This window comes from Trichoplusia ni, chromosome 11 (genome assembly GCF_003590095.1).
Source record: "Trichoplusia ni isolate ovarian cell line Hi5 chromosome 11, tn1, whole genome shotgun sequence".
Lineage (NCBI taxonomy): Eukaryota > Metazoa > Arthropoda > Insecta > Lepidoptera > Noctuidae > Trichoplusia > Trichoplusia ni.
The window spans coordinates 283,066-427,244 of NC_039488.1; the positions used below are offsets into that span (position 1 = coordinate 283,066).

At 36.0% G+C, this 144,179-nt stretch overlaps 10 protein-coding genes and 2 non-coding genes across 20 annotated transcripts; 7 read left to right on the forward strand and 5 right to left on the reverse strand.

Annotated features, from left to right (window-relative positions):
* Window positions 1–1,607: 1,607 nt before the first annotated feature.
* Window positions 1,608–4,026, forward strand: LOC113498454. The gene is made up of 7 exons (XM_026878447.1): window positions 1,608–1,704; window positions 1,921–1,944; window positions 2,107–2,321; window positions 2,501–2,627; window positions 2,776–2,955; window positions 3,365–3,546; window positions 3,823–4,026. The coding sequence occupies exons 1-7, from the start codon at window positions 1,650–1,652 to the stop codon at window positions 3,940–3,942; spliced, it is 903 nt and encodes a 300-aa protein (XP_026734248.1). The 5' UTR covers window positions 1,608–1,649; the 3' UTR covers window positions 3,943–4,026.
* A 6,721-nt stretch (window positions 4,027–10,747) lies between these two features.
* LOC113498530 lies at window positions 10,748–19,568 on the forward strand. The gene is made up of 14 exons (XM_026878560.1): window positions 10,748–10,833; window positions 11,048–11,071; window positions 11,234–11,448; window positions 11,619–11,745; window positions 11,894–12,073; window positions 12,483–12,664; window positions 12,948–13,062; window positions 15,436–15,510; window positions 15,956–15,979; window positions 17,017–17,222; window positions 17,717–17,843; window positions 18,478–18,657; window positions 18,981–19,162; window positions 19,390–19,568. Exons 1-14 carry the CDS (start codon window positions 10,779–10,781, stop codon window positions 19,507–19,509), a joined length of 1,812 nt encoding a protein of 603 aa, XP_026734361.1. The 5' UTR covers window positions 10,748–10,778; the 3' UTR covers window positions 19,510–19,568.
* A 2,816-nt stretch (window positions 19,569–22,384) lies between these two features.
* LOC113498455 (ribosomal RNA processing protein 36 homolog) lies at window positions 22,385–23,736 on the forward strand. The gene is made up of 4 exons (XM_026878449.1): window positions 22,385–22,581; window positions 22,690–22,928; window positions 23,094–23,374; window positions 23,558–23,736. Exons 1-4 carry the CDS (start codon window positions 22,516–22,518, stop codon window positions 23,695–23,697), a joined length of 726 nt encoding a protein of 241 aa, XP_026734250.1. The 5' UTR covers window positions 22,385–22,515; the 3' UTR covers window positions 23,698–23,736.
* A 535-nt stretch (window positions 23,737–24,271) lies between these two features.
* Window positions 24,272–25,112, forward strand: LOC113498456. The gene has a single exon (XM_026878450.1). It carries the CDS (start codon window positions 24,340–24,342, stop codon window positions 25,006–25,008), a length of 669 nt encoding a protein of 222 aa, XP_026734251.1. The 5' UTR covers window positions 24,272–24,339; the 3' UTR covers window positions 25,009–25,112.
* A 95-nt stretch (window positions 25,113–25,207) lies between these two features.
* LOC113498448 (bifunctional glutamate/proline--tRNA ligase) lies at window positions 25,208–50,094 on the reverse strand. Of its 2 annotated transcripts, XM_026878432.1 has the most exons (31): window positions 49,942–50,094; window positions 49,522–49,854; window positions 49,020–49,170; window positions 48,533–48,640; window positions 48,052–48,178; window positions 47,511–47,703; window positions 46,948–47,119; window positions 46,391–46,549; window positions 46,137–46,211; window positions 45,689–45,833; window positions 45,030–45,274; window positions 44,487–44,694; window positions 44,091–44,279; window positions 34,051–34,260; window positions 33,598–33,819; window positions 32,936–33,148; window positions 32,284–32,499; window positions 31,670–31,843; window positions 31,205–31,297; window positions 30,890–31,003; window positions 30,267–30,443; window positions 29,595–29,709; window positions 29,046–29,194; window positions 28,475–28,675; window positions 28,011–28,128; window positions 27,438–27,577; window positions 27,056–27,182; window positions 26,556–26,797; window positions 26,136–26,296; window positions 25,629–25,772; window positions 25,208–25,417 (listed from the first exon to the last, which is right to left on the reverse strand). In XM_026878432.1, exons 1-31 carry the CDS (start codon window positions 49,976–49,978, stop codon window positions 25,252–25,254), a joined length of 5,124 nt encoding a protein of 1,707 aa, XP_026734233.1. In that variant the 5' UTR covers window positions 49,979–50,094; the 3' UTR covers window positions 25,208–25,251. The 2 variants fall into 2 exon arrangements, with proteins under 2 accessions (XP_026734233.1, XP_026734234.1); XM_026878433.1 differs by lacking the exon at window positions 32,284–32,499.
* On the forward strand, window positions 35,235–44,035 carry LOC113498450 (probable serine/threonine-protein kinase dyrk2). 6 transcript variants are annotated; one of them, XM_026878436.1, is made up of 7 exons: window positions 35,235–36,039; window positions 36,489–36,753; window positions 38,450–39,972; window positions 40,044–41,651; window positions 41,770–42,038; window positions 42,111–42,484; window positions 42,583–44,035. In XM_026878436.1, exons 2-7 carry the CDS (start codon window positions 36,496–36,498, stop codon window positions 42,811–42,813), a joined length of 4,263 nt encoding a protein of 1,420 aa, XP_026734237.1. In that variant the 5' UTR covers window positions 35,235–36,039; window positions 36,489–36,495; the 3' UTR covers window positions 42,814–44,035. The 6 variants fall into 6 exon arrangements, with proteins under 6 accessions (XP_026734237.1, XP_026734236.1, XP_026734238.1 ...); XM_026878435.1 differs by lacking the exon at window positions 35,235–36,039 and adding an exon at window positions 36,098–36,396; XM_026878437.1 differs by lacking the exon at window positions 35,235–36,039 and adding an exon at window positions 36,098–36,283.
* Window positions 50,095–50,527: 433 nt separating the features above from the next.
* LOC113498451 (potassium channel subfamily K member 9) lies at window positions 50,528–57,115 on the forward strand. 3 transcript variants are annotated; one of them, XM_026878442.1, is made up of 9 exons: window positions 50,528–50,816; window positions 51,037–51,189; window positions 51,359–51,576; window positions 51,998–52,172; window positions 52,475–52,581; window positions 52,955–53,073; window positions 53,215–53,329; window positions 53,859–54,005; window positions 56,772–57,115. In XM_026878442.1, exons 2-8 carry the CDS (start codon window positions 51,063–51,065, stop codon window positions 53,991–53,993), a joined length of 996 nt encoding a protein of 331 aa, XP_026734243.1. In that variant the 5' UTR covers window positions 50,528–50,816; window positions 51,037–51,062; the 3' UTR covers window positions 53,994–54,005; window positions 56,772–57,115. The 3 variants fall into 3 exon arrangements, with proteins under 3 accessions (XP_026734243.1, XP_026734244.1, XP_026734245.1); XM_026878443.1 differs by lacking the exon at window positions 56,772–57,115 and having other exon boundaries at window positions 53,859–55,317; XM_026878444.1 differs by lacking the exon at window positions 50,528–50,816 and having other exon boundaries at window positions 50,825–51,189.
* Window positions 53,478–53,670, forward strand: LOC113499124. Its single transcript, XR_003401082.1, has one exon. It is a non-coding gene; the product is annotated as a U2 spliceosomal RNA (small nuclear RNA).
* On the reverse strand, window positions 55,521–55,713 carry LOC113499118. The gene has a single exon (XR_003401076.1). It is a non-coding gene; the product is annotated as a U2 spliceosomal RNA (small nuclear RNA).
* Window positions 57,116–57,296: 181 nt separating the features above from the next.
* LOC113498457 (ras-related protein ORAB-1) lies at window positions 57,297–69,912 on the reverse strand. The gene is made up of 5 exons (XM_026878451.1): window positions 69,743–69,912; window positions 69,026–69,290; window positions 62,588–62,719; window positions 61,359–61,573; window positions 57,297–58,878 (listed from the first exon to the last, which is right to left on the reverse strand). The coding sequence occupies exons 1-4, from the start codon at window positions 69,754–69,756 to the stop codon at window positions 61,373–61,375; spliced, it is 612 nt and encodes a 203-aa protein (XP_026734252.1). The 5' UTR covers window positions 69,757–69,912; the 3' UTR covers window positions 57,297–58,878; window positions 61,359–61,372.
* A 2,047-nt stretch (window positions 69,913–71,959) lies between these two features.
* Window positions 71,960–78,942, reverse strand: LOC113498449. Its single transcript, XM_026878434.1, has 7 exons — window positions 78,581–78,942; window positions 74,641–78,376; window positions 74,261–74,452; window positions 73,623–73,742; window positions 73,096–73,353; window positions 72,466–72,654; window positions 71,960–72,158 (listed from the first exon to the last, which is right to left on the reverse strand). Exons 1-7 carry the CDS (start codon window positions 78,703–78,705, stop codon window positions 72,081–72,083), a joined length of 4,698 nt encoding a protein of 1,565 aa, XP_026734235.1. The 5' UTR covers window positions 78,706–78,942; the 3' UTR covers window positions 71,960–72,080.
* Window positions 78,943–80,563: 1,621 nt separating this feature from the next.
* On the reverse strand, window positions 80,564–86,981 carry LOC113498769 (dihydrolipoyllysine-residue succinyltransferase component of 2-oxoglutarate dehydrogenase complex, mitochondrial-like). The gene is made up of 10 exons (XM_026878911.1): window positions 86,888–86,981; window positions 85,826–85,917; window positions 85,396–85,509; window positions 84,602–84,764; window positions 83,948–84,133; window positions 83,306–83,466; window positions 82,873–83,031; window positions 82,036–82,169; window positions 81,627–81,784; window positions 80,564–81,085 (listed from the first exon to the last, which is right to left on the reverse strand). Exons 1-10 carry the CDS (start codon window positions 86,960–86,962, stop codon window positions 80,951–80,953), a joined length of 1,377 nt encoding a protein of 458 aa, XP_026734712.1. The 5' UTR covers window positions 86,963–86,981; the 3' UTR covers window positions 80,564–80,950.
* Between the last annotated feature and the right edge of the window lie 57,198 nt (window positions 86,982–144,179).

The following is a 144,179-nucleotide window of genomic DNA, read 5'->3' on the forward strand; positions in this document are numbered from 1 at the left end:
AATTTTGTCAGCACCAACGGAAATTATATTACCTTACCTATGACGTGGCGTGGCATGGCGTGGGATAACTACTGCACTACCGGGACATCTAACCAGCCTAAATATGACAGTCGCACACTCATCACTATTTTTATGGAAAATCCAAAGTCAGAGTGACTTTGGATTTTCCCTATCTCCGATACATTATCTCAATCTGCATCTTTAAAATTTAGGGTTTCTTAATAATTATAAAAAACAAATTAAAAATAATAATAGATTATAGACATAGTAGATTGAGATTCTAGGATAAAAACGCGCTATCAATAAATAGGCTTACATGACAATAACACCTACAGGTAGTAATAGATTGATGGCCTCGTTTTCATTAGAAAGAACATTGAGAGATATTTAATAAAAAAAAATACCTACCCCCTCTCAAAAACTTTCCCTCCCCGCTAAGTTTACGTTACAATGGCAGATGAATGAATGAAAATTTGCCTAAAATGACACTTTGTATACCTTTAAGCATTTTTTCCAACAAAATAATTAGAAATTAAGCACCAGACGGTACACTCAAGATCAATACAACGAGTTTATTTATTTATTTAATATTGGATCTCCAACAAAGAATACACAAAAACACATTTGCAAACAAAAAATACATACTGTTCATTTGAGTTGTGCTCCCTCAATTACAGGAGTTCCCAACTATCGTGTTAGCAAAATGCTTACGAGAATAGAAATAATTTCTAATTTAATCCAATCAGTCATCGGCTATTGTAAATAGCAGAATTGGAGGCCAGATGGCCACACATAGCAGTTGGAATAGAGAAGATCAATTTTGTCAGCACCAACGGAAATTATATTGCCTTAAGACGTGTCGTGGCATGGCGTGGGATAACCATTGCACTACCGGGACATCAAACCGCCTAAATATGAAAGTCGCACACTCATCACTATTTTTATGGAAAGTCCAAAGTCACTCTATCTCCCTATCTCCGATACATTATCTCAATCTGCATCATTTAGGGTTTCTTAATAATTATAAACAACAAATTAAAAACAGCTTTATTACAATCATTAAATTTAAAAAAATCTTATTTCAGTATTAGATGATATTGCTAACTTTAGACACTTACATATATTAAATAAAAAACAGTTTAATAGTTATAAATTAAAAAATAACACATCTCTATTGTTTTTAAAGTACCGTGTTTAAACAATTTGCCCTTAAAAATACTAATTACCAATTTTAATGTTTAACATTCTCATAACTATTACGAATGTGTCACAAAATATAAGACGTTACAATATTTGTGTAAATTGCGCGTTTGATCAATAAAAGGAAGGAAACATGTAACGAAACAGAAGGCTCAACACATCCCACTTCCTCCCTCTGAGGACGTGACAAAACCAAAAAAGTCTGGTCGAGTTGATCTCTGGATACACTAAGAAAGAAAGCGTATATCCAGCATTGGGCATATTCCTGATGATACTTTTCATAGGTAACATAAATTAAGTAAGAACAGTTTTTCCCACACAAAAGAACATCATTAAATCATGCTATCGACGGAACCCGTCGCGCGTGCGCATCTGTCGCTCTTGCCAATTACACCAGTATATAAATTGTGTGCAATCGCAGTACCGCTCCACTGGAACAGTTGACAATCATGTTGCAGAAAATCACCCTCGCGTGTCTCCTCGTAGCTTCGGTCTACGGAGCCGGTAAGTTAATTAAAATAAGCTTTTTCGACAATTATACGTGTTAAAATCGGTCAAATTTAATAATTATTATTCAAAATAAAAAGAGTTTACAGTTTTTTTTGATGAAAGCGCACATAATGAAAGCTTTAACAATCTTTAAAGGAACTCAAATTTTGGTGTATATGTAGACGATATGATGATAAATTGTAATTTTAACGAACTGTGTCTTTGTTTCAGGACTATGGAACCCCGACTTAAGAAGTAAGAAAGAAATCGTGTGAAAATACTGCGGTGCGGACAAAAACGACCCTTTGTCAAACATTCAACTTACAAAGCAATCTCTACACAATCCAAATCTTATATTTAGAGTCAGTTTTAGGCTGTGAACTACCTAATACTAATTAATACTTCCTTGTCTTACAGCGACATTCGGGCTGAACCCCTTGGGCATTGGTTCTAGTCAATTCATTCCCAAGGCAAAGAGCATTGATGAAGCCATCAGCATGAACTGGGTGAAGAGAGACCGCCCCGCAGGACCTGCAGGACTCGAGTCTCTAGAGCTGTGGTGTCCTGCTGACGATTGCAGCTTCTGTTCCCTGTTCGATGACACCGGTTACATCGCTGGTGTCCAGATCGGTGTAAGTTTACCCTTTCATTAAACCTTGATTACAAATATTGGAATCAGGAAAAACGAATTATCAAACTTGGTCTAAGTTCGTAAGGTAAGACGCCTTTAATACTTGCTGTGGTGTGAAATTTAGTGATTGGTTTTATTATTATAGCAACAAACCGCTCACCGCTCTATTGCTTGTTACAGGTCTCCAAGAGTAGGATGAGTGACTGGGTCTTCGACCCGGCTGTAACAGGGTTCACTTCTTGGACCACAACCATTAACGGACAAACTGCAGAATTCTACACCATCCAGCTTTACTTCATCTCTGCTGGTGGGTTACGGATCATAGCTTGTTCCTAATACACAAACTATCTTTCTAATTTGTGCTAATATCTTTCCAACTGGCACCAAATCCAATCCAAGACGCAGAGCGTTAAATTTGATATTCTGACCTTTTAAGCGTGCATTTTATCCCACAGAAATTCTCGCGACAAAGAAGGAGGACCGTTTGGCCAGCCGCAATAAGGATCTGTTGATCCAGCACGGCTACGTATGGATGACCGCCTTCAATGGCGAGCTTTACGCTCTCTCCACCGACACCTCTCTCTTGGGCACTTCCCAGAGTGAATTCACCACACAAGCCTGTGTACTTTGGATGGGTAAGTCTATCATACCGGTCTTCTATCCCGAGTTTCCCAAGATCTTCCCCAATCTCGGCCTTTTCTCCGAAGCAGCTACGTTGGGGTCAAGTTTCAGTCAACAGGATTCTTAACAATATTTTACAAAGCTATAACTTATATTCTTACAAACTAGTCTTACCATATGTACAAAAGCCAGCCTTTCGGTCACGAGCAGTGTCAATAAGACGCTTTACTAGATCTTTTAAAAGCATTTTGCCTCTCATTCCCCACAGACTACATATTATGTTTAAATATTGGATACATTATGTATTAAAATATTAACTTTTACATTTATGCTTAAACAACTGTCTGTAATGTTTGAACATCTGCCTGAAAAAGTTCACCTAAAGTAGATATTATCAGAAGTAGTTTTCCTTATCATCCACAGGTCAACATTACTACCACAAGATGTCGAAGACCACGCCGTGCGCCGGAGACACCCTTTTCCCGTGGTTCGCTCTCATGGACTCCGACCAGCTGATCGGTTTGGGTTTCATGACCTTCGGAAAATACACCGTAGACAGCAACGTCCAGGACTTGTTTGAACATCCCGACGAATCTGCTGTCAAGGTACAATACGATTACAATTAAAAAATCACCAACATGTAGGGAGCAAGCAAGTTAATCTATGTTCGTTTAAACTTTCTCTTCATGTGAATAGGCCTTTGCAAAGTCGTGGAAAAATTTCAAGCTGGTACTGTTGATATATTTGTAGACAAAAATATCCTCGGGATCATCATGCACACTAGAAAACATTTAACAACGTATTAGGGATCATAGGTATAATAAAGGTGAGCCCGACTTCAAGGATTGTCTTTAACCGTTACCACTTGCTTATTGTTTCAGATGATTGTCAGCGACGGCCCTCAGTGCCTGTATGACCTGACCAGAACCCGCGGAGTCCTGACCATGCACGTCTACTTCATCGACACCCCCCAACTAGTCGGATGCCCAATCTTTGGTTAAATCATTTTCCGAATCGCTCATAACTTGAATAACGTGTTATCTTGTTTTAACTAATGAATTATCTAATTAAATGTTGTATATAAATTTTGTTTATCTCTAACCCTGTCATCTTTTCAACGATTTCGAATTTTGTTGTTTGTTCTTCAGTATAGTTTTTTGATTACGTTAATTACAAAAATAGATGAAGGACCCGATATTATATCAGGAAATCAACAAAGAGGTAAACTTTCAATAATCAGATATGGATCAGTGATAACAGACATTGGGAAATTGGATGAAACTAACTGCTGTTATCAAAATATGTTAAAAATTGTATATCACATACGATGTATCTAAAGTCGTCACCATAAATTTCAGGAATTTAGCACTACCTTCTTTAGTTGTTGAAGTCAACAATCAAAGCCAATATTAGCATGATATTGAACTTGGCTCTTATTTTACATTTATGTTTTTGATGAGATAACAATATACTCCATGGATTGGATAAACATGCTCACTTATGTGTGTGACGTGAGATACAGTCTCTGCCAAGTACCTATATTCAATATAAGTTTAGTATAATATCGTTTTAAACTTATTCATTATAAGAAACCTTAACATTTTCGTTTCATAAATACATTTGAGGAGTGGCTTGAATTTCTTTCGGGTGAAATTATTTATTTAGAAAATACCTGTTAGTACCTATATATAATAATAATAATGATGAATGATCCCTAGTAGATACCCCATCACATATTAGATTAAAATTCTCAACAAGGCCTCTACATGTTGGACCTGTGTCCCCGTGCAAGCCTTTAAGAAGGACCGGGTCTCTTCACATGAAGTGATCCCGTGACTATAAAGAGATACAAATAATAATAATACTCTCTCTCCATGGGAATTACGCATGACCAGAGGGTACATTAGTATGCTTTTTCAAACCTTGAGATATAAATAAAAATGTATCTGAAGGTTATGTAGGAGCATACATCTTCAGGGCAGCTTGTGGCGAGCTGTTTGTGAGTAGCGACACAACGGAACCTGAATACCCCAGGGGGTCACTCTTTATGGGGACTCCCAGCTCTTTCTTGCCTTAACTGGCTGGCTAGAGAGGGGTCGCTAGAGCTATATGCTCGGGGGTGGAAGTGTCTAATGGCGTAATAACGAGGAAACCCGCTCCGGGTCTGTGACCCGCGATGGTGAAATCGGTGTCGCACCTCTCTACACCCCTAGCCGCTCGCACTGCTGTTGCCCGCCTGCTGTCAATCGTGACGGTATTATAGGGGGCCCATCTAGTCAGCGGCGAGTCACCGCCTGCCTAATTGTTTGCATTACCATGTGTAAAAAGGCAGGTGCCATAGTTCTCCGAATAATTTTAAGGAACTGGTCCACTTAACATGTCTCATTTATATAATAGCCTATTTATTTATACATACATATTGCAATAGTTTTGCATCTACTTTGGATTTTTCATCTCTGTTCTCCCATAGAGCGGAGGTGAATTATCCCTAGTAGATGCCCCATCACATTTCATATTAAAGTTCTCAAGAAGGTTTCTGTGCGTTGGACCTGTGTCCCCGTTCACGCCTTTAAAAAGGACCGGGTCTCTACTCATTAAGTTAGCCCGTGAATGAAAAGAGATACAATAATAATAATTCAAAAATTATAGAGGAAGATTATTCTTGTCTAACTTGGATACAAGTTAGCACACTGGAGAAAAACTAAAACTATTTTATACATATTTTAATTTAACTTCAAAATAGCTTATATTATAACAAAGAACGCGCGATATTAATTTCTTCGAGGATACATTATAATAGTCCAGAGCATCGGTGAACCGGACAGTTCAAAATAACGGGCCAAACTAAAATGAAACAAAGAACACTCAGTAAGAAACAATTTGGTAGGTATAGATTGATTTCATTATAGGCAGAATTCAGGACGCCAGGAACGTAAAGCGTAAAATGACCTTTTTTTACCCGGGGAAATCCTCATGGACGTTCTCCGCCCTGGGGAAGGCGGAGAAGTGTGCCGGACTCCTACCGGCTAAAACCACCGAAATGATTCACGCTTCCCTTGTACCTGAAACCGCGGGAACGCGATGCAAGCTACCGCGATAGTTCAAAAGGACCTTTTAACTAAAACACAGGTAAATGTAATTTTAGTTAAGCTACTTTGTTGGTGTTAAGCTATTGTCTCACAACTAAAGGAGAGTGGAGAAAACTTGACCTTCAAAAATTGGCAAAACAAGAATTGAAAGCAAACAAGTCATTATATTGCTAATCGCAGTTTACACAAGTGCGAAAGCTAAGTACAGCCAGTAACAGAAGTCGGGTATCACAACCCAATATGTAAATTGGAGGCACCTTAAGTGGTATAACAGAATTTGTATTTAGAATTCTTTAACTATACAAGTTGTCAAGTCTATTTTGTTTCTTAAAAGGACAACAATTCTTAAATTCCAAATTCGATATTTTTTGTAGTTTGAAAAAGAACACAAGAAAAGCTGTTAGAATTTAATTATGTTGTCCTTGGAGGATAGACATATACCACCGCGGACTTTTTTGTAGATCTATTAAAGAGGTACAAACCCGCCATACATTGTTTTGTTGTAACTCAAAAGGTTTTGGCAGCGTTCTCGAGGAAAGCTCTCGAATGGCTTAATTTTTTCCGACATGTTTAACTAATATCGTCAGTTTACACAAAACCTAAACTTATTATACACTAAAACCTTCCTCAAGAATTTCTCTATCTATTGTTGAAAACCGCATAAAAATCCGTTCAGTACTTTTCTAGTTTATCGCGAACAGACAGACAGACAGACGCGGCGGGGGACTTTGTTTTATAATATGTAAGGATAAGGATAAAAACGGATTGCGTACGTGCCCTAAAAAAACAGAAGCTATAAAAAACGCACCGCGGCCTACAAATTTTAATGTCACAGAGGTTAAGCGATTTATAGGATTAATTAACTATTACAGGAATTTTGTTCCTAATGCTTCGTCTAAGTTGCATCCGCTGCATGAGTTATTGCGTAAAGGCGCGCAGTGGGAGTGGGACGAGCGACACGAACGTGCATTTAATAGTGTAAAGCTTGAGCTATCATCGGAAAGAGTGCTGGCTCACTTTAACCCCACAGCACAATTGGTGTTGACGGTGGATGCAGGCCCGGCCGGACTAGGCGCAGTGCTGGCACAGCGCGACAGAGAGAAGGCGACTCTCGAGTGGCCGCTTGCGTTCGCTTCAAGATTTTTATCAGTAAGTGAACGAAATTACAGTCAGATTCAAAAGGAAGCGACAGCTATAATTTTTGGTGTTCAATATTTTCACCAATATTTGTATGGACGTCAGGCACCGTTCATTCTTAAGACTGACCATAGGCCTTTACTTTCGATATTCGGAAACAAAACAGGCATTTCAGTAATGGCCGCATCGAGATTACAGCGTTATGCAATAATATTATCTGCATATAACTATAATGTACAGTATATTAAAAGTGAAAATAATGTCGCAGCGGGCCTTTACCTGAGTCTGGCTGTAGAACGGCAGAACAAAATGATTTATCGTTTCTCAATTTCTTAGATAGTAACGTCGCACCGCTAACTTTTAACGATATTAAAACCGCAACAAGTAACGATAAAATTTTACAAACGGTGATTAAGTATGTTCAGAATGGCTGGCCGCGTAAAATTTCATGTAAACTCGTTCTGCCTTATTTTAATTGTAAAACGGACTTAGAGGTAGAAAATGGTTGTATTTTTCGAAGTCACAGAGTAGTGATACCTGCAATTTACCGGAACAGGTTATTAAAGGATCTTCACACGGGTCATTTCGGTGTAGTCAAGACCAAGAGTGCAGCTCGTAGTAGATTTTGGTGGCCATTGATTGATAAGGACATAGAGCAATGGGTGGGCGCGTGCCACACGTGTGCCGGGACACGCGCAGCACCGCCGCGCGCGCCGCCCGCGCCCTGGCCGCGCGAACTGGCTCCTTCGCAACGCTTGCATATCGACTACATGACTATTAACCAAAATGTATGTTTAATAGTTGTGGATTCATTTAGTGAATGGTTGGAGTGGTTACATATGGGTTGCGGTACTTCAAGTCGGCTCCTTATAAATAAATTAAAAGAATTATTTTCTAGGTTCGGTATACCTACTGTCATAGTCTCAGATAATGATGTAAAAATTAAGTCTAAAGAATTCAAACATTTTTGTGAAATGAATGGTATCCGCTATGTAACCCTATTTGTCCCCTATTTATCACCCTTGCAGTAATGGACAGGCCGAAAACTCTGTTAAAACTTGCAAGGAAATGATCAAATTTATTGCTAGCAATAACACTCAGCCAAATATGGTGAAAGAAATTGTTAGGGTTTCTGTTTGATTATCGCCTCACTGTGTAACAGGGGAAACCCCGTCAAAGCTTATGTTTGGCCGAAATATTATGTCTAGAATGGATTTGTTATTAAAAGATAGCCATAAAAGTGGAGTTAATAACGATATTTTTAAAAAACAAACAACTTTAAATACGGGTGATAGGGTATGGTTGAAATGGTACATAGCTAGAAAAGACAAATGGGTTTTAGGTAAAATAATTAAATTATTGGGTAATCGCATGTTTCTGATGTTTCTGATATCTGTCGAAGATTTTAATGTAGATTGTAAAAGGCATATTGACCAGATTAGAAAATATACAGGTGCAACCGTAACTAGAAGCGAGGAAAGCGAGACGCGCGCTGATGTCGTGAGCCCCGAGCTGTCCGCGGCGGCGCGGCCGCGGCCGCGCTCGCCGGGCGAGGAGCCGCAGCCGCCAATATTGTCACGGGGAAATGACTCGCAGCAAATTGACGGAGAGATATATGATATTGGGGAGGAGGATGAGCGGGCTGAGGCTCCGCCAGTAGCCGATGCTACTGATCAAAATAATGACACTAGTACCCCAAAATGACAGCCTATGAGGCCGGTTCGTAGTTGTAGGCGTAAGATTAATTATAAGGTTTAAGTTGTAATTTTTATATAGATTTATGTTTTTAATGTTTAAATATTCTTACTTTGTTAATGATGTGTATGTGTGTGTCCGTACCTATGTGTGCGTGCTAGCACCGCCATGTTGTGACCTTGGTCAGTAATAAATTAGTATCCATGGACAAGGGTGGTTTTATTTGGTAGCTGACAGCTCAGAAGATCAATTTTGTCAGCACCAACGGAAATTATATTACCTTATGACGTGGCGTGGCATGGCGTGGGATAACTACTGCACTACCGGGACATCTAACCAGCCTAAATATGACAGTCGCACACTCATCACCATTTTTATGGAAAATCCAAAGTCAGAGTGACTTTGGATTTTCCCTATCTCCGATACATTATCTCAATCTGCATCTTTAAAATGTAGGGTTTCTTAATAATTTTAAACAACAAATTAAAACTAATAATAGATTATAGACATAATAGATTGAGATTCTAGGATAAACACGCGCTATCAATAAAGAGGCTTACATGACAATAACACCTACAGGTAGTAATAGATTGATTGCCTCATTTTCATTAGAAAGAACATTGAGAGATATTTAATAAAAAAAATACCTCGCCCCTCTCAAAAACTTTCCCTCCCCGCTACGTTTACGTTACAATGGCCGATGAATGAATGAAAATTTGCCTAAAATGACACTTTGTATACCTTTAAGCATTTTTCCCACAAAATAATTAGAACACTCAAGATCAATACAACGAGTTTATTTATTTATTTAATATTGGATCTCCAACAAATTATACACAAAAACACATTTGCAAACAAAAAATACATAGTGTTCATTTGAGTAGTGCTCCCTCAATTACAGGAGTTCCCAACTATCGTGTTAGCAAAATGCTTACGAGAATAGAAATAATTTCTAATTTAATCCAATCAGTCATCGGCTATTGTAAATAGCAGAATTGGAGCCCAGATGGACACAAAGCAGTTGGAATAGAGAAGATCAATTTTGTCAGCACCATCGGAAATTATATTGCCTTTAGACGTGTCGTGGCATGGCGTGGGATAACCATTGCACTACCCGGACATCAAACCAGCCTAAATATGATAGTCGCACAGTCATCACTATTTTTATGGAAAGTCCAAAGTCACTCTATCTCCCTATCTCCGATACATTATCTCAATCTGCATCATTTAGGGTTTCTTAATAATTATAAACAACAAATTAAAAACAGCTTTATTACAATCATTAAATTTTAAAAAATCTTATTTCAGTGTTAGATGATATTGCTAACTTTAGACACTAATATTAAATAAAAAACAGTTTGATAGTTATAAATTAAAAAATAACACATCTCTATTGTTTTTAAAGTACCGTGTTTAAACAATTTGCCCTTGAAAATACTAATTACCAATTTTAATGTTTAACATTCTCATAACTATTACGAATGTGTCACAAAATATAAGACGTTACAATATTTGTGTAAATTGCGCGTTTGATCAATAAAAAGAAAAAGGAACGCGACTAATGAAGGAAACATGTAACGAAACAGAAGGCTCAACACATCCCACTTCCTCCCTCTGAGGATGTGACAAAACCAAAAAAGTCTGGTCGAGTTGATCTCTGGATACACTAAGAAAGAAAGCGTATATCCAGCATTGGGCATATTCCTGATGATGATCATTTAGTATCTACTTTTCATAGGTAACATAAATTAAGTAAGATTAGTTTTTCCCAGTCTTGTATATAACACAAAAGAACATCATTAAATCATGCTATCGACGGAACCCGTCGCGCGTGCGCATCTGTCGCTCTTGCCAATTACACCAGTATATAAATTGTGTGCAATCGCAGTACCGCTCCACTGGAACAGTTGACAATCATGTTGCAGAAAATCACCCTCGCGTGTCTCCTCGTAGCTTCGGTCTACGGAGCCGGTAAGTTAATTAAAATAAGCTTTTTCGACAATTATACGTGTTAAAATCGGTCAAATTTAATAATTATTATTCAAAATAAAAAGAGTTTACAGTTTTTTTTTATGAAAGCGCACATAATGAAAGCTTTAACAATCTTTAAAGGAACTCAAATGTTGGTATATGTAGACGATATGATGATAAATTGTAATTTTAACGAACTGTGTCTTTGTTTCAGGACTATGGAACCCCGACTTAAGAAGTAAGAAAGAAATCGTGTGAAAATACTGCGGTGCGGACAAAAACGACCCTTTGTCAAACATTCAACTTACAAAGCAATCTCTACACAATCCAAATCTTATATTTAGAGTCAGTTTTAGGCTGTGAACTACCTAATACTAATTAATACTTCCTTGTCTTACAGCGACATTCGGGCTGAACCCCTTGGGCATTGGTTCTAGTCAATTCATTCCCAAGGCAAAGAGCATTGATGAAGCCATCAGCATGAACTGGGTGAAGAGAGACCGCCCCGCAGGACCTGCAGGACTCGAGTCTCTAGAGCTGTGGTGTCCTGCTGACGATTGCAGCTTCTGTTCCCTGTTCGATGACACCGGTTACATCGCTGGTGTCCAGATCGGTGTAAGTTTACCCTTTCATTAAACCTTGATTACAAATATTGGAATCAGGAAAAACGAATTATCAAACTTGGTCTAAGTTCGTAAGGTAAGACGCCTTTAATACTTGCTGTGGTGTGAATTGGTTTTATTATTATAGCAACAAACCGCTCACCGCTCTATTGCTTGTTACAGGTCTCCAAGAGTAGGATGAGTGACTGGGTCTTCGACCCGGCTGTCACAGGGTTCACTTCTTGGACCACAACCATTAAGGGACAAACTGCAGAATTCTACACCATCCAGCTTTACTTCATCTCTGCTGGTGGGTTACGGATCATAGCTTGTTCCTAATACACGAACTATCTTTCTAATTTGTGCTAATATCTTTCCAACTGGCACCAAATCCAATCCAAGACGCAGAGCGTTAAATTTGATATTCTGACCTTTTAAGCGTGCATTTTATCCCACAGAAATTCTCGCGACAAAGAAGGAGGACCGTTTGGCCAGCCGCAATAAGGATCTGTTGATCCAGCACGGCTACGTATGGATGACCGCCTTCAACGGCGAGCTTTACGCTCTCTCCACCGACACCTCTCTCTTGGGCACTTCACAGAGTGAATTCACCACACAAGCCTGTGTACTTTGGATGGGTAAGTCTATCATACCGGTCTTCTACCCCGAGTTTCCCAAGATCTTCCCCAATCTCGGCCTTTTCTCCGAAGCAGCTACGTTGGGATCAAGTTTCAGTCAACAGGATTCTTAACAATATTTTACAAAGCTATAACTTATATTCTTACAAACTAGTCTTACCATATGTACAAAAGCCAGCCTTTCGGTCACGGGCAGTGTCAATAAGACGCTTTACTAGATCTTTCAAAAGCATTTTGCCACTCATTCCCCATAGACTACATATTATGTTTAAATATTGGATACATTATGTATTAAAATATTAACTTTTACATTTATGCTTAAACAACTGTCTGTAATGTTTGAACATCTGTCTGAAAAAGTTCACCTAATGTAGATATTATCAGAAGTAATTTTCCTTATCATCCACAGGTCAACATTATTACCACAAGATGTCGAAGACCACGCCGTGCGCCGGAGACACCCTTTTCCCGTGGTTCGCTCTCATGGACTCCGACCAGCTGATCGGTTTGGGTTTCATGACCTTCGGAAAATACACCGTAGACAGCAACGTCCAGGACTTGTTTGAACATCCCGACGAATCTGCTGTCAAGGTACAATACGATTACAATTAAAAAATCACCAACATGTAGGGAGCAAGCAAGTTAATCTAGATGTTCGTTTAAACTTTCCTTTCATGTGAATAGGCCTTTGCAAAGTCGTGGAAAAATTTCAAGGTGGTACCCTTGTGTTGATATATTTGTAGACAAAAATATCCTGGGGATCATGATGCACACTAGAAAACATTTAACAACGTATTACGGATCATAGGTATAATAAAGGTGAGCCCGACTTCAAGGATTGTCTTTAACCGTTACCACTTGCTTATTGTTTCAGATGATTGTCAGCGACGGCCCTCAGTGCCTGTATGACCTGACCAGAACCCGCGGAGTCCTGACCATGCACGTCTACTTCATCGACACTCCCCAACTAGTCGGATGCCCAATCTTTGGTTAAACCATTTTCCGAATCGCTCATAACTTGAATAACGTGTTATCTTGTTGTAACTAATGAATTATTTAATTAAATGTTGTATATAAATTTTGTTTATCTCTAACCCTGTCATCTTTTCAACGATTTCGAATTTTGTTGTTTGTTCTTCAGTATAGTTTTTTAATTACGTTAATTACAAAAATAGATGAAGGACCCGATATTATATCAGGAAATCAACAAAGAGGTAAACTTTCAGTAATCAGATATGGATCAGTGATAACAGACATTGGGAAATTGGATGAAACTAACTGCTGTTATCAAAATATGTTAAGAATTGTATATCACATACGATGTATCTAATGTCGTCACCATAAATTTCAGGAATTTAGCACTACCTTCTTTAGTTGTTGAAGTCAACAATCAAAGCAAATATTAGCATGATATTGAACTTGGCTCTTATTTTACATTTATGTTTTTGATGAGATAACAATATACTCCATGGATTGGATAAACATGCTCACTTATGTGTGTGACGTGAGATACAGTCTCTGCCAAGTACCTATATTCAATATAAGTTTAGTGGAATATCATTTTAAACTTATTCATTATTAGAAACCTTAACATTTTCGTTTCATAAATACATTTGAGGAGCGGCTTGAATTTCCTAAAAATTCTCTTCGTGAAATTATTTATTTAGAAAATACCTGTTAGTACCTACCAACTAATAATACAAAAATTGTAGAGGAAGATTATTCTCGTCTAACTTGTATCCGCACACTGGAGACAACGAAAACTATTTTATACATATTTTAATTTAACTTCAAAATAGCTTATATTATAACAAAGAACGCGCGACATTAATTGCTTCGAGGATACATTATAATAGTCCAGAGCATCGGCGAACCGGACAGTTCAAAATAACGGGCCAAACTAAAATGAAACAAAGAACACTCAGTAAGAAACAATTTGGTAGGCATAGATTGATTTCAGTATTGGCAGAATTCAGGACGCCAGGAACATAAAGCGTAAAAGGACCTTTTTAACCGGGGAAATCCCCATGGACGTTCTCCGCCCTGGGGAAGGCGGAGAGGTGTGCCGGACTCCTACCGGCTAAAACCACCGAAATGCTTCATGCTTCCCTTGTACCTGAGACCACGGGAACGCGATGCAAGCTACCGCGATATTTCAAAAGGACCTTTTGACTAAAACAATTGAATTATAATAAAATATATTGGTGACCAACAGAATTGGTCACCAATAATAGAGGATACCGTCTGAATACGCATCGATTGTCTCACAACTAAAGGAGCATGAAGAAAACTTGACCTTCAAAAATTGGCAAAACAAGAATTGAAAGCAAACAAGTCATTATATTGCTAATCGCAGTTTACACAAGTGCGAAAGCTAAGTACAGCCAGTAACAGCAGTCGGGTATCACAACCCAATATGTAAATTGGAGGCACCTTAAGTGGTATAACAGAATTTGTATTTAGAATTCTTTAATTATACTAGTTGTCAAGCCTATTTTGTTTCTTTAAAGCACAATTCTTAAATTCCAAATTCGAAAACTTTTTGTAGATAGAAAAAGAACACAAGAAAAGCTGTTAGAATTTAATTATGTTGTTGTTTTGAAAACCGGAATATGTTTAACTTTAGTTTCTATCGGTACCTACCAAGATGTTATGAAAAAAAAACAATGTTTTACTTATATTATTAAAAATATGTAAATATTCTACTTTTTAAATGTGAGATAATTTCAATATCCAAATTTTTCTTTGTCTATCAAAATAAGAATTAAGTAGATGTTTATGATGAGGTAATTATTACTTTTACTGAGGAAAGCTACAGGAGAGTAAGCTAGAAAAGCAGCTTGTTTGATTTTTATTAGTTTAGTCTCATCGTCTTTTTCAGCATACGTTCTACCATACAATTCTGAGCACCGAGATTCATCAACCACATAACGACGGCCACGACAATTTAACACGCCAAACCATTAGAATTTTCCCGTCAAAAACGTAGCCTGCAGTTTTGTAATTTTACCAATATGCATTATAATGTATGTGCTCAGTCGGACCTTCATGCAAAATTTGTGTGCTCTTCTTTAACGATACGACAGTATGATATACCCATATCAATAGATCTAAAGAATGATTTCAAGAGCCCATGCATTGTTATCCACCATCTTTCAATTACCAGAATTAATAAGTGGTATAATAAAAATTCTACAGAACCCGAATGTGAAATAAGATTAAACTAGAGGAACTCCACTGAAAGTATGGTGTGTGTTTTTATGTATTTACTTTTTCCATTTTATTGACTTTTGGTAAATTACTTCAGTATTGACTTTGCTTGCTTAATTTCATATAAATACGGCGTATGAGACTGGTCTGAACATACTGCCGACACCTCTTCACAACCATGTTGCAGAAATCCGTGCTTCTGTGCCTTCTGGCGGCTTGCGCTCATGGTGAGTACTACAATGATAGAAAAGAAGAAGATAATTGTGACAACTACGAGTATTCACGAAACGTGCAATTTACACATTCAACTTAGCCTGTTACCTCAATAGCTTAGTTCTTAAAACGACTGTCGCGTACATATAACAGCGAATCTAAAGTTAGAGTCATGACCGAGGATTGAATTTTTTTTCAGTGTATGTGACATAACATTATCATCGATTAAAGGTGTGACTATTTTATTTTTATGTGAGCAGAATAAGATACTGCTCTCAGAGCCATGTTTTAAATAATATTTACACAATGGCTAAAATTTTGCATGTCATGCTGTAATTCCAAAATTTAAAGGCGATGAGAATGATATAATCCATTATTACAACTAAGAGCTATTCAATTCTAATTTATACGTCACAAAAATCCAATGAAAAATATTAATAACTTAATTGTTTGTTTCAGGACTATGGGAGCCCAACTTAAAAGGTAAGCTTACAATGTTTACATCAACACATAACATGACATGTGTCAAATACATAATGGCGGATAACCGCCAAAATTAATGCTTTATCTGTCATACCAGGGATAGAATTTTGACATAATCTCCATATGAAATCCTACTACTATTATAAAGGCGAAAGTTTGTAAGTATGGATGTATGGATGTTTGTTACTCTTTTACGTAAAAACTACTGAATGGATTTGAATGAAACTTTACCACAATATAGCTTATACATCAGAATAACACATAGGCTACAATTTTTGAGGTTTCTAATGTGAGGTCGTAAAAAAACACATTTTTTGAGCTTACATTGCAAACGCTGACTGAATCCTACAAGATAGATAGAAGGCAGATAGATAGATAGAAGGCAGGTATAAATTATAACTTAATCTTCTAACCACGCGGACGAAGTCGCGGGCAACAGCTAGTGTGTCATAATTTTCTATCTGCTAACTAAGAAATACAGTCAAGGTCAACTAATGGCAACGGCAACGTGAAGTTGCCGTACAGGTTGCCGTACAGCCGTACAGGCCGTAGCAGGCATGCTCTCTTTTCGCCATTTTAACGAGTAAACATGCGACAGATCTAAGACGAATTCAAGACTTTATAGAGTAAAGACGCTGTTAAGTATATAATTAAATGTTTATTTCACTTTCACAAACGGCCATATTGTCCCAATCTGGGTAACCTTGTACTATGGTAACCAGGTAAATTATATATTTCAAATAGAGTAGATAAATTAAAATACATCTCCGCTCATCACACAGTGTTTGCCTGGGTGGGAATCGATTTCTCGGCCTCTGGTTAAGCCCTCAGACTCACTAAGGCTAATTTCAAACTATGTAAGCATTCACAGCAAGAGCAATTTATGGTACCTAAGCATACTGCATTTTTTTTTGCTTAATATTCCACTGAACTACTCTATCTATATCTTGAATATAATACTTATATGCCTACCATCACTACTCTGAATATTTTTTTTCTTTAGCATCTAATATGTAATTGCTTGGTTCTGATCCTAGCGAGGTTCGGCCCATCACTATTCGGGGATGTTTTTGTTAAGATGGCAAGGAACATTGATGAAGCTATTGAAATGAAATGGGTGAAGAGAGACCGCCCAGCAGGACCTGCGGGTCTTGAGTCCCTTGAGCTCTGGTGTCCAGCTGACGACTGCAGCTTCTGTACCTTACTCGATGACACCGGTTACCCCGCTGGTGTCCAAGTTGGTGTAAGTAAACTTAATTACTTTAAAACTTAACAATCATTAAAGCTCCTAGCTACAAATACTAGCTACAAGCTAACAAGATGATCGATCACAAGCCACGCTTTTGTTACGGTCGGTCCGCCGATGGGTGAGCTATCTATGTTATAGAGGATTCCTCCGTGTTTCGGAAGGCACTTTAAATTGTGGGTCACGATGCTACGGGTATTTATACATCTTTGACAATCGTTTCGGGTAGTTAAAGTCTGACAACGGTTGAGGAGGTCAGATAGGCAGTCACTCCTGTAAAAGGTTCTAAATGTGACCGTTTTTCATTTGTTATAAGCATAATACGGACAACCATCTATTGGATTTCAATTATTCTTGAAGTAGATGAGTGATAAGCATTCTAGTACAAATTCCGGCCTAGCTATAGCGTGTCCGATTTCTGCTAACTTTTGAAGATGTGTTTTCTTCAATATCTTATCTTCGTGTTCATAGACCTTTATTACCTTTCCCAGGTGGCCAAGAGCAGGGTTAAGGAAATGAAATACGACGCGAGTGTCACAGGGTTCACCAGTTGGACCACTACTATTAACGGAGCTCCTGCCGAGTTCTACACCATCGCGCTGTACTTCGTTTCTGCCGGTGCGTATTAATATGACATAACTAGATACTTACCTAAATCCATACTGTGTTTAGTAAGAATATAATTAAGAAATAAGATCTACGTTTGAGTATTTTTTGTAATATGTTTTCTAGTCAACAATTTTCTTCTTTATTTTATGCTATCTCGTCAAAAAGTTACTTTTGCATATTCAACATAAGATTTTAAGGAAACTGTTTTTAAGCACCATCGAAATGTAAAATTAATGACTTAAATTACTTGTCGCTAAAAATCTTTGAAGATCTATAAGATAGCTGATTGGTTGAGATCTCCACGCCAAACCCACAAAGCGCGACGTGTCACGGGTAGGCCAAGCTTTTCTGTGACCCACGAAAACTTGTTCTGAGTATTTTCACGTGTACCTTGAATGTTTGTGAAACCCTCGGCGACACAAGGATAAAATTCCTTAATGTGCAATTGGATTTTATATAAAAAATACTACAAATTTTCAAAAAATCGTCCGTCGATCTTTCATTGGTTCAGTCGTAATGTGACATAGTTAGGAAGTCATCTATTGATACTTCTTCGCTCAGAACAGACACGGAATATTAAAGTCACTTCCGACGATGCGATTCTCTTGACTGTACGTATTACTGAAGCTCGTGGTTTTTACAGAGATTTTGAAAAAAAGCAAGGAGAGTCGTATTGCTGACCGCAAGGAAGGTCAAATGCTCCATTACGGCAACATTTGGATGACTGGATATAACGGCAAGCTGTACGCTCTGCCCTTGGACACCAGCCTTCTGGGTACCAGCCAGAGCGACTTCACCAAGCAATCTTGCGTACCATGGATGGGTAAGTTCAGCAAGCTATATAATAAATGAGTTTTGATTGGTTTTAATAATAGCTTTCGTTTCGTATCGTCTATGTGATTGATTTAATTCGCTTTATTCGGAAAAAGGTCAGTAGATGCAAGTCGATAGCAATAATAAACTAACAACTTTGTCCTAAAACTAGTTATTATCATCTTTTCCATGCATATCAGTGATATTTTTCTTAAGATGTTTCTATCAAATTTTTGTAACCTTACAATTGGGAAAATTTGGCTGTAACATACAAATACTGATATCACCATTTCATACTCATTTTTACAAAATTAATTGTTGTAATCTTTACAGGTCAACACTACTACTACAAGATGACTAAGGAGACCACGTGCTCTGCTGAAACTCTGTTCCCGTGGTTCCCTCTTGTCGATTCAAACCAAATCATCGGTTTAGGTTTCATGAGCTTCATCAAATACGAAGTAGATGAAAATGTCAAGGACTTATTTGAACATCCCGATGAAGCCGCTGTCAAGGTACATTTTATTTATATATGTATTATTTTTTCTATGGAAAGTATGAGGCATCATTACATACGTGATTTTTAACGCTTGAAGACTGCAAACATTCAAGATTAATACGACCGATATTCAAGAGATAATGTAAAAGAAAAATTCTATGGTAAACAGAGCCAAGAAAAAGATGAAGAATAAAATCACCTGAGTATTGTTGCTTGCTTATTGTTGTATTTTTACCGTTTCAGCTGATCGTGAGCAATGGTCCTGAGTGTTTGTATGAACTGGCGCGAAACTATGGAGTTCTCACCATGCATGTGTACCTCATTGAATCCCCAAGAAAAATAGGATGCTCACTCTTTGGTTAAATATAAATAAATATGATATTACGATTTATGACGTTATTCAATAAATGGTCTTGTTGATATAAAATGGTTTTCTTCCCCACTTCACACCTCACTTAGTGTTAATTAGCGATGAAAATCACGACACAAGTAGAAAAGGAAGATGAAACTCATGTCTCTTATTTTCAGACTATACACCGCTTCCGCTTCTAATCACAGTAGTACTTCAATATCGTATATTCGAATGCAAAGAAAAAACTATAACGCCTTAACAATATGTTATTTATTTGAGTTAATGTGATGGAAATTTATAAATTGCTGGACAATGAGCATCCGAATACAGTTTTTAAAAGGTTCCATTTTTTTTTACAAAGACTGAAGTAGCAGCCGAAGATATTGGTCCTAACGCCATCTTCACAATCTCTTAATGGCAATGGAATATGTACAGGACTTCTTCCTCTTTGCGTTGAATAGAAGAGAGTGTCACACTTTTACCGAAGAAAACACTCATGTTACACCCATGTGTATTTACCCTTGGCAACATCAACATCGACTGACATTTTTGAGCATTTAGAATGAGGCGCGAACGAAAATGTTCAGTAAGCCTTATCCACCCATTGCACGCATGTGTTCTTGCTGTTGTCACTCTTGACGTTTCCTAGAAGGCTGGCGTAATGTGGCAGAGCGTACCTACTGATAGTCATTCCATCCATTAATCCAGATGTGTTTGAGCATCTGATCAAGCTGACGACTGGCAAGAGTCCCTTTGCTTGCTTGTAAAATTTTTGTAAAATCCTTTTGCTTTATCCATTAGCCAATTTGACGCGAAAGGCCACACACAATTTTTGAATTCACTTAAATATTCTGTGAGTTTTGACATGGTGCTATTTTGATTAGCAGGGGTTTGGTTGTTACGACTATCTTAGCAGCTCACTCTCTGCGACTCTTGTGTGGGGTCTGTAGGAAGCACATATTCTGTTTGTAGATTTGACTATGAATATAGCGTTGAACATCAAATGAACTTAACAATCATGGTTAAAATGCAATTTTTAAGAGTTGTTGAATTTCGTTTCGGTTGGTTTCCATTGCAGTGACGTTTAGGGACTGTGCAACTAGAGTTATAAATCTTAATGATTCGAAAGTGCCTGAAAAAGGCCTACTTGAAAAGGAACCATTTTGATTTTGACAAAATGGAAAGACGCTCGTAAATATTTAGTATTTCACACTAATTACAGAAAATGGTCTTTACTGACATGCTATTTAGATATTAGTTTATATTTATTTAAAAAAAAGCCGACTCACTCTTCATAATATGAGTGCAGGACAGTTTTATAAAAACCGGTCAAGTGCGAATCGGACTTGCGAAACCGAGGTTTCCGTATAAATAGGCTTAAATCAAACCGATTGATAAATAAATTCGTGGGTCTTCAAATTAATGTTTTGTTTATTAAGTTAAGCCGTTAAGCAACGATCGGTAAAGTTTTGCCATTTTTATATAGATTTTAACAGAAATATTTAAATTTCTAAAACTTAGTCTATATTTAAATATGCCGTTCCCGCGCAAACACTGGGACCCCTACTTACTTTACTCGGAACTGCAACAACAAACTAGGTTCTAGGCTGACGATTTAAGTTGATTCCCTATTATAGGATATTTCGAAAATCGGTTTTTCATCCGGAAGGCCGATGCCGTTACTATAGCACAGGCAATTGAGGGCCAGGGAGTTTTAGTTGGCATTTTCATTATGACGCATGCCATCGAAAAGGGTTGGTAAATATAACACAAGGAGGGTCAAACCCGCATTAATAATCTCGTCATCGTTAATTCGTTTTTTCTGTGGTCTCGCCAGAACAATGGTGTTGGTTCACCCATAACGTAGTACTACATCAAATATGTAAAACTCTCGTTTTACGCATTAAGCATACCTAAGCATTTAAGCATACTTCGGGACATGGTAACGTTGAATTTTACAAAATCAAAACATAATTTTAGTGTCGCAATATTTTATTCTTGTAAGTCTTTTCACAAAACATTCCATTTTTTATCCTAGTTATTTATAACTGCATCATAGTCTTCCTCTTGTAGTAGTTCTTGTTTTAATTTCAGAGCGTTTACTTTAGATTTTTTTACACTGAGTAAGCTTAAAAACTTGTCACATAGAGCCTTTTCCATTTCGATTTTAAGATTTAAAAATTCCTCAGTGTCTTTTAAGCACTTTTGGTAATCTGTCTTCACTGAGTCAAATCGGTATTTCAGGCTTTGAACTTTTTGTTTCAGATGTTTGTTAAGTGCGAGTAATACTTCAACTAAATCCGGTTGTGCATGTTTGGGCGTAGGATCCAATTCCATTGGCAGAAACCCTTCTATTATAAGGTTACCTTTTACTTTACGTTTCCAATAAAAAAAACCGCTTTTCAATTCGTAACTGTAGTCTTCTCTTGGCTGAGATAGGCATTTTTTTACGCTATTGAAATACGAAATTTCAGACTTGTGCAAATTTCTACTAAAACCTACCAGCCGGTTCGGTGAAAACCGCCCTTTCCACAATTTATCCTTATTGAAAAGATATACTTCGAATGAATCAGACTGCCAACCTATCATTAGGTAACAGTTTTCACCCTGAACTGCCAATTTCGTAACAGTGATGGCTTCGTCTAAATCCATTAGGGATATTTTATCATTTCCCACTTGTAGATTTTGTTTATTAGGGCCGTTTTCTTATAAATTTAATGAGACATTTGGATTATTTTCAATTTATGACTGATTGTATTTTGTGACAATGATTTTTTGACATTGACCGAACTCTATATTTTTGATAAACCAAAAAACCACAGAATCCGTTTTACGTAGAAAATAATATAATTTTCAAATAAACAAAAAATGGTTGTTGCGTGAGTCGAAACGCGAACGGTGAAATGTTCATGACGTTCATGTTGTTCATAACCTCCAAAAATGTTCTCGTTTTACATTTGTTGAGCATATTAAATGAATGTGTTGTTGTCTAAGACAATAATAAAAAATATATAACAATGAGCATCAGTGACGACAGTGATCATAATTTAAGTGACGATGCACAGGATGATGATGGAGAAAGAGTAAGTAATTAATGAATCAAATTATTGAATTCTTCGGTCTTTTCTTAACTCCTATTGTGTTTATCGATAATTAAGACTTTTGCTAATAATATCCACCTACGGTTTTAGACTGAAATCAGATCACAACTATCATCACTGTCATTTGAAGAACTGCAAAAATTAAAGGAGAAAATTGGAGCTAAGGTTTACAAGGAAGCAATTTTTGGCAAAAATGAAACGGAAAGGGCACCTGCAAAGGTTTTTAAAAGGGAAAATAAGAACAGACCACGCGAGATGAGCTCAAAAAAACCTGTACCGTTGCTGCAAGGTGTCCCTACTGTCAAGAAAAAGGAAATTCGGGATCCAAGGTAAGTTCTATTGAAGATCGGAATATGAGAACCAACTTCATAATATTCTATGCTCGTTTCAACTAAAACTTGTTAGAAAACTTCTTATACACAGTTTTTTGAGTAATTTAAATTAAATTATTTTAATCTTTAATTTTGTGTAAATTTATTAATGTTGTCTTACAGATTTGACCCACTCTGCGGAGAGTTTGACAAAAAACAATTCTCAGAAAATTATAACTTCTTATCAGACATTCGTATGAAAGACATCAAAGCCATACGGGCAGAACTAAAAGAAACCACAGATCCAGACAGACAGCTTCAACTGAGGAGACTACTGCAAAGATTAAATGATCAACATAAAGCAAGTAAAAAGCATAAAATTGACAGTGAAAAACTTGATAAGAATAAAGAAGCTCTTAAACAGGAGTTCAAAGAAGGAAGACAGGCACACTTCAAAAATAAATGTAAGCAATCCTTTTTTTGTTTTCAAGTTATATATATTTTGAAATCTAATTTCAGCCGTGTTTCATTTAGTTTAGAGTTTGACCATTATCATGATCTGATCTATTTATTTTTATTATGAAGGATGCTGTTCATATTTCATTGCAAGGTTCTACAAATTCTTATCTTGAATTTTAATGTTGCAGCTGAACTGCGTGTGGAGGCATTAGTCAAACAGTATGAGGAACTGAAAAAGGAAGGTGCTGGACGAATTCAGCGTCATCTCAAACGCAGACAGCAGAAAGTTAAAAAACGGTCTCATAAAGCACCTACAGGTGTCAGTTGAAATAAAATTATCTCTTAAGGAAAGTTCTCTTATTGATGAGCTGTTGTTTTTTTTTTCTATTGCCATTATTCCCAAAAGTTATAAAAATCCCTGAAATAGAAAAGCATTAAAGTCAGATAAAAAAATAATGTAATAGACTTAGTCACACACTGACTAAATCTGTTCAGTCCCTCAGACAGATTTCCAAAAACTATTGAAAACTTATTTTTCATTTTGTCTCATTAAAAAGTAAGGCAGATAAAATAGCTCCTAAGATGACTAGCCTCCACTAGTACTACACACTTCGTATAGTAGTTTCATCGCTTGCTGATAAAAACCATACCGGTGAGTGATGTCACACAAGATTTTAGATCGCTGGAGCACTTCATTTTTTGTATACGATATAAAAAGTACGCATCCAATATTTTTTGTAAATATTTCTGGAGGGGACATATTTTTTTGTCAAATAGTCTATTTGATGGCGTAGCTAGTAACGTCATGTGCATTTAACCATTTCAACAGCGATTAAAAGACGAAATTCTCGAGCCTCAACGCCAGAAAAAACAAGATCTGTCAACCAACTGTCAAGTTTGTTTTTTTTTTCATACTGTAAACAAAATCGGCAAGTGATTTATAAATAAAAAGTAATGATTAGAAATAAAAATGGAAAAAAATGCTATCGAGCAAACTTCAGTTACTAAATTTGATGTAAAAGGAAAATCCCTGTATGTTAAAGTAATTTGGAAACCAAATGAAAATGATTTGTTTCACATTACGATCTATGACGGAGATGTAACATGGTCGGGAAGGTTATCGCACGAATTCGCTCAGAAGTACCGAGAACGTTTTGAAGAGAACGAAGAACAGTATTTAAAAGACGTGAAAAAAAGCTTCCAGCAATCAGGGGAAGGTGATTTTGTTTATGATTTTGATGTCAAGGATGATGTTAACTCTGCTATTTTTACATGGAAAAAGAAGTTCGAAGACTCACAACACGAGATTGCTACTCTAATACACGGGTCTGTGCCCGTACATCGCGAAGACACCTTGGAAACTAAGGACCTCCTGCTCGACTTTTTACTTGTTGAAAATATTGACCTTCGGACCACTATTGATAACCTCAAGGAAAAAAATGAAGGAATCCTTAATGACTTGAAAAAATGTAAAACTGAACTGGAAAAGTTTGTAGATATCAAAACCACTTTAGAGACAAGCTTGTATGGCAAATTTGTGCAACTTCTTAATGCCAAGAAGAGAAGAATTCAACTCTTAGAAGGAAATATTTATAACTTTTCAGAACCGGGGAAAGATTTTATGGGTGCTGACGGTTAAAGCATATTTTAAAGAAAAATAACTCAAAGTTGTTGTAAACAATAAATACATTATTAAATTGTCAAGACTTAAATGTAACCAATTTTTTTTCAAGCTATTGTCATGGATTTCTCAAGTTCACAATTTCTCTATGATTCACAATATATTATGAAATGTAAACTAATTCCATATTTTAATACGAAACAAAATAAACGACGAATAATAATAAATTATTTTATTAAGAAAAAGTTGTTTTTATTCTTATTAGTAACTTCTTCCAAAGAGGGTGATGAACTTGGGTTTGTTGTTGCAAGCGGGGTGAATGCACTTGTCACTGGCAGTTAGCTCGCGGGGCTGCTGGAATGGTATGCAGAGGGACTTGGCACCCATAGCAGGGGCCTTCACATCAGTTGTGTTGTCATCATCAGTCCTGGTAAATGTAAAAACAACTTTGTATTATGAGATCATGCCTCTCTTGAGAGGTAAAATGGTAATAATGTGAATTCATTAATTTAATATTGTATGGACATTTATATATTACACCAGAACAACAATAAGTGATAATAACATCAAAATTTGGTGCCTGCTGATAAATTAAAGTTTCTATTACAATACAATAAATGTTTCCAAAGAGCACTCACCTAGCACTGTCATTCTTGATGTTATCTTCGCAAGGGATGTCACCACAGAACGGAGCCAGAAGTATATGCTTGCGTTCCAAAGCGTCGGTAAAGTCATCCCATTTAGTGACGAGCGACAGTCTTGAGTCACGCTCCTTTGTTGCTCTAAACACGAAATAACAGGATTTATTTGTTTGTTCAAGACACTCATAATTACATTTTGTCAGCCCAGTTTACTATGAGGATTGCATTATCTGTAAAATACAGGATATCACCCGTTGAGCATGTTACTTTCATGGGACCCGGCAACATCCATACTTATGTTGTTTTCCTTTAAAATCACATGAAGAAATTATTCGAACTGAAATCGAAATAGTCGCTATTTGAATATTATGTAGCTTTGGAGGTTTTCAATTCTCACTTGAATCACTTTAACAGGTTGTTCCCGACCTTGTAAAGAAAGCTAGCACCGTCACATGTATTGACACAAAATATTTTCAAAACACCCGACATTTGCAAGAAACTCACTTGTCAAGCATTTCCTTATGTGTCTGCTCAAGCAGCTCGACCAGCCGTTGGCCGGCTTCGGCGCGCGGCAGCGTGATCTTCTCACCAGTGAGGCGCCGTACAGCCAGGACCTGACCCTGAGCCATGTCCTTAGGACCAAGCTCCACGCGGACTGGTACACCCTGGACAAGGAAAAAAAGTTAAATATTTAGTACATTCTTTACACGAAAATATATTATCAACGTTATAAAATCAGCCTATTATGACCGGCTATAGACCTCCACTCTTTTAATTTTTTCGTTGATCGAATATGCGTTCCCGACTACTGTCACCTATACTTGGTCGCCATTAAATCCAGTACAGTACAACTAAACCGATAAAATATAAAACTAAACAAAGGGCCTCAAGTACAGACGTTTAATTTGATCCAGATTTACATACCTTAAGCTCCCAATGGTTGAACTTCCACCCGGGAGAGTAGTTATCCCTGTAGTCTCCCTCGGCCCTCAGGCCAGCCTTCACTAGGTCGTCGACCAGTGCCTTGCAGGAGTCTATCAGGTTCTTCCTCTCCTCGGGCGAGCTGCTGGCGGTGATGCCGCAGGGTACCACTATAGCCTGAACCTCGGCCACGCGGGGTGGAAGCACTAGACCCTTGTCGTCGCCGTGGACTAGGACCATCACACCTGGGGGAACGACACTTGTTTAGTTCTCATTCCATAGAACAGCGCGTATGGACGCAATGACAATTTCGACATTACAATGCCATTGCACAATGATTTTTAAATATTTTAAAAAGCTAAAAATACGTCCACAATTTCTTCATTATGAAATGGTAAGCTGAATATATTTTGAGTCATTATACTCACTTAATAAGGAGCATATACATATCATGTACCTCAAGCATATATATGTAAGTACATATTTTTTCTGACGTAACTTACCGATGGTCCTGGTGGTGATGCCCCACGAGTTCTGGTAAACGTACACCTTCTCCTGTGTGTCGGGGTCGTCGTACACTATTTCGAACATCTTGGAGAAGTTCTGACCTAAGTGGTGGCTCGTCGCTCCCTGATGGTGACAAAAACAACCCGCTTAGATAAGGAACAATCATCAATAAATCCTACATACGACTATGTAAAATTCGAATATTTACATTTTATCCATTCTGATAAGCATTGTCGTTGATTTCGTTTCGTACGTTGCTCTTGAAAGTGTACTAAGACGTCAATATTTTAATTGAACTCGGGAGCATTCTTCACAATCAAATTTAGGTCTTATCAAAATGGTCGTAAGTTCGTATATATATATCGTTCATCCACTGACCTGTATAGCCCTACCGCTGGCGGGTATGTATGCCTCCACAGTGGTGGTGTAGTCCCCTCCCGCGAACTTTTCCTTCTCGGTCTTGCGGCCCTTGATCACAGGGATGGCCAGCATGTCCTCGTACACGCGGGCGTACAGATCTGATAGTTATAGTTTATATTATTATCTTATACTTTATTTTGACTGCAGGGATAGCCGAGCGGTTGATCCAAGGGTAACCAAGCTATTAATAAGCAAGGATTTAATCACTTACTGCGAGAGACGTTTAATAATAAAAAAAAAATGTATGTTGACTCCTGCATTAAGGAATTTTATTTTGGTCTCGCGGTAAATTTCCCAAACATTCAAGTCACATGCACAAAACACCCAGAATCACATGGCTTGTCCCATACGGCGATTGCACTTTTGCGGGGCTGAAGCATAGTGACCATGCCACTCACCTATCTATGCAGACATTTATTTTCTAAATCTTATTTTTATCAAGTTTATCAACAATTAGCTACCTATGCAGTTATTTATTCTCTAGATCTTATTTGATCAAGTTTTATCTAATATAATTAGTAATTATCTTACCAAGTACTTGCAGTACTTCTTCGGCGGCCTCCTCCTGCAGGCGGAAGGCGGTGTGTCCCTCCTGCCAGAGGAACTCGCGCGTGCGCAGGAACGGCTGCGGCTGCTTGAACTCCCATCTCTGCACATACAAATGTTAAGCCTAATATTATATGCACAAAGAAAAACTAATAGCACATTGGTTTTTGATTTTGTGTCATAGTTTCGTCCACTGAATTCAGACGCATGTCTATTATCCTCATTCTAAGTACATAGGTTGTATAGATTTAACTAAGTGTAGTTTGAAATTAAAATTATATTTGTACGGTTGGACGAGCCAACCTTTCTGACATAGACTTTTGATGCATTGCGTTGAAATATAACCGTTTGCACTGGTGTAACTTTTAAAATTAGAGCATAGTGCTCTCCACAAGTTTCTAACATTTGTATATTCTAACTATCTATGTTTTATAATATATTGTACGTACAACAACATTATTCCACTGGTTGAGCTTGTAGGGCAGGTCGCGATGGCTCTGTATCCACTTGGCGTAGGCGGGGTACATGACGGTCTCGGAGGTGGGGCGGATGGCGATGTGCTCGGCCAGCTCGGAGGAGCCCGAGTGCGTGACCCACGCCACCTCGGGGGCGAAGTCCGCGATGTGGGTCTTCTCGCGCTCCAGCGCCGCCTGGGGGGGGACGAGGAACTAGTTGTTAACCAACTACGTAGGAATACCAGATGACGGTCAACAAGGTCCGAACTAACTTAGTAGCATCAGTAACTGATTAATGCATTCATTTTAGGTTAGATTCTAAAGAAGTACAGATAAAGTATACTTTAGATTTTATGTTTAAATGCAGGAACCAACCTTACCAACAGAAAGGGATCGAGGTGTTTTAATTGGTGTAAATCCATGCCCTCGGCGAGTCATTAAAGAAAAGTCATTATACGTAAATGCGAAAAAACTTAGATTAAAGTAAGGAAGAGGTTAAATGAAAGTTAAGCTCAAATTATAATCTTTTAGGTAAGCTTCTACTACGTAATCAGTGTTTTGTTACCTTCGAGACAAATATAGGGAAGTATCCGTCCTTGACGCCCAACTTGCGGAACTCGGCGCTGAGGAAGGTGCGGATACAGTCCCAGATGCTGTACGACCACGGCCGCAGGATGTAGCACCCCGAGATGTCGTAGTAGTCTATCATCTCCGCTATAAACAATGAAAATATAAAATAAGATCTCTGAAACGATATATACATTACATACATAGTGAAACACAGAGTGCGATGAAACGTAGAGTAACCCGCCTAACAAGTCTAGACGTAAACTAAAAATATTTGGTGAATTCTACAATATTTATGTAATCACTCTGCATTTTGGGTCATGAATTTTAATAAGAAAAAAATTAATTGCAGAGATCCAAAGCCTGCATACCAAGATTCACCATTATCAATAGCAAGCATGAAATACATGACAATAAAGTCTATAAATCAAAGGGACACAATTTTATTATTATGTTTATGTGGTAAACGAACCCACGACCTCAAGGTATAACCTCAGGGCCACTAGACTGGGCCAGTTAAAATGATAACTAATGAATAATTACTTACATTTGGTGATAACTTGTGAGTACCACTCAGGTAGGTCGGTGTCCTTCCTCGCCTCCAGACCTAGCCGGGTGACTTTCTTCACTCCCGAAGACGACTCCGCCACAGGTTTTGGTGACTAAAAATGTTAAAATAACATTATAATAGGCTAGGTAGTAAGTTGTGCGTGTTTGGAAAACTTCGATATGATAGACGACAAAATGGAAAAGTAAAATCTATTTGATAGTAATTTTGTAAGACTATTTAAATAACACAGGGTGACGGATTTTTGACTTTTTTTCTTATTTAAAGAGATATCTTATGAGGCAAAGCGAATTAACAAGGGAGCTAAAACGTTCTGAAACAGGGTTGATTAAAAACTAGTTTTGCCATCTGAAAATCCTTTAAAATAATGTTAATCATTATTCAAATTTATGTACTGTCTTGCTGTGACTTATCGGTGAAGCATTTTGCATCCTCTCTATCCTGTGTCTTATCTTTTACTTTTTTATGTTGCCACTTCTGTTTTTCCTTTTATTATATCAATAATTAAGTCATGGAGCATAACGATACCCATAATGCTCCCTCGCGTTTTCTCTATATTAAAAAAAACGCTCCTTTAATCACTAAGTCCCAATGATTTCTCAAGTAAGCGGAGATCTTTCTATAAATAACATTACTTTAAACACTAATTACCGGTTCCTTCTTAGCCTCCTTCTTCTCTTTAGGTTTGACCTCCTTAGGCTTGGCCTCCTTCTTCTCCTTAGCTTTAGAGTCTCGCGGCTGCACGGGCGGCGCGAACGCAGTGCCGGTCTCCGCCTGGTACGCTGCCTTCAGTTCTAGAAGCTTCTTTACCTCTGCGTCGATTACCGCCTAGAATGTAAATGTAAATGCAAATTAAAGCCTTGCAAATGGCTTTAATCTATGTTTTAGGTACGCTAAAAATAATAATATAATAGTAATATAAAAATAAATTAGTATAATACTAACTCTACTAAAAAACTCTACTAAAAACATACATAGATATTTCATCACCATATTCGTAAACGTTACTAAGTTTAAAATCTCCATTTAGTGAAATGCCGTGTCTATCATTGTTGCATGGAATGTAGAGACAGACTAACGAATTTATTAAATACCACATATTTCTTAACTGTTATTCAAAGTTGCTAATTCCTTTAAAACTTTACCTATTAATCCAAAGTGAACTCTGAATTGTCGTCGGATTCATTATATCACTAGACCAAGTAACAGTTATTCTATCAGATTACACGTTTTCAAAACCCTGTTTATTACCGTGTGAGTATCATTCGTCATACCTTTTCAGCCTTCTTTCCTTTCAGTTCACGCACAAGATCCCCTTGCTTGGTGATCTGAGCACCGAGGGCGGCCGCTTTGTCACCACCTCCCTCCATTGCTGCTGGTTTGGTATCCTGCATTTTACATAAACGAAATTATATACATATCATAATATTATGAACATATCGAAGTTCAATTAAACTTTCCTTTAAAATCGGTTAAAAGGTTATCGGTCACCGGTGACGGTGACTGTGACCGGAACATTATTTTACTACTTCTAAAGATTCGATTCACCAGTGCCCAATCAAATGTATTTTTTGTAATGAAAATTCTACCTGTGCTTCGACTTTAACAGGAGCGGCGTTTGGTGTCCAGTCGGTACCAGTGATAGCCTTGTATTGAGCCTTGAGATTCAGGAGATTTTTCACCTAAAGAACAAAGAAATAATATTAACATCGAATTTCAAAAAGGATAGAGGTGGCAATGTAGGGCATATGTTTACGCATAAGCGCGCAAATAATAACTGTTGAACCAATATCTTAAAATCACGCCATAACAAAGTTATTACATACACATAGCGCTCTATTTTATTTTTAAAATCTACATTTATACTTTTACCTATGTTTTACAAATAATAAATACTGACTTGACTTTGACTTTAAGTAATAGGCCCTCCCCAATCTCACCTCTTACTACCAATTTCGTCAACAGTTTGCGTATTTGCACTGAGCGTCTCATCCGTTACCTAGAATAAGAGACCATAACGTCCACAACATAAAGTCTATTACACATTAACGTACTTCAACATCAACAACAGACTTTTCCGCCTTCTCCACCTTGAGCCGGCGCACCTTGTCCCCTTGCGCCGCGATCTGAGTGAGCAGGAGCGCGATCTGCTTGTTGTCGTCCGTCTGCGACTGTTGCTGCGACTGGGAAGGAGCTGGACTGGCAGAGACTGCACCTGGCTTCCAGTCCTGGGTATATTATGTTTATTGTTAGTTAAATTTTATGAGTAAACTGAAATCAGTTTGGCGATCAAGGATATCAGATTATTAGGAACTAGAGGTCGAATTAGACCGCTGCAGAGTAGTAAGTAGATCTTAATCTCTTTTTTATGTTGATAAAAACAAACTCTATGTTACTTACTACGTTGCGAATCCCTCCTAGAACATGTGTGCAAAGTTCAAGACGATCGGTGAAATATTTTTCGCGTGAAATCGTAACAAACAAGCCACATATTTATAATATTATCAGAGATTGCGTTTACCCAGAAATGTACAAGAGGTATTAGTAATAAGAAACAACACCGAATTCGTAAAAAAAGATCCAAAAAAGGTGTAAATTAATAAGCTATATGTATGAAGCTATATATCTAAACTGTCCGTCAAAAACGGACAACAATGGCAACACTAACCTGTCCTGTAGCTGCCTTATATTTGGCCTTGAGGTCTAACAAGACCTTGACGGCTTCGTCGACTTTAGCTTTCTCGGCCTTAGCGGACTTCAGCGAGCGAACCAAGTCGCCTTGTTTGGTGATCTCTTTGTTCAAAGACGCTGCGTCACCAGCAGCAGGTGCTGGAGCTGGTTTTGAGGGCTGACTGGCCGCGGGCGCTACACCCGGCTTCCACTCCTAAGATAAGAAGGTAATTTTGTAAATTATTGGAACTATTTTATCTGATTTGCCTTTTGACTGTTTCAGCTACTTTCAACCCATTATAATTACATTTTGACTGCACGTATAGCAGAGTGGTCGAGGTCACCACGCTAAATCCACTGAGCGCGACGATTCGCGGGTTCGATGCCCGCGTAGGACAAACATTTGCGTGATCCACAAATGTTTGTCCTGAGTCTGAGTGTCTTTGTGCATGTGACAAGAATGTTTGTGAAATCCCCCGCGTCACAAGGACTAAATCCCATAATGAGGGAGTCGTTTTTTTTAAATAATAATTTTGACATTTGTTGATAACTTATTTTGTAATATTGTAATTTCTTTCACATGTTCAAAGCAAGTCATTTAACTTTGCTTTAACGAATAAACATATTTTTTAAAATAATATTTCACAAACCTGTCCTGTAGCTGCCTTATATTTGGCCTTGAGGTCTAACAAGGCCTTGACGGCTTCGTCGACTTTAGCTTTCTCGGCCTTAGCGGCTTTAAGGGAGCGCACCAAGTCGCCTTGCTTGGTGATCTCTTGGCTTAGCGCTGTTGCGTCAGCAGTTGCGGGAGCTGGTGCTGGTGCTGGTTTGCTTGCTGCGGGCGCTGCGCCCGGCTTCCATTCCTAGCCGAAAGGATTATTTATTTAACTATTTATGCACACAAAATAGTAAAAAAACACATTACAAATATGATGTGCAAGGTTGCTGCTTATTTCTAAAGAAATCTGAACGGGCAGACCCAGGATTTAAAAATTTGTAAAAGATTACGCACTGTTAAGAAAAGTTCAGTAAAATATATTTAATTTCATTTTTAATTCTTCCTTAAACTAAACTTCCATGTTCTGTATATTTTACTACTGGTAAAGCTACACGATACGTACGATCAACACTTAGCTAAGTATCGTATATTTTTCTTTACATGCCGCTGAACAATGACATCATGGCAAACAAGGGCGACGTTTTGCTATACGTTGTTCTTAAATACTACTGTTAAAGTAAATATAAGTGTTATTGGCCAATAAGGCTAATAAAAAGAAAAATATAGTTATTATAAAAGTTTCATTCAACCTACCTGTCCTGTAGCCGCTTTATATTTCGCCTTAAGTTCCAACAAGACCTTGACGGCTTCGTACACTTTAGCTTTTTCGGCTTTAGCTGATTTCAAAGTGCGGACCAGGTCGCCTTGCTTAGTGATCTCCTGGTTGATGGAGGACGCGTCGCCAGAGAGGCTGGCAGCGGCTGCTGGGGCGGCGGCTGCTGGGGCAGGGGCTGCTGCTGCGCCAGGCTGCCAAACCTGCGGGAAATGGTAATGAAATAGTGTTGCTAAAGCCTTCAAAGATATCGAGGTCTGAGTCTAGGTAAGAATTCAAGGTCGATGGATTCAGTTCAAGCATTTGCGTTATTTAAATCTTGGCAATAATTGTTTATGTGATTCAAAATTTTGTTAAACCATGCAAGAATTTTAAAGACTGAAAATTATAAAGAACCCCGTTAATCAATCTAAAAAGCCTTTTTATCGACTTACTTGTCCAGTAGCGTCCTTGTACTGCTTCTTAAGCTCCAGTAATACCTTCACAGCCTGGTCGATCTTCGATTTGTCAGCCTTTTCTGCTTTCAGGGAGCGGACCAGGTCGCCTTGCTGTGTTATCTGAGCGTTGAGGTCGGTAACAGAGGACGTCTGCGGTGCCGCGGGGCTGGCCACCTGCTGAGCCGCCTTCACCGGGGCAGGCTTTGACTATGGGCAAGAAAATATACATCAGTCCGGGACCGGAATGAACATGGTAATTAATATCGTGCTGGCTTTTTTTCGATGAACGTCAATTATATTATGCAGAGGTTGCAAAATGATGACCGATGATAAAACTAGAGGAAAAAATAAATAGATAGACTAAGTGTAATAATAAATTACAAAATCTCACCAGTTACTGACGCGACAATAACCTTAAATAAAAATGCTTACTACCTAAATATGTATACGTAAGTAATTAACACAAAATACTTAATCAAATAATTTGAAATAATAAAACATAACTGTTGACAATTTGGGCCAAACTATTTTTACTTGGCACTTATCACTAGACAGCAATAAATTGATGTCTAAACTGTAATCCGCTGGATAAGCGATAGCGAGTATCGAATATGCTTTAACAGCATTAAATGTCTAATGGTTGGAAGTCAGGTTTAAATTACAATTATTATTTTGTTTATACTAGCCTCGGCTCGCGCCTTTTCGTGTCGGTTGACGAGATTTCGCGATAAGAAATATGATCTTAATATTTGGATTGTACCAACTTGGAAGGGGCAGGGCATAAATAGGAATAAAAATTGTTGTCAATACATATTTCGTAAAAAGAAATAGCAGCATTATAATTGTTTGCTTAAAGATTTCAAGAACAATTCAAGACAGATACCTACCCATTGAAGTGACTATTATAACTTCCAAGTGGTCATTAAGATAAACGAAGGCGAAACACGATCTGTCAGCGTCTTAGGTACCGATAAATATGTGAACAACGACAATAGTTCAACACAATATTTTAATTTCAACACTTGGCTCTGAGTTTAGGGCAAATAGAAAAAAAGCTTTAGGCGGAGAACATTACAGCAGTATTAATAGCAGAATAACAATAATATTGTTAAATATAATAACAACAACTTTGCTAAGATTATAAATAAATATTAATTACCACTCACACTTCACACAATGTAACAAAAAATGTTAACAAACGGCACAACATATGCTATAACAACGTTCACACTATCTTTGATTCGCAGTCCGTGCATTCAAAAAGTAGGACCGTGGTGATACTTTCTAAAAAATATCCAACCAGTTTCGAGAGTACCGGTACAATCGTTATACATTGCACGTTTGATGCAGAACAAGCAACAGGTTTGTTTGTATGGTGTGTTTAAAGAAGCAATGGAAATCGTTTAATGCGAACGTATGAACACATGTAAATGTTGATTGTGATGGCATTTTGCGTAGCGAAAGGGTATTATGTCAGCTGTACGCGTGGATTTTAAACAATCGTTTTCTGATATTGATAAGTACGCGAACTATAATATTGTATTAATAATGGTACCTGCATTATAAATTACCTTAAAACCTAGTTAAGTTTTTTTAGACATACTAATAGTCGGCCGGAAGGAATATTTCCGTGTTAAATAAATAACTGTAAAAATCTACATAATAAAACAAGGATGGGCAATTCATCGTTTTAAATAGTTTAAATGTTGACCTAAGTAGATACCTAACTAACGTCCATACATGAACAAATAAAATTTACCTAGGTACGTATTTATTTCCGACTTCTTAAAAAGGAGGTGACTTAATTCGCTAACTTGCGTTAAAATTTGGATACCCAACTTAGATGAAATTGATCGTAAGTTAGGTAGTTTGTTGAGGTTTTTAAAATTAACCTAACTGCTTAGAATAACTCACTAAAAGTATTTTATTTCTCGCCGCGTCATTCTAAACGTAACCTCCCTCAGTGCCGAGTGGCCGTTCGTACAGGTAGGTATACTATGTTGTAAATTATTGATTGCGTTCGTTCATTCATTAGTTCGGCAAGTCTGGCTAGACTTGCACTCGTATCCTAACGCCTACGTCCCTCGTCCGAGTCGCGCGACGGGCGCGCGCCGCCATGCGCGCGTGCCGCGTTCGAGTCGATCATCATTTATCTCTGTCTGTCACGGCGAGTGAAGTGATCAAGTGAATGCATTCAGTGGCGCGGTCGTACCGGCCGCTTACCGGCCAGGTTATTGCTTAGCTTATATTATATACAACCCGTAAAACCCTTTTTGTGTAAATTAAAATAGTCTTGTATTTTCTATGATATCTACTGAAATAAAAGAAGTAGTGCATAAAGAAGTATGTAATTAAGTATAGGCATGAAATGTCATTACCCGAAAAAAAAATTTGATGACAGAAGGAATAAACAAAAAAAAATCGCTATTTTTCAGGTGAAATATGTCGAAGAGGGCTTATTTACCACAATATACAAGTCCGAATATAACATTGGTGCCGAACGTGTCCTTCGCCCCACCACGTAAAGAGTATGTTGCGAACCCCACAAATATTAGTTTATTTAGTTGTGATCCAAGTGCCGTTGCCGCGGGTGTTAGTAGAAGAAGTAGCATAAATTATAGTAATTTGAGGCAGATTGTTGTGGAACCCAGCTTACCCAGCAGTGACGAGATTATTTCGCATGCAGGCGCTTCAGTTAATGTAAGTAATAAAATATTTAAGCATTCTAAGTCACAGATAAACAGTTTAGTTTACCTATATTGTGCCGGACTTTTTGAAAGCGAATATATTTATAATAGGTTATTTTTTAAAATTGCATATTGACGTCATATCGTGTTTCATTCAAAAGAAAAAGTGTTGTTTTATTTATAGTTAATAATTTATATTTATTATTATTAGGTAGCTATGATTTAAAACAACAACCGACATTGTGCAACGTTTGGTTAAGCTTGCGATTCAGCATAGGTATAGTATATTTATTGCAAGGCAAATATTTAAATGTCAATAATGTGATACCTACTCTAGATTTTCTTCTGCATAAACCGAAACAATAAACAAGCTTATTGTGGAGCGACGAGAAGAAATTCAGGTACCTACCTAAAAAAAGCATTTTATAGCTGATAGCTTAGCTGATTTTATACCTACCTAGTGTATATTTTCAAAAGCCATCAATTCTAGATAATTATTTAATAAAGATGGTGAAAACTTATTAAGTAATTTAAATTGTTATAGGTAGATTAAAATCTAATTTAAACTTGGAATGCCTTATGAGTTTATTAGTCAGGTAGGTATTGACTTACTTTAAATATTATTTTAAGTAGGTAGGTACTAAGTTTAAGTGGGTTTTAACAACCCACCTTCATAATTCCGTGTGATCAGATTTCGGTAGTACAAATACTAATGTAGGTTTATTTTATAATATAGTGATGATCTCGTGGAGGAGCTCGTTTTTAAGCTATATCTCCATAAGGGAATCGATCACAGGTTAAGCTACGCTTGATAAGGTTGGTCCGTAGATGGGTGAACATCTTTGTTATAACGAGTTCCTCCGTGTTTCGGAAGGCACGTTAAATTGTGGGTCCCGGCTGTTACCTATTCATACATCTTTGACTTTTGAAAGTCTGACAGCCAGTCTATCGGGTATCGTGTTGCCCAGGTAACTGGGTTGAGGAGGTCAGATAGGCAGTCGCTCCTTGTAATACAGTGATACCTAGCTGAATCCAGTTAGACTAGAAGCCGGCTCCAACATAGTTGGGCAAAGGCTAAGCCGATGATGACTATACTCATCGATGACGATGCCCGATGATGTCCACCTATTATACCTACCTGCTTATGGTTGATACCGTTGATGGGAGGTCTTATATATTTTTTAACTAAAAGTTTACTTTCGAGAACTCGCCGGCTCATCATATCTGCCTAACGCATGAACTTGTTTCGCGGTACCTACCTTAATGTAGTAGTAAGTTTAGGTACTTACTCGATCATTCAAATTACGCGTTATATTTTTTTTGTAACCAATTTATTAACAATGTATGTTTAAAATGATGAGATTAGTGATTCATTATTTGTATTAAGTTCTTTACGTACCTACTTACTTAATATTCATTTATTCATTTTAATTTCGTTATGTCGCATGTCGTGTTTAATCGCATATGATTTTATTCTTATTATTTTAAATTTAATATAGATCTTGGTACACAATCAATACCGTTTAGTCGCAGCGTAATAGACTAAGGGCCTGTTCCACTACCGCCACAGAAGTTCATTCAAGTCATTTTTTCTGCCAGATAGCGGCTTATCAGTGATTGTGAAACAAGTGCTTATAGTTACTTTCGCATTAATTTAGAATTAAAATAAAAAAGTAAGCAGTATTTAAGTCAGTTTTATTTTTTTGTAGCCGGATAACCAGACGTTTCAACATCAAGATACCAATAGTATGGATCATTCACTAACTTCAAATAATACAAATCCAGGCATTAAAGAACTCTCTTCGTCATTGTACAAATCAAGAAACAATTTAGTTGATTTCACAGGTTTTAACTTACTTAAAAGAGATGGAATGAGTTTGACAAAGAATAAAAATGATCTCAAAATAAATGACGCTAAACGTGCAGAGATAACTGTAACTTCTAAAAAACAACAAAGTGAAGCTGATAAAAAAGTTAGCAAACCCAAAGAATTTACCGCAACTCAGGTTAGTAGCAAGAAAAGTGTTAACAATATTAAAAGTAATGAGACCAATCAAAGCATACCTAATACAAAGGACTCAATGGAAAAATATTTTAAGCAGCTTTGGGAACGTAATGTGGACAAAAAAGTTGTAAAGACTAAAGAAACTTCAAAACATGAAACGACCGAAAGAATACAAAGTCCAAAGCGTAATAAGCCAAATGCAAAAGCCAAAAACTTAGCATTACCTAGTCAAAGTAAAATAAAACATAAAAAGGATAACTCAGACGCCAAGCGTTCAGAAACTAAATCAAAGAGCTCAAAAAAGGATACTGAGAATAAAAGTAAAACAAAAACTGTCAGTAAGTCTAAAAGTGAGACTAAACCTAGCATTTTGGTGAAAACGACTACCTCTTCTATCTCACCCCCTCACAACAACAAACCTCAGCTTAATTCATCCTCATCAAAGGATATAAAACGTAAAGATTTTAAACTAGACCCAAAACGCCAAAATGATAGTCAACCTAATAGTGCAAAAAAAGTTGAACAGAAATCAATAAAATCAAAGAAAACAAATTCTGAAAAGAAAACAAGTTCTTCGCGGAAGCCGATTGTACAGCCCAAAGCAACTAATGAAGAAAAAAAGGACATCAGTACCAAAGAAAAAGCTAGTAATGTTTCTACCATTACTTGTATTAGCAACAATAATACTCTGCCGAACAAAAATAAAGACGAAAAACAAGATCTGCCAAAAATAGGTCGTAAGAGAACGAAAAGTGAAGTATACAAGGAACAGGACAACATGTCAATAACTGTAGAACAAGGAGTGAAAGTCAGTTCTACGACAATGGCGAAATATGAAGCCCCAGTGAAGAAATCCAAGCCTAAGAAACGTAAAAGAATAAAATTAGTCATTAATATAGAATGTCCGTCTTCGGGCGACTCTGATTCTGAAGGTGGTATCGAATATACCCGACGATCACCAGACGATTGTTCCTTTCTTGATGATTTTGATGTCGATGAAATTGTTGAATGTCTTGACTCATGTCGCGAGCCATTTGAATATAAGAAAGTAATGCCTCCAATAATTGAGGACACAAAAACGAATAATATGTTAACAAATATTCAAGTAGTACAACCAAAAGAAAAATTAATCAATGATTTTAATATTAAAGTAAAATCTGATATAAAAGAAGAAGTTATTGTCATAGTTTCAGATTCAGAGAATGATGATTCGGAACCAGGAAAAGGGTAAGTCACGCACAATACGAATCGAGCATATTCCCATAAGGCAATTTATTAACTAATAATTTTTGTTTCAGATTTAAAGCAACACAAAATTGTTGTGTGAAGCCAATGGAGGTTGATTCAAATCAAAATATTAAAGTTGGAATACCATTTCAAGAACAGAGCAATATAGTTCATAATCCAAAAGAAACCGATATTAAAAATAGTGCCAAAGATATCATTAATATTATTAACTATAACGCACTGAAATTTAAGGTTAATACTGACAACAACGAGGCAATTTTCTCAAAATCTGGTGATATTAAAGAAACTTCTCTCAAGGCAGGATTGAATAGTACAGAAGATAACGAAGACATTCAAATAGACGCTAATCCTTCTAATCTGGATGAGTATACTGTGAAGTGTGATACAGTAGAACCGCATAAAGGGATCAGTGACATTAATCAACAAGTTGAGACTAAGAACGACACTGTGCCAGCGAGTGTTGGCAATAACGATCAATCACCAATAAAGTTCACTACTACTCAAGATAGAGGCGACATTCAAATTGATGTCAAACCAGTAATAGATGAACACATAGTCAAGGAAGTTGTATCTTTACAGAATCAAGCACACAAAACGTTTACTGATGTCAATCAGAATGAAATTATAACTTCCATTTCGCCCGAGATTACTTATAAAGCAAATGAAGTAGACATTTCGGCTTATAATATCTTTTCCAAAAATACTTTAAGTATGGACGATTCAAATGCAAAAGAAGAAGCGACTGATTTAGCCGAAGAAAATGTTGAAATCAACATTGAAAATACAATTATAAATAATAATTCCTTGCCAATATCTAAACAAGAGCGCAATGAAAATACAGAAATATGCAATGACATTTTAGAACAACCGACAAAAACGTGTGATAATATTAGTAAACAATCTGATACTGTGCTTGAACCTGATTTAAGAGACTGTCTATCAAAAACTGAAGATAAGTCAGAAACTAATTTACCTACGATTGAAATAAACCAAAAAATAAAAGATTTAGCCAAATTAAATAAATCAGGCAAGAATGTTTGCGAAGGAAATACAAATATTCAAAAAGATATAACAAATCATAATTCTATAAATACTTTAGCTCAAACTAATGAATCAACAGTAAAAGTTAAAACTAATTCTAATTCGGAAAACTCATCTGATCTAATTGAACAAAATGAAAAAACAGCCCCAAAACCTAATAAAGCAGAAACAGAGAAACCTCAGCCGCAAAACGTTAAGGGGAAACCTAACGCAAAAAATCAAAATAATTCTACATCTAATCTGCAGCAGGCAGACACCAACAATAAAGGGACAACCACAAACGAATGTTTAAAGAATAAAACTGAGGAAAACACTAATTTCAAAACTATAGTAGTGCCAGGGAAAAGTGCCGTAGAAACTGCAAACAACAGGATAGTGCCAAAACCGCATAATAAAAAACAAAGTGATAACTTATCTGATGGCAATTCACAACAGAATCAGGATATGAATATAAAATCAATGACTTCAAAACAATTTATGGCACATTTGGAAACTAGGATGTTTCAATGTTTTCATTTTAAGTTCAAAATAACATCCATCATCCATAATGGTTCTTTTTCAGTGATTTATAAGTGCAAAGATGATCAAGATGAAGTTTTCGCCGTCAAAGTTCTCAAGTACGTACTATTTTCTATTTTATTATACTTGTAATAAAAGTAAAAAAATGGTCTTCTTCCGCTAAGATTTAAGTTACACATTTTTAAAGTCTTATGGTTATTATCTGTTTGTTTGCAGGGATTATGTACGTAGAGGCCGAGCAATATCCAAAATGTTAAATAAAATACAAAATTATGTATCCATAGACGGTACTACTATTCTCTACATGATCAATAACTTTAAAATGGGCGATAATTGGTGTTTTATGACTGAACATTATACAAGGAACTTGGCACAAGCTCTGCGAGAAAAAAAGCGCACTTTGCATATAGATGTAGTGCAGAGGTTGGGTTTACAGTTAGTGTCCGCTGTTGAGATGTTAGCGAACAACAACATCATACATTCAGGTAGTATTACTACACTTGATTGTACTCCATGTAAATCCAGACATATGTTTTAATTTCAATGTTGCATTGCAGACATAAAACCGGCACATATACTAGTCAACGGAGAATGTTCAAAACTAAAACTATGCGGCTTTGACAGCATGAGCTACGGTGATCAAATAAGAATTCTACCGAATACGGGTACTGTCCCTTACCGAGCGCCTGAAATCATATTAGGGTACTTCGCAGACCATAGGATAGACGTATGGTCAACAGGCTTAGTAATGTACGAGATGGCAACATCTAACAAATTGTTCAAAGGATCATCTAACAACGAAATCTTATACAAACAGATTTGTACATTGGGAAGTTTTGAATCTGACATGATAAATGCATCGAGATTCAGTTACAAACATTTTTCTGGAACGAGTTTTATTCAACACTGTTGGAAGAATGGAAAAATTTCGGTACTTATTTTATTTCGTAAATAACTTCAGGTTTAAGATCAAGATCGTAAGCAAGGAAATAAATTTTATTTAAGTACTTTTTTTTTGTTACATTTCAGCATTCCAAACTAATACATAGCATCCATAGTAATAAAAATTTCCACGGAGAAATATTTATGGCCTACAAACAGAATTGGGAACGATTTCGTAATAAGTGGCAAGTAACCGAGGATTTAGCCAAGATTGAGAATTTCTATGAGTTGCTGAAAAAAATGTTGACTTTGGACCCCCGACGTAGGCTGCCAATACAGTTCATTGGCGCCAGCGAGTTTTTTTATGGCCTAAACTAGTTAGTCTAAGACTTAAAAATCTGTTAATAAGTGTTTTTAGTTCCTATGTTGATCAAAAGTTATTTTTAATTGTTTATTTCGTAAGAGTCTCACGAAAAAATTACATCTTTAATTTTATTCAAATTTTTATTTACATACTACGTAACGTATGCCGCAACTTCTGATTGGACAGATTTCTTTGATAATCATAAGTTTAATGTTAAGTGTATTTATTTATATATGTTACGAATTAAAAGATATTTATATTAACTGTTTTTTTCTTTCTAGAATGGTTGCGTGTTAAGTAGTGTTAATATACACAGTATATAGTACCTACGGGTACAGAAAACCACTTCCAATGCGCTTGCCTGCAGTACAAAGCATCACTTTTGCCGGTATGGAATCGAGGCACCATTAGCACTGTTACGCGAAGCTCGGTACAATTCGCTATAACCGCAATCATTTTTAAAAGTAAAGTCTTTTAGTATGCCCAATAAATTCGCAATTGAATCTAGCTGACACAAAATAAGTTTTTCTTCATAACTATTCTCTACAGTTCGCAGCTAAAGGAACAAGAAAATCATTACACTTTTAGATTTTTCTGATAATTGCCTCAGAAATAGTATACTGGTAACATTCCTGAACGCAAACAGACCAGATTTAAAATTGCACAATCGTACACTGTTATCGATTTCGTTAAGACAGTTTCCACTAATAAAGCATACTATAATGCTTTATTACACAGAAGCCAAATAAAGTAAGAAAGAAGTAGATAAATATTACGCAATAGCGCAAAACATAGACTCCTTATTAATATACAATTATCCGGTGGTTCGCGATGCCTTACTAATTAAAAGTTATTCTCTGTAACTCCTCAACAAGTCATTATGAGCGACAAATGAAGTAATGCGATTTAAAATGAACGATTTTTTTTGTCAAATATGTTCAAATTCAATAATTCTGCTATTCTTTGACTGATCTCGGTGTGAATACAGTGATTTAAAAAAAGATAAGGACATATTTACACTATAAGTAGGATATGTATTTAATTTTAATTGATTTCAGTGGATGTGAAATTTCCTATTTGGTTGTCCTGAGAAGTAAATTCAAACTGAGGCGTCAATGTTTGTACCATTCTCCTTCGCATCTATTCTATAATGTTTCACTCTCATTTCTAAATGCATAGTTCAGCAATCATTATTTTAAAAAGTAACAATGAACTTCATTGTCCCCCCGCGACACAAGGATAAATTCCGTAGTGCGGGAATCGTTTTTAAATAAAAAAAACAGCCACCTACCTGTCCGGGCATCTGCTTGGTGTGTCCGTCGGGCACGTGGAACAGGACGAGCGGCGCGCGGCGGGCGGAGTGCGGGGACGCGGCGGAGGGCGCCACGTCCACGCGGAAGAAGCCGCGCCGCTGCAGCTGGATGACGTCGCCCACCTTCAGCGACGCTAGCTCCGGCTCGCCCAGCATTGGGACTTCCCACTGTTCAAAAATATACCCTTACAAACTTGTTCGTGTCATATTTTGACTGACAAATAAAGATAACTTTATTACTAATTACTTCCAGTAACTCTTTTTGCCCCACTTGGATTTTAACCTGTACAATGTTAAACTTATGACGAATACAGTAGTAGACCATCATTGCATTCACACAACCTTTGCTTATTAACCAAGTTACTTCAGACTCACCCTAGTCTCATGTCCGATATAATTCTTGAAGTCCTCGTCCTTATTAAGCAGGGGCTTCGATATGATGTGGTCGAAGTACACGCAGTAGACCTCCACGGTGGGAGACTTGGGTGTGTCGGCCAGCCAGGTAAGTTTCGTGGTCTTCTTGTAATCCTTATTCTCGAGGTTCGGGGTCGCGTCTATGCTGGTGACTGTGCCATCGGCAGCACTGGAAATAATGTCATAGGTGATTAATGCTTGTTTATTTTACATGGTAAGACCCATTTTCCGCTAATGGTCAAATGTCATAGTTAAACATGCGGTGGCGGGATTTACATTAAGAGAAGATGCCACTTCTAATTTGATTGTTCACAGCCCTTTCATGGACTTGATTTTTTTGATTGCCATATCTTTGAAATACATTTATCTTCATAAAATTGTGAAGAATTCTTCTGCCATTATCTTTTAGAAACTAGTGTATTATTATAGCCTTCTTTTACGCCCTGACGTACGAGAAGGGTGTTGCACAATATAGTAACTACAAATTAAGAATATAATACTTACACATGAATTTTATCAATCATAATGTTGCCATAGTTAATAAACGTGGCATTCTCTCCCTCCTTCAGAGCTTGCGCATCAACCTGGTCTATGAGCAACCGGTTGCTGACCCACACGGTCTTGTTGCCCACGTCTGGGTTCTTGGGGTGCAAGGCAACCGTCAAAGTGCTTTCTGACACACCCTTTAGGTTGACGGGAACTGGCTTGGTCTCTAATGCCGTGTAGCGAGGCGCTATTGGGTCAATTACCTGTGGAATTGTTTAGAACTGATAATAATATTGATTAAGCCTACAACGCATAAATAAATAAATGATTTTTGTATTACGGTAACATTTTTTGATAAGATTTTTTTGTAACATTTTTTGATTTTTTTTGAAAAGTCAGAGTAAAAAATAAACTTTGTACTCATTAGTCTTATAAAGCTAAAACTATTATAATCAATGATTAATCTGCAAATATTTAACATGTATTTTCATTCACCTAATTTTCACTACTTTACTTTATGATTTACAGTTATGCATAGTATATAGATGTAGATGACTGGCGAGAAGTGGCGAAGGATACTGTAAGGTGGCATTCTCTCGTATCGAAGGCCAAGACACAATTTGGGTCGCTGAAGCAACAGAGTAAGTACAGTATAAATATGCAGGAGTGTTCCGTACCTTCTTGTTGATGGCCCAGATCTTGTCCCACTCCATGAAGACGACGGAGCGGCTGGAGCCCTGCGCCTGTATGAACTGGCGCAGCCCCTCCACGGACATGCCGCGCCGCAGCACGCCGCGCACTGTCGGCATGCGCGGGTCGTCCCTATGGAACACAACGTAGAAATCGCACTGGGTAACGTTAACAGGATGGTTGGTTACAATATTTGCTTAATGGAGGTTATGGGTTGGGTTCCTACCCAGAAAAATTGTTTCTAGGATCATCACGACCGTTTGTTCCGTATCTGGGTGTAATTTATATATAAAATCTTTTAGAATTTAGAAGTATAGGTATTTTTATCAGCTGTCTAGTATTCATAGTAGAAACATTGCTTAGTTCGATGCCAGATGGCGTTATGTTGATGTTCACGAAAAAAAAAGATGAATAAAAGGTTAACATCTATCTTACCATCCATCAACAAGTCCTTGCTCCACGAACCATGTAAGTTTTCTCTTCGACAATACTGTATTTGTCATGCTCAATCTGTGAAACGTAAATATAATTTTAATAAGAGAAATCGTTTAAAATTTTATTGCTAATATTATGGTAATAGGTAGACTGTGGATCACTGTTTCGGTATTTGTAATTTCAATTTAATACACTAACAGTCATTGGTCTGGATTATCCATCTTTCCATTTTATATGTAATTTAAACTCCTTACCGACTGTATTCCCAGATGTAAGGTTTCCTGATGCCCAACGCGTCGATAAACCAGTAGAACTGCGGGTCCCTGTCGTGGTACTCCATAGTCCTCAGTACATGCGTCACGCCCTCGATGGAGTCCACGATAGGACACGCGAAGTCGTACGTAGGGTATACTCTGTGAATATCGAGTGAATATTTAATAATTGTTATAAATAGGGAACTTTGTAGGAGGTATAAGGAGGAACGAAAACAGCTAAGCGGACTGTGTAATGTGCTTTTAGTAATATGTGTGCCTTACTTACTTATATGTCCATATACATACCACATAAATAAGTATTTTAACTTGTGAGCTTTATAATTGTTCTTATTAAAACAATTGAATTTAGGCAGTATATACTGGTCTATATTGAGCAAAACTTGCAGTGGGGTGGGGTAAGCACACCACAGTGACGCCACTGCAGCTTTTCCAAACGACATCAATTTGAAGGCAAAAAATTATAAGTTTTTTTTGGTTAGCTGTAGTTATAAACAACAACCTATCCCAAAATAACTCAATAATGCTAAAATACGTACTTATACTGATTGCCGGTCCGTGGGTGTGTCTCGGGCTTGCAGCGGTAGATGGTGGGGTCGCGCAGGCAGCCGTTGGGCGACTGCATGTCGATCTTAGCGCGCACGCAGCACTGGACACCAATGTCACTGGCTTTCTTCATCTCCTCCCATAGCTGGAGATTCTTCTCTACGGCTGGAATAGATTAAAAAATGTAGTTATTAAATAAAAAACGGTCAAAACGAGATGGACCCGCAATACTGGTTGTTCCTTACGTGAGCTAAAGAAATAGAATTTGCGACTAAAATTGGGCATATTCAAATTAATGACGATACGCCAAGCATAACGCCAATCGTTGCATCACCTCAATACGTCATCTGTACATATTTCAAAAGTATAGCTATTCTGAATCCACGCCATTTCAGGTACACGCGCTTTTTTAACCAACTATCTTGGTGGGACGTGGGACATTATGTTTGTCATCGACGGCCAAAGAGGTGTTAATTATTTAGCGTTTTATTTCATGCGTATGTACAAGCTAAACTATATTGATGAATATTGTTCTATAACTTTAAACAGCACATACAATTATTCCTGTTCTTGCTCTCAATCTTCTGTTCCCGCTCGTTCTTCATCTGTTCGGCGGGCGTGTCGTCAACAAACGCTTTGCCTTCTTTGATAAGCTTCACGCAGTAGTCCAGCATCAGGTCGAAGTACTGCGACGTGTGCGTGAACAGGTCTGGCTTGATCTCCAGCATCTCCACATCTTCGAGGATAACCTATAACGCAAATAACGGAAATAGTAAATAAGTAGCTTCAGGTTCTGAAACACATTACTTATTTACGCTGCATACTGGGCGCATGGGGAAGCTTGGAAAAGATGAATAATGAATAATAGGGAATCAAAAATAAGTTATGTTGTTGTTCTTGTTTTCGGTATGTACAGATTAGAGTAGCAAAGCCCCACAATTTTTTCGCTAAGTGACCACTAAGCAAACTGAAAGCTTTGTGGGTTCGTACATACGCATCCTCACTTTAAAAACAATCTTGGTTTGTCTGTATACGGGGGACAAAAGTTGTCTAGTTGTCGAGTCTCGTATTGTTCACGTACGGCTTTAGCGTCTTACCTTCTCGAACTCCGCATTCTCCTTAGCCGGATTGGTGTCGTCGAACCTCATGATCAGCTTTCCTTGGAACGCCTGCTGGTAGTACTGGTTGAGGAGAGCAGCTTTAGCGTGGCCAATGTGGAGGTATCTAGAAACGGAGTGCAATTTAAAATGATGCTACAACTGCATGGATAGTCGAGTGGACATCAAAACGCCAAACCTACTAAAGCTAAAACCGTGTCGCGGGGTTCGATCCCCGCGTAGGATAAATTTTTGCGTGATCCTCAAACGGTTGTCCTAAGTTCAAGTGTTTTTGTACATGTGACTTGAATGTTTTTGAAACCTCGGCGACACAAGAATTAAATTTCTGAGTGTGGTCTGTGGACTGTTCAAGGACCAGATACTAGACTGGTATAGATGAAGACAGTTTAAAGTACATGAGATTGTGTTTCATGGAGAAAAATCTTCGCTATTGTTTAAAGCATAATAAGTTGGTACTGACCCTGAAGCTTCTGGTGGGAACCGCACAACTACCTTGCCCATCTCAGCATGAGGCAGCTCAATGAATTTTCCCTCTTGTTGACGGCCGGTACCAGCCTCTGGAGATTTCCTTAAATAACAAGAATATTTTATTACTCTCTTTGATGTGGTTTTTTGCAGTTAAGGCAGGCATTGACTGTTTCACTGGACTTCTCACTTATGCTGTAAAATACTTTTCAAGAGCTGTGTTAAATTCATTATAAGTATGTTTATATTTTTAGATAGAAATGTATCTTGCTCAATTAAATATTTTTTTCTATTAAGGGGCTGCAAGTTGTAAGCAGTTGCTTAAAAAAAAATTGTGGGATGATATGAAGTATGAACCACAATTTCTTGCTTCAAATTTAGATGAACTGTATATATGAACAGCACTTATTGATACTTAATTTTATATATGAATGCAAAAAAGTCGATTTATGAAGAATACAAAAAAAAGGTTTTTATCACACCTTGATGAAGTTTTGTTAAGATTGTCCAGGATATCAGCTGGCAGCTCTTTCAGAGCTTTGGTGACTGATGGTTGAGCCTCAATCAGCTTCATCCAACGGGCGATGTTTAGGTATGTGGTTTTCTTACTTGCTTCCTTGTATTTAGCTGATACTGGAACATATTGCCATTATTTTACAGTTCATTTTTGAATGAACAATATATCTTAGTTATAAATATTCTTTGCATTCTCAAGGCTCATTGTTGGTTAGTTTGAGTTAGGCTCAAGCAATGGGTTAGGTGCTGGTAACTATTGCACATTATTTATTAGAGAACAATATTAGAAGAGTGTGTAGGTATATGATAATTAAATGTGGGAAGATTATGTAAAATAAATAAAGGAAATGTTATACATTATGATCTAATAAAAAACATTTAGCAAATTAAGTTTTATTTGGTCAATAAAATAAATGATAAGGCAAGCATAGGTTTTAGCACTAACATAAAAATAGTGATAACACCTACCATACAACACACTGAAGACTGCCAAATCTGATACTGATAATGACTCTCCAACCAAGTATGTGATAGGACCGAGGGTCTTGTCCAAATACTCCAAGGACTTGGGAATCTCATCCTCGAAGACAAGGCTTAAAGATAGCCAGTGGTTCATGGTGACCTTCTGCAGCGGGCCAGCCCCCTTGTTGAAGGCATTCTCCAGAATCCGTATCAAGTCATTGCTGGTCGCATATGGCACTGGTTTCGATACATTTGGCAAGGTAACGGAAGATTCACCACCCCAAATGACTTTTACATCCTTTCCTGCAGACTTATAGAACTCTGTAGCGAGCAAACCACCTGTAAAGTAAAAAGAAATGCTATTTTAAGCCGTTCATACGTAGCTGATGTAATTTAGAGAAATATTTGTAAAATATTATGTTATACCTAATGGTGGGTTGGCTTTATTACACGCAACTTTCATTTTCAAGCGTTTTGAAGACACGTATGTGTTCTATTTATCGTAATTAATATCTATTTTCGACACAGTGCCATGCACTCGCCGACCGAACCCCACAAGAGAAACGGAAACTGTCAAAGTCAAAGTATTACGTTTGTCAACGTGTTGTATTTGACACTTGAAAATGTCATAATATTTTTACATTCCGTTTCATTTTGAGTACAGCCACAAAGTACTTTATTACAGCTCAAGGTGTGATATTTCTTATTCAAGAAAGAACTAATAAAATTAATTAATAATGTTATTACAGTCTGATATTTTAATATAAAATAGATATATAAGAATTCAAACCTAACGAAAACTATCGCATAATGAAAACCGTGAGTAGTAATTTTTCATCAAGGAAATTACAAAAGAAATCACAATTTCTTTCTGAGGTAATTTAATGCCATAATATAATTCAATACAAAAAAATAAATAATTGAGCGTTCCAGGTCGCAAAATGAACATACTTTGTTTGTCAAAGCAGGCAATGACATCGACTTTATCTCATCTTAAAATCAATATGAAGGCGTAAACACATGCGAAACATCAATCATAGTGTTGTATATGAAACGCGAAAATTTAGTGTACATTGCTATTACAAGACCAGATTCCATTAAGCTTTCGTTAATAAACAGAGACATGTATATCAAAATTTCAGCTACACTGTGGTTCTATTTATTGACTGAAACGTTTTGCTGCAAACTGAAATATTTGTATTTTTATTGTTGATTTTGTAAGGTGATTACACCTTATTTATCTTTTGCGATAATGTCGTGAAGTTTACTTCATCCCACACAATTTGTGTTAATTTAAATACGTAAGTACAGTCTTCCCTATACACCTTGTTTTATTTTTTTCATTATTTATTTTTATTTAACCGCATTATATTTGGTTTTTAGGTAACAGAAAAATTAAAATAAATTTGAATAGGTGCTAAACATGTTTTCGTTCTATAACTCTTTCGTGCAATGTAAAATTGTTATAATATTTGCACTTCAGATCATGGTGTTAGACTTTCGCAAAATATTTTTTTACAGACAAATCGAAGGTTGTGGTAGTAAGGATGAAGCGGCAGAACGTTCGCACATTATCCCTGGTGGTTTGCACGTTTACATATTTACTGATCGGCGCTGCGGTATTCGATGCCTTGGAATCAGAGACAGAAAGTAAACGATGGGAGGTTTTGTCAGGTAGGTATACGTAGATATTTAAAAATAAAATAATAATATTCTTTATCTAAAAAAAATATATCTTTCACTCAATTTTATATAGAATTTATTCATGAACTAAATACTTACTCAAATGTTCCTATCTCATGTTTTTTTTTAATTTCATGCCTCTTTTTTTTTTTAATTACAGACATGAGAAATGGCTTAATACGTAGATATAACATAACACCAGAAGATTACCACATGATTGAGATAGTAATTATAGAGAATAAACCACACAAAGCGGGGCCGCAGTGGAAGTTTGCGGGTGCCTTCTATTTTGCCACTGTGGTCCTGGCAATGATCGGATATGGGCACTCTACACCTGTTACTGTAGGAGGGAAGGCTTTTTGTATGGCATATGCTATGGTGAGTTCAATGGAAACTTGATTATCTATAACTGTTGATTTTGACATGAAAGTGTATTTATTCAAAATTTTAAATGTTCTGTGAAATAGGGAGTTTGCTGTCTTTAAATAAATTCAAAGTTGGAAAATAGAATCTACTTTTTCATTAACTGGGTTAGTTAATAAACTTATTATGTTATGAAAGAGATGCAGTAATTCTAAGCACAGTCATGATGCCATCAAGATGGGTTCTCAATTCAGACATACCATTTAAATGGTTTTGTGGGGCATTCCTGTTTCTTTATGTAATAGGAGAATAATAAAGACTATTGATTGATAAAAAAAAAGTAGTAAAGGGAAATATAAAAATACAGTTATTTTTATCTCCAAAACTATTCAGCTAGTATTGATAAAACTAATATTAATATAAGTTGTAATTACAGGTGGGTATTCCGTTAGGCCTGGTGATGTTCCAGAGTATTGGTGAGCGTTTGAACAAGTTCGCGTCGGTTGTGATAAGGAGAGCCAAGTGTTACCTCCGCTGCAACACCACGGAAGCCACGGAAATGAACCTCATGTTTGCTACTGGGATGCTATCTTCAATTATTATAACTACAGGTGAGGCCGACTATATACACGGGCTACCCGATATTAATATTAGATCCTCCTATTTGAAAATACCGTAAATGTCCTCTATTTACGGTATTTTCAAATAGGAGGATTAGGAAAAATAGGTAAATTAAAAAAAACTTTCCACAACCACTAATGGATATCAAGTGGTCACCATGCCAAATTCACTGTGCGTGAAGTGTGGCTGTTTCGAGCCCTGCTTAAAAAAAACATTTGAGCAATCCATAAACGTATGTTCTGAGTCTGACATTAACACACATCGACGATTAATTGCTATGTGATTGTATCAGGTGCCGCTGTTTTCTCCCGGTACGAGGGGTGGAGTTACTTCGACAGCTTTTACTATTGCTTCGTCACGCTCACCACTATAGGGTTCGGTGACTACGTTGCTTTACAAGTAAGTTATGTAATAAGTAAGTATGTATCGAATGATAGAATATTTTTCATGCCAATTCAAGCACTTGTCTACATCGTAACGCCTCCCACGCGCCGTTCATAAAACGAACTCGAAAACCGGTTCACGAAACTTAGTCGTTCCCAGAAAATCATTAGTGATTTTCATACTTTTGTATGTTACTAGTTAAGCCATGGTTACCCCACACCCCATTTTTGCCATGGATGAAACTCATCTCTGCACCCAAGAGACATCAAACAAGGAGACCGGAACAAGGAGACAGCAAGCGATCATATACGCATGCATAGAAATACTTATTCATGTAAGTAAAATATAATATGTGAAAGTACTTAATGCTAACAATTTTATTTCCTAGAACGATCAAGCGTTGACAAGTAAGCCAGGATATGTTGCGCTGAGCCTCGTGTTCATCCTGTTCGGGCTCGCCGTGGTGGCTGCCAGCATCAACTTGCTGGTGCTGCGTTTCATGACCATGTGAGAAGTACTTGTATAAATACCTTTTATATAATATTCCTTAATGTTGTAACGGTTATACTCGTTCAAAACTACCTTAAAATGTGTACTTGTTTTCCTTTTGTCCCTTAAAAAAATGTTAAATGAATCGATATTGTTTAGGCAAGCGGAAGACGCAGCCCGTGATGAAGAAGATAAGGACGGCTCCAGGATTCTGCTACCTATAGATGAACACCCCATCGTGGGAAGACAACGGTCACACGACGATCAGGCTTCCGTGAGTAAATAGTATTTTATAGATGTTACAGGTTATGTCATTCTAAATCACCGCTAGATGGCGCTGTGCTAGAGACGTCATGTTTCTGAATGGCGGTGTTAAGATTTTCCGCGACTGAACGACCCCCGCCGCGTGCAACTTTGTAGTTATCGCTTCTCGGCCTTTTGGCTAAGATCAAAGTGTAGTATCTGTTCTTTTCAGCTTAATATCTGAAAGTTCCCTCACTGAGGGACCAGTATATTAAACTGATTTTTGTAAGCTGACGGGATGTTCGGGGCTCGCTCCACTCCCGTCACGGGTCGGCCCGGCATTGCAGTGCCGCCGGGATCGGCCCACACTAATATTATAATAGACATCGTAGCAGTGGGAATTAAATGTTTCTCGCTATGGAGACGCCTAAGTATCTGTGGGATAAAAATTTAACAGGATATTAACGTTAGTTATCATGAATCCGTGGATAGTGTACACGAATATTAATATGCATACTAATGACTAATGAGTAATGATAATCTTCTATCTTATTTCTAAGGTGTGTTCATGTAACTGCCTGGGCAACAAGCAGTGCGAGGCAGGCGCGCTGCTGGCCGCGCCGCGCCCGCACCGCCTCCGTCGCCGCGTGTCACTCGCCCTCGCGCCAGAATTAATCGAGAGAGCTTCCGTGTAAATTGCCAAAAAGGTATTCCGATACAACTAGATAGCATAAAGTTGCAGTTTATTGTTTCATATAAGTAGATCGCATAAAATGATGATTTTACTGCCGAAAATAGCAGCTTCTTAACGGTACTTATTAAACTGAATATTAGAAACATAAATGTTGTATCACGTTATAAATGTCCGTTCACACAATAGTAGAGTTATCCTTTATTGCAATCACATTTTATTCACATAAAATTGGGGTAAACGGTTTAAATGAAATTCGTATTAAATGATGTCAAGAATCTTCCTTTAGCGTTGTGGAAATATATGTTGTCTGTTTTGTGCCAACATTATAGAAAAATATTAATAAATTTATAAGCTAGGGTGCGTTTACATTGGTCTATAGGACACTTGGTGTATTATATCGAATCGTTAAATCTTCGTATAAACTGATTATTTATATTTAATAATAAATTAAATATCATATTGATGGTATTTTAACCAGTACCAATGTGGATGAACCTCAATATACATAATAAGTAGATATAAATGTAATTTATCAATGAAATTAAGACAAACGAACAATAGTAAGTCTGCTTTAAAAATAAGTCACTTAAAACACAATTAAAATTACCTAAATCTAACGTATCACATTATACTTCACAGACCTTTAAAAATAATAAAAAAATGTCGAAATATGAAGTTGGACACATGACTATAGTCAATATTGTCTCGTAGATAATTTATAAGGATAGCCAGATTTATAAAGATGCCAAGACTTTTATATGGAAATTTTTGATGTAATAGAAATTATTATCAAATATTATAATGTAAACCATTTACTACGGTAATATATTCATAGCCTTACTTGAGGCAATCATATGGGTAACTTAGGAATATTTATTGCATGATACACAATATTTAACACAACATTAAGTTGTTATTATTTGAATGTCAAACCGTTTGTTGGTTTCTTGAATGTTGTATTTGGTTTTAAATCCCAAATACGTGTTATGGGCAAAATCCCGACAAGTGTTGCATTACTGTAAAATGATCAAATTTGTCGCCCTTTTCTTGTAATTATTATGTGTACTAACTAGTCATAGTAATAAGAAACAATGTTTATTTAAGTAACTTATTTCGTACTAATTTATGTATAATTGCCATTTTCGGAAATTAAACTGTGATATGATTTGATCTCACAATTATTTAATCAATTTGTTTACAAAAAAAGTATATGCCTTTAACACTAGCCAAAAGTTATTTGTAATTTAATATTAAATTTGTATTACGATATACTACGCTACGGTGTTCGATGTATTATTGTATAGAAATAAAATGTTTTTGTACAAGTTTTGTTTTATTGTGGAAGTCATTAACCAAGTCCAATATAATCGGTTCGCAAGCTTTCGTGAACTTGGTAGGGACAATCTTGTTATCGATTACAAAATATGACGTGCACACGACCATACTCAAAAGTAAGGTTCTGTAAGCGGCCACTTGCCGTCGCTGAACTTAACGTATGGTTGTTAATGGAGCGTCCTGTGCTATAAGGTTTATGTGGGCCGATCCCGGCGGCACTGCAATGCCGGGCCGACCCGTGACGGGAGTGGAGCGAGCCCCGAACATCCCGTCAGCTTACAAAAATCAGTTTAATATACTGGTCCCTCAGTGAGGGAACTTTCAGATATTAAGCTGAAAAGAACAGATACTACACTTTGATCTTAGCCAAAAGGCCGAGAAGCGATAACTACAAAGTTGCACGCGGCCGGGGTCGTTCAGTCGCGGAAAATCTTAACACCGCCATTCAGAAACATGACGTCACTAACACAGCGCCATCTAGTTATTCAAAGGTAAACTGGAGTTTACACGAGCCACAGGCGTCATCTATGTGCTGGCCCGATATGTCAGTAGACAGACCAAAGAATATTTATCTCAATTAATAAATAGCAATAGACTTCTTAGCAATAAAATGTTTGTAGGTGTTAAAGAGAAGTCTGAAAAATGTATTTAGTGGCAAAACCAGGAACAATTCAAGTAAAGCGATGGAAACGGCTTGGTTACAAACAGATCCTTACTAATATTTTATGCGAAAGTAACCCTGTCTGTCTGTCTGTTACGCTTTCACGTCTAAACCATTGAACCGATTATAATGAAATTTGGTACAGAGATAGAGTTGACCTTGAGAAAGAACAAATGATAGTTTTCATCCCGAACTTTTGAAGAGCTCTCTTGGAAACACAAATTTCTAATTTGTTTCTTCTCTACCTATTTTTAATAACTACAACCATAATTAATGTATATGAGTTCCTTAAATAATAAAATATGACTTCATATTTTAACTATGTAGATAAATTATCTTATCCTTCAATGGTGTTACTGACCTACGACTAATTACTTAAAATTATATCTTTAATTAACAGAACACGTATATAAAGGAATGGTTCCGTAAGTTATGAGCTAATTGTAATTACCAAAATGTACTCAAAGTGGACGTTGTTTTATATTGTTGTTGTGCTGTCTGTCAGTAAATATAGTTTTAGTATCTTTTTAAAACCTTCTACAAGTGTTAGCGGCTTAGATGCGGTAAAAAAAGCTCCCAGAAGTAAGAAAAATAATTTGAAATATTTATAAAACCTTTTAAGTTTAGTCATAATTTGGAAAACAATAGAACTTACGCTGTGCATTGGTCATTAGCTTTAATAAAAGATTCCAGCATGTATTATGGCGCAGGTTTCAGCTATTTTCTACCATGTTTTACATTCAATTTATTTATTCATTAATTCAGTCTTACCTTATCATGCAGTAAACTTGCCGTGGCTGTGGATTGGTATGTGGTGCAATGGATGCCCGCAGAGAAGCTGTGAAGAAGACGAAGCTATCATCCACGGGTACTGCTGCGGCTGTGCTTATTCCTTAGGTAAGGAAATTATTCTTGAAATTTCTGTTTCAATGACTTAGAAATCAATTAAAATTAGAGGCCAAGTGCACATTTAGGTATTCTTCTCGTTTATAAAAAAGGTAAAAAAATGATCTTAAATACCCACATTATTGCTTTCAGATGCGTTACCGGTGATATGCCCAGAGTTCCTGCAGTGCCCCCTCAACCTGCACGGGCTGTGCCATGACTACGAGTATATGATGAGGTGCTGTTGTTGATACACGTCTGAAGTCATCCAAACGTATAATGTAACAATAAACTCAGCAAGTTTTGTGAACCATTTATCATACATTTTTTTAAGTCGGCAATTAGGAATCGTTTTTTAAACCGGTTTTATACGAAAGGATTAAGAGGATATTGTGTAAGGTAATGAAAAATAAAACATCTCTGTATAGCATACTGTTTTAATTTCTAAGAAACCCTCAGTACAGAATTATAGGGGGTTAGCGGTCTTGATTTAAGTAAACTTAACTCTGACATAATAGTACAAAAATAACGACGAACGTAAATAGATATAGATCGACAGAGAATAAAATAATTTATAGCATTAAATTTTTCGTCTAATGTTTCATATATTAGTATCGAAATTCTTATCACCATTTACCTAATTCTCTTAACAATTTAAGTGAAAAATAGGACGAAAACTTACAAGTGAATCTAATCTAATAGGTGAAACATTGGACACTATGTTAAAATTTAAATTTATCACATTATTGCTGCGACCGTGATAATTGATAATATGTCTTTTAATTAATACTATGATCCCGCTTCGATGGCTACAAGTTACTAGGTATATCTGTCTAATTATCTAAGGCCAATATGCTATATCTACAATTTTGTGTTAGAATTTGCGATCCAATTTAAATATATCAACACAAAATCTTCAATATAGCGTAACACCAGTACGCTTTATTATAATAAATACAATATGGTCAGCACGCTAGTATTGTATGGGAGACAAGTACCATTTTGATTGAATTTGTCTAACATAATGTGAAGACTTTGCACATGAGAAAATTATGATGACAGCGCCAAATGCATAAAATATTGCTATTATCGCAATAACAAAATGGTCCCATTAGAATCAGTGTGTCATAATTCTTGGTGCCTAGTACGCGACGCAAAATAACAAATAAACGAGCGTAAAAATGATAATCAACGACCCCCACACAATACCAGCCGTACGATATACAGAATGATTAATATAAACACCCAGTGCATACAATAAGGTTTTATAATTAGTAATTTAAGTGATGAAAAATTAAATTTTAACACAAGCTGGAATAAAACGGAAATTAGCCTACACGTTCGTAATGGACAGCTTGAGAGATAAGTGACGTACGGGCGGGGACTACGTCACGCAAGCAAACACTCGATTCGCAGCTGAGCCGGCTGCCACCGGGCCACACTCGCCTACAATCTCATATCGATCTTAACTTACCTTACACTAGGTAACACTAATAACGAAGCCAAATGAAGAACAACAACTTGGGCCCCGGCGCAGCCGACCTCGCGATGCGCTCACGACTTCTCAACCAACTCGTACGATAACAAGTAGTACAAAGCTTTCAATTACAACGTTTATATAACCATAAAGATCCTGTGAATTTCCCGCGCATACGATCTACATGTGGCTCACAGTTATTTAAACCTGCATCAAAATTCTTATTCTGGAAACAGCACAAAATTAACCTACAATATTCATTATATATAAACATGTATAAACATACACCCTTCCATTTCACCTCTTTTCTTTTAACTAACAAGATAATCGGACAATAGCAACTTAATAGAAAGTTAGCTTACTCAGCGCGGCGACGCTCGGCCGCGTAGCGCCTGCACTATATAATATTTATTTTATTTATAATTATAATGTTGCGATCATGAAACGTTTTGTGGTAATTGCATTTGTTGTGTAGCGAACGCCGGCCGCCCGCCACGCCCGCAACCCGCACTCCGCACCTCCGCCGCCCTGCAACACATCACACACTACTCAACTCTATATTCACTTCATTATACACATGAACAGCCGCATAATGCCCGGATCTAGTCACAATCAAAATATATTAAGCATTTAATGGTGGTATTTGATAGCCAAGCGCAGAGAGGAATTTCCATTAAGAGATTGTGATTCCACTGCTACGCCCATATTATTTTATTATCATATTCGTGGTCCTACGAACGTCGGAATAGAAACGAAAAGCTGTTAAACAAATGATATGAGGCTATTCTATAACACAATTCTACGTAAATTGATTATAGTCGAAGGTATGATACCTTTAAATAATGTTTTTGATAAAGAGGGATGATACTGCACTCATAATTTCAACTATTGTTATTGATGCTATTGGTTTTGTAAGTTGGAATATTAGTATTTCATAACTGATCAGAAGTAAATCGAAGTTAAAAAAATGCATCATGAATGTCTTAACACTTTGATTATAAGCAATGAAGTAGGGACAGGTATTGACAATATGGAATTTCTTGCCGGTTCTCCATTACAGTGGCGTGCAGTCCATAAAGACAAAAAGACACTGCCTACCCTGAGAATCTAAGACAGACATTCACAATAATATTTTATTTAAAATATTAATAATTATTTTTACATAACATATATTAATCTAATTATAGAACAATTAAATAAGTGAAGTGTTTAAAACTTAAAACAACGCCATCTGTCATTTATACTAGTACACTACTACGAACATTTTTGCATTCTTCTTAACAACGCTGCGCTAGCGCCACCAAGCGTATAGACACTTAAACTAAATGTCTAACTGATTCAGTGGAGTGTTTATGTGTGCGTGTGAAAGTCTCGTAGTCATACAAAAACACTGTTGTGTGTGTTGATGTAATCATTTGTACACACTACGTCAACACTACGCACACTAACACAACTGTAGGCAGTGACTTTTTATTACAACCGCGAAATTTTGTCGTAAATCAGTGTTACCACCCAACTGAAAAGATTTACCCTCTAAGGTGGGTAATTAAGAAGGAGTATGGAATTTTTACATTATATTTTTAGCATTTAAAAATTACGACTATAGTTTTTCTCCAATGTGTTTCATTGTTATTCATTTAAAAAATATTCTTTGTCATTTTTCAACGACGTCAGATTTTTTATTCATTGATTTTAACCAAAATAATAAAGTTTCTTTGTTTTATTCTAAATACTTTACTTTTATCAAATGAACAAGTAAACCTTGCGATTATTCGGGTTTTTCTTTTTCAACTTTTTTGGGGTAAATGGGTAATATTAAGTAAAATATATGGGTATTTTTTCAAATTGGGTAACCCTGGACGCCATTATTATTGTTTGTTTGATTCGTTTCGTAAACGCATCTCTTTGAGATTTTATCGTTGATAATTGTATAATTATTAAAAATAATGGAAGTTTTTAACTGTGAAAGTTGTTCTAGTGGTGTGTGTGTACAGAAAATAAAAACTGGTGCGTTTTTAAAACTATCTTTCGGTGACAAAAAACAAGTGATCGCGAAAGGCCGCAGTACGCCTTTTTTGAATTTGATACAAACGAAAGGTACAGTTAATCGTAAATTTAATATAAAACAATATAATTCTACGCAAGACATCTCATAAATTAAGAAAGGTGAGTCAATCGTTCAAAACAATACGTAGAAAACATAATGATTTAAATCTAACGAGTTGCTCGTAGATACAGAGAAATCGCTTGTTCTGTTTCCCTATCCATTTATTTTAAACTATACTTAGATTATTTCACTTATCTAAACTTATTTACAAAAAAATACAGAAATATATCTATTTAGTACCTTTTAACACGATTTATTGGTTTCCCGCTTGGTACCTACTTTGTTCAACGGAAAGGTTATTTTCGTGTTTACGTACGTGGTTACAATATTACGATAGGTATGTTGTCAATAGAAAAAAGTTTAAAGAAATGTAAACGTTATTGACTACCTGCGATTCAATGATAAATGATGTGACGAAAAGATAGCTGTAAAAGTTTAATATTCAAATACATTGGCTAGGTACACTAGGTATGTAACTACAAAGTTTACCGCACAACATTTTAAATCCGGCTGGCCTTCTGTTCGTCTGTCTTTCGGCTGTAGGCATGAACGTTGATAGTTATTTAGAGAGTAAACAGTTTCATAGATCACCGAGAAATCGAGGTTAAGCATCATTTGTTACGGTCGTGAATTTGATGGGTAACCTTTTTTTACATTTTGTACCAACTGTGAGAGTCGTGAATCAGAATCGCACTTGGCCGTTTCTTTTTGCCTACCCTGACTAAAATCTCTGTGCACGCCACTGCTCCATTAGAATGACACTTTGGAACCTTTGGAACTTTGCACAACTAGACTCACTACTTTACACTAGTGACTCGTGAAAACGGCCTATATGAAATAAAAACTTTTGATTTTTAACTTGTGAGAGGTACATACTGTAGAAAGTCTATGTGACACATACCAGAGGCGGCGTATTCAGCAGCAGGAGGACTTGCCGGTGTCGATGGGGTGTCCCTGGTCGATCTTGACCTGTCCGCCGACCGGCGCCGCGCCCGTGGACGGCGGGCCCACGCGCGTCTTGATCTCCGCCGCCATCGTCATGAACGCCTGCTCGACGTTCGTTGAGTTCTTAGCTGACGTCTCCAAGAATGGGATGCCCAGTTGTTCCGCGTATTGCTGCGAATAAAATTAAAAAGAGTTTGGTTTCAAAGATAATTCTCGTTATAATTAAAAGCGATTATCTGAATTATGCTGTAAATTTATACAGCATAATTCAGATAATATTGGATAATCAAAGAACTTGTAACTTTAACTTTCTGTTACTTGCAAACAATTTTATAAAAATGTTTACTATGACAAATAATTTTGAAACGGTTGGTATGTTTAAAATTTACAGGATACTAGCTGTTGCCCGCGACTTCGTCCGGTTAGAAGAAATTGCGACTATAACTTGAGATTTAAACTATCCTATCTCTCAAGTTGGATCGATCTGCACATGGTTTGCGAATTTTATTATAATTGGTTAAGTGGTTTAGGATTCCATTGAGGACAAACATTGTAACACGAGATTTATATATATTAACATAACAAATTAATAACAAGTAACAGAGGAAAGAATTGACTAAATTATTAATTTAATTATGTTTGTTTTATTTATATAAACAACTTCAAGAAAAATTTCATGGCCAAAAATAAGGAGATGCCACGATAATTATTATGTCCACTTGTTAAGGTATGTGTACGATATAAAAATACAGTACGGTATAAGAACATAAAAAGTATGTATGGAAGATAAACAATTACAAGTGGCATCTGATGTTTACTTGTGAGACACGTATATTTGATTCCCTATCAATGTTGTAACTACAGACATGAATCATAATAATATGTTTAACATCTATAGAAAAACCCGCTCCTTCTGAAGTGAATACAGGCTTTATAGGTGGCGCTGTTCCTTATAACTTAGATATTTATTTAGGCTCCAATTTCCTTGATCAAATGTCTTTTTTTTTTAAATAAAGTAGAGATGTCGAAGGTCATTCATTCAAATTACGCTAGTAAGAAACACTTTTCGAACGTCAGCATACAATAATATGCAGACCTCTTCCTAAGTGCTCTTAGTGAGGGAGATCAGAATCTCAGTACTATACGCATATTAGTAGTTTTTTTTAAAGTGGAGTATCAACTTACATTGGCTGTAGTGTAGTCGACGACTTTCTTGGTGGTGAGGTCGCACTTGTTGCCAACCAACAGCTTGTTGACGTTGTCGCACGCGTAGCGATCGATCTCCTCCAGCCATTGCTTCACGTTGCTGAATGAGTCCTGGAATGCATAATTACATATTTTAGGATTAATTTAGGTGTTAATATTGATAACAAAATAATATTATGGGATGAAGTTTTTATTTAATTCTTATGTTAGGAACATATTACTTGAAAAAGTATTCTAGAAATATCTAGGAAGCTATCCCTAGATCGTTAAAGTTCCATACGCGACGCTTTGGAAACGTAAAATAAAAAGCGATTGATTTAATTATACCAGAGCACATGTTACAAAATATGGCCACCATGTGTGAATGGGTCGTCATGTGTACATAAAGAACAAGAATTAGTGATCCTAGTCTCATTGTCAAAAGAAGACTGCGCGTTTAAAACCCCTTATTGTCGTCATAAACATTTTAGAGTCAATTATACACATAATAAGGAGAACCTAAAATCTGGCACATAACAAAACTTTTGAATTCATTATGAAAACAAAGAAAATAAAATTTAGTTAGTCATTTCATAAAACAAAACAAATCAATAGTTCCAGGGAACAACAGGTGATAGTAAATACTTAATCACGTGTATTGAGTTATCGAGAAACAGAGACGTAACATAAATTCATAACACCGCGCCGATGATGTATCGTTGGACAAAGGTTTCTTATTGGGTTTAAAGTTTGCCTCGTAAATTAGTCACCATGACCATCAAATTACGCATGCAATGCCGAATGAGATATAACATTGAATACATCTTATAATTAATTTATTTCTGGTGTTTGATTACATGATTTTAGGCCTATTTTTGAAAACATTTAACTGAAATTAGCGATAAATTGCATTTCCTGCTAACTTTTGGGAAGGGGATATACCGTTGGGGGTTTTACCCCATGTCATATAAAATTATGACTTTCACCTTTAAAAGGGGTGGAGTAAACATTTTCCAGTGAGTCCGAATTTTAATTACGTGAATTAAGTCGTCATATTGAGTTCCGTTTAAGTCATTGAACTATTGACGTTACAGTTCAGTCAAAAATATAAGCAGAGCAGACAAAAGTTTTGACAAAAATAATAAAAATGTGCAATGCGTCAAGGATTTTAAAAACAGGCAAATCGCCAGACTTTCTTCACATTTCTCTGTTCCGACAGCCGCATATGAGTAATGTACGTATTACAGCAGTTCAATCTATGTCTATAAGTACAAAAGCTGATATAAAGCAACAATGGTATCCTTGTACCAGAGGGAACAGGAAAAAGGTTTTGCATCAACACAAATATTAGTAGTTTGGATATCAGTGGTATTGACTTGAATTTAACGTGAACGCGCATCAGACAATAATATAAAGCAATTTTTCTACACTCTAACGAAGTATTCACTTATTGCTTAAAGCTAACTCACAGACATGAAGAGTTTATTATAATTTGTAAGACATCTTTCGAGTGTTTTTGAGTAAGTACAGTTACGAGTTATTGACACTGCACCGGGGTTATGCTCATTATCTACGCTATAATCTGCCTATCCTAACATGAAGACGGAAGCGTCTGTTTGTTTGGGGTAACTTCAAAGATATAAGCGTCAGGTCGTGATCTGATTGGGAAATACATTTTTCTGATCGATATTAATAGACTGACAACTAAAAATAAATTGATGAGAAAATATACACACATACAAATACTTCCCATTTGGAAAATACAGGGATGGAAAGGAAAATATATAAAACTTAGAGGTAAGATTACATTTCAAAGTTTATAGATTTATCTATATACTGCTATTAAACCTCTACCCCATTTGTTGCAGGTACTAAAACATTGGAATATTGCAACATCTGTGATTTAAAGGATATTTATAGCAATGGGTGAATATAGACAAACAATTATCTACGTGGGAGAATGTTAATAGCTAAATCTAAGAGTACCCTTAATCTGTAATCTGTAAGACTGCATCCGATTAATCAATGTTTGTAAACAAGAATAACTATTTTTTACAAGAAACGTTTTGCACAATCAAGTCATTGTATCGACGGCATTAAATGCGTCGATATAGTGACGTCATCATTCAAATCGTTATTATAAACGTAATTTTACGGTTAGCAGCTCTACTAATAAGTATGTTAATACATACTTATGTATGTACATACTTGTAATAGTTATAGTGATCATTCTGGCTAAATTATAGGTATTTTTAATCATATGATGCCTAGCTCCGCCCCTATACTTCGAACGACAAAATTTCTCTTTTAAGGTATAAAATAATTAAGGAAATATAAGAAGACTATTTGCATGCATCATGTACGTGCGTAGGGACACGAAAAAAGTATCGATACTTTATGGTATCGAGTAGGTTTCCATTTGATACCGATACTTTTGTACTCGATACTTTGTTTTCGATACTTTTACTTAGCAAGTACTTTTGACAAGTTGAGTAGCTGGAAGTACAATTACTAAAACCCGTAACCGCCTATCGCCAAAAAGGCTCGACAAACTTCTTTTTTTGAGCGATTGTACAGAGGAGGAATGGGATTTATAATATTTTAGACTAAAAAATTGTGGCTTTACTTACAGATAGTTTTTATTTATCTTATATTTATGTACCATTTGCTATTTTTCATTTTCTCTTACTGAATGAAGGTACAGTACAGACGATACTTACTAACTATCATTGACAAACTAACGTATGGCGCAGGAAAGCCCTGACTGAGCAAAGAACTCGATACTTTGAGGTATCGATACTTTTGTGTCGATTCTTTTACGAGTACGATACTTTTTTATCGATACTACTCATGAGTACAGTATCGATACTTTCTATTCGATACCGTGTCACTATACGTGCGTGTAATAACAGTTAAACTGCATGATAGAATGTTTCACATTATGGTAATACCCTGCTTCGTAACAAAACCTGTATTTTTAATGAATTTAGGCAAGGGTCAAGGTCGTTTATTAATACTCAAGTAAGTTTCACGAATTATAACATAAAAGTGTAAGTACGACAAAGCTTTTAATAAGGCTGGGTATTATAGTAATTTAGTTAATAAATTACCAAGGTATTTCTGTTGTGCAAAGTTCAGATGTTGAAGAAAAACGCAGAATATCTTTTAGATATCTAACTATTTATGTAAAGTCAAAAATTATACGATAAGGTTGGAATTTGCATTTTTTCCAGATCAATGTAAGTTTACGAGTTTTTGGATGACTATTTTCCTAACCAGCGGCAGCATTATCACATTGTGTAGGGACATAATTTGTGTTTCAAATTCTTTATAATCGAACAACGATACAATCCACTAAAAACTAAGAGCTTAATTACTTAAAAGTATTTTTAATTACTTTTTTTTACAGCGCACTTACAGCATCGTCTATCTATCTTTACCTTTACATCTAAATCCATCGTGTGTACGCGTCCTAATTAATACAGTTCATTATAATTTCGCGTTATTCGATATCTGTCCGACTGCAATTGACCTTATTACATGATACGGCGACGGCCCACTATACGTATAAATTGGATAAATCGTCAATTCACTTGTGCATCAACCTACATTAAAGACAAAGACTTGATTGTTCTGTATAGAAAGGGACAGCGGTAATTGATTGTATAGTTTTGTCCCACTTTATTACTAGAAGAGTATATCTAAAATGTGAGGCAGTCATAGTAGAATCAGATCACTTTCACTGAAAACTTTCTTCTTGTAAGTAATACGACACTTTATTTATAAAACTAACAAACTATGATTTTATTTGTTTTTGCGACCAGAGGAACGAAATCAAGTGATGGTATGTTGTTAAAGTAATGTGATATCAACAAAAATAATAGGGAAAGCCTGTATTTTATTATTGGTTCAAACCAAAAAGCAGTGGGACTGGTTTTTGTATCAGATGAAAAGCATATTGATTACTTTGTAAACTACGTTCCATTATAAACCAATGTAATACACAACTGCTCCTAAAACTTTTCTCAACATAAAGTATTCATACAAAAACTGTCTAATACTATATTAGGTATCTAAATTAGAATTTGTAATACTCTACAAGTTATAGTAAATTTAGAGAGTAGCAAACACAGTAAAATGCGTGATATGGGAAGCAGTAAAACATGTTTATAGGCACAAAGAGCAATTCAATTTTATAAATAAAACCAATCATTTATATTCAACGTTTAATCTCGCGACCTTCAGACAGACAAAGAGAACTAATATGTGATACTTAATTTGCGCTTGGTCATGTATATAGAGGGGTCTTCAATTTTAAATAGTAAAACCGCGGAATGTAACTGCATTTATACACCCAAAATGTCATGTTATTGTTTCTATGCCTACTTATATTATAAATGTAACTGTATAAATGTATTGTAAATGTAAACATAGGGTACCAGGTAGCCTATGTTCTTCTCCATATCAATGGCTATATGCATGTCAAATTTCATCCAAATCCGTTCAGCCGTTTTTGCGTGATTGAGGAACAAACATCCACACTTTCACATTATCCCGTTTTTTGAAATAGTTCCCGAGGGAAAATTGAAAAGGTGTGTAAAAGCTATAAGATCACTAAGGGGATGTATTTACATGGAAGCGGGGACCACCGAACGTTGTAAACTGAAGTCTACGCAGACAGAGTCGCGGGCAACAACTAGTATATTAATAAATCAAGTCTAAATAATCTGTTAGTTATTGTTCCTCTGACTCATTAAAGTACTCCAATATTGTTTACAAATAGGTAGATATAACAGTTGGAAACTTGCCAACTTTCCTGTACCATGCTGTTATTAATATTGTATTAACTGTGAATTACATTGTAGTCATCAACCATTTTGGGACTATATTTGAATAATCTTTATCATAATTATAAAACTGGTTTTATCAATCTTTCCATTATATGGACTTTATTTCTAATGCTATAACTTTTTTATGAATATTGTAATATTTCGAGAAAAATTGGGAAAAAAACAATTTATGTGAGTTTTGCATGTAGTGCATTACATGATTTAGATATACTACAAATTAAGCTATTAATATTCAAAATAGTAATTAATTAAATGGCTAACGACCAATAAATTGGTCTGTCCCTTCTTACAACTTTTATGTTCCTTTTTCAGCAACTGTTGAATCAATCCATCAATAAGATTTCAGTTGTAATTGTGCGTATTACAACTTTTTATATCTGTATTTATTTCACGAATGCCTTCAAAATTTGTTTTTAGTTTAGGCCTCACATTAAATTCAAAATAGCAACCAGTCCTTAGAAAATAACTAAAAAGCAGCAATATTGCTTTTCTTATTTAAGAAAAACTTGTAACCTGAATACATTATACATAAGACACAAAAGATAAATTTATAAAATCCATAAATTAGTCACCATTACCCCGTATATTGACATTAACATTCTATTGACATAAATTATGATAAACACATGTATTTATACAAACTTCAACTGAGATCTTTGTTTAAGTAGCCTCTTAGTATTGTGTATTACAGTGTGCATATTTTTACTTTTACAAGAGTGTAAACAATTTTTAATGGGGTTTTACAAACCCAGTGAAGAGCAAAACTATTTTCTGTTTAAAATTTTCGCATCCTACTAAATTAATATAAGACAAAAATATAGAATTTAAACACAGAACATGTAGGTAGAGCTGAAAATATATGTATTTCTTCTATAGAACTCAAAACTTTTAGTAATATTTATTATGTAAACAAATACGATAAAGGAATTAAACAAAGTTGTTTTGTTTACACAATTATGTCTATCCATATCATCAAAAATTCCAGGTCAGTCAAATTAATAGATGGTTTAAAAAAACTTAAGACATGCAGTTTACTTGAACTAGTAGAAATCTATAATTGTTGGGAATAGAACAGAGTAACTAATAATTTATTAACAAAACACAGTGGGTAATTATCTCTGCAATTAAATACTACTAAATTTAGTAATTAGACGGCAAAATAGATTTCAGTATTATCTATAGTTGCAGACAAATTCACATTTTCCATAGATAACAGCTAATTTATTTAGGAAGTGAATGAATAGACTGCTAATGTTGCTATTAATAATTAATTAAAGAAACAACAATAAGGGCATTAATGTTGTTCCTACTGATGGTTTAAAATTGAACTTATTTTTACTTTCTAAAAAGTATCAATATAACTTTCTAGTAAAAGAAAAAACACAAACTATGGAAGATATGGTGCCAACAAGAGTTAGTTAATTAGACTTCAGTAAGGAGTTCATAAGTGTATCTCTTTGTTTTGTATATGAGGGTGTACATGTATTTATTGAGAGCAGTTAAGGTGAATACCCTTAAGACAAAGATTCTGATAACATTTGGTAAACATGCAAAGTTCTGGCAGCTAAGGACACAAAGTTTATCTTACCTGGTCTGTGCAGTCGTAAACAATGATAATTCCGTGCGCCCCTCTGTAGTATGATGAGGTGATGGTTCTAAACCGCTCCTGTCCAGCTGTGTCCCATATTTGTAACTTTATTGTCTTGCCGTCTAAGTCTACAGTCCTTATTTTAAAGTCTACACCAATAGTGCTGATGTAGCTCTCTGTGTAAGTGTCGTCAGCGAACCTGAGCAGCAGACATGACTTTCCAACGCCAGAGTCACCAATCAGGAGTAGTTTGAACAAGTAGTCGCTGAAAGAGAACACATTCTTTGTTTTAGTAACGAGTATATTCACTGATCATCAAGGGCAATAAAACCGATGCGCATCAATACACGTTCGTGATAAACGAAGGGAGGCGTTGCTTTGTTCCGCCTAACAAAGAATTTTAGATCGCTACGCATCCAGTTTTTTAGAACAAGGAAGTGAAGGACTTGTACAATCATCACTCACTAATGCGCCATTCATGATCCATACGATTACGTTTTCACAAATACTTCGATAATACCTACCTACCACGAATACACAATGAGTCACCCAATTTGTAGTAAATTGATTAACTATTGAGACTTTTTAACTTGATCTTAAACAAAAGTAGTCGTATAAGATACAAATTCCAGGCGAAGACAATGAACACGCAAAAAAGATGAGGTTTTCTTTACAATCCTTGTTTCTAAATCGCCATATTACAACAAAAATACTTACTATTCTGGATTCATTTTTGTACTATAAATGTATTTTTTCCAAAACTATAATATTATAGAATATGTCGAAAATAGTTAAGTTTCTTGTTATTAGCACAAAACAGCAAAAAAATTAATAATTATACGTAGAATAATGGCCGCCGTCCGAAACACCCACTGACGTAAGTCAGAAATTTAAACAGGAGTGCCACTTGGCAGAAACTAAGTTTCGTTCAGAAATAGGTATTCGTTATTAATCGACTAAAATTACAATTCATTCTAACCTGCAACTTAGTATTATATGTAGCTTTTATCTTTAGTGAATAAAATATGAATGAGTATTCACGTTCTAGATTACGAATTCTACTTCAATAGATGAATTGTGGGTCAATTCTCATATTATTATTATTACTAGCCTGGAATGTCCCACTGCTGGGCAAAGGCCTCCCCACTCTTCTTCCACTTGTCTCTGTCATGAGCCGCGAGTGACCAGTTCGGTAAGAACGAATCCAGGTCATGCCGCCATCTCCGTCTGGGTCTGCCTCGCTGACGTCGGTTTTGTGTCACGGACCATTCAGTAGTAATTTTTGCCCATTGGTTGTTTGGCATACGACAGACGTGACCAGCCCAATTCCACTTCAACGTAGCAGCTTTATGAGTAACGTCTAAAAGTTTGGTTGTGGCACGGATCTTTCTGTCCGTAAGTTTAATGTTAAGAAGACTCCGTTCCATTCCTCTTTGGCAAACCTCGAGTGCGGACCTCTGCTGACAAGTCAAAGACCATGTCTGTGCGCCATACGTGAGGATCGGGAGAATGCAAACGTCCATGAGTCTCTTTTTGAGGGATAGAGGAAGTTTTCCCTTCATAAGATCTTTCATAGACCAATAGCTTTTCCAGGCATTTTCAGTGCGTCTTGCAATTTCTTTCTCTTGTCTTGCCTGGAAGGAAACCATTTGACCTAGGTAGAGATATTCATCGACGTAAGCAATCTCCGCACCATCTAACGATATTTTGTGGTGAATGCTGTTAGTCATCACTTTGGTCTTTGACATGTTCATTCGAAGTCCAACCTCGAGACTCGCCTTGCTAAGATCTTCAAGCATTTTATTTAACTCGCTGGCTGAAGAAGAGAAGAGAACAACATCGTCGGCAAATCGAAGGTTGGACAATATCTTTTGGCCAACGATAATGCCTTGCCCTGCCCAGCCTGCTGCCAACTTCTGAAAGACATCTTCTAACACGGCTGTAAATAGTTTCGGAGACAATGGGTCTCCCTGTTTAACACCTCTATCTATGCGAAATGATGGTCCTGTAATAGAATTTATTTTGATTGCTGCTGTGCTATTTTTGTAAATATTTTTCATTATTTGAACGTAAACGTTATCGATTTCCTGTTTTTCTAATGCTTCAAAAATAGAACTGTGTTTAACACTGTCAAAAGCCTTACTGTAGTCAACAAATGCCATGTAAATAGGGAGCCGATATTCTGTATGTTTTTCTATGATTTGATTGATGGAGTGAAGGTGGTCGGTTGTGGAGAGGCCACGACGAAAGCCGGCTTGTTCTGGAGGTTGAAATCTGTCAAGAGGCGCCGAAATGCGGTTTTCGATAGATTTAATAAATGCCTTGTATAAATGCGACACCAAGCTGATAGGGCGATAATTCCCAATATCTGTTTTGTCACCTTTTTTGTGAAGAAGAACAATGTCTGCGTGGCAAAATTTGTTTGGTAGAATTCCAGTCTTAAAAATATTGTTGAAAAAATTTGTAACATGTTGAAGAAGGACGGGCTCACCGATCTTTAAAAATTCTGTGGTTATTCCATCTGCACCGGGACTTTTGCGATATTTCATACTTCGTAGTGCCTCATGTATTTCTGTAGCAGTAAATGGCAAGATGTCTTTGAAGTATGAATTATCTTCGGTATTCTTTGTTGCCTTGCAATTCTCATAAATGAAAGTAATTTCGAGAAAGAAAGACCAGTTTCTTCTGGGTGTAATATCTGCTTGTGCACAGTCTAATAAGAGTTTAACGGTCTGTGTATGTAGACCGAGACCTGGTAGCGACAATAAATTGTCATGTATAAATCATATTTTTTATTTTTAGATTAGAACCAAATGCACTTCTCTGATAACTAAGGCCATCGCAAAGTCGTTTTGTTTTTATTCATCTGATAATTCTTTGTGAACAAACCAAATTAATGCTAAGGAAAGGGTTTAATAATGTTAAGAACTGTAATTAGTAACTAAATTATTTTATTTTATTATATACACATATTGACCGACATCAGTGAATCGAGGAATATAGACATCTATTAATGTAAAGTAATGAGATTTGATCTACAACACTATGTAGAGATTTATAAAATCATTTCTTGCAATATACTTAAAGGTATTTTCCATATGTACAAGCTCCTGTCTTTATAACCCGCGATAATCTGAAACAAGTACAATTCATGATATTAGTAGAGTTTAAACGAGAGATGGTAGAAATTTGGCGAATCATAGATTAACTATATTATTATTTATAACTAATTTAAAAGTTTATTAACATTTTTTTTTGTGACAATTTTTATTTATTTCCTTACACTTAACGGGCTCATTAGAATCTTGTATAGCGTATTTCGTACACTAGCAATTAAGCTACTGTCAATATCTCGAGTTTCAATGAAAGCTTAATGGCACGAATCATCCTTTAAACAGCTGATATTCAGAGAGCTTATTCTTGTTTTACTTGTGACTCACCTTACTGCCTACGACAGCGAGTGATAGGAGCATGAGACTAGGCCCGCGCAGCTGCGCAAGAGGCCGCGTGTCGCCCTCGCGGTACACGTACACGCAGCCGTCGTAACAGCCCGCGAACAGCAGCCCGCCCGTCGCGCGCAGGCACACCGCGCCCTTACCGCCTTCATGGCAGCCTGTGTGCGCGCCGCTCTGTACAAAAATGCAATATTGGCTTCATGCTCGTTGATTCGTAGAGAAGTCTTCAGGCATGTTTAGTAACGACTCCCACTCTAAGGAATTAATTCCTTGTGTCGCGGGGTGTTTCACAAACATACAATTCACATGCACAAGGACACCCAGACTCAGAACAAGCATTCGTGGATCACACAAATGCTTGTACTACGCGGGGATCGAACCCGCGACACGTTGCGCAAAGTGGGTTTGGCGTGATGACCTCAACCACTCGGCTATCCGTGCAGTCTTAGAATTTTGACTTTAACAAATATTATAGGTATTGAGACATTCTTGGTTTCCTAAGTAAAAGGTAAAACCAACACACCATATGAGTGGATCTGTAAGTCGGAACAGTCCTAACAAGAAATTCTTTACTAAAACTTTTACCATCAGATGAATAAATTGAAGTGAACTCACAGCATAATCGAACACATGTATCTGATGGCTGCTGGTCCCACAGAACACCTTCCCATCTTCAAACAACAGAGTATAAACAGTCATCTTTGGTCCACATAGTGTCCGCAACAGGAGGCCGGTCTGAGCGTCCTTGATCGTCACGTTTTCCGACCGTGCGGCGACTAGAAGTACTTTCCTTGGTCCTTCTTTTATAGCCCGAAGTGCGAGGATAGATTGTTCAGAGAATTTCACTGTACTAACTGGTATTAACATGTTATTCTGGAAAGAAAAGTGACTATATTATAAGTGTGCGTTGTTATAAGAGGTTGAGATGATTGCAAGAACGTAATAGGGTGTCCTATGAGCAAGTGTTACAAGTTTTGTGTAGTAAGTAAATGATGACAAAAAATGTTTATAGGAATAATACTACCGTCATTAATATCGACGAATGAGTTGTTGTTGGATTCGATAAACACTGCCCATGGAGCTTATCGGGGAGGCTGACTCGAACATGAGGCATGTTAACGTAGATAATGATGATAACTTACCTTGCATTCAAACTGCAGTACAAATCCAGTCCGTGTACCCACAAAGACAGTATCCCACGCGCGGTCCATCGTCTGTATCGGACTAAGAACATTGCACTCCGGTCCCTTTTCTAAACCCGTCTGAAATAATAAGAGAATAATAGTTATTTATTTTCATTATAGCATATTTTACGATGAACGACCGCCGCATTCTAGGTCCAAAACTCATTTCACTGTGTGACATATCCTACAGCAAATTAGGACTGCTGCATATTACTGTTTTTAAAATACATGAAGGTTCAACTATTCATATTGTACTAACGAAATTATTGCACTGTCGCCTAGTATGGTTTTATTATTCGGAACTTGGGGTACTTGAACTTTGAATAGTTATTTCAAGTACAAATGCTTATGAACGATACTTCTCAGGTACGATTAGGCTTGTCAAGTGTTAGGTACTTATCGGATAAGTACCCATTACTTGTAGCCAGATTAAACCATCAATGTCGTAATTAAACTTGTTTTATCATACATTTTCTATTACGACTTTAACTATAGAAAATAATGTACTTTTCTGATTTCATGAAATAAAATATCTGTGAAAGCTTTTTTCTGTGTGTGGGTGTTTTCTTTGTTTCTTTAGTAGGTTTTAGTTTTACCTCCAAATCATAATATCGTATCCTGGAGTCGAGCGACCCTGTGTACACTGTGGTCCCATACTTTTCCTTAACAATAGTCAAGCAAGTAACTGCCAGATTCGAGCCTCGCAAAGTGTTCAGTAGCTGCCCATCATTACTGAAGTGGTAAACATTGCCGTCCAGACAGGCCGCGATAAAATCATTCTCTATACACTGTAAAGGAAAATATTTTTGTCAACCTATATACTGAGCTTTCTTAAGGGCAGGTATATGTTATGGTTGGTTTATGATTATTTGATAAATTTTGGTAAATACAATTTCCTTGTAAGTTTAATACTTGTGAAAGACATTATTAGCCAGTAGAGATTTTAGACTATTTGTAATGGTATATAAAAACTTACCTCTATCGCCAGCACAGCATCAGCGTTCCCTGTGACGGTGACTGAATCCCGCCGCAACTTCTCATCGGTCGAGTAATCATAAGTTTTGCACTCATTTTCCGACTGACTCGCCTCTGAGGTGAACACGTCGTCAGCCGACGACTGACTGTTATCGAGTATTATTTCCTCACTTATAACCACCCGGTCATGCTCCTTGTCCTCGCCGCCCTTCGTCTCACTATCCTCAATAACTATATCCTCAGACACATCTAACATATCAAACTGAAGATCATTTACAACTGACTCCTCGACTGCTGGATTTGGTTGAGGCTTTACAGTTACTTCTGGAGATACCCTCTCTACTGTATTCTGACTTACTTCAGATGATTCAGAAGACTGGGAATGTTCGCTAAAAAGTTTATTTACGTCAGTTCGTACAAGTACAACTGAGCAGTCTTTTATATCATACATGCTTACATTAGTATTTTTTACAGGTTTTCCTTTCTTGGCGTTCTTCTTCTTTGGCTGAGACTTTGGAGCTTTCTTCTTAGTTTTCGAAGGAAGTTCCTCTAGATCGTCTAAAGATATGATGTCTTCTAGCGGTCTGTCATCCGTAATTATTTGTTCGATGAGTGATATGTTTGGAGGCTTGGAATTTTTCTTTTGCCTCCTACTACAAGTAGGGCTTTCAGAACTATTCCGCTCTTGTTGTAATACTTTTTGTCTTAGTCTTCTCGTTTCCATTTTTGTCGACTCGAATTGTTCTTCAACAGACTCGAGGGCTATTTCCTCTAGTTCTTCAACAGGCATACTGGTGAACTCTTCGACTATAGCATCTGCAGACATAACATCTACAGTCATTGTTGTCATGTCGGTCATGTTTTCTGCCATAGATGTAATAGTTTCACCTTCATTAGGAGTTACGTTTAACACTGTCATACCTAAAGTGGGTATTGTGATTGGATGTGAATCTTTGGATTCCAAAGAGCTGTAGATTTTAAACTTCTCTTGCAACAATACTTGAATTTCCAAGTCGATTTCTTTCATTCTTTCAAAAGCGTCAGTAGACCTGTGTTTGGCAGCCTCAGTATTTGTAATAGGTTCTGTCTGTATTAATTTTGAAGCAAATTTTTTACTGTCTGTTTGGCAAAACCTAGAGGTTAAGACATTGCTTTGATTTGTCTGAGTTTCCTTAGTAACAAACTTCTTGACTATTTCTGTATCTTTTAGCAGAGGTGCCTTATTACGAACCGGAGTAGTTACCTGCTTGGGTTTTCCTTCCTCAGCAGTGGGTTTAGTAGGTGTTACAGTTGTTGCAGTATTTCTGTGCGCTTGATGATGTATTGACGGCTTTTTTGGCTTCTCGACAAACATGTCAATAGTCTTGAGTTTCGTTTTAGCATCTGATTTTGTTGGGGTGTGACTGCTTGAATTAATACTATCTTTTGGACTTAGAATAGGTGGATGAGATGAGCTTGAATGTCTTTTTCTTCGAGGTTCTTCTGTTTCTTTACCTTTTGGCTTCTTGGAGTGTTCTTTCCTTTTGACATACTTGTCAGAGTAACTTTTATCTGAATTGTTCAGTTTTTTGTCTATAGATGAATCCTTAATATTATCATCCTTAGGTAAAAACAAACTAAAATAGGGCTTTGGGGTAACATTGCACTTTTCCGAAGATTTGGCTGAAGCATTATATACATTTACTTCTAATGGCGTTTTGATGGAATCAGACTGGCTGGATGATCGTTTCTTACGCTTTTCTTTTCGGTGAGATGGTCTCTGATCTGTCGACCTTTTACGAGAATTTGATGAAGGAGTCTTGATTATATTCGAGTTACTGGATTTATCAGTATCTTTACTTGCTTCCTTAGGTTTAGTGACATGTTCATGATGAATGTTGATGTGTTCAACTCTTTGGCCATCAGTGTTCACAGGTGTAGTATTTTCTTTTGAAAAATCTAGTGAAGCAGCACCTTCCTGTTTAATAAATTTGGATATTTCTTGGAGTGTTTCCCTACCTCTACTACTTTCTGAAAATAAATTCATTGCTATACAATTTGCTTCCTCTGCACTGTCATTTTCTTTTTTGATATTTGTAGACTCTTTTTGTAGGGGCAGAAGTGTAGTTGGTGTACCTCTTGAGGAAAGGTCATCATTTTCCAAAAAATTTGGATCAACAGCAACATGGTACTGTCTGTCTAGTTCTGCAAATGTATCTTCATCCTCAGACACTTGATCCATATTATTAGTGTCAAAGAGAGGCAAAGGTTCATCCTGTTGACTTTTAAATGGATCTTCAGCAGAATTATCAATACTGCGCCGTTGCTGTTGACTGTCATTACTTCTCCTTCTGTCTTCACTCTGAATACTCTGTGACCGGGCAGGACGTCTTTCAAAAAGACGCTGTGGTTCTTCGTAAACTGGTTTACGATCATAATTATAGCTGTTATCAACCTCATCAGTTACACTGATTGTTTTTAGATTATCATTATTATAAGTTGGAATTTGTTCCTGATCATAATTCTTGTCTTGTGGATAATCATTATAATTGTATGAGTCAAAATAAGGATAGTTTGATTGATCGTCTCTTGACTGATGCACACTGTGATCTTCTGGTGTATCAAACCTTTGTTCAAAATCATCTAACTGCAAAACCTTGCTCAATTCAGCCATCACAATTGGCTTAATATCCTCTAGTAAGACCGTATCTTGTGGATCTAAAAGACACTGCATCTGTTTCATAAAGGTATCTTCATAAATTGTGTTATTATCATTATGAATGAAGTCTGTACCAGTACTGTACAATGATTTCTCAGCTACAGATCTCAGGTGACGATTCAAACTATTTTGTGACTCTGTTATCAAGCTACTGATGGCATACTCAAACTTAGTTGAGGAGCCTGGGTCATCCATTAATTTATGCATTTTATCTTTGTCCATCTTAAACAGTTGATGAACAATATTGGTCTTCATTTTATCACAATTTGATTTTATATTGTGTCTTTGTTTTGGTGTTCGCTTTTTTGTTGGTTGTTCCTGTTGAGTGTGTTGATTTACATTTTCTGTGACCTCTTGTTCATTGTTACTTGGAAGGTCAGAAGCATGTTGCGGTATACTTTGGGGCTCATTGCGATTCAGTAACCTTTTCCTGATAATATCTACAGTGTCATCAACTGAGCGACTAAATGAGGTATTGTTGTTATTGGTATTTGGTCCAGATGTGCTGCCGTAATGATCTGATGAGGGTGGTCTGTGTCCGCCATAGTCTAACACAGGTATTTTACTGGCCTCAGCACTGTCTTGTTGTCTGAATGTTTTTTGTGGACTTCTCTCTTCAAAGTGATGCTTTCTGTTATCATAGGATGGATTAATCCACTGAGATATTCTCTGTTGTTTGTATGAATCCTGAGGGTGTGACAAAAGGCTAGGTAGCTGTCTGTGGTCCACATCACCCATACTATTAATGTGAAAAGGCTCAGGATGCACATCATTATAGAAGGTAGAAGGGTCTTGATATAGACTCAATTGGTCACTGTGTTTTTGCCTTATATTAGTACTTAAGTGTGGATGCATGAGTCTTGGTCGAGGGTGTGGAAGCCCTCTATCTGGCAATCTCTGATTGACATGATGATGGCCATCTCTGTTTAGTTTGTGTCTATCGTGGTAGTCTTGTCGTAGATGATCATCGGGATGGCCTAAGTGAGTATTGAAAGGATGTCCACCTCTATGGTGCAAACGCGGATTGGGTGGCGGGAATCTGAAATACATTAATTGAGAATATAAAAACGACTGACACATTCTTTTACATACATTTTTTTTTAATTTAATCATATCCTGTAAGAATATTTGATATGTGTCATAAACATAGAAGTGCTTTTTTGGTGTTTCAAGGTTTACGAGATATTGGCGCGTCAGTGATGCAATGAAAACATAGTAATGTTTCCCTTTGAATATCACTTACCGGGGGGTCTCTAAGATGCCAAAACTTCTAGGGGGTCTATATCGAGGGGGCCCGCTGTTCCTGGGCCTAAAATGGTTTGGATTTTCACTTCGCCATCCTCCGATGCCTGAGTGACCTCGTCTCATTATTCCACTAATAACACATATCTAACCACAATACACAATAAATACGATTTACTTTATTTTAGTGTTCGAAACGTGTATTTTATTACATGAAGATAAGGTATAATCACAAATAAAACAAGTTTGATCAATTGTCGCGCCGAATAAAAATACATGCACGGACACGGACTCCATTTGACGTTTGTACAAAAATATTGTCAATCATAAAAATTTGAGTGCGTTCAGAATTTTTGAAAAATTTCAATGTTACTATACCGTTTGATGTTCGGAAGTGTATTCTTTTACATAGAAATCAATAGACGTAATGGTAATAACTTTTATGTGTTAAAAATTGAAAATCTCAATCTAAAAAAGGAAATAGGTATATTTGCAATTTATTATTATATGTTTCTTTCCACTTTCACGGCATAACTTCATGGGAAGAGCGGGTTTCGTCAAAAGACCCGTTCCGTTTACCGCGTTAAAAACACTAATAATTAGATTGTTTAAAGGAATTAAATTTCTGATCTGCAAATTAAAATAGAATTGCCTTAACCACCGAATGTGGCTAAAAATCAAACGAAAATATGTGGATTATAAATGTTTAGGCTGGCCAGCATTTAAAAAATAAAAGTCAGTAGTAAGTTGGCACCTATTTTCTTTCTTACTTTAATAGTATATTTTGTTTGTTTGGCCTATCATATATATTGCATTTTCTTTGTTATTTGACATTTCTATCTTCAACGCAGTGCTTTTTACAAAAGATAGGGAACTAAGCGCGAAACCGCAACCGCTACTACCCTGAACCCTGTAGCGTGTCGCCGTACGAAATCTCATGGTCAGACGTTACTTAGATATGAATAGCAGCTTTATTCTTCAAGCAATAAGGTAGATTTTGAAATGGTAGTGACGACATTTGAGTGTAATGGTCGATAAATTGAAAATTCTGCTCACAGGACTCGTTAGCTCAGAGGGCGAGAGCGCCGATATCCAGGTTTAAACATCTGAGCATCGGAGGTCGGAGGTTCAAATCCTTCACGAGCCTAATTTGGATTTTGGACAGCCTTACATTTTGAAGTTTTTCAGGATGAAATATGACACGAGTGACGAGACAAGTATTTTGCTTTATTAAAATATCTAGCTGTTGCCCGCGACTCCGCTCGCGTGGACTTCAGTTTGCAGCGTTCACTGGTCCTCATTTCCATGGGAACGCCGAGATAAAATGTAGCCTTGACCCCCTAACTACACAAAACCCCTTGTGCACATATTTCATTACTTTTAAAGGAGAAGTCTTGTGGAGCTGGATTTCCTATCACCGTGATCTCTTTATCCACTTTCTCTTTTTTGAAAACCTGCCGCGAGGATAACATCAAAATCTCAACAGGCTGTCAAGGTCTCGGTAACTTTGAGGGCTGGTAAGGTACAAGAAACAAAGCATGAAAACATCATTTATTCTTGCGGTTGATCGTTTATTGAGTTGTTTGATTGACTTAGGACCGATTTTTCAATCGCCAGATAACTTTTATTCAACGAATATGTTTGACGTTTTGACAGCTTTTGTATAGAAAATATGTCAAACGGCCATATTTATCCCTCAGATAAAAGTTATCTGACGATTGAAAAATCGGGCCTTAGGCATATACCGATAAACTGCGCAAATATCCATACTAATATTAAAAATGCGAAAGTACCTCTGTCTGTCTGTCTCGCTTTGATGCCAATACTACTGAACCGATTGCATTGAAATTTGGTATAAAAATTGTCTGATTAAGAACATAGGCTACTTTTTAAATGGAAAAAGGGTTGTAACGGGAGAAATATTATTTGTTAAGCTTAAGGTACAAAATGAACTCATGAATAGTAAAGAAAAAAAAACAACCAATAATTACAAAACCATACTTTATTCAAGACCCACGTAAAACTCTTCCCACATAAATTCGTACATAAGAGACGTAAAAAAATTAATACTTCACGTATTAGACTACCTCTAAAGAACAATAGGTAAGTGGAGAAATTCCCACACTACTCACCTTCCTGTAAAACTTTCAATCTAGAATATCTGTAATGGTGGTAAAGAACCAGTAAGCAAAAAAGGACATTTTCCCATCAGATTGAAAACCCTTAAAAGATGATGCCGTTGCTGACAGCAGTTAAACTGAAAATGCTAATGTCACGGCATATTTGTTTCTCCGTTCCTACTGTACAAGGCGCATGTGACGAGAATACTAGGTCCCCAACACGGTAATAAACCTAGTTTTACTTTAAAAAATTAAATTCCTGCTAATATTGATGTGGGGTCTTCAACTCCTGATTTGATTTTTCTTAGGAAAAGCACAGCTTCGCGGCCATCGATTAGCCTATGGTCATACGTCAAAGCGAGGTACATCATAGGCCTTATTTCAATCTGGAAAAAGAAAACAATGATTCTCTTATAAATGAAGTCTTCTAAAGACTGAGCCTTGGTTCCTAAAAATTAGAATCAATACAAAAATATGTTTTAAATGAATTTTCAGATCACGTGAAGCGCTTTATATATTAGTATAGAAGTATAGCTTCTATACTTATATATAAAGCTGAAGAGTAAGTTAGTTTGCTTGTTTGTTTGAACGCGCTAATCACAGGAACTACTGGTCCAAATTGAAAAAATCTTTTTGTTTTGAATAGACCATTCATCGAGAAAGGCTTTAGGCTATAAACCATCACGCTACGACTAATAGGAGCGAAGATACAATGGAAAATGTGAAAAAAGCAGGGCAGGTATAAATCATAACTTATATCTTCTACCCACGGGGACGAAGTCGCGGGCAACAGCTAGTAAAAAATAAAATTCATATGAACTTCTACTACGTCATTACTATCATAATACTACATAATGGGAAATTTCCTCCTTAGCTGAAATGGCTTAGGGCCTTGTGTTTTTTGCAAATTCTCAAATACCACGTTACCTTGCCGGAAACAGCGACAGGTCTCTGTATAATGGCGTGCATGCCCAAGATGGCAGACTGGGGCAAGTTGATGATGGGCATCGAGAGCAGTGACCCGAACACTCCGCCGTTGCTAACAGTGAACGTGCCGCCTTGTATGTCCGACTGTGTTAGTTTGCCTGGAATATTAATAAATGACTAGCTAGTTAGGGTCATTTTTAATAGCTTTTGGAGCTAACAAATCAAGTTGCTTATTAGTAAAATCGCTAGCCCGAAGCTCATCATTATGGACTCCTTGTCATAAATTCATCATAGGAGTATCATATTTCAATGCATCGTATCATACCATTGAGAGATTATTAATATTTATCTTTCTATAATCATGTAAGTACCCAACCTTTACGAAACAAATAAATAGTCCTTTAGTTACCACTCTTCGCTTTCTCAGCGATTGCGTTCATTGCCAATTCGATGCGCGGGTAGTCCATGGAGTCAACGTTGCGCAGTATGGGCACGACCAATCCGCGGGGGGTAGCAACAGCGATTGATATATCTACGTAATCCCTGCAAGTAGATCAAGATGACATTTACAAGTATTAAGCACTTGTAAAATTGTAGGTAGATGACCTTTTTATCTTGATGGCAAATCATCAAATGATTCCGGTCTCCATCTTTGGATTGAGCTGAAGGGAGTGTCAGAATTTTACTCTGCTGGCTCTGTGGAGCCCATTTGGGCTGATGCCTGCTGCTGGGCCAGAGGAAATGTGATTTGGGTGAAGGACCACCGTGGCACCGGGAAAGAAAGGGCGAGGGAAGGAACATGGGTGGCTTTTAGGTAGATAGCCTGGATGTGTTGATGATGTAATAAATTCGGTTCGTACTCAGAGGTAGACATGATTTCTGTCTCAAAAATGTAAAGTAAAGTGATGAAATCTTTTACATTTTTTTCGGCATATTTAATCAATACTATGATTTTGGTTTTCATCGGGTACTTTTTCGAATTACGAGGTGAAGAACAGATGCATCAGAGTGATATTTCGTGCAACATGAGGAATGTTTGTGTTTAAATGTTTAAATGTAGAGTAGAATTAAATGCCAGTAATAAGATATGTTTAGGGGATATCTCTAGGCCTACCACCACATCTTAAGAGATACCTCTGGAATCAAGGTTACAAATTACGAGGCGTAAAGAGGCGTCTTACCTATTTAATGGCGTGGTGCCCTCTACAATTTTACAATAACACAAATAAAGGTAATTTTTACCTACCTATATACAATATCACCTCCTCTGATTACCCCGTTGACAACGGGCTGATCCATAAGGGCATTAGAGGCAGCTTTCAGGAAAGGAGACATAAAAGAGAGTTTCACTCCATACTTCTTAACGAATGCTGCCAAATTTGCCTTGCGGAAAGCCATGAGCTTACTGCAAACAATAACATGTTAGGAGTATATATTTGATGAATGGATATGTTGGATAATGAATACTTTTAGTCAAGAGTTTGCTGAAAAGTCTATGTACCTTTGTCTACAAAAAGGGACTTTAAGAGACTATCGTCGCCTTACTCGCCTTTTAAAGTAATACAAGTGCAGTTGTGGAAGCGCACTACACAACAGTCAGGTCTCTCTTCCTACAGCTACAATGATATAAAAGGTAAAAAGAGATGGAAGGGATGTTCTGGAAAGATCTATGTACTGACCTCATATCGCACTCGTTGAAGGTGGTGAGCATGGCGGCGGTGTTCTGCGCGTCTTTGAGGCGCTCGGCGATGCGCTGGCGCATCTTGTTCATCGGCACCGGGTGCTCGGTGCGGGTGCCCGATATCGACTTTGTCGGGTCGCCAATTCTCATGGTTTCGAGCTACATTCAGGAAATGAAGTGTGTCACGTCCATCCTCATAATTAAGAAAATATAGTCCATTTTGGATATATTAAGATAACGGGTGTATGAAAAGGAAACCAGTAATCAATCTTTATTAAAAGGTTATATAGCCTGATCGGAACGTCATTATCCACTTTTTATAACGGTATAATAGCGAGACCTGTATAAACTGCCTGGTTGCGTCTCCAGATTTCTCCAGTATGTGCTGGTTTTACATTTTTAAATCCTACTCTACCTTGAGAAACAGAGTAAGATGATTTCATTAGATAGAAAACAGTAGACTACATTAAAGTACATACATGATAATTCAATGTTTTGTCCAAAACTGTTGACCTGTCTAAAAGCTACAGTTAACATCGTCGTCCACCGGTAGATGAATGAATTCTGACCACCAGCTTTTCATTTTCCTTCCACTAGATTAAATTGCTTTAGTTTCCATAACATTTAAATAATATATTACAGATGGTCCTTTTGCTGCTTTGGTGGCGGACACAGTGACGACGGGCTTGCTGGCGGCCGGGGCGGCGGGCGCAGCGGCGACGGGCGCGGCGGCCGCAGCGGGAGCCGCAGCCGGCTTGGCTGCTGGCGCCGCCGCCGCAGCCGCCGGAGCAGCTGCTTTAGCGGGCGCTACCCCTGTTACGTCCATCTGGAAGAATAACCTAGCTTCAAGTGCATATTGTGGAGTTTGATGACGCGTTTCTTGTCCACAGTGCGAACTCTTAGGAAATCGTGAATGGAGGACTTGCGTCGCTCCGTTTTTTTAATAGATATTTAAAAAAAGTATTATTAGTAGTCTGTATTGAATGAATGTGAATTTTGATTTGAATTTGATGCGATAGGTACGGGTGATAACGGGTAGCAGAAGCTGTAAGATGTCTTTGTCTCAGGTAGCCTAAATTTGCTGTAGTATTTGCATTTCGCTCAAATCATTTAACTATTTTGTATCTCTTTTTAGTCTCTCCAACTGAAGTATATTGATCGTTCTATTCTATAGACAAACAGTGTAATTTATTTCGAAGTTGATTAATAGTTGAGAGAATTGTTTCCAGCAATTAACCTCCGAAAAGGCCTATGGATATGGGGTCTGCGGATTGCATGGTCATCGTATGGTTACCGTAAAACAATGTTGATGTGGTTTGACGGACTGTCCGTTCTTGACCAGCATCTTGGTGATGACGCCGTGTCCTGGAGACACCACCGGTATAGCAGTCTTGTCCGTCTCAATCTCCATCACCACCTCGTCCATGGCAATAGCATCGCCTTCTTTCTTTAACAACCTGAAGACATACTATTAATACTATAATACTTGTATAGTTATCATAGTATGTAGCACTGGACTTACTGCGTACTTGTGATAAGACACTTTATTTTAGCAAATTAGTTGTTACTTGTTTATAATTTAACCAAAACTTGTCTATTCTCTCGTTCTACCTGGCCAGTCCCAAGGATAGTTTGCCCGAACACTGGGCAGAAGAAACGCAATGGCAACGGCGTGACTTAATAAGATTACGCTATAACCCCAGTAAAAATATGAATGAGTCGATATTTGCCATCATTTAGCTCCCACACACGGGCCACTGGCCACAACCACGAAACGCCGCTACTGGCATATTTCGTGTAATTTTTACGCAGTTTATATAGAAAAGCGAGGAGTGTCTTGTAGCGTGTGGCGACCACTAGTTTGAACCTTATGCGACGAGTCCCTATAAACTTCAGTAAATGTAGCGGCGTTTTGTAATTGTGGCCGGTGGCCCGTGTGCGACGACCCTTAAGCGTGAAGGAATTATTTTCTCAAAAAAATAAGAGTGGGTCCTACAGTGAAGGCTGTTGTATATAACAATCATACTTAGTATCAAGAGAACGATAGAATTGTATTGTTCATATTATTATGGATAAAACATGAAATACTTGACGTCTCCACTGGAGATGGAATCCGGGAATCCGGGAACCTTCACGTCTTGACTCTCCAGCAGAACGGAGCTGGCGTGTAGCTTGCGCAGCGGCTGATGGGTTACCTTAAGCCTGAAACAAAAAGCCAAACCGATTTTGTAATCAGTTTTTTTTAAACATTGCCATTGACCTCTCATCTGACTCTCATCATATGCGAGAAATTCTCCGAAATATGGGCACATTCCTTAAAAGTTCAAATACTAGATAAATTGGAAGAAGTGACTCGTGCCATGTCGAAATGCGATTTGTAATTCGACAAGGAACACATAGCAAGCTTTTTCTTTTAAGCTAAAATAGTAATTTCTTAGTCAAAGTCTGACTGAAGATCATTAATGAGACGGTGACGGATTATATATTAATAAGGGCCTTTCTCAAAAAGTTAACTTACGTCGCTTGTTGAAATTGAGTAATCGGTACACATCTACACCAATTGCTCTTATGTACTACGGCTGTGATGATGCCTCTCTTTCCTTGGAGAATCTGAAAATATTAAAAATAGATTTCATTCTCGTAGGTATCGTAGATTTAAGGCCGGGCGCGAAAGTGTGTTCTTCTGGGTCTAGTGCCAGATGAGAGTTACGGATAAATATTTGATTTGACCCTGTACAGCCGCAACGGATATGGTTCACTGTGATGGTCTACTGTGCTGGCAACAAAAAGTGTCTACGTTTGCACAGCGTTTATTATCGGGATGCAAAGTCGTCAAATGACATCCCCCGATTTTGGTTGAGCGGAAAGGGTTGTCAGAACATGACTGAAAAAAACCCTCACACGTTCCTTACTTTTCCATTTGTCTGCCGGGGCTACGGTAACACATTTGAAGGATCCCGCTGCCCGCCGGCAGGTATCAGCGAATTAGGAAACTTTTATGGTGTTTTAATACAGATAAGAAATTAGATCATATATAAGTATATTCGTTTTCTGTTGTACCACCAATACGCATAAATTTAGTACGTAATTGTCTGATGTGGCCAGTACATATTACAGAGTCGTAAGTGGCTACATTTTCTTATTTTTTTTTAATTGTTTTAAAATATGACAAAGCTCCGTTTAATCTAATTGGACTTATGACTGTATTTTAGAGGAACATAATAAAGTTTAATTACTATTCTCCTCTATGTACACAGTATTCAAAAATGGATATTGTACCTCACTCACCGTGCGTCGGCTAGATACACTGCTATGTTTGCTATCTGATATCGTCGTGCGGACAGACGAAAATCACAGAATCCATGGCTTTATGAAACACGGTAGCATCCAGAAACATAAAGGAAATACCATAACATTGACATGGCACGGTTTCCGAGAGGAAGCGGAAAATTCGTAGTGCTACCCAAATGGCATCAGTGAGAAAACAAATTATAAACAGTTTTACAAAAAAACACTTGACAGCTACAAATCGTCTCGAAGACCTTCGACAATCCTAATTAAAAACGTAACATTTACTTACTAATCGCATCGGTATTGCTCTTCTTCGAAACATCTTAGAAATGTTAGAATTTAAATAAATCCGTTCAATTAACATTTAATAAAATTTATCACCAAAGAAAATCTAAAATTTCAAAGTCATTCATGAAGTAAATTTTCTTTTTCTAATCTTACGTGGACGTCTATCATGCCAAGTTCTCGAAAAAAATGAAAGTTTTGCAGTTTTGAAAGGTGTGTAAAGAGTTTAGCAATGATTTTCAACGAAACAGAATTATATCGGTTAAATGCATAAAATAAAAGGGTTTTGTGAGTGTAATAAAAATAATATCATGATTTAGGTTAATAAAATCGAAAACTATAGATTATTTTCGATAAACATTACAAGGTTTCTTAATAAGTCGCGGTCTGAATTTTTAGTAGTGCTTTATGCCACAAGATGGCAGAGCTGAAAGCTTGCTGTGTGAGGAGTTTAGTTAATACTATCCATCCATAGGTGGCGCGGTGTTTTATACTTTAACTATCGCCTGGCAGATGGCGTTCCATCGCTAATTTAAGTTTGGCCGAATCCTTTGCAATTTGTTTGCTAGTTATTTCTACCATATTATGTTATGGGTTCATAATACTTCTTTTGACCGTCTTCGCAATATCGAGCTGCCTCATCAGGTAATGATACTTCTACAAGGAGCAGTTTTTGGTAGATCTTACTGATCTTTGGATATTTAATAAGATCAATATGTCATAAAAAGAAAGTAATTATAAAATGAAATATATTAAAAATGTTATAAAAGATTTGTAAATAGAAGAATATGTCTATTTATGACTTTAATTTAATAGTTTAGAATTGAAATAACCTCATAGATTAGGTACGTCACAAATTCATGCATAGAAAGAATGTTACTACGTAGCAATTTTCAAACAAGAATAGCTTATTACGAGATACACCAAAAACCATTTGAAAAACAAAAAACCACCACCATAAGGAGGCCTCGCACCAGATACCACATGACAGTTAAATACCAAACAGGTACATTTCAACTTATACAAACATTAAATGATTAGCTTCAGATTGCTGAAAGGTAAATGAATTTACAGTGTGGGGTGACGACTGGCGTCTGAAAGCTCTTTGAGTCACATTAGCGGTGCCCGTGACCACTCAAGATGCCGATATGGCGACTCCTTGGGACCTTGGGTGCTGTAGGGCTGCCACGAAACTGAAGACTTGCTGTTAATGACTTCATGCAATGTTGTCTATTTAAGAAACATTATTGAATGTTTGCCCGTTTTTCGGATGCATTATTTGATAAATCGTTAAATTGAAAATTAAATTACGAGTATATCAAACTATACGAAGCGATGATAGATGTTCAATTAAATAAATTAACTTGTTAGAAATTGAATGTAGAGTAGATTAGAGCAGAATACGAAAACTTAACTTATAACTTATCCGAGTTAAATTGAATTAATTGATTACAAAGCGTATTATTACCATGTCCATCGACCAAAAAAGAATTGGAAGACTGCGTAGTTTCTTCAGATGCTTCGTAAGTGTAGGTTTTGATATGAAAAAAATAATTTTATTTGTATCTATTTTATGACGGGGTAAATTCAGAGGGAGAAAGCGTTTTTTTAAAGGCTTTTATTTGAACACAGGTTGTTCAACACGAAGAGAAACTTTTGACAACTTAAGTATAGCTTAGCAATCCGTCTTATGAGATGCTGAACCATTGATTTTATTATAAACACCTCATAAAATCACCAAACTACGTTACCACAATCCCAAATTCAAGCCATCTTAATGTTCTAAAAGTGTCCCATATTAATTCCGAAGCTATTACTTTAAAATGTAGAGTGTGCCAACCCTACCACGAACAAGGGTCTCCCCTCGGCAATTTGCTAAGATTCGTGTAGCCCGCATCTTTGATTAGAAATGGACGAGAGCTATCGACTGCGCATTTATCTCAACATTGTCCGAGAATAACTAATATAGAATAATACGGATTGCGTGCGCTTTGACAATTTTATGTCTATATGGCTTTGCATGGGATTCATTTGGTATTAATTTTAGTCGATTCAATGGTATTCATATTATTTTGTTGAGATTTAACTGTCAATGTATTTTAATATCGTATGATGTTCGTTCATATTTTGTTGAAACGAATATTACGAATAGAGGAAACTAAATGTAGGTAAATAAGTAAAATACAGTCTCCAAGTATTACAAATACAAGTATTAAATTAAAACTGAAATAGTCTAACCTTAACTTATTTATATTTTAACCAAACATTGTAAACAGGAACAGTAAAATTATTCTTTTTTTAGAGGTATTTTTATTTGAAAAGAATATTAATTAATTTAGGCATTTGTTTGATTGCAAGACACTCAGAAAAAAGACAAATTATCCTATATATGTAGCAAAAAGGTTACTTACGATGTAGACTCTACATCATCAATGAGTTATCCAAAAAATACACTACAAATCAATTAATAAAAAAAAAAACATTTTCCGAGTTTTCTTTTTTAAAAACTACGTAAAGCGAAGCTTCGAATTAAAATAGTTATACCTAATTTAGATGGGGCAAAAGGAAAGCGGCAGCTGGCGGTTAAGTTGCGAAGTCTTAAGTTATTAATACTTCGATATATTGTTTAGGAGATAGAGCCAGCGCGAGCCTGGCTTACTAAGTGCTGCACGGCCGTTTGGGAGGCGACGGTTGCTGTGTTTTGTCAATTATCATAAACTTGCTGTTAATCGTGGTTTATACTACCTAGATGTTGGATTTTCATCGTGGTTAAACATAAAGCTTTTATGTTTTAACCGGCATGTCAGCTACTTATAAACAGATTCTTACAAATTTTTCTTAATTCTTTTCTGGTGAAAAAGTAACAAATATACACACAAAATGTAATCACAAACTTTCGGTATTTTTTATAATTAGGACAGTATAATCTAGAAAAACAAATAGATCGTAAGAAGTTCTTGAAAATCGTAGGAAAAGGAGAGTTCGTTACGCAGTGACCGCGAATGAAAAAACGTAAGAAAGCACTTATGTAGTTCTTCTTCAGTGTTCAGTTTCTAAATAATTTCTAAATAAACAAGTATCGAAATTGATCAGAAAGACCTTCTTTTAGATGTCGTTTGTTTTAGCCTACATCACCCTACAGCTAGGCCTAATAATGACGAATGAATAGCGATCGACCTCATTTCTTCAAATTTTATTGCAGCGCTTACCAAAAAAAAACATATTTTTTTAAAAGGCACCAGATAGATTTTAGATAAAATAGTTTTCTACGTGTTTCTGACATTAATTCTAGTTATAGCGAAACAAGATTAAATTTAAAGTGTGTCTTCAGAATATCTACTAGCCTGCTTATGGAGTTGGTCCGAGAGGCCTGTTGGAGCAAGTTCTGCCATCTCAGGTAATAAGTAAGCTACTGTTTCAGCTTAAATGCTCAGACTTGCCGCTCGCAAACACCGCACCCGATATTCTAGAGATGTGACACTAAGCGCGGGAGACGTCGATAGAAAATAAATTTTTAATTGTGGTGTGATAAATGACGATTTATGGTAAGTAAGGACTAAACTTGAGTGTTAATACGTGAATTGTAGTTTAAACTGATGCGAAGAAAATGCAATTACTATTAGGCGAATTATCTATACTACACATAGAAGACTGGGCTTTGTATATTTTATTTCTTTCTTTCTTTCAACTTTCATTGTACAATTGTGGTATATAAGGCAGATTTAATGCCGCAAGGCATTATCTACCAGTCAACCTTCGGGTCAAATGGAGAAGCAGTTGGAATAGGTACAACAGTTTCAATACGAAACAATAAAAGTACATCATTAAATTTTAACTTATTAACAGATACGTCAAAAATGCCGTTCTTATTATGTTCTTAAAATTCAAAGCAACTTTTGTTGCGATATTTTTATTATTTTCTAGTCAACTATTCTAGAACATTTAGCACTAATAATATACACTCAGTACAAACCAATATTACAGTTAAATATTATCGATATCGATATAAAACAACACCCATCCCTCAAAAAACTGGTCAGTAAGCGAGTTGTATATTTTCTTGGTCCGTAAGTCCGAGGTTTGGGAAGTTGGCAACTTGTCGAATTATTGAATATCTCTAGTTCAATGCGATAGATTTATAGTTTGTCTTGGACGGACAATGCGGCATTGTTTAAACAAACTGTTTGTACTGATATAAATCACAACTTCAAGTATTTGACTTCGCCGATACTTGGCCAATTTGAGAAATACGATTGTGTAAATGTACGGTGAGTTGTTTATTTGTGTATAAAGCTTATTTAGTTTTATTTTTGTGGAAAGATAAAAGATGGTTTAGTAACTATAGTAGAGTTCGTAGCATCTGTTTCTTTCGTTTGTTATCATAGAATCTTGCCTTTTCTCCAAGCTGTTCTGTTAAATAAACACAGAAGTCTTTTTTTCTGTATAATGCGACAATTGTCATTTAAAAATTACCGTTTAAATCGAATAAGGATTGAAATATAATAAAGCATGCACTTTTTTACTAATGATAAGTTATCTTAATAGTTAGTACCTACTTGTGATGATGTCTGATGAGATGTCCATCCTACATTTTTATTTATTTAAGTATACTTTATTTTCCAATAGGTAAATTTGGTTATTTAAAAATAGAGTTAAAATACAAAACGGAGCTTTCTTTAAATTAGTTCACAGCCTGCGATATAAATAAACGGGTGGACAACAAAACACGTGGATAAACAAACGGACAATGTGAAAATAACAGTGTATGTAATCATGATATATTTATAGTAACAGCTATTCATGTGCCTGTAGCTGGGCGGAAAAGCAAAGCCTTCATAAATGTATTCAATTCTTAGGTAGCGAATCGGATTGATAAAAATAGGTTGATTTGTCTGTTTTGAGCGTTTCTTTATTTGAAAGGTGTCTCGTAAAGGAAATGGCAGGAAAACGATATGGAGGCCTGCGATGTTTTTGTGTATGGAGTATTTTTAGTTCAGATTTTAGGGTGCCGTTTACTTAGGGTAAAATTGGAAACCTATTACTTCGCCACCACCATGCTCTATCATGAACTGTGATATTTAAAAAAATCACAGAAAATTTGTTTATCTTTAGCGGAAACCAAATAACGCACTTAAAAGGTTTTTTATGTCTGTTTTGCTATCTACAAGTATTCTCGATGAATTAAATATTGTAATTGATGTGTGATACCTTTTGTAAGTTTACTCACAGATCACCAAACATATCTTTCAAAAGTCAAACGATTAAAGATCTGCAAAAAAAACTTATATTCCTAAGATTTGCATCCCTACTAAAGAGGAACAAATAAACAATTTAGATATAGATAACCTCATAATCATAATAGCACAACGTAAACGAAACTAATACATTCCGCTCTCAAGTGTGCAGCGGAAACGGATGAGCTATTGTGACGTCACGGGAAGTAGAGAAGACTTCCTGTTGGCAATAAATCCGCCAGTGTTTTGGCAAAGCCTTTCCAGCCTGAGATGTGGGTGCCAGTTAGTAAGACACATTATTCTGTGTTATGTAAACATTGGGAATAATTATATGTCCCCACTTTTGTTCTAAGATACTGGATTTTTTGTGGAGTTCTTTATTTTTTATTTATTTATACTTCTAATGGATATTCTTAATAAGTTTTTGAAACTAAGAGTCATTGACAGAGTCACTTAACTGTTGCATAAAATGGATGATCACAATTGGTAGGGGTAATAAGATAAATCAAAATGTTCACATTTGAGATCAAATATTTTATTTTAATAAAATTTCATACCGATACTTAAATGCCCCATAGATGCCGATTACTCAAAATAATAAAACCAAACGCTAACGCAAACAAAAGTAAAAACAAAACAGCTCAGAATAATATCGAAGTATTGAATAGACAGTTTTACAAAGACATTTTCGCAATTGTTTTCAACTCAAGACTTGTCATTGAAAAAAGTTATTTTTCCGCATTGGAGGAAGCGGGCAGCACCGCGTAACGAGCGCCTGGAGCTTGGCGCCGCGGCCCGACGCCGTCTACAAAGTTCTTAACCTCATTAAACATCGAATAATTCCTTCATTTACATAAGGAAAAGATAAAGACAAGACGCGAGGAAACGGCGCCATTTTGATTTTTCAAATCGAAGGGGAGAGCAGGGGCGCTCGGGCCACCGATTTGCGAATTCGCGCGCGCTCAGCGATCGTCTCATTGCGTAATTTAGAATAGGGATTTTTTTTTCAATTCTTTCCCCTAACTTGCCGTGCGGTAACTTGCTGCAATGGCAATTTAGAAATGAAATTATTGTAATGTTAATATCGCGAAGATCGTAAAAAACTGATTTATTGTAATCGTATTTGTTATGGATTTTTGCTGGGGGATTCGAAATTCGTCGTCTATTTATAGATCAGATCTTATATAACATGTGTGTTAAAACCAACTGCAATTACTATGAAACCAAACTAGTCATAGCTGGTTGTCCTGGTTGAAGTTTAAAAATGTTTTAGTCGTACTACAGCCCTAACTTTTTTTAGAGCCTGCTAACCTTGGCAACAGTATAAATACTACACGGTTCGGTAACCGGCGACAGCCACATAAAAATCCGCTGAAAGTAAACAAACATTGAAAATATTTACCCATCGATGGCAGGTTACGGACGGATACAACAACCAGATCTTTTGCATTCGAAATAAGGGAAAATAAACTTTATTGTAGTAATTATAAGAGCGTGGGTATTTGTAAGTAAGTTGTAAGGCGTGCGGATGGCGGGTGACAATTCAGTCTATAAATAATTTATGGATTAATAAAAGGTCCGGTCACGTGGAGCGTCCGCTATTTTACCCTACAGCGATCCTCTGATGATAATTAGCGTGGACTGCTCACAGGAAATGGTATGGAGCGCCTAAGGACATACTATTTTTGAAAAGAAACACGACGTAACGTAGATATACGTTTGTCTGTAATAACAATGAGATTGTAGTTTAGGGCTTGTTTTAGTTTGCTAGTTTGAATAAGGAAGGGATTTGGCTTTTGTTTTTTTATACTCTCTGTCTCGACTTCGACAATGAGTGATATGTTCGTCTCGAATAGTTATTCGATACATATATTCGAATAGGGTCTGATGACCCTGGACACTGGCGTAAAAAACTGAACAACTGAAATACTGAACTATGATTAGTTTGATGGAAATTATAACCTGGGTGAAACCCACTGGTAATAAGTGTATGTTTTAGTCTTCGAGAAAATATTAATTTGTGTATTTAATAAAAAATATAACAGTCATATTCGCTCTACTTAAAGTTTAAGGGATAATATATTAGGGTTCCATACCGTTATTTGCTGTACGAAACCCTATGTTTCGCAAGTCCGACTCGCACTTGATCAGTTCTTATTCAAGGGCTTTAACATATGGTATTTGTAAACAATATTGCATTCCTGAGATCACAACAAAAACTTATCGAACATCCCTTTTAACTCTACCAACGAAACATTGAACACGTGTTGCTACTCCATATATTTCCGTACCTCACACAAGTCTATGCCGCACTAGTCCCGTGGACACAAACTAATTTGTCTTACACGCTCGCTGTACGTTCAGTCGCTTTGAAAGTACAAGTAGTCGGTGATCAAGAGCCCTGCTCTATTTTAAGATGTATTCTACACAATAGACACGACATTTGGATAGTTTGAACACTCTTAGTACTGAAGTCTTTATGTAAGTGACTTTTTGAATGATTAGGGGTAGAATTCGCATATTACATAATATGTGTCTTGGAAGAATATTAAGAACGCCTTATGTTCCTGTATGGGTATGTACATATGGCTGAGGAAGTATGTACATTTGTCTCATAGGAAGGACTCTCATGCGTCTCTAAATGGGATGAAGTTTTTGCGAAGCTGTAGGATATTTCTAGCCTGTTATTATTTGTAGCATCTGGGTACTATTGAGTCTTAAAAAATGTGCGCTAAAGAAAAGACAAAACTAAATTTCTGCTTTTAATATAGAACTGAAGTTCACTGATATCCCATGGCCGTGACCTGAGGTGTATAGCAATTATTGCGAGGAAGTCAAAATAAGTTTTGCAGTGGCAATATTGAAACGTGATAGAGTTTTTATTTTCCGTTAAGTTTCAAACAGACACTGGGTCCACATATGTACATACATACAGACATTTACTCAGATTTAGAGGACACATTTTATAATTTAAAAAACTTTCGTGTGGTATATTAATAATTGTTTAAAAACGGATAAAGAACTTTGTTTTCAGTCAACGCGAAAGTAAACCGTTCTTAAACAATTACGTTCATATTTTTCTTAAGATTATGTAGAGTCGCTAGAATAATAATGCTTTTATGTATGAGCAGACCTTGATATTATAAACATGTGTTTGAAAACGTGTTGCCTGCGATTGCACCCACCTCTGACCACGGTACAGAGAACTTGAAATCTAGATATTGTTATATTACGGAGTCATGACAGCTGAATAATTGTAGAGGTGTATATCATGTAACTTCGATTTTAATCATCGATGCAAAAAGAGTCTGTGTATCTATCTGTCTATGTCGTCGTAGCTCTCAAACGGTTTGAGCGATTTTAAATTAGTTTATTTCGTTTTAAGGTTGAATTATGTGCGAGAGTGGGATAGGTTTTGTTTGATAAAAATCGACATTAAAAAGTTACGGGGTGGGAAAAAAATTGACTCTATAATAATTAAACGATTTTAAAATTATATTTTGTTTAATGACTTTTCATTTATTCTGTATTTACCTATAAATTTCCAATGAATCGATATAATTCTTTTAATAACTGTTCAAGTAAGGGCGGATCGTCTTGGCCCGGGCGTCCCGCCCCGCGGCCGGAGGGCGGGCGTCACTTCCGCCGGAAATGCTGCTCACTACCACCTTCACGGCGCTAATTGCAATCTAGTAACGTTGCTAATGTGATTACGAAGTGACGATTGCGTTAGGATATATGGATCTGTGATTATGATGGAATAGGCATAGCATAAAGTTTCATACATTTCGTTATAAGTTTCAAAGTAAGCAAAAATACGTATCATTATCTAGGTGTAGGGCGAATGTTTTTGAAAGATATACTTAGTATTTTAAAGTCGTACGATGTTACTATCGCAATAAATAGCTTTGATCGAAAAAATCTCATTTATGTACCCTCTGTATAATTGTATAGGTAAATAAAAATGATTATCTTGCAAGATAATGTAACTCTAACGCTTCATTAAAAATGGGTAAAAATGCGAAATACGAAAAAAAAAATCTAGTATTTATACTCAACCTACTTAATTCTAATGCAGTGTTTCCATTTACTTAAATTATCCCTTTATAAACCAACTATTCCTCAAGACAAACATTTACCTAATAATAATAAGCTGATAGGTAGAAGGGTGGCCGTATCGCGGTGTATCGATGCGTGTGATGTCCATCCAGCACAGACTGACTGGTCCGACGCCATGCTGAGACGAGTTGCTTGGATCGTCTGTTGGTACGGCGCAAGGGGAGAGAGGTTAGCGACTCTATCTTTTGTTTATTTACGACTGTAGTTAAAAGTAGGTCGTACTTAAAGCTGGGTTTTTATTGGGGAGCATTTGTTGATAAATTGATTATGAATTCTTTATTATAAATTGAATAATGATTCTAGCTTATATAAACATTTCTTAAGGCATGACTTGCGGAGTGGTAAAGGTTACCATAGAAACCCCAATGAGCGCGATATGTTGCGGGATCGTCGCGCGTAGGATGAGCGTTTGTGTGATCCTCGAATGCTTGTATTGAGTCTTGGTGCCTTTTGGGCGTGTGATTTGACAAGAATGTTCACGACAACAACGCGACTCAAAGAGCAAAATCTTCATAGGTACCGAGAGAAAAATGTTAATTTGTGGAAGTAACGCGACTCAGGGAATACATTCTTCAGATAGAGAGTCATTTGTTTTGAAAAATATGAGTGTTTTTACCGCATCCATTTTCAAGAAGGAAAATTAAACGAAGGTATGTATATCTATGTATAGGTATACCAGTATATAGGATACATACCAGTATAACTACTACTAACATTTGTCTTAATATCTTTAACAAATAAAATACGGAACAATTCTTTAAATTAAATAAACTTGAATCCCCCTTTTATCTTGTACCACAGCATAAAATATATCTAGTCCACCTACTTGGCAACTGATAAGTGGACGCCAGTCCGAGTGGATGCAGGAAACATGTCATATATAACATACTTATATTTGTATAATAACTATCTGTAGAAAGCTTGAGATTTAATGCTCAAGGTAGTTTCATCTTAGATACCTACTGACTTTTGTTCTATGGAACGGCTTAAAATGAATTGATACTTGATTGTCTGTGCTTCGAATATGGTCTTATAGAGTTTTAAGAAAAAAAAAACAACTTAATGGATGGTAAAGTATTGATGTTTTCTTTAAGGTCCCGTACCGAAAGGATAAAAAGGCAACTCTATTACGGACAGAAAGAGGAGCTGAATTTCGTCTGTTTGTCGTGTCAGCTAGACATTTCATATTTACACAGATTAAGTATTTCTGTTGGCACTTTATCAACAAATATTAAAAATAGATATCGAAGTTAAGCAACGGTTTGTATGGTCATCAATTTGATGCGATGACATGTTGTTTTGCAAATCTGTTTTCCTTTGGCTTAAATAAGCCAAACGAAATAAGACCGTTCAAAAGTCGTAGTCGGACTCGCGATTCTGAAGGTTTCTTACAAATGTCGAAACCTTCAGAATCGCGAGTCCGACTACGACTTTTGAACGGTCTTCAAATACCACCAGTGTTCATGAAATAATCAAATTTTCGCTATAATTACACTCTTTAATATCAGTTTTCTATCATTTCTATACACCACAAATATTTGCCTACTTTAAATATCTAGATTTATGTATGTGAAACAATATCGTAAATCTTTACCCTCCCCGAATGGTTGCGGTCTCTTGCTGCTCAAGTATTGAAATCGATCAGTTATGGCACACCCTTCACTATTGTGGTTGTACTTGCAATGTTATTAAATTTTGTGGTTTTGTATATTATTGGTCAACTATAGTTGCCATGTATGTAGATACCAAAGGGATTGCTTTCCAATCCCTTTGGTATCCATATAATGCTAAAATAGTGCGTAAGGAACGGATTAGAAATTTAATTACGTCTTTAACCTAAAAGGACTTGGACACATTGTTGGATACAATCACAACCTATTAAAATAAAATTTTGTCAATAATATGACACGATGTTTTAGGTTGTGTTTTGCATTGTTTCCTATTTTTAAACAACTATCATTTAGTATATTTTATTCAACAATCAAAACAACCACTAATAGAATATCGAATTATAAGACTGTAAAGAACAAAGTACATTTTTCGAGGTTTTCTTCTTTGTTTAAGATGGTTTAGTATCCACGTTTCTGGCATTCATTCCTTGCATCTCTCGCCACATATTCACGTTTTTGTATTTGGGTCAACTGTTTTATTTTATTACACATCTATCTGGTCCGCGTACAACCTAATTAGTTTTTTTGAAAAGTAGAGGCGTATATGTGTGCTGAATTTCCTACTTAAAACAGTTTACTGTTTCCCAGTTTCGCATTCTTTAAACCACCAACGGCGTCCCAAAAATATCTTAAATTTTAACGCTCAACTTTTCTACGAAATCGATCGTCATTCTCCCTTCACCCTTCATCATAAGAAAACCTTGAACGATACTATACATTTATAATGAACTGCCATTCTTAAAAGACATCAAACAACCCAACGGCGTCCACTTCGACCCCTTCAGAAAGGGTGAAGAAAAAAAATCGGGCAAGCAAAGACGCAATTACTTTTTCGCAAGCATTTTTCTCTTACAAACATCATAAATAAATTATATGTGGTTAGGAATAAGGTTCAAAATTGTCCGGCAAATAATTTCCACGGTAGAATTTGTATCGTAGCGTAAGAGCCCGCTAAAAGCACGGCGTATCAAAGAAATACGTCTAATGAATCTATTGATAGCTCAATATATGTGTGTTGCGTATTTTTATACACAGACGCAACTTGTGTGTGTGTGCAAGGAGGGGAGACGCTAAGAGATGCTTTCTTCGGACCCTCATTTCTTATAGGATAGGCTGTGCGAGTTGATATTTGACGAAACTATGAGATATTTGAGGAGTTTTTACAGTAAGTTTTAAAATAATTGACGCTAAGGGTAAATAACTAATATTTCTAGAATGAATTGGACTAGATCAGATATTCATACAAGCTTGACACCTAAAATCAACTTCTAATAAGAAATGTTTATTGAGTTTCTTTTCTGAAGTCAAATATTGTTGATCAATTAATGAATAAGTAACTTACATTATAACCTTAGAATGTTTTTAATGTATTTCCGATAATTAACTATATTATACTTAATGGCTTTTTAAAAACACAAAATCATTTATGAAAATACAATAGGTAGTGCCAGTATTTGTGTTAATAAGTACCTACTTGTATGACAATCCACAAAACACATGCGTAGGTGTTTGAAAGAAAATATTTTTTACTACAACCATTTTATCAAGCGACCGATCGTACCGATCAACACTTTTTGAAACTAGAACGAAAACTATCAAAACCATTCGTTCTAACTACAAATCACTCCCCTTATTTCACTCGAGTCCGCCGATCGTCTCAAAGTTGCACACACACACACAGCCCGCACTATTCGCACACACGCGGACGCACACAGACGCAGGCAGGCCGCGAGGGGGCGCGCGCCCTTGCAAAACTCCTCCTTTATATTTTCTTGCTTTGTTATGTAAAAAAAATAAGAGAAAGGGGATCTTAAAATCGATACCCGTATGCTGTATGTACTTATTATCGAATCCGTTTATTGTTTGGATATTTTTTTGTACGAATTTTTGCATCATGGCTGGCTCAATTCACTGTTCACAACGTGTTTTGCTACCGGTATTTGCGAACTACGTCTAAATAATACGATTAATTTGAAAGAACTATTTTTGCTAAATTATTATTGTCATGTGAAATAGAATTCTATTTGCAAAATGGTTTAAACAAGCGTAAGGACGCGAGGTGCATTCTGTTTACCAATTTCAAAATAAGCTATCATTTAATTTCTTAAATTAAATAAAACCTCCTGTAGCGATTTGTTTAGTTTAATTTTTCCAAAATACCACCGATACATTTCGCACCAAACTTTACCCTTATGCAAATGTCTAGCTCATTTCACAAATAGGTGCATAATTATATTCATGGTGCAAACTTTGTAATCCATGGGTCAACGGAGCTTAGATTGACACAAACTTCAAACGTACGGCCACCCCTCTTGGATTATGCCTAATCACTTCACACGTTACTGGCCAGTAGGTGACCTAGTGTTTAATTAACTACATACTTGTCAAAACTTCTGATTACGGCGCCTCTTGTTTGGATTTTCCATTATTTCACCTTTTTTTCAAATTAGGTACAATTATTTTTGCGTAAGAAAACAATCACTTTTTTTTTGGCGCGCACACAACATAGATAATAAAAGTCTAAAAACACTATTTTCAAATAAGGAATTATGTTTTTTTTTTTAAAGAATCAACGTCCCGCGTCATGATCCACTCTAAACTGATTCGGATACACGCGAACTAGCCGTTGGTGACCTAAATACTTATTCAGTAAAAAAATATAATAAAATAAGAACCGGTTTATCGAGCACTTTGTCTTTTGTATTCACAAAAGATCCATACAGAAAGGCCGCGGATGCTGCGTCCGTCGCGGTTTTCATGCGTATTAAAAAAAGAATTAAAAAAACTGGTTTTAAAAATGTGAATGAGCTTTTGTCCCGTGATCGGTTATTTTGATTTATTCGATTTTTAGTACGCGCGCGGTGTATGGGAAATAAAAAGAAGATGCACGTTCAACAGGTACTGGCGGAGGGAAAAGTGTTAGAGCTACACGGATTAGAACGTTTTGTTGTTCATGATCGTGGATAGTAGACTTTTAGGCAGTTTGTCCGTTTGTTGGGAACACGATTTACTTTATTTTGCTCGTTTCCTGTTACATTTTCAGCTCCGTGTGATGTAGAACGAAGAGAAACAATCGGGTTAATAAAACAAACGCTATTGCTGTTCAATTAGACATTTAATTAGACAAATCGAATCTGAACACCAAATAATAGAGAATTACAAAAGCGATCATACAAACCAAACAATAATACAATTTCCGAACATTTCGAGAAATTACTTGCATTCACAAACATAATTACGACTTGATTACTAAAACTATCTAATGATAAAATTACAATTTAGATGCTTACAAAGATATCATTTTAAGATTAAACATATTGTACTCAAATTCAGGTGCTCAAATTAATAAAAATTAAAAAAAAGACAGGCTGAATGAAACAGTTCTGTGGCTGTATGTATCAGAACACGATTTTTATTCTTTGGCGCGGTGTCAGTCTCTGTTTGTGCTTCTACAAAATGTCAAATATATGACAATATTTTATCTGTTACACCGATATTCGTTGTTAGAAACGTGTTCCGTGGTTTCTAATGATTTAATGTTTTATTCATTTGCAAATTTCATGTTTTTTTTGTTTGATATATTTATATAATAATACGTAGATTTCTTACATAACTATTTGTGTAATTCAAGCTTTAAATTTAAATACATACTTACACATGTCGTAGAAATAAGAATAATTGCATTTATGATTACAGATTAATTAAAAAAATACATACATACATATCTCGAGCACTATTATTTATGTCAGTGTTTTAGAGAACAAAAAAATACCCGTTCATATTTTTATTTGAATAGTAATAGAATTAACTGTGCAGTTAAAAATCTGTAAAATTTAGCGTACCATATATTTTTATTTAATGTAGACTTAATTATTTTCATTATTTTACTCATTTTTTAAACTAGTTTATGAATTATCAGGTACATCACTCTGATCAAATTCATGCTTATAGCCTAAACATAGCAAACAATTCCGTTTAGGAGTGAATTCTTGTGCCGTGCACTAATTATTTGTTACATAATTAATTAATATCATAGTACCAGTCACACCTTAAATGTACCATTTAATTATTCGTCGGCAAATCGTTTACAGTGTTTACAATAATACTGTAATAGATACAATATGCTTCTTTTAATATTATTTACTAGCTTTTGCTCGCGGGTATGACCGCCTGAATTTCGGTTAGACATAAAAGGGTTTAAAAATGACCTATATGTCAATCCAAAGTGTCAGCTACCTCAATACCAATTTTCATCTAAATCAGTCCAGCCGTTTAGTCGTAAAGATGTACACACATAATTTCATATTTATAATATTAGTATGATTTCAGACATAAATGACAGGTATTTTATAACATCGTTAACTGATTGAGTAATGTAAATGGTTGACTACTTCTTACATCTAATTTCCGAAGCCTCAGACTAATGTGTTAATGTAATGCTCGTAGAGAAAACAACGCCAGTCTTTCCCGAAGACTTGTTGCTAAGCATCTTGGTGATGGTCTATCCCCTAACTCATTTGGTTTCGCGTACATTTCCTAAGAACATGGCTCCAAGTGGCTGTTGCCAAACAAACTTGTAGAGGTATTTGAATGGGGCAAGCTTCATTGGATAAGTTGTACCTATCTGGACTGAATCTGTATAGGTAACCTAAAAAAGGTAATCTTTTTGTATGGAGAATAGTGTGTGATTTATTTATTTATGTATCCTTTATGCACAACTTGTACAGAGGCGGACTTAATGCCATAGGCATTCTCTACCAGTCAACCTTAGGGTGATGCAGAAATAAAAACATGTTGTTTAATAACAATTAATTTTAGACGGAAAAAGTAGTGTTAAAAATCTTTTGCTCTAAGTCTGGTGTGCAGTTAGGTTATTATTACCTATTGAACCCGCCAATAAGCAGACATAAAAATATATTGAAATATCAAAACAATGGATAATGTAGAACGTTAATTAGTTCACTAAAAAGATTTGTCTAAAAAAAACTAGCAACAAAAAGTTCAGCATCAAAATTCACCTCTACCGTTAAAAAACATAAAAATTAAAATATAGAGAATTGATAAAAATAATACCAATTATAGATGTATTCTGTATCACCGGTCAGGACCGGTCCGGCAGCTGTGTCCGATGTCTGCTTGTTTGTTATTCTAATACGCTATTGTGTGCTCTCTATATTTCAGTGTCCAGTTTCAATAGATAATAGTGAATGGGAATTACTGGTTATATCGCTATTTTGTTAGTGATTTTGTCGTTTGGATCTTATTAGGTTGTTTTCGTGGGGTATTGTTGAGATTTATCTCTTAAAAATGAAGTGTTGCGATTTGTAACGATTTTGTTTTTTAATGAAATGATTGTGATGTGATATTCTTTGCTTGATTTTTATTGTTTGGTAAAACTTTTTATAATAAATACGAGTAGTTTATAAAATTATTAATTAGGAATATGTAACCATAGCACTAAATCGGTACCTACATACACCGACGTACATGTTTGGCAATGTTTTGAAGTAAATAAAAACCTAGTGTAATGTTTATTAATAAAGTGATAATGCCATAAATAATTGGTAATAAGTTTATATTTTAAAGTAGTTCGCGTTAGTTTTTGCTATTCGCTACTAGATGGCACGGAGGAGAGTGGTGTTCCTAGCGGGGAATAGCGGTACTAAATTCTGTTGTAGTGACATCTGTTGCCAGGTTACATGTATCATGTGGTAACCGCTACTCAGCACTAGATGGCAGTTACCGTCAAACATTAAGTAGAAATTGTGAGTACATACGAGAAGTAAGGATTTATGGAATAATTTAAATAACTTTAAAAAAATTCTCAGTTATTATAACATTTTAAGTCGAATTTTAGTTATTTTACTGCGAACAAAATAAGTCACTATCATTAAGAATGACATAATATTTCCTTTCAAAAACGGTTAAAATCACAAGATTTTTTTGTGTAATAAATAATTTTTCATTCATTATGACACTTATTAAATACATAATAGGTAATTTATAGCCTATTTCAAAGCAAACGGTACTCAATCTTCTAAAGCAGTCTGTCGCATCTGCTCTTCCTTTGAAAAACACAATTTTTCGCGCCATCGGAGCGATCTAAAGAAAATTACCGAGCGGGCCTGTCCAAAATACGTCGACAAACTTACTGCCGTTCTTAAAAACGAAATTACTATTTACTGCACTGCATTAAGGTTCACTTTGGCTTGTAATTTGTTTATGGCTATATGTTGAAAATATCTGGATAGCCATGACCTGGTGAACACTAATGTGGTTACTGGCCCCTTGTTATGGGTCATTATAAGTTTCAGTTTGTGCCTAAACTTACATAGCATTCATATACATACAAGAAAAAATAAAACTTATAGAAACTATCGGGAATAAGTTTGTATGTTTTCGTACATGCATCGCAACGTATATCACATGTACGCGGGTTTTGTAGAGTACATTTTTTAATTAGATATTTTTTGTAGATATAATATAGGGTTTCTATCTTAATAGATTTCGCGCGGGACATTTTATAGTGCACACGCGTATGCACCAACACTGGTGAAATTTCTGTTCCTTTACTCTCAGAGCCCGATAGAACAGCAATCCGATACGACGGGAGAAAGATCAGGCGTAAGACCCACATCTTTATGTGCCTTCCGATATACAGAAGGTAAATGTGTTTTTTTCTTTCTAAAACGCAAATGACATTTGTAAAGGCGTTGCCTGCCTGGGGTTTAAACTAAAGACTTGATAGTTCTAGTTCTTCTTGATATAGAACGTGTTATAATATATTTTAGATATTTGATTTCGATCTAAATAGTCTATGTTTAACCAACCAACCAAACTTGTTAAAACCAACTTTGTTATTACCTTCTAAACTATAGTTTTTAAAAATAATAATCATCTAGGATCTTATATTTTCAATGCAAAACATAAATAACGATACAAATGAGCTTGGTACAAAAAACTTTATGAATTTCTCGAAAGAATTCATAAAGAGACCTTAGAATGTTACAAATCGAATTCCCGACTGTGTGTTTCCAGTATGGTTGTCTCATGGAAAAGATTTAGCAATAAATTGAAGGATATTAAAAGCAGGATAAATAGAGGTGATGACAAATTGTTAGTAAGACCTGAAGACCTACACTAAGAAGATTTAATGAGCCCATGCGTAATATAAAATGAAATATTTAGATAATGTAAAATAACCTAGGTTATTGTACTACACAGCTAAACCCTAATAAAACGGCTCTTCTGAGAATTTTCAGGGCATCAATATGTAAAGCCACCTCAGAGGACTATGGGTCTATTGATGGAACACTGACCACCATGTTTAGAACTTGAAATAAAATCTGTATTATAAAAATTGTTCATATATTTTGTTACTTCGTATTTTTTAACTATTTTGTTAGTATATAAATGATTAAACAACAAAACAAAATATCCACTTCAACTTTTTAACTTAATTCGCGTAGACGGCCATCTTTGTCCAATAAACGTCACTTCGAAAATTCGCAAATAAGGAAGGGATGGTATGAATGAAGAATTAACATAACCCTTTATAAATAACGGTGGATATTTGCATAACGACAATGGTCGGAAGACAGCGACATTAATCAGGGGGGGGGGGGGTGACTTGAGACGTAAGGGGGGATTGGTACGTATTGGTAAAAGAGTCCTTGTTAATGTTTGTTTATTTCTTGTTGTTTAAAGGTAAATGTTTGTACTGTGCTGTGCCTAGTGTGAAACTTGTTTCGTTTTGTAGAATGGGTAAAGGAAATAGTTCCTAGTTCATTTTCTTTTCGTATTTTAAGCTTGATAAAATGGCACGTAATTATGAAAACTATAATTAATACTTCTTCGGTTTTGGTTTCAAATAGATTGTAGATTTTACTACAACTTTACTCAACATTTACATCAAGTATAGAAAAGTACCAAAAAAGTTCATGTATATGCTTCAGCACTAAATTACCAAAAAAAATAATAATAACAAGAATAACGGATTTTAATATTGACATGTCAATATTTAAGTCATGCTACGAGTATTTTCTGTGTTCCTACAGGCGACCTGTGGCTTACTGGAAATTGTTTGTAATGGATTACTATTGGCACTCGATCACAACTCCTTTTATTAAAGGGAAAAATCTCAAGTCAGTAACTATCTTAACTAGTTATTTAATGTTTCCCTACCAAATTAAAGAACGTTATTGTTTTAAGAGTATGAAAAACGTCAATTGTAGGGACACGGATGTACACGGAGTTCAAATGCCAAGTCACAGAAATAAAAAATATAGAGACCAATTCTTTTTTCAAATAAAACACGGAATGTGTCTGCCAATTAGAATCAGACGTTCAACAAAGAACACAATATTTTTAAAGAACGACACTTTTAAATAATAGAACACCGTCTGACAGTCTGACGTGTAATTGAGATTAAAAAAGTTTGTAACAAAAAGGTTGGACGTCGGATAAAAAGTATAAAGTGTGAAATAATAAGTTTGCGAGGGGGTCGGCGCGAAGTTTTCTCACTTCGCCCCCACTTTTCTCGCATTAACCCTGCAAGCCGCGCCGGTGGTTCCTTTGCCATCGTTAAGTGTCTAACGACTGGCAATTTGCGAGGACTCTTATTAGAATTGATTTATTTATTTTACTCCACTAATGGGCTGTTCTATATCGTGTCTTGTAAGAATTATATCTGATCTATTATTGTTTATCAGTTGTTAGTTGGACGCATGGATTTAATATTCTGGAAAGAAGAAATATTTTGACTTAAGTTATATTTAATGTTTTAGGATAAAAACTGTTCAGAACATCGAAACAATAAAATAGTTCTTATATTTTAAAACCCCACTTCTTTTCGGAGTTTCGAGCATTTGTTCAAAAGTAAGCGAGCTTAAACTAATCAAACGTAGTGACGAAATTGTGAAGTGAAGTGAATCAGTGAACATTAGCAGTAATAAGCATTCACGAACTACAGGAATACAACTATACAATAACGGATACCTCACAAAAGATAACCCAAACACGCCCTATATTGATAGAGGCCTGAAATTTAATATGAAATATTTCAAACTAGCAACACTAACAACGAACGCACACATTCACACGCGTACAGTACATAAAGGAACGTAAAACTACACTCACACAGACGTAAAAACTACACAAATACATTGAAGCATAAGAGGGGTGTCTTTGTTACACATTAAGGAAGAAGGGCATGAAGACGGGGGCCGGGGGCGCGGGGCCGGGGGGCGGGGGCCGCGGGGCTAGTGCCCGCTGTGGGCAGGGGCAGCCCCACCCCGGGCTGTTTTGTATTCAGCCCGGTCGTCCGTTTACGATTTCGCGCGGGACACTTGGAGATTTCTATTGCGTTGCGTCACAACGCGACAATTCGGTATTTCTTTATTAGAAATGTGGTTGGCCCGCTTTGTTGCCCGGGGAACATTTGCATCTACAGGGTTAATCTTTAGCGCTGGATGTCGGGTATAGCTCTGTATCAAGATGGTATATTTGTTTATATCGCAGACTTTATTTAAGTAATAGATGTTTCACGTCTAAGAGTTAATTATAGGGTTTCTAGGCTATTTAACGATCTAAACCTAACATACTAAATTAATTCAACTTATTTAGATTTGTGAAATGAAGCTACCATTTAGTCTTAAATTAAAGCTTATCACACATTTTCTCAAATCCAAATTTCAAAAACACTTATCTAGAAATAAGATTCTAAAGCTAAACAATTCACGCTAAGTCCTGAACTGTATTCTGCATTCAAAAACAAACACTAAATCGAAATGCAGATAAACAAATAAAACGCGTTATGATCAATTCAAAAAAGGAACACCATTTCACGATCCAATAAAAGAGCGGCTAAAACCGTCGTAAATATAAGACTAATTTGAATAAAGAAGGTTGAGTTGAGATAAAAATATAAAAAATAATAAAAGTGGGAGAAGCATTACCGTCGGACGACGGAGTGGACCTTAGAAGACAATTTTATGCAAATCTTTTTCCGCTACTTTAGCATTCGAGGAACAAACGCGGGAATACAGGGTTGGCACGTAATATTCTAGACATATTTTATCGTATGAATCAACTATCAATAATTTTCGTACATAAAATAAAAATAAAAATTGTTTTCTGGAATCTCTTCAGCCGTAAAAATTGTAAAAAGTGATTTCTTCAACGCTGATTTTAGAATTTTTGACTAAAAGTGTCGATACAATCCAAAATGAATTTGAAAAAGATTTGAAATGAAATGTTTTATCAACATAAACGTCTCATTCATAGAGACGTCTAGAAATAAATTGTAATTTATTCATAAATTGGATAATATAGTCTTTTAACAAAATTAAACCTAATACCTGCGTTAATTAAAAGGACTGCTGAAGTACTTAATTGATATTTAAGCCTCGCACAAAACTGCAAAGTAATTTCTAATTTACTTTAGATTTAGTCTAGATAAACTCAGTCTAATTTCTAGTTATTTCTAGGTCTACATATTAAATTACAACCTTTCTATTGAAGTTTACAAATGGGTTGAGTCGCTATTAGCTTTTAAACTTTTCAAATTATTGAGGTGGATGCATTTATGAGTGTGGCTGTATGTCAATATCTAATTTAATTTGTTCCTTATAAAAAACTAGATACTTATTGTCTTAAACATTTTCATTAGTTAGTTTTGTTTAAAAATGGCCGTAACAGTGACTTTTAAATTCATTTGTAATTTAACAGTATTCTGATTTGATGTATCAATTCAGAAACCATGTTAAAAAAAAGAAAAGAATATTCAATAAAAATAGCTCGATATATTTGCCAACCCTGCATCAGGAATGCGCTGAAAATAATTTTTGTGTAGTGTGAAGCGAGTCACTCGTGCCGAGCGGTGTAAACGGCTTTTTTATTTTTAAGACATTTGCGGTTCATTCTTTATGAATCTTACTTTGAATGTTTTAGTTGCCAGTTATTTTTATTCGGCTTTACGTCTTAGTTAAGGTAGACTTTTAAATGAGTATTTAAATTTTTAATATATTATTAAAAGTTTAGATGGTTTTTGTGCTTTTTATTCCTTATATTTTTTAGGATGAGCTGTGAGAGCTTGAATGATAGATTATGAAGATCTTATATCCTTATTTACAAACAGTGTACATTGCTTTTTTCAATTAGTACTATCTTACGTACGTTCTTTTTGTACTGATTGATGTGTTATATAGTAGATTTTAAAGTCTACACGCTCGCTATTTATTTAATTTACAGATGTGGTAGCAGACGATCGTAGTCTAAATGAGCAAAAATTGATTAATAAACAGTTTTTGCACCGTTTCTACTTTAAACAGTCAAATAGGCAGTTATATCCAATACATTTCTTAAAAGTTGAAACCAAACAATTAATAAATGAAGTTCGAAAATAATATTTAATTCGTTTTCTCTCAGTTTTCCGCTCACGTTCCGCCGCGCAGCGTTTATACGTTCGGCGCGAAAATTAAAGAAGTGCAGCGACGAAGGGCTGAATGCTAATGTGGGCGGGCCTTAATTGAGCCGCCATTACGTTCTGTATTTGAAAAAATATGCCAATAATTTGTGTACTGCCTGGTTCTATTATATTTTTAATTTTCTTTTTTAGCTTTTGAAAAGAGTTCTTTATGATAGGCCGTTGCTTTATAAGTTCTTAGTGAATTTAAAAATATAAAGTGAGATTGGAGATTTGATTTTTTTTAAGTTTGTTCTAATTAGCATATATTTATTAGATACCAAAATACCTTACTACTCAAAATTAGAATAAAGAGGAAGGAATGGGTTATATTAACCATAGAACCCTTTTGTATCAAAAAAAGAGGTTTAATAGTTTTTGTACGCCTGCATTAAGTGTATCTATATATTTTTCTGATTATTTGCAATTTAAAATGATAAGAAAAATAACACTGACTCCTTTAGTTTTAACATGTCTTAATTCTTTCAAAAACTGATTAATTACAAAATACCCGAACAAAAGACATCGAGATAACCGTTTGTAGTAATGAAAAGCACTGTTAGTTCTGATTGCGACCCCTCTAACTGTCTTAAAGTTAGCACACATACACCACCCACTAAGGAACATACTAACTGCCAGCGTAACTTGGCCCCACACCCCCTGTAAGACCGGTCACACGTCACCGACTAGCGAGAAATTGTTTACGAAATTTTATGAAGCGCGTTTGGAGACGTCTTTGAGGAGATTTTTTTGCTATTTACGTCATGATATTGTTAAGTTTACGAGTATATAATCCGAATAAATGTAGGCTTATACTATGCAATTGGATTTTTTGGGATTAAAATCGTCCTTATTTATATTAATACTTTTAGATGTAAGTTTCTCTCAATATAATTTTCCTTGTACCTACAGTACACTAATTAAAAATTGAATATTATAGTATTCATACTTTATGTTTTTGCATGGTCGCTTGCTTGCACAAGGAAATCGCTCAACCTTATATTTTTTCGCATTCTTCAAGGTGAATAAAACCCCCTGGATTGCCTATGTTAAAAAGAGTTTTAAAGAAGTCATCAGTTATTGTTAAAGGCTTTGAATTCAGTCATTTTAATCGTTTCTTTTGCTAATGTCTATTGATATATCGAAATGACAAGACATTCGATTCTGTAAATATACTTATTGTTCCTCAAAACTAATTTTGGCAAAAGGAGTCTACCATTTGTAAACAGCCTAAATACATCGTTGGGCGAGTGTGGGAACACCGCGCGATGGACTTGAAAAGTTCTTGTTTCATCGGCGGGGAGGCAGGGAGGGGGCAAGGAACGTTAGAAGAAACACAGCGATGTATAGCGTTATGTTTTGTGCTTCAGACGGATCGCTATTTGTGAATGTTTGGCGTTACGTTTTTGTGATTAAGTATGGAATTATTGTGTGCCAGTGTGAGTGTTTTGTTGGTTTGAGAAATTATTTTTGTTTTTCAAAGATTGATAAAGGCACTTTTGATTAATTAGACCCTGTAACTATTGTACCAGTTTATCTTAGCACTTGTCTTGTTTCGACCGTGTTCTTACTCCAGACCGAACCCGTATTTGGAATCTTTTTATTCTTCTATCGATTCTTTGAAAGATACCTACTAAATCAAAAACTTGAAGTATATTTTTCCAAAATCGTTTCAGGTAGCAACTATTTCTTTATCAATTGAATAAAAACCATAAGGTACATTAATACAATTCTCTATTATCAATACATTTATGATTAGAGAGACAGAATAGTCATACAGAAGCTTTTGAACAAAGACAAAAAAAAATAAAGAATGAGTATCAACCTGTACCTATGTTAAGAGTACAAGTTTTGCAAAATTAAACTATTTCTACAAATAAAACTTTGTGGTACCACATACATCAATCAGTACTAATGAAGCTACTTTCCACTGGAAGAAAGGATCCTCAAGCGTGGGTCATATCGATCGCCGCCCCCGACCGCGTCTTAGTACCAGTTAGTACCATTAATTATGGCGGCCACGTCGCACAATGGGAGATTGGAGGAAAAAAGTCCAAATTGGCTGGGTACATGAAATTCATTTTTAACTTTAAAAACATAAAATAGACACCTAAACTAAGTAAATCCTAATGTGTTCTTTTCAGAAGTCTGCTTATAAAAACGGTTATCGGTTTTGATATCTTAATGAACAGAAAACTGTGCATTTTAGTTGAATTTTTGTCGTTCTTTTGGTAATTATTTATAGCTGCAATTACATTGCTTTGGAAAAACTTTTTTAAGTAACATGTATATCACAGTATGTACTTTAGAAAATATGAATATGATTTAGTGAAAGTCGTCATTTTCATTATATTATTAGGATTTTTAAAATATGGTAAATTTTCTTTAGAACTTTTGAAAACAGGACCTTATAACTGTCTTGCCATCCACTGCCTTCCAGTGAATCATATATTAAAAAATTCTTCGAAGTCTAGTTATAACTCATTAGAAAAATTAGCTGCTAATAACTGCGAACTTATGAGTTAGACTAATTAGAACTAACTAGTCGATTTCCCAGTAAAAGGACCATTAAGCGTCAATAATTTTTAATGTGGGTAATTAGTTAATTTATGCATTCATAAGTATAAAAAGGGGTAAAATAATATTCCTAAAGTCATTTCCTATTGTCAATTCAAGGAAGTAACATCAATATCAATCATGTCTACGTTCAGCATTTCTTATAAGGAATTAGTTGAAATTTTACTTTTGAGCAATCGAGAAGTGCATAAATGTCTCGAAAATTTAAAAAGCAAGTACCCAAATCTTGTTGACGATGATTTGGAAAAAGTTTATCGCGAACTAAGTCAACATTTTATACCGGCATTTTCAAAAAAGTGGAAAAAATGTGCCAGAAACAAAACTTCATTTTTTGCGAAAAATGAAGAATGGCTAAAGCTATTGTTTAATTTGCCGGTGTCTACAGCAGTAGAAAGTTCTGAAGAATGTGAACCTGGTCCTTCAAAACGAACGCGAACTGGCCGTCCAGAAAAATCATTTGACGAGTGCTGTGATAGAGCCAAGCGCTATAAAGTTAAGAGTTTGTGTGAAAACAATGAACAACAGACTATTATAAACGCTGCCAAATGTTTAGAAGGAGAATTAAAACCTAAGAAGTTCTCACCAGAACAAGCATTAGCATTATTTTTGGATGCCTCATTGTCGAAGCATCAATATGAAATTATTAAAAAAGCGACGAAGGATTTGGGCTGCGACATTTTTCCTTGCTATGATATAGTTTCAAAAGCCAAGAAGATGTGCTTAGCAGAAGATATAGAGTGCACCGAATCTTACGCTGTTGTAGGCTTACAAAGTTTACTGGACCATACCGTGAAACGGATATTCATGACCAAAACGAAAGAAGAGTTGTCGGAAATGAATGATACCTGCACTTTAGATTCGAAATGGGGATGTGATGGCTCTTCCGGCCACAGTGAATATAAACAAGCTTTTGATGAAGAAGACATTTCTGATGAAAACTTGTTTTTGACATCATTGGTACCATTACGTCTTACTGATGCCAAAAATGATACTAATGTTCATTGGTTTAACAACAGTCCATCTTCTACGAGACTTTGCCGGCCAGTGCAGTTCCAGTTTACGAAAGAAACTCGTGAAATCATTAAAAATGAGATTTCAAGAATGGAGGGAGAAATTAAAAATCTTAACGAATCAATTGTGAATGTTGATGGAAAAATATATAAAGTGAAACACAATCTGATGTTCACTATGATTGATGGCAAAGTGGCTCAAACCGTTACTGATACGGCTTCAAATGCTGTGTGCTTCATTTGTAAAGCAAAGCCAACCGAAATGAACGACTTGAACCTTGTGAGGACCAAGGTAGTAGACGAGGATGCGTTAAAAGTTGGCTTGTCTCCTCTTCACGCAAGAATCAAATTTATGGAATGTATTCTACACATCGCGTATAACAAATCATTCCAAATGTGGCGTGTAAATAAAAACACATCGCACTTACGTGATGAAGAAAAAAAAAGAATACAGGGGTTGTTTGCAAAAGTTGGCCTTAAAGTAGACTGTGTCAAACAAGGTTCCGGAACTACCAACGATGGCAACATGGCTCGTAGATTTTTTGCCGATGCAAGAAAAACATCGGAAATTACTGGGGTTGATTTCGATTTGATTTATCGATTTTCCATAATCTTACAAGTCATCAACTCCGGAGCTTGTATAGATGCTGTGAAATTTGGTGAATATTGCGAAGATACGGCCGAACGCTATTTAAGCTTGTATAGTTGGTATTATATGCCAAATACCATTCATAAAGTGTTGATACATGGCAGTAAAATTATATCAGCTGCAATGCTACCGATTGGTATGTTATCCGAAGAGGCACAAGAAGCGCGCAATAAAGATTATCGTCAGTACAGATTGCATCATGCGAGAAAATGTTCTCGAGAAAGTACTAATGAAGACGTAATCAACATGCTACTAATTTCTTCGGATCCTTTATTATATACTATGAGAAAAGGGCCAGTAAAAAAGCATTTGCCCTTAGATGAGGATGCAAAAAATCTCCTTAGTTATTAATTATTTTGTTTTATTATTTTGTTATTTTTTCTTATTTATTATTTACATTTTTATAGCTAGCATGTTTGTTGTTATCTATATTTAGTTATATTTGCAAATAAAATATTTATAGTGATTAACTAACTTTTTTTTTAATTGTTCCCATTTCGAATGCTATATTTCGTGGAAAAACCATGACTTATAATCACAGTAATTAACTTATACATACTAATGATGCATATTTATATTAGTAATGACATAATCCTATCATTAAATAAGCAAAAAACTTATTGAAATCAATAACAAACGGCTTTACGTAATTATTTCCTCGCGCTCATACATAGTCTCCCACTGTGCGTCGGGACGACACGCGAAACGAGTTACCAACAATTTGTAATACATAATATACTATTCACACTGTTGCGACCTCCTTTCAACAACCTCTTTTCATGTAGGTTTATGTATCTAGTCTGTGGTTAATGTCAAAATGAAATTGACAGCTTAAACGTCAAACAATAATCATGGCGGTTCGTAAAGGTCATTGCCCGCGGAAAAGCAAGTCGAGTGATCTGTCACTTTTCTGCAGGCAGTGAATTTGGACGTTTTGGACTAGTCGTTTGCTGTTTAAGCTGTTAGTGTTAGTTTACAAATTTCGTCTGTCTTAGGGCAAACATTAGGTAAAATTTTCATTATACATTACAGACCATTGCAAGTCAAGATTTTTAGCACCAATGCTACTGTAAAGTGTGGAGTAAGTTACAATTGATTATTATATTTGTTTTGCGTTAATAGTAATTTAATATATCTGTTAAATACTTAATTATTTTAAAAAGGCTAATTCATATATCTTTGGATCCCCACACTTGATTACCAGTAATGAGTTTCCATATTCAAATAAAGCGCGCAAACATTTGAACAGCAATCGAAGCCACAGATAAAATCTTATACTTTTTTAAAAGCAATGGCTATGGCGCAAACGAGCGGTTATCATCGGCATCTCGAGTGGGTGATTAACGCGGTCGGCACACACATTAATCAAGTCGAGAATGTAAGGCGAGAGCGGACGAAAGTGTACCCCGGCTAGTCCTGCGGTTGTATTCTCGTTATTTTTATCGATTGTATTACTCAATGGTTATTTTCTGTGCGAACGATATAAGCAGTCACGCAGTTTTTATGGGAGAAAAAATATTCTATATATTTACGAAAGATTAGGGAGTATGGTCAAAAGACAGGTCTCTTGGCTATACTGCCTAATGTTCAAAGGCAAAGGTGTGTTAGGTAGGCCTATCGACGTGATCTTACTTTGAACGGACAATAATTGTTTAATATTTTTCTTTATTTTGTTTTGAAAGCTTTTTTTCTACTTAGATTGCTAGTTATGGAATATGTTATTAACGGCCAGTAATATTGTAAATGTTTGTTTAATGTATTAAATTGGAATTTATTGATTAGTGGGTTATAGAATATAAATATTTCTTTCCTTTAGCATGTGTACTACAAGTTAGTGTAAAACAAAATATTTAAAATTAAATATAATGATTGACCGATTTTCGTCAGAACGCTTTCCAATTTTATTTTAATATTTTGAATTCAACCTTTTTATAGAATAGGGCCGCGTATTGGGTGTCATGCCTCGATCTCGCTACGGCTGCCTCTCAGGTGTCTTTGTTAATAGGGTTGGCCGTAATGTAAGATCGTAGCCTCTAAGTGTCATCATTATTTATTTTGTGTACCTAGTGTTTTTAGACAGTACAAATTGGTAACAAAAAAATATTTTCATAAAAACGGGCTTAAAATGAACGGTCGACATAATAATATATTTTGTAATTATAGTGTGTAATGTGCAATTATTATTGATATGGGTTTGAAATCGTGTTGTTCGTATTTCAGGTAACTTGAATGTTTTTTTTTAAAACAACGTTTCTGTGTAATGATAACAAACTAAACTCATGTCGAAAAATGAATAGCTTTCATACTAATTGTGATTTTTGAATAAACACACATTACAATATTCATAAAATCATTGGAAATAATTCAATGAAGCTACCTGTTTCCTTCCTAAATTCGTGTCAATTTACGAAAACAAAGTCCATTTTTAATCCTATTTTAAAATTCTCAACCCGCTCCTCCTACACCGCTGTCATTCACACCATAACATGTGTATAGAGTATACTTAACATCCAACCTCCGTACCACGAAATACCTAAAACTGGCAGCATATACCTTAATTCTACATTAAAGACGACCATCCTCAGAATTGGGCGCTCCTTATGGACGCTCGAGGGGAGGGCGCGGGTCGCGGGGTGTGGTGGTAGGGGGGCAAGACACTCGATCAATACCGACCCGACTTTCAAACTGCTTTCACCCTAACGAAAGTCGCCCGGACTCTGCTCGAGCGAGCCACGGAGGATTCGTATAGAGCTGGTGATACCGATACACATTTATTTTTTCGTTTCGGCAAAGATTTGCAAGAATTGTTTCGATCCGATGTTTAATCGACAAAGTTGAGTAGGAAACTAGTTGACTGTTGCTAGAGTAATCTCCACCTTAGAGAAATATTTTTAAGTCACATAAGGATCATTATATATGTGCGGTGGCGTATTTTGTTAATATTTGCTTTTCTTCAAGCTATTCATTTTAATGATTCCAAGATTATCATAGAACATGTTATCAGCGAAGTATTAGTGTTTGTAACCCGGTAAAAACGTTATAAAGTTTAGATTTACAGTCTCTGTTAGGCACTCCATGTGGAATCGTTTGTTAAAACACCTCAGTCCTTATTGTTTGGGTAAAGTTTGGACAAGAGATTAAGAGCTACATGTTTCTTAGTTCGATTTTCTACGTATCTGAAACCTTAGATCCTTGTCAGTAGATGGATGTAGCAGTTTCCACATCCTTGTTAGTATTTCCCTCCTTTCAGAACTCCTTTCTCAGAAGATATTGTTTTCATTTTTCTTTAGCAGGTTCTTGGGGCGATGTATTGAAGTCTTCAAAGAATTTAAGACTGACATATTGACGGCATATCCTTGGCGGGATATACCTGAAACAATGCACAGAGACGGTTAATTAGAATCTATATTTAAAGTAAAAAAACTTAAATACTGTTTAAGGATTGCATGTCTTCGGGAATATACAAACAACCTCTCACGCATGCACGCAGAATGCACAAAGCCACCCAGACTCAAGACATCGATCACACAAATGCTTGTCCTACGCGGGGTTCGAACCAGCGACACGTGGCGCTCAGTGGGTTTAACGTGGTGACCTCAACCACTAGAACCACTAGGGTACTAATATACGTAGAGTTCGTGTAGCCTATTACATCTTTTCATTTGCATTTGATACGTAACGACACACAAGCACACAACATTGACCATATTGTGCACTTTCTCCAGCACAGTTCATCAAAACATTCTATCCAATACAAATTCCCTTGCTATCGTATTAACCCCTCTTAAAACATAGCAGCACGTCTTCAGCTCGCTGTCTTCACGTACACCCACCCCCTGTGAACATTTCGTTTCAACCCCCCGCGCCCGGTCTTATCGGCCTTAGTGCGGACCCACGTATAATTTAATTATATATGTATATATACCTATGTGGCCACTCAAACGGATTTAAAGATAACGCTCCCATTATTAAGAATGAAGATGTTATTTAATGTAATTGTCTTTGGTTATATGGCAGTAAGTGTTGCTGTAAGTTCTTTGCTCGTGGTTGAATAGGATTTGTCTTTTTTTTCAGAGTTTTTAATTTGAAAGAGGTTTCCGAAAGAGTATTTAGTTAGGTTAGCAAGAGTATTGGTGGTTGTGTTATGATAATAATTAGATGGACATTGGTTTGGTTTATGAAAGTTATGAGTTCGAGTAGTATGTCAACTAATCGTTCTAAGGCAGATCCAGACGGAGATGGCGGGATCACGGGATTAGTTCTTAACGAATTATATATTAAATATAAATTAATTTTAGAATTAAATTTCACACGATTTCAAAGTAATCGTATTCTAAAGTCACTGAAATTGAGTTGTCTTAAAGATCTTCTAACAATCGTGACTTGTTGGCCGTATTACTTATGGTCTTATTAAACACTCTGTCCAACGACCCTTTCAAGAACAAATATTAAAATCAACCCTCTTTTGGCAAAGGTTTAAAACCTTCAGAAGCCTTCGTCAACTAACCGTCAATATTATCTCACAAAATTCATCAATAATAAAATAACAGCATCTTTGACTATAAAATCCGTAATATAAACGAGTTGAGCGAGATTTAACCCTTTGAGTTCTGCGTATAGCGTCGTGAGAAACGCGGAGATGTGGGGTCTCCGTGACCCGGGGTCATTACTGGCTTCGTGAGATGTGAGAATGTTGAGATAAGTCACAGGTTCCCGTTTTACATGGGCATCTTTTTTCATCTGGGCAAGGATGGTTATTCAAGAAGTAATAGATTACAACGATGATAGTCAGATATTTGTAGTTTGAGTTCATTTTTATTGCCACAATTTTTCTTGTTCATATTTGTACGGAACTAACTGTGTGGTGAGTAACACTCCCAATGATTGCATAGATTTTTAAATTTAAAGTGGCATTCTGTTAGATAACCAGTTATAAAGACACTGTTATTCAGAAGTTCCTTTTTCATGGTATTAATTATAGAAGAACTAAACATAAATTTCGTTATTTTACAAGTAAAAGTGTACAAGAAATTTAGAGTCAAGCGGAGGCATTTTCAGATTAAGGTCTCTTTTTTACAAAATAATAAAAAAAGCCTGAGAAATATCTGTTAACCGTCATAGTAAGCTGACCTAGGTCAAAGTCGTGACCCGCGGGTCAAAACAACCGGTAACCATGAAAAGGGTTGAAAAAAAAACGTTTTGTGGACGATGTTACTTTGAACATGCAGCTTCAAAAGTAAGTGATATAAAAACGTACGAATTCGATCAACTTTGACACCGTGCGTCTGAGCGTTGTTGTGAGGAGATTTTCATTATGTCATTAAAATATCCATATTGTAAAACAGTTGCAAGCGACGCCAAGAAAAAAAGTCGCAGTTTTTATCACTTTTTTTTAAAGCATAATAAACTTGTAAGTTAATATAAAACATTGCCTTGTTCTAGATAGTAGTCTAGATAATAATAATAGTGATAAGTTGCGGCTTGGACCGTCAAGGCGAGCGACGAGCGGGCCACGACCGCGCGGGTCAGAACCGCGACCCGCGGGTCAATGCGACCGCGGTAGTCTTGCGAAGGGTTAACATTATAGTTTTACATTTTGTTTAGAAAATAATAGTGAGAAATTGACATGTTTAGTAATACATTTTTTATAGGTATACTCAACTATCAGCGTTTTACTCGAGCTTTGCGCCGAAGTAACAATTTCAGTATAAAGTACGCAGTGTTAGTCCTTCAGAGTTCTGACATCGATTTCAATAATATAATGGAAATGTAAAATAATTACAATATAATTTATTGATGGGAAATATTATAGCTTAGTGGAACCCTATTACCTAGGCTCCACTTTTCATCCGTCTGTCATTAGGCTGAATCTCATGAAGTGTAATAGCTACTTTGCTGAAGTTTTCACAGATTATTTAGATAATTTTAATCCCGCTATAACAACAAATGATAAAAAAAATGCGTTAGCATCGGCTAGCATCGTCTAGCATCGTCTTAAATGTGATGGATGACGATTCTAATCTTTTTTTAACTAATTTAGAAGGGAATCTCCAGTATTGCGAGTCTTCTGTAACTGTGCCCTTTTCTTTCCCACAAAATGACCTATAAGCACACCCCGAATATCAGACACGTATACTACGAACTTATCTAATAAATAATAAGGATGTTTGCAGGAAGCAAATTGCGTGCAATAAATAAGCGATATCATACTATAATAGCAGAGCAGTAGACAATAAATTTAGGCGCAATTAGACTTAATCGTTGAATAGAAAGCGTACTACGATCTTCTGCCGAGAATACGATCAATAGCAGGGGCTCACAACCTTTGGTTGGAGAATGTTTGTTGTCGTTTTCGTAAACATCTGTAGACAATGTACTAAAATGATATGTTTGTCACGGATAATAAAAAAAGTCAAAAATGTTTTATTTTTATATTTAATTTCAATATACGAGTAGAAGTAGAAGAAATGTGTTTGTAACATTTAACGTCAGTATATGTACTGGACACAAAATTTGCGTTAATTTAATACCTACTAGATTTAATTATAATAATCAAATCAATATTTCTTCTTCTTCAGTCAGAAGTCATTGCCAAAGTTATTTCTTTACCCATTAAAGTAACCCACTGTATTTTTTACTGATTGAATACATTTGCTTCTAAATCTTTAATCGAAGGTTGTCGACTCCTGGCCGGTGGTTTATTCTCAGTATATTACATAGTTTACGACGGTCCGCTCGCCCGAGGCGTTTGTAATAAAATCTTGTCGACGCCACCGCTCCGCGCTACGCGAGCTTTATGAATATTGTTCCGCCGCTGTGCGATAAGAAACTAACTAGACTAAGTTTTTTGTAATTGCTTTAGTTAGTATTGTTTGTTGTTTTAGGGATATTTTTTTTTTACTAACGTAATTTATAGAATGGTAACTTTAATCTTTTAAAGTCGAGAGGTGTATAAAAAAAAGAAAATATAATATTCAGGCGTTATTCTACATAACATCATGAATTAATTTAATGAAATCGATTGTGTTATATTTAAGTTTAGGATTATTACAATAACAGATACATGAATAGATACCTTTAAATATTAATTAAAGATAGAAGAGCGACTGAAGAGTTTTAACTTATATAAATGAGAAAAATAAATAATGTAAATAGGCTTCTGTAAGAACTTTTGAATCTAAGTACATTTTTTTTTAAATATTAATAAATAGATGAGTCCATTGCATTGATGTGGCCATAGGTAAGCTAGATCTAGTAACCTTGAATCCGTTCATAGTAAATTGTGCAACAACAGGTTTGTTACTACGTACAGGGCACTCTATCAGTGTATCGCTATTAGAGATACAGGGAGATGTTACGCATACAAGATGGAAAGAGGTTTCACGTGTATGTGAACAACATAAAATCGGTTAAGGTATAAGTAACTCTGTAAACGAATCTTGAGTTCAGTTCTACATATTTCATTTACTATTTTTTTTTTACCCAGGTAAAACCTTAAACAGTTGCCAAAAGACAGAATACTTTATCACAATCATACAGAAGCAATAAACGAGTAACAGTCTAATTAATATCATGGCGGCCACTCGAGCGAGCATGTTCGCGTTACGATAGCCGAGACTATTTACTGTCAGACACTTAAATATTCCAGCAGGGATAGCCAGGCACTAAACTAAAACATTAGAGAAGAGTACCCGGCCGGAAAAGCAGATTTATATTACTACCCCAACTAAGATCATAAAACTATACACCGCCCGGGCCGAGTATTAATATTGTGCCATTTATCATGACCCTACCCCCCCTCGCCCCCATCTTTTGTGTAAGAAATACACCCGAAACAACCGAGAGAACAAGTTTCGACAACGAAAACTATTCAAACGTTCCCAGCTAACAGCACAACTTGTTCGGGGATGTTCTTAACTCGGGTGCTTCAGCGGTCGTTCGAGGAAAATTGGAAATGCTACCGAGCGCGAACGAAAACCGACTTTTTGACGTACGTCTTTTAGTTTACTTTCAAACGATCGGTATTGATAGTAGGATTTCGAACGGAATCGAATATAATAGACTTTGTACATCGTGTATTAAAGTTTGATTTGGCTTGTGTTAGTTGTGCGAGCAGTTGGCCGGAAGGGTAGAGTCGTAAGGAAGTTCGGCGATTATGTTTAGTCAGCGCTGGCTGTGTAATGGAAAGGAAGTAGGAATTGGGGCCTGTAAGATGTGGTCGTATAAGGCGGCCATTCCTGTTTAGCTCCCAGCGGTAGGAGGCGCGGGGAGGGGCGGGGGGGGGTGTAGGGACGATTTGTTTGCTTCTAAGGTCCGTTCTATTCCGCAGCTGCGGGTAGGATTTAAATTTCGCACTGGGCCGCCTTTTGTCCGTGGACCTTCTCAGTTGCTTGATGAGATGCCTCTTTACAACTTTAAATTGAAGTGTGTTCTGGTAAATGTTTTGAATTTACGAGTTCAGGTCGGTAGCGGCGCGACCCTAATTGTATTTTAGATTAAAATGTTTTTAAGTCCGATTTAAAGTTCTTTAGTAAACAGACGATTACTGGAACAACAATCTCAATTACGCAACTAAAGAGTACTCTACAATACCAGTTGCTTAAAACCTTTTTTCTAAATGAACAAACAACGAAAGCATTCAATCAAAGTCACTTGCTCTCATATAAACATAACGCTAGCCGCTCCACTCCACATGCAGAACCTTAGACGAAGTTGGAAAGTAATAGTTGGATGTTAACCACAGAGAGAACATAATAGGTTGTATGGCGCAAGTTGCTCCTCTACTTATGTGAAGACTGCCTTAGAAGGACTAAGTATATGAGGGTGCCATAGTGTAATGAGAATTTATAATAAATTATATAAGTACGGTTCTATCTTTAATAAACTCTAAGGGTATATGTACAACTATATGATATCAGCAGGAATGTTGGTTGTTAATAGCTGAAGTCGAGATGTTTTTGCATTTGTAAATAAAATGTTCTCGCTTGCTTAAAGATGTGATCATAAAAACTAATTAAAACTCACTTTATTCTGAAAGCAATCCTTTCTCATATTCTACCATATCTAAAAAATAAAATAAGAAGCTATTTTCAATATCTTTTACCGAATTTCGATCAGAGTTTATGAAAAAAACTCTATTTTCTGTTTACAAATATCAATTACCTACACGTTACTCTACAAAGAAAACATGTCCCAACGAAACTGAACCTAATTAAGAATGCCCCCAAAACATCCCGCACTTAGAATGACTCGCAACTATTCCTTGGGCCATTAAATAAGCAGCCTCACAGATGGGCCCTAAGATTAGATTGACGGTGGGAACTAATACCAAGGGGTGTTACCCCGGGCTCAATATTAAGGCGGGGCCCACCCCCGGGGGGTAAGAACTGATCGAGGGGCCCCCAGAAACTTGGGGGTGCTAAGAACATTATTAAATTGGATGATGAGTATATGTTTTGTAGGTGTGTGTTTTGGGTCCGCGTCGGTCGATACTGGAGATGGAAGCGTCTACTTGAACGTGATGAAAGATAATTATGATATAGTTATCTGAAACTATAATTTGTCAAGGCTTGTTTAGTGCAGAAAAAAATATGTTAAACTGGTGACATCCTACTTAAATGATAAATGATTTCATCTTGTGATTCATTTCAAACAATAGCAACAGTGAACATCGCTAAAAAAGATAATTAAAAAAAAGGTTTCGTCTTGAATTAAGTTGTGAAAATAAATGTTCTAAAAGATAAGATAGAATAATGTTCAGATATTGTTGTTTTATCTAGACATTACTTTCAAATCACGGGATAACTTCCAAGGAAAGAAACCATCTTTTTAGCTTTTATCGCTACCTTGTGCAGTCCATATCTGTTCTTGTATAGAGCAGGAGTTGATGAATTCTGCATGTTGAAGTTTTGCCCCGTGTAAGCCTTTAAAAAGGGTCTCTGCACAAAAACCGTGGTGAGATATAATTAACTTTATTTTTCACCACCATTTTGACTTACACTAAGGTAAAATGCAGCCAGTAAAAGAAAAAAATGCTTCCCATTTCTGAAATTGAATATCTAAAAACAGGCAAACTACAATAAAAACAAATTAACCCCAGACCTTTCCTTATCATGATATTCAAGGCCATTTCCACTGCTTTCAAATCACATTCGCTGAACAAAAACCCTGATCCTCCATAAACAAAGTGTTCAAAGGCAGAAGGGACAAATGACCCAATTTCCTTAAGTGTTCCTGGGCTAACCTTCACTCGCGCGTGAAGGGTCCAGCCGACCCCACAGCGCAACTTTCGGTGGCCTACTTGTGAAAAATGTGGAAAATCTTTTCAAACGCTGTTGATTGTTGCAAGATAGTTTTTTAGTGTTTTTTTTGTGGTAGGTGTGCGATGGGATAGCTTTGTATCTATATAGATGTAGGAATGTTGTGGATTTAGTTATGAACGTCACTTGGTATACACGATTACACGTGCCTCTGCTAATACGTTTAGTAAGTTCAATTTGAGTGAAATAGATTCAAGTTTTTATCGATTCTCGGAACAATATTGTTATGGCTGTATTGTTTATCCCATCGCTTACTTTAAGCAAAAATAATTTTTTTATGATAAAACTTTTGAATTAAAGTGTTGGTAGCGTGTTGTAAAATACAGAAAAGAAGAGTAACCGGAAAAAGGACTTAATTTTTTATATTACTAAGAGAAAGAGAGTTGTGAGCAGTAATATTATACAAAAGAAAACCTTACAAAATAAACCTTTCTTCAACTTAACTACAGGGAAAACCTACTTCAAATCAGAATAATTAATTAAATTATCTCACGCAAGGTTTCAAATTCAACCCGTTACCTTCTAAGGGTTAAGGGTCTCCCGAGCCCTAAAGAATGGCAGCAATCTTGTGGTAATTCTACCCGGGCCTGCCTACAAACTATCGCTTTTATACCTACTACATATATATAAAACTTAAGTGCGTGTGTATATGTATGTGTGTTGATGTTTATTCAAATTTCAGATTGAGTAGGAGGGAATTATTGACCCTTTTTGAAGCCTTTTGATCGTATTGACCAGTGTATAGGTAGTTTGGAGAATTGATGTAATTGATGTATTGGTTTTATGTTCTGATTCGTTACGCAACGCGGTTTTGTTCCCGTTGTCCTGTAACTTTAAAATATGGCAAAAGAAATCTGTATACTATGTATAGTTGTTGTAAGTACTTGGGCTACTTAGTTGCCTTGATCTTTCCAGCTCTCTATTAGGAATAGTATACAGAACTAGATATAAGCATTGATAATGTTAGCTCAATCACGGCGAAATGAAGGAACAAATCTAGATTAATCATTGGCAAACAACACGTATATTATTGTCTATCAGGAATGGCGAAAAGAATTCTTTCGCCTAACTTCTTCTTCACAATAAACTTGCAGATAATCCATAACTAAGTATTTATTAACTAATAAAAATTAAAAAGTTTTAAATTTATCATTTAAAAAAGAAATATCAAAAGCTATTTATACTTTGGAATTCCAAATTCGAAAACTAATGACAAGTTTTCAATTTTCTAATCGTTCTAAAAGATAATAAACAAAATAAGGCCGGTATCCAACCGAAGCCACGTCGCCGCGATAGTGTAGGCTAGTAACATAGCGAGTTATATACAGGGTGTTTGCAGAGGAGCGCTCTCATTAAAACTTGCATGGCTTCGATACTGGCCGCCACCCATTTATTGATGGTGTTTTACTTTACTGTATTGATAGGACGATATGAAGGGCCCTAGTTGTGGATATAGAACCTTTTTGGTAAGGAGTATTTAATGTTTCAAGTTTGGCTTCAGATATCGAGATTTAATGTGTGAAATTATGAATATAATTGTGATATTGTGTAGATGATTGTATATATTTATTATTATTCATTTATCCCAAAAAAATACAACAGTAACCATTTACAATAAATTATATTACGTATGGATTAAAAAAGTTTTGAGTATGAAAAAACGTTGGGATAAATAACATCTTCATCATGTTTTGTAGGATTGTAATTTACACAAGTACCTGGTGATAGTCATTGATAAAAGTTTTTTTTTTTTCAGAAAACTAAAGAAATAAAATAAATTCACACCTAATGACCTCACGGATTACTTGCGGTTTACGCGTAATATAATCATAGTCAATTCATACTCACTTAAATGATAGTACCGGTTACGCATAAGTAAACGACTGTATCATTAAAACACATTCAATAATATTAATAGCGCTACGTGTCTGCTATATCAAATGTAAGTCTCTCTCAAAATTTCCCCGAAACATAAAACAAAACAACAAACAAACAAACAAACGTTTAAAACGTGCTTCGTATCTTATGCTGGTGATATATTAGGTGAAGTTAGTTAGTAGTTAAGAGTTGCGATGAAATATGTCTTGGGGTGGCGGGATTACGGGCGCCTTAAGCCCGCCTCAACTGATGCACAACTTATAGGGAGGGAGTGTGTATGTGCTAACTTACTTTGTGTTGCAAAATGGCTGATGAGATTTGAGAAACAAAATAAAAAATGGCTGCGTATTTATTAGGTATTCGATTTTTGAATTTATGATTGAGTTGAAGGAGGTTGTTTTACTTTAAATATTTTTTTATTTTTATTTATTGTACGACCTCTTCTTCATTGGGACACGAGTGTCATGATAGTGGTTAAGGACGACAAATAAATAAATATACAGTTTTAAGACAGAAACCTTTGAGGGTTTATTTTAAAATTATAAGTTATGTAATAGTCGCTGCTCATGTCATGCTTTGTAACTAAATAGTGCCGATCAAATACTTTTTATTACATAGCATATTAGAAAAAAAAATAAACAAAACTTGTCCTGTGTATTTTCATTTGAATTGAAATTCAATTTTATTAGGTTTACAGACAAGTATTATTAAATGTGTTTAAATATAAATAACGAATAGTTTTTGAGTCAGAACATGAGCTAAACTCGTTAGTGCGAGGTAATTCGTCAGCGGGCCTCGTCTGCCTCTAATATATGTACACGTCAACACTACAGTTCGTTGGTATTCCTTTTTATACTCACTAACTACATAAGAGTTCTTCAATAAGACGATAATATATATGCAGGCGAAAATATAAACAAATTGAAAGACAGAAATTTTGAAATCCTAAAATGTACGACTTATATTTCGCATTAAAAAAAGGTCTCAATAAAAGTCTCAATTACATTTCAATAGTCATATCTGTGACGTAAATCATTGTGTTCCTTTTTCAAAGTAAATTAATTAACTTTTTTTTACAACCACTATATGTTACATAGCGAAAATCTATAAATGGCAGAGTGAACTAGTGGCCATTTTAAATGTGTTCTTAAATGAATTCCAAAGTCGAGATCAAAACGAGTCACTAGTCGAAAAGAAATATGCTTCCTGTAGGTACATTCGAGTGATTAAACCAAAGCTAATTCTTGTTATACACTTGTACTTTTATAATTTAGTTAATTAAATAAATACATGGTACGTACTATCAAATAGTAATTCCAAGTTGAATTCTCAATATTAAAAGGAATATGACGCAATAATTTCGTATTTGAGTAATTCTTTTAAATTAAACCGATTTTATATAAATATAATATATTATACCTAAATATAATTGAGTGCTAGTCATGATTAGTTCTTAGCGTGTTCCGAGGCATCGTTAGTGGACGGCGGACGCCAATTTGCCGACAGTTTCAGACTCCCGCTAATGTAGCAAGTTCTTAACTTGTATTACATTTAGTTTCTTTCTAGAACTTGGTTCTTTTTGTAAATTTATTTTTATTGATAAAAAAGCTGTTGGACATTTAAGTTGATTGGCTTTTTATTTTACGTTTTTGACGTAAAGTCAACAGTTAACGATTTATTCTAAATGTAATACAGACCAAAAAGAGTTGGCAAATAGATTTAAATACAAGCACAGTTTTATGTGTAATAATAGTAGCTGTATCAGTTTAGATTCGAAATTAAATCCTATATAGTTTAAGTCACATTCATTTAAAAAGTATAAATATTTATTAATCTTTCAAAGCATTTCGGAAACGATAAAAATGGCGCCGTAAATAAAGTTTTTGCAAAATTAATGAATCTTAATAACTAGACCTTTGGTTTCTCTAAAAAGGTTCTGGGTTCATTGATATTTTTCTTCTATCAGATATAAAAAATAGTTTACTTTATGAGTTTAAAATTTGAAAAATTGGACTGCATCAAATAAATGGAATACAAAGAATAAGTCGTTGTTATTACGACTAAAAGTACATTTGCTTCCGGATATTTATCTAGGTTACTTCCCATACAACCTACACCATAAAATTTCACTATACCGTCTAGATTTGAACAAAACAACTTTACATACATTTACTTAATTGAGGCTCTAAGCCCTACCCAACCTATTTATAGGAGGCACAAGTAAAGGTGGCCACCCTGAATGTTTACAAAGCATTTGCTTAATAACTGAAACTTCGGGGTAGGGTCGAATTCTCCTAATACCTACGAGTAGCTGTGTGGGTGGCAACTATCGTTAAACTGGTCGTGTGTCTGTGTGCGTGATTACCGGTTGCCATGGCAACGTATCTTAAAGATCTCCCTCTCTGCCCCGTCTCAGTTTTGTCCTTTCTCCTTTGCACGCGTTTCTTGTCGGGAGGCGTGAAATTGTACGGTCGGCATGTTAAGCAGTTTTTGGTAGTTTTGGTGGTTTATTTCGATGATTTGCTTTCTTTGTAAAATAGATGTTGGTTCAAGGATTTAATATTGCATTCTCTGTTTGACGATAGACTACTCCAATATTGAAAGTATATTTCGTGAATTCAGTATGATTTACAAAACACTGTATAATACGCAAATACATGTTTTTTTTTAAATTTAAGATAAAGCCTCTAAAACAATACGGACTAATTGCATTTACTGTCAGACGATATAATATTTGATTACGAAACCATAAAAATGCTTTGAAAAAATAATTTTGAGAATACGTCTCAGCTGCCGTTTGAGTAAAACAAGAGAAGTTCTTCTCACCGCAAGACCAAGAAACAAAAATATCTTGTTATTTTTCTGTCACCAGTCCCTTAGGGTTAACCGGCCCGCGCGGGGGGTCCAAACTCCACTAATGGAGTGGCGACCTGCCCCCCGCGCCGCCCCTCAGCCCCCCACTCGATCCCACAAGCCATAAAATTGTAAATTAGTGATGAGCCGGCTGGCCGCGCGACGTATATCGATTTATTGGCACTTTAGTGTTGGGAAACGTCGAAGAATTTCCTAAGTACTGTCAGTCATGAACGTTTTTGAATGGATGAGATATTTTTGTTTTTCAGATTTGGGTGGAAAAGTAGGTCAGCGCGTGACGCGTTACTATACTTAGGTATAAAGTATTAAAATATGAATATGTGATATAAGATAACGACAATCAAGAAACAGTTGTAATAGACGCTTTCTAAACAGTATATACGGTGAATACCTACTAAGATTGACTTATGTAGAATTATAAAATATTTTTATGACACAAAGAATCTTAACTAAGTACGTCTTAAGCAAAATAATCTACACTCACCCGGTATCTAAGTTACACTTATAAACAAAATCGAGAACATTATAAACATCACTGGATGTCAACGCACCGGCATCACTCAAGCAACTAAGAGTGAATACCAAAAAATCGGTAACAGACAAACATATTATAAATATTAATAAGTGGCCAGTTGTGTCCGGTCAAGGAGTTATGTTAATACACATTACTATTGTGCATGAACCGGTTATTATCAGACAAATTAAGGGTGCTGACTAAGCTACCAACATAAACCTTACCACTACCAACGAGAACCCTAAACTTTACGTCGTTGACATAAGGTTGAGTTTCGTGTGCTTTTTTGGTTCGGGAAGGGTATCTTTAAGTTGGTGTAATGTAAAGGTGTGTGCATACATTAAGTTCGATGCAGCATCCCCTTGTTAGAACATACGAGATTTGAACTCGTGGTCTTTTTGACCCTGAGCCATTTTAGTGTTTGGTCTCCGTGTCGTGGGACCGTTATGGAGATCGGATTCTGTGGGAATTCTTATTTCCAAAAGGGAGAATACTGGACTGATTAACCTTCAAAGATTTAACCGATCTAAGAGTCGAGTCGTTTAGTATTTTTCAGATTCACATTGCCTATGCCAATGCTGGTATTTTTTAATACATTGCTTCTGACCACATTGTTATACAACTTTGTTTTATGCTTATTTTTGCTAAATCACCTATTCAATGCAAATAAAATCCCTCACCAAATTAATTAATACTTATTCTTATCGCTTTTTATCACAAATGTACCATGAAGGTAGTGGTTTTGCAAGGATTCATTCGGTTTGTAAATTGTTTTTGATGAAGCTGTATTCATTTGTATAAATACATGCCAAAGGAAGCGACGATGGAAGAAAATTACAGCATCAAAGTTAGTATGAAGTAAGTTGTACTAACATAACATATTTCTGGAAAGTCTGGCTGTGTATTAAATGTTTTCGTAAGTGAATAACTGTATCCACAACAGAATTATAAATAATTGTTAAGTAGCATATTTAGATCAGCTATATACTGTTATTTTAGTGAATCGCTTTTTTACGAATCGAGAATTTGCTTGAAAGCGGATCTTTAAAATAGAATTACTAAGTTAAAATTATTTCCTTTCTAACAATGCTTAAATTGTCACAAATAGAGAAAAAGAGATATGTTGGGCTTCTCATCATCATTCCCCTGCCCTTATCAAAATTATTTTATTTGGGGTCGGCGCAACATGTCATCTTCTTCCATACCTTCCTATCGGCCGTCATCTCACAAGAAACACTCTTTACAGCCATATCGTCTTTCACACAATCCATCCATCGTTTCTTTGGTCGTCCTCTTCCCCTATATCCATCCACATCCATGCTTAACGCCTTCCTCACCACATGATTTCCATTCCTCCGCATAACATGTATATTTATAATAATTAATGATCTAACCAAATTACATAAGCACGTAAAATATAAAATTATTCTCAATTACTCAACCAGCCATCTACACACAACCACCTCACATACACACACACACTCACACACATTACGTTTCGTATATCTCAAACAGCTAATAAACGTGAGCTACCGTAAATTTCAATTCAAAGGAGAACGGTGAAGCAAAACCTAACACAAACATTTACTCAGAGTACTAAGTACATCTTTGAATTGACAAACAACGTTTGAATACGACAGAATGTAGACGAAATGCTTACTAATGTATCAGTGATGACGTCACGGGATACTGAAATGCACTCTCGTGGTCCAGTGATCACTGGCTGGTATTTCTATGACGTTTAATTATTTGGTAAAGATTGTGCTTGCTTTGGTAGAAAATGGTTTGGTGGAATACAGTTTCTGAGTTGCCATATTACAGGCGTTTGTTTCAGGAAATGTACATGTGTGAAAATGGACATTTGGAAGAAGTTATTTCTTCATTCTTTAAAAAACTACTCCCGCACTTAAACTTACTTATCTAGAGTACTTTTAGTGCGGCTAGTTTTAAAACATTCAAGTTACAAGCACAAAGATACCAGCGATCATGGGTCATACAAACGCGTGTCCTGAAAGGGGATCGAACCCGCCACCTTACTTTTTAGATCTTTGTCTCTACATTCCACTTCTCATTGACAAAGATGACACTGATGACGACTTTGGCTCAATGACATTCGTAAACATATCGAATAATTTATGACAGGAAATTCTCACACACTATTTAGACGTCAAGTGGTCTGATAAATACTGGCTGATAAACGCGAAGAGACTTACATTTCAATAACATAAAAAAACGAATACATTTATGAATGTGTAACGATTAGGAACGTGTACGAAAGAACACATTAAAGCGAAATCTAATGTATAAAATTCCCGTGTCACGATGTTAGTTACCGTACTCCTCCGAAACGGGTCGACCGATTTTTATGAAATTTTGTACACATATTGGGTAGGTCTGAGAATACAACAACATCTATTTTTCATACCCATAAGTGTTAAGGGTTGCTGACACTAATATTTTTTATTAAATACACACAACTAGAAAAAAAATATTGGGCAAAACAACGTTTGCTGTTAGTAGTTAGTATTTTTATAAATTCAACTAAAGAACTCGATTCTCGGTTCGATTGAAGAACTATACACGTAATAAAACCAAATTTCCAAGACAGACTGTTCGCGACAGTACCGGCGTACTTCCAACGTATATTTACGTTTACGTGTACGTGGCCCCTCCTACCTCTGTTCAAGTTCATTTCCTGCTGCAAATCGTCTTGCTACCTCCCACCCGGTACCTACCCGCTCTTCAACGTAATGCCGACTGAATTATGTGACAATATCTAGTTGAGCTTTGCTCGTTCAGTTCTTGTGTAGTTTTGTTATTAACTGTACTATAGTTTTGTTTAAATTTTATGTGGAGAGAGATTTAAGTTTAGTTTGAATGTGAAACAATAGGGATGATGACTGGGTATAAACAGAAAAAATCTCATTAGTCCCTCAGTTAGATAATTGAAAAGTATGAGACACGTATTTTTTCCTTTTTCAGAAAAACTAGAATTGACAAGATTAACTGTTTTAAAGTTTAGGAGAGGGAGCTTGTGACGTAACGATAGAGTAATGTTTATACTCAGTCGTGAGGTCACGCGTAAGTTTCATTCACTGTAATTTGGTCAATTTATGTTTGCGGGACAAATTAAAAAATACGTATCCATTATTATACAAAAAACTACAAGACGGACACTACAAAAAAAATTTGTTATCATCCCTATTGTGTGGTCTGTGGACTTTCTGGTATTGAAATCTTCTCTAAAGCACAATAACATTTAATTCAATTATATTTCATCATCGTCAACACCATCATCAGCTCATATTCGTCAACTGCTGGACATCTAGCCTCCCCAGTTGCACGCCAATGTTAATTAAGGATATTTAAAACATCCATCCGGCCTCATATTACTGCGTAGATCACTCATTTCATCTCTTTTTTTGAGTTTAAAAAATAGCTTTCATGATTATTATGTACCGCCAGATCTTACTCAAGATAATCTCTAACTACCCCCCATTAACAAGTATTATAATGATTTTAGTATTTCTAGTTATGTGCACAAATCTAAAATATATATACAACTACGATCAAAACTCACAACAATAAACAACGTTCCATGAAACAATATTTAATATCTTCAAATGAATTACAGTTCGGAGGTATTTAGAGTAATCTGTTTCTAGTTCGCAGCCTCCGGCGACGGTAAGCGACGGCAAACGACTTAGATACACGCTCCAACAACAATGTAATCACCATAACGATACTTTACAATCGCGCCGTGCAAATTACTTCTTGTGTGAGTAATGTACGAGCGAACAGCGGGTTGGAGGTTTCACCGTAGCATGTTATGATGTAGAAACTAGGGTGTTTTTAGTGAAATAATGATAAAGGAAGATCGTATTCATGCTATTTTTATTATTTTATCATATATCTGTTTGTGACGTGTAGTAGACAAACCTTGTTCATGAGGAGCTACGATTTTGCTACGTATGTCTACAAGGCTACGAGACGTAGCACGTGTCTTAAGTATAACTGGTAGCTTAGAACGTAATGGATTATAATATCTAATGTTACTGAAAACAGCTTTATGCGTTATCTACGGCCTTTGAAAATCAGCGAGCGTTAAAATTGTATCCACTATCTCATTTGACTATGCTGCTAAAAATTTGATTGGTATGAAAACTCAAACGTATATGGATAAATCTTATAAAAATATCTAAAACTTAAAAACTATTGAGTGCCATTACTCTGTTCTATGTAGTGATGATAAAGATACAGGCTGGCATCAATTACACCTTTAAGATGTATAGGTTCCTTCTTGTAATCGCGACCTCTCGTGGCGGGTCCCGCGCACATTCCGGCGGCGCCTAAGGCTGCGTCCAGATACAGATAACCAGTTTATGTGCGTGTGCGCCAACCTTTATGTGCGTAGTTTGACTATCGCTGACACTGATCGTTCGATAAGCGACGTTAAGCCCAGGTAATAAGCTTGATTTTATTGCGCACGCTTATACTCATGTAAGTTTCGAGTTTTATGGGGTTTTGCTTGCAATGAGTTTGGGTTTATGTATGGTGTTTAGGTTTATGAGTTTTTATGTCCTTAGTGATGCTTTTTAGCATAAAATACCATTGTTTTTTGTTAATAAATAGTTAGAACTGCAATCTATTTACTCATAAGCTGCTTATCTAAAAAAAAATGACGGTGAAAAGATTTTCTTATCTTGCATAATATTTTTCACATGAAGTTCTATTATAGCGCCAAAATGATCGTTGAAACATAAATGAACCTATTTTCATAATTTTCAAGTAGTTATTGTACAATAGTTCAAGAATAATTTCGTAATTAATCAAGCAAAAACAAGAGCAAATAATACTAATAACTCAAAGAAATTTACAACGTTCTGCGCCTCCACGCGCCACGCTTCACCAAGCGTAAGTAACGAACAGAAAATAGTCCGTTATTTCTATCGTTTAAAAATACAGCTAAGACGCAACCCTACGCGTTTCACGTCTCACTACGTATCGGGGTCGCACGCACCGCACGCACCGCACGCACCTTGACAACCCTAGCGTGAGCATCTAAGTGTCGCAACACTATTTAGATAGCCTAGTTCTGCTCATAGATAAATGCTTGAAGTTTGGTTTTGGGGCGTTTTGTAAGTGATGGGGTAACTTCTCTGAGTTTTAACAATTTTGTTCAGATTGACAACTATATAAGATTATTCAAATGTTTGTTAACTATAAATATGGTAATTTGTTTAGGCGAAGGCGAGGGATCTTATCGACCTGAAGCGGATTTAAAAAAGATTGCCCCATGTAGTATTTTTAACATTGCAAAAACACATATTTCATGTTTACTTTAAAGACGACCGCTTTTTCCCAAAATTTTGCTAACTGTCAAAGTAACACTAAGATTATTTTAACCATAAACCTCTAAAAATCTGGTTTTGTCATACAAAGGTATGTCTTTTAAGGCTACATGCCCTGGGACCAACAATGTTCTGGGGTCAGTAAAATAAAAGCAATCGGTGTTTGCTTTCCAGGATTGCAAGCGGCTCTTTGAATCAAGGTTCTCACTTTCACCTCCAACTCCTGACTGCTCAAAATAACCCTAAAGGCTTCGTTACAAAGTGGCAAGACCAAGTCACATCCCTCGCTACTCGTACCGGTAGTGCTAAAATTATGTCTTAATTTAATAATCATGGATTTTACTAACTAACTAAGACATTAGAAGAAATGTCTTCGAAATCAAAAGCTACTAAATTCTAAGAATTACTGCATACTCCCCCATTGCAATAACTCGACTTTATATTCACAAGACTGAGGTCTTGAATTTCAGTTAAATTATTCATTAATCTGTACATACCTTAGCGACAATAACCTCCGTCCATTTTATTTTGAACCCTTAGCTAGAACACGTTAAAGCAAGCGCTCGTTTTAGACAAAACAGTTTAGTATGACTTACTGAGACTGTCTTTATCCCATTCCTTGTAGGAGTAGCATATTAGTTTTGTCTATAAGAAGCTGTATTTTAATAAAAGTGTCGTCGTCATATATTTTAGTAAGTAACACGCTAAGCCAGGACTTTCTTGATTCAGATGAGTGCTCGCCCGTAGCTTTGGGTTCATATTTCGAGGTGTCAAGTTATACTGGTGGGGCAGGATGCATGGGTTCGTAATAAAGGAGACGTATTCGTGGCTGGTCTCAAGGAATCTGCAGATGGACTTAATGAAATCTACGACTGTTCAGGTATTTTATTATTACTGGTATTGCTCTGGTGATGTTTAGAATAGACAGATATTTAGAATAGTACTGTGCTAGTCAATAACATAGGATGAAGGATGTCAGATAGGCGGTGTTCTATAAAATATGGCTTTAAGTATTTGGGAATAGTTCTGCCTGAAGGAGTCCTTTCATCTTATCAGAGTGTTGTGTGGTGTCGTTTTCGTCTGCAGAAATAGCAATAAAGAATATTTTAAAGATAACTTTATTTTACTTGCCCTGTCTTTGGTGGATTGGAAGAAATCGCCATATACTTACATTAAGGTATAAAGGTCTTGTTATTTTTTAGACTTATATACTATTTGCATTCAAAAGTGTTTTAGAGTCCAATAAATAATAAACATTTTGGTTTTTAAAGAAGATTTTCTTTTTAATTATTATTTAAACTATTTAACAACTTATTTATCATGAAATCTATTTTTGACCTTCCATTAGCGGTTTGCTACGGATTCGTAGCAAGCGTAGGCGGAGGCCTACGACGTAGCGTTAAGTATCCTTAAATACAGAATACTGGTATTCAACATTCAGTCATTAAGGGAAAAAATATAATAATATATTTGACTTCTCGAAGGAATTAGTGGGCTCTTATCATTGGAAAGGGACAGCATACGCTAGAGCTAAACGAAATACTTAACTTAAAGCGCTTACCAAATTTATAGTCAACTAAAAATAAACGGGCGTGTATCCCTCACCTACATTTAAACTAAACTACTAAACGAACCCAAAATTAAAACTATAAACTTAACTGGCTCCTTCAAAGCGTTAAGATAAACGAATAGCTTAATCTGATTATGTAAATTATTCAAGTTAGGTCGTGTGAGGCTAATCCGAGCGAGATAAGTCTGCCAGACGGACGGACAAATAAGATTTTATGAGCCCCAGCCTCGACCTTGGCGAACTACATTTAAGAATTAGTTATTTAATTAAATATTTTTTAATTTTTTAATTAACCTTTCATATTTTTTGATGACTGGATTAGAGTGCAAAATCTTCTGTAAACGTTTCATCATCATCATCATCCCAGTTTTTTCCCAAATAATTTCATGGATAGTTGACTGGTTGAGGTAACTACGCCGAAGCGCGACGTGTTGCGGGTTCGATCCCCGCGTAGTACTGACATTTGTGGTTAGCACGAATGTTAGTCCGGAGTCAGGGTGTCTTTGTGCATGTGACTTGAATGTTTGTGAAAGTCCAAAGTAAACAAAGATTTTAATCTTTGTAAACGGGACTTCTTCGTTTCCTTCCTCTTTGAGTCGTTTTTTTTGTGTGTTCTAAAATTGAAATTCTTAAATGATCTAGCAATTACTTTTGCTTTAAACAGATCTAAGAGTACATATATGTTGTAAACTTGAGAGATTGCTTCGACAGTATGCGTAATGATAATTGTATGTTTTCTATATAGCTTGCCCAGGACTGGGTCGTGTAAGAGCCGGGATAACACTATTTTGTTTTAAAAAAACATTATGTTTTTGTCATGAACACTGGATTTGTAAAGGAAACTAAAGTGTTTGTTTGATAAATATTTGACCTGTCACCTTTCAGCCTTTTCTTAACCTGTTTGTTGTTGAAAACGCTGTGAGGTGACTTAAAGATTTTATTTTAGAGGACCACGGCTCTTTCATGACAGTGGTTGAAAGTGGGAAATCTTTTGCGTATCACAAGGAAACTTCGATCAGAAATTGTAATAATTATAACTTCTTTTCAAAGTTTCCTTTAGCATTCTCATTACAGGGTATCTGCGGGACATCTATCCCGGAGGCTATCGCACGTGACCAAAAACAAAACACGACTCGACTTCATTCTAATAAACGGCGGGCAAACAATTGGGGACAACAATCAACTACTCAGCAAGACAAACCATGAGTTTGGCTTGTATCGCAGGTGCCCAACTAAACTGAACTGGCTTAAACTGGTTATAACAAGTTAAGGCTTCCAGGGGAGGCCGGCGGGGCCGCGGGCCGCGCGGGGAGGGTTCTAACTAGATTCCTCCCAACTTTCTCGTGCCAGATAATGATCTTCGCTACGTGGGTGCTCGGATGACGGTCGGCAGGGCGGCGGGCGAAACGCCGCGACTGGCACGCTCGTATGCAGACAAACGACACTCCTTTAAAAAGGCTTTAGTGAGGAATACCAGTGTGATGTAAATAACCGAAAGTTGATGACACTGAGACAGAGACAAAAAGTGGCAAAAGGTATAGGAAGTTCAAATATATGTCTTAACAAATGTTAATATAAGATATGATTATGGAAATTATTGATTAAAATAAAGAACGTCCAGTAACATTTGACTATCCTTGTTTTGAGACATCAAACAAGAGATCGATCGATACAAACTGTAACAAACAGTGTAAATCTATCATAAACTATCAGAGATACCAACTATATAAGTACACAGCATACATATACATAGCTTGAACAAAAAGGTTTCACTCGACCTTTCTCTGCGAAATATCTCGGATACCGACGAATTTGCATATCTTCATCAGTGGCGCGGGGTGAAGATGATTTGCGGAATCGTGCGGGTCCCTGCGCCCCGCGCCCCTCGCCCTGCGCCCCCGCGCCCCCGCGCCCCTGCTCCTGCTAATTGCTTGAAGAGAGCACATGTCTTCATACTTCTGTGACGTGTTAAGTAATTCGATTGGTTCGGGATAATTACTTGGACATTGTCCAGACCGGTCCCGATGAGGTTTAGGTTTAATAGGTATAATTGAGGTTTAATGTTCAATATCGGGGTGTGGGTGAATTTTTAATTTGTATGTATCGCATTTCTATTGTTCTTTCTTGAGAAACAAGCTATCTTCATAGAAAGTAGTATGTGGTAGGTGACACTAGGATAAATGAGAGAAATACCTAACCAACCGGTGAAAGAAAATATCGTAAGGAACCGCTAATCATGTGCTATCAGTTTCATCCTACCTTGAATGAAAATAGAGCTTTGGTTGGCTTGGAACTACAGGCTGCTATTGTTTTAAGAATTCCTTTTTTTTTTGCATTTCGTCAATTTGAAACCATTGACTGCACTATAGCGAAGTAGAATCAGTTACCAAGCCAAACCCACTGAGCGCGTCGTGCTGCGGGTTTGATCCCCGCGTAGGACAGCAATTTGAGTTATCCACAAATGCTTGTTCTGAGTCTAGGTGTCTTTTTGTAAAACGTTCACAAATCAAGGATTGATTTATTTAATGGAAGAGTCGTTTATTTAATTCAAGGAGCAATATCGGCATACATCCAAGAACATCTTAAAGTTCTGTTACATATCATTATTCGGGGGTCAGTCACCGCTGCATCTTACCCCACTAAAGAGGGCAAGAGTTTGAGGCAATAATAATACTCCTTCGATATGATAATGAGATGAGGAATCTCCCCTTCTGATGTGTTGGCGACCCCTTGAGTATAACTATACTTGAGTGGAAGATTGGACCGTTCTCTTTCTTGTATCAGTTTTAATAAGAATGATGATATTTTCTGCTGACAAACAACGTTTCTTTGGACCAAATTTCAGACACTTATTTATTGTAAGAGTGTATGTGTATTTGTAATTTTTACACAGCTAAATTTCTTTATCAATTTTGATGATTGCTTTGTATTGATGTGGATATTTTATTTATTCCAAAAGTAAATTGGTAATATAAGCAGGCTACAAGGTATGCAATGAACCACGAATTACTCTTTTTACTTAATGTAAGCCTTACCTTACCTTACCTTAGAGTAAATACGTTTCTTAAGTGTAGTTTTTTAGGCCTACTAGAATAAAAAAACATTTGGATATTGAACATCTAAACCTTTAATTAAATAAACCATGTTTTTATTGTTTTGTAAACTTTTACAAAGAGCTACTTTTATTTTTTTTAATTAGTTATTAATGTGTTCAAATTTGTCATTAAAAGATTTGTGCTTTCCGCTTACTAAGATGAAGTTCTATAGTCTTTGTTGATGTAAATCTGAAATAAAACAGTTTCATTAGCTGTTTAGAATCATAATTAATAACAGTGATTTTGTAGAACTAGTTATTTTGTTACCGATTAGAGGTAAATTGTAGTAACGATCAACAGGTCGTTATGTATAGCTAACTAGACAGATGTCGACAAATATTGACTTCGTGAAATCTACAAGTATGTATAACATGTGGACATCGTATATAGCTACTAGTCAAATTAGAAATAAGATATTTTTGTTAGAATCCTTTCTTTAATTATTGTCCTGAATTTTAATTGTAAAGGAAGACAATTCTGGAGTATTCAAAACACTCATTAAAATAAGGTTACGGTTCTTATAAGAATAGTTAATTATATTTCTATTTAGAATTGAAGGATTTATAGGTAGACAGAGTAAAATGAAAGTGTCAAAAATGATTTAACTCCTAACTAATAAGAATACGATTTGTAGTAAGTATATATGAGAATCTAATTGCGGTATTTCAAGAGTTCAAGAAACTTTTTCTATTTCATGTAAAAAAAAGACTTGTTAAACTTTGTCGCTACCGCCATCTAGCGATGAGTAGCAGAAGCAAAAAAGTCGAGAAAATAAAATTGGTGCCGATAGAAAAGTTATGTACTATTTTTATTCATTTATAGTATGTTTTTTTTTGGATATGAGATCACTGGGTAACTAAAATGGATTAAACAAGAAAAATATTGTATAAGTGGCTCTATCTTCGGTAGTAATCCGAAAACACGCAACGCAACTTAAATAAAATGAAATAGGAAGCGGTGTAATAGATTGATATAAAACATTTGCTCTAAAATTACTACACTATTTAAGTATATACAATTTAACGGCAGTCTGTTAAAATAATATAATTCTGCTACTCAATAACAGATGGCGTTGCAATGCCTAGCACAATGAATTGTAGACTGATTCTACATCAAAGTCCTCGTAAGTTTACGTTGGATTTTTAATACAAAATAATTGATAATATTTTACGTATAAACGGGAACTAAAGGTAATGTGTTTTTTATTTTAAACACTTCTAGAATTTGATTATTTTAAAAGAGGACACGAACGAAAACTTAAAAAAAAATATACGGAACCTAATGATAACTGTCCAGTCTCATTCTAGTTGGACAGATTAATAGTGAACCAGATAGGATTCGAACTTATATTCCCTCGCGTGTCACTCGGTTTCCGATCGCATAGCTGCCTGGCCCTATTAGCGTAGTGGCTAACTGGCTTTCCGTGAAAAGGGTCGCGCATTCATACCCCTCGCCTGCATTCTTTCACTGTATTCCGGTACTATCATAATAGTAATGTTTTTAGTATTTTAAGCTCGTGCTTTTCTGATCTATGTAGTTTTTTCTGAAAATTAAAAATCTTATAGGAAATAAAAATCTTTGTTTGTTTTAAGGATTTTACAGTGTTACTGGGAGATTTTCAGTGTGATTTTTTTACATTATGTAACTTAGTCTTTTAAGTTACGCGAGTTTTTAAAGCAAGCTCTTATTTTGAGAATGACGAGATATTATGTATGGATCACGATGGATATTTTAGCTATATTTAGGTATAAAATGAGACTAATGTGCTCAGAAGCTGTGGGTTGTTGTGGGCATTGAGGGCATTTATTTCTAATTATGGTTCTAATCAAATCTAATCTACTGTTTCGCTTTTCATTAACGGGTTTACATTACCAGAAGAGGGAGATTTTCATTATTTTCTTTATGAAAAATATGGAGACAAATATCATCTTTCAGAACAGGGTCCAAGCTATCGAACCATAGTTAGGGCCTTAGAGAAAGAAACCTCCTCACGATTCGCGCCCTTTCGAGAAGGACCTTTTTGTTGGCAATCATCAATCTCTCTTCAGGTGTTGATCGAGGCTGCTGGATATTCATCCATTTACAGCCATAACTAGTATTATTACTTTCGTACATAACGGCACTTGTTAGCATTATGTTTGTTTGAAGAACTTCTTATCAACACCAAGGATGACTTGTCTGGCGCCATCGCAGTTCGTAAAAAACTGAATAATTAATGATCAAATTTATACGAAAAGAAATCGGTTGATGTCGTAATTGAATCATTTATTTTATTGATAACATTTTATTTACTCTATTTTTATTCGTAAGGATTCCCATTGGATTCTGGATTTAATGTTGCATTTACCAATACTTTTTTTTAATAATAAGTCACATTTTAATAGCTCCTACCCATTTTTCTTCCCGTGTATTTATACGGTTTCACTTAAATTAATTGTCACCTTTCATCAATTTGTTAGTAGAGACCCAATTAAAAGGGTGGCTGGAATTGCTTCCGAGGTGATTTTGTCGGCTTGCCTCTGTCTTTGAGGAGTTATTAAGCTTTTATAACATACATGTTGTGTAAGAAAGTTGAGGCTGTAAGAGTTTTAACTCATGTTATTTTATGATATCGAAATTTTATGAGGTTATATATTATCAAGATTGAAGAAAGCCATTGGTTGAGTACTCTTAAGGATGTAAAATTATGTTGAATGAATAATCAGTTACGAAGGGATGTCGTTGTTGTTGGGTTTAATTTGAAATAAATTAAAAAGGAAGGCTGTACCGTACCTATACTTTGCAATAATAAATGCATTATAGGAACAAATATGCGCTTATTCTTTTTAACCTCGCTGTAACTTTATGGGAACACGGTAGTCGGTACTTCTTAAAGGGGAATACAGGGACACCCACAAGGCGTTGTTGTGAACTTTAATCTAAAATGTGATCAGAATATGAACAGGAAAACCATTTACTCCTTAACATACCACTTCATTACTATTTAATTTAATTATGATTTATTGTTATTTCTGTTTCGTGAAGATGTAGGAGACTGGGCAAATTGCATGGTGTTAAGAAAAGCAAGATTTTTTGAATGACACAAACTACAATGGTTTATTGCTTATTTAAATATTTTCATATCTTTTGAAAACAAGGTTTCAACGAAAACTTATACATTATTTGCGTATGAGCATATATGTCAGTTTTCTGTTTTTTTTTGGTTTGATTTCAGGTTTTAAATTGGCTTTTTTTCAACTGCGCTTTGTTGTATGGGATCTTGGTGAATGTGTGACATTAGTCAAACATATACTTATGAAAATTAAAGTTTTATCAACATTTAAATTCGATGTTCTTCTGTAGCTATTTCTGTGCCTATTGGGGTGTCTTTGTTCACGTGACTGAAATTTCTGTGAAATCCCCACGACAGACGAATTAAATTCTTTGAGGGAGTCTTTTTTTTTAATAATCCGTCAAATTATTTATTGTCTTTCTTCCTATTAAGTTTAAACTAACTTGAAATAAATGAGATATCAGTGTTTTAGACGATAAAATTGTTGACCAATCTGAATTAATTATCATTTAATGTAAATAGCAATTTTTAGAAAACTAGCCCTTCGCGGTACTAGTTTTGATGAAATCGCAAGGTTTTTGTGTCTTCACACAACATCTTGTCATCTTTGGCGTGAATGTGGTAAAAATCTAGTACTCTGTACACTTGTACAGAGGCTGCCAAAAAAATGAGTTCTTTTTTAAAGATTAATTGTCATCTTTCAAAAACAGGATTTTGACTGGAATAACTAACTAATAAATACTATTTTATATACAATTTATTTTATAAGTGTTTTTAATCTGTCTATTGCTTGGCTATTTGTAAGTTTCGTGGTAAACATTTGGATGAGGTTTTAACGTTTAGACGTGCTGTTTGTTCTTGTTATCGAACTCAATCAGACCTCTAACTTATAATAGAAAAATATAATTTTTATTTGAAAGTGAAATATTCAAATATAATAAATTGTTTATGTCGTGAGTCAAATTTCTGAGAATTTATATTGAGTTTGAGGTTATTAATGTTATTATGGAAATTCTCTCGGAAACGAAATGACGATGAATTAATACGATAAAGCGTAAATGCTTGCGCCTTTGATGGAACAATTGTCTAATTAGAAATTTGTGTTTGGGAGTTATTAACTGTAACGGTTTTACATAAAAAAACGGTTACTTACCTCCTGTTCATTACCTTTCGATATTATTTTAGTTCATTTTTAAATTTTGAGTTATATTTTTCACTCTCATTTCAAATGCTTATAGATTTGTTTTTGTCATAATTATCGTTTTCCTAATACATTATAAGTAAACCTTTTGCCCTCTTGTTAGTTTTCTAAGATATTTTATATTTTAATTAATTTGTAAGACGAAGCTTTTGCATGTAAATTTCTTATTATTGGTTGAGCCGAGTTAAATGTTAAAGCCGAAATCAAAATGTAGAATATTAAGAGCAATTATTACAGCGGTTATCAAAATGATATCTAGACTGAATAGAAGGATTGGCTCATTATTTATTAATAGTAAATATTTTTTTAGGTTTATTGCCTCAGTCAGAATTTCGGAGCGGTTCAAGCGATTTTGTTGAATATTTTTTTCATTTGTCGTGACAAAGGCATTTGGTCCCATAAAAATATTAAGTTTGGCTAAGTAGTTGTTAGGTGGTATGTTTTTATTGTTAAATTATTATGATATATGTTTTAATAATAATTACGCATTGAATATCTGTAGGTACCCAATATGAAATATTCCACATCCATTTAGAAGTCATTAAGTCAATTTAAATATTTGTCTCATTCCTTGAATAAGAATTAGTGAAATTTGACGTATTAAATTCACAGTCAATTGTTTAGATATTTTGAAACCGACTCCCAGCGCGGTGTGGGTGCTAATGTTCAGGCTATTACGTTCATTATGAGTACCTAAACCTAAATATATTGTGTGATTG

What these genes read in the sequence shown, in the direction of transcription:
- LOC113498454 (XM_026878447.1), top strand. Translation starts at nt 1,650, where the DNA reads ATGTTGCAGAAAATCACCCTCGCGTGTCTCCTCGTAGCTTCGGTCTAC. An exon ending in AGCCTGTGTACTTTGGATGG is followed by an intron (nt 2,956 to 3,364) that starts GTAAGTCTATCA and finishes TATCATCCACAG; the next exon opens with GTCAACATTACTACCACAAG. An exon ending in CCGACGAATCTGCTGTCAAG is followed by an intron (nt 3,547 to 3,822) that starts GTACAATACGAT and finishes TTATTGTTTCAG; the next exon opens with ATGATTGTCAGCGACGGCCC.
- LOC113498530 (XM_026878560.1), top strand. Translation starts at nt 10,779, where the DNA reads ATGTTGCAGAAAATCACCCTCGCGTGTCTCCTCGTAGCTTCGGTCTAC. An exon ending in AGCTTCGGTCTACGGAGCCG is followed by an intron (nt 10,834 to 11,047) that starts GTAAGTTAATTA and finishes TCTTTGTTTCAG; the next exon opens with GACTATGGAACCCCGACTTA. An exon ending in GCTGTACTTCGTTTCTGCCG is followed by an intron (nt 17,844 to 18,477) that starts GTGCGTATTAAT and finishes TGGTTTTTACAG; the next exon opens with AGATTTTGAAAAAAAGCAAG.
- LOC113498455 (XM_026878449.1), top strand. Translation starts at nt 22,516, where the DNA reads ATGAGCATCAGTGACGACAGTGATCATAATTTAAGTGACGATGCACAG. An exon ending in AGGATGATGATGGAGAAAGA is followed by an intron (nt 22,582 to 22,689) that starts GTAAGTAATTAA and finishes CTACGGTTTTAG; the next exon opens with ACTGAAATCAGATCACAACT. An exon ending in GGCACACTTCAAAAATAAAT is followed by an intron (nt 23,375 to 23,557) that starts GTAAGCAATCCT and finishes TTAATGTTGCAG; the next exon opens with CTGAACTGCGTGTGGAGGCA.
- LOC113498456 (XM_026878450.1), top strand. Translation starts at nt 24,340, where the DNA reads ATGGAAAAAAATGCTATCGAGCAAACTTCAGTTACTAAATTTGATGTA.
- LOC113498450 (XM_026878436.1), top strand. Translation starts at nt 36,496, where the DNA reads ATGTCGAAGAGGGCTTATTTACCACAATATACAAGTCCGAATATAACA. An exon ending in GATTCGGAACCAGGAAAAGG is followed by an intron (nt 39,973 to 40,043) that starts GTAAGTCACGCA and finishes TTTTTGTTTCAG; the next exon opens with ATTTAAAGCAACACAAAATT. An exon ending in TTCGCCGTCAAAGTTCTCAA is followed by an intron (nt 41,652 to 41,769) that starts GTACGTACTATT and finishes GTTTGTTTGCAG; the next exon opens with GGATTATGTACGTAGAGGCC.
- LOC113498448 (XM_026878432.1), bottom strand. Translation starts at nt 49,978, where the DNA reads ATGAAAGTTGCGTGTAATAAAGCCAACCCACCATTAG. An exon ending in CTTAACAAAACTTCATCAAG is followed by an intron (nt 48,641 to 49,019) that starts GTGTGATAAAAA and finishes TTGTTATTTAAG; the next exon opens with GAAATCTCCAGAGGCTGGTA. An exon ending in ACAAGGACGCTACTGGACAA is followed by an intron (nt 33,820 to 34,050) that starts GTAAGTCGATAA and finishes CATTTCCCGCAG; the next exon opens with GTTTGGCAGCCTGGCGCAGC.
- LOC113498451 (XM_026878442.1), top strand. Translation starts at nt 51,063, where the DNA reads ATGAAGCGGCAGAACGTTCGCACATTATCCCTGGTGGTTTGCACGTTT. An exon ending in TTCAATTATTATAACTACAG is followed by an intron (nt 52,173 to 52,474) that starts GTGAGGCCGACT and finishes TGATTGTATCAG; the next exon opens with GTGCCGCTGTTTTCTCCCGG. An exon ending in GTGCTGCGTTTCATGACCAT is followed by an intron (nt 53,074 to 53,214) that starts GTGAGAAGTACT and finishes GATATTGTTTAG; the next exon opens with GCAAGCGGAAGACGCAGCCC.
- LOC113498457 (XM_026878451.1), bottom strand. An exon ending in TTTACGACTGCACAGACCAG is followed by an intron (nt 62,720 to 69,025) that starts GTAAGATAAACT and finishes TATGCATTCCAG; the next exon opens with GACTCATTCAGCAACGTGAA. An exon ending in TCGACTACACTACAGCCAAT is followed by an intron (nt 61,574 to 62,587) that starts GTAAGTTGATAC and finishes TTTTATTCGCAG; the next exon opens with CAATACGCGGAACAACTGGG.
- LOC113498449 (XM_026878434.1), bottom strand. Translation starts at nt 78,705, where the DNA reads ATGAGACGAGGTCACTCAGGCATCGGAGGATGGCGAAGTGAAAATCCA. An exon ending in TACGATATTATGATTTGGAG is followed by an intron (nt 73,743 to 74,260) that starts GTAAAACTAAAA and finishes TTATTATTTCAG; the next exon opens with ACGGGTTTAGAAAAGGGACC. An exon ending in TACATGTGTTCGATTATGCT is followed by an intron (nt 72,655 to 73,095) that starts GTGAGTTCACTT and finishes ATTTTTGTACAG; the next exon opens with AGCGGCGCGCACACAGGCTG.
- LOC113498769 (XM_026878911.1), bottom strand. Translation starts at nt 86,962, where the DNA reads ATGTTAATTGAACGGATTTATTTAAATTCTAACATTTCTAAGATGTTT. An exon ending in GAGCAATACCGATGCGATTA is followed by an intron (nt 85,918 to 86,887) that starts GTAAGTAAATGT and finishes TAATATTTTCAG; the next exon opens with ATTCTCCAAGGAAAGAGAGG. An exon ending in CTGTCGCTGTTTCCGGCAAG is followed by an intron (nt 81,086 to 81,626) that starts GTAACGTGGTAT and finishes TTCTTTTTCCAG; the next exon opens with ATTGAAATAAGGCCTATGAT.